This window comes from Melanerpes formicivorus, unplaced genomic scaffold (genome assembly GCF_026170545.1).
Source record: "Melanerpes formicivorus ecotype bairdi unplaced genomic scaffold, bMelFor1.0.p_v2 SCAF_10, whole genome shotgun sequence".
Classification (NCBI taxonomy): Eukaryota; Metazoa; Chordata; class Aves; order Piciformes; family Picidae; genus Melanerpes; species Melanerpes formicivorus.
The window spans coordinates 11,086,047-11,202,528 of record NW_027142362.1 but is presented as its reverse complement, the minus strand read 5'-3'; the positions used below and the strand labels follow the sequence as shown (position 1 = coordinate 11,202,528).

The 116,482-nt window shown below is 60.6% G+C and overlaps 14 protein-coding genes across 24 annotated transcripts; 11 read left to right on the top strand and 3 right to left on the bottom strand.

The window, feature by feature from the left end:
• The first annotated feature begins 3,677 nt into the window (after positions 1–3,677).
• CKMT1A (creatine kinase, mitochondrial 1A) lies at positions 3,678–13,541 on the top strand. The gene is made up of 9 exons (XM_068143656.1): positions 3,678–3,914; positions 9,143–9,341; positions 10,259–10,354; positions 10,463–10,684; positions 11,214–11,299; positions 12,220–12,343; positions 12,526–12,660; positions 12,970–13,095; positions 13,292–13,541. The coding sequence occupies exons 1-9, from the start codon at positions 3,766–3,768 to the stop codon at positions 13,406–13,408; spliced, it is 1,254 nt and encodes a 417-aa protein (XP_067999757.1). The 5' UTR covers positions 3,678–3,765; the 3' UTR covers positions 13,409–13,541.
• Positions 13,542–16,864: 3,323 nt separating this feature from the next.
• On the top strand, positions 16,865–25,259 carry PDIA3 (protein disulfide isomerase family A member 3). Its single transcript, XM_068143655.1, has 13 exons — positions 16,865–17,079; positions 17,224–17,302; positions 18,213–18,330; positions 18,712–18,819; positions 19,712–19,841; positions 20,280–20,396; positions 20,843–20,968; positions 21,460–21,642; positions 22,506–22,614; positions 23,200–23,328; positions 24,002–24,081; positions 24,548–24,605; positions 24,850–25,259. The coding sequence occupies exons 1-13, from the start codon at positions 16,919–16,921 to the stop codon at positions 24,967–24,969; spliced, it is 1,518 nt and encodes a 505-aa protein (XP_067999756.1). The 5' UTR covers positions 16,865–16,918; the 3' UTR covers positions 24,970–25,259.
• Positions 25,260–28,968: 3,709 nt separating this feature from the next.
• LOC137443735 (peptidyl-prolyl cis-trans isomerase FKBP8-like) lies at positions 28,969–31,342 on the top strand. Of its 2 annotated transcripts, XM_068143651.1 has the most exons (8): positions 28,969–29,400; positions 29,491–29,657; positions 29,741–29,829; positions 30,053–30,229; positions 30,304–30,476; positions 30,557–30,634; positions 30,773–30,882; positions 30,968–31,342. In XM_068143651.1, the coding sequence occupies exons 1-8, from the start codon at positions 29,166–29,168 to the stop codon at positions 31,124–31,126; spliced, it is 1,188 nt and encodes a 395-aa protein (XP_067999752.1). In that variant the 5' UTR covers positions 28,969–29,165; the 3' UTR covers positions 31,127–31,342. The 2 variants fall into 2 exon arrangements, with proteins under 2 accessions (XP_067999752.1, XP_067999753.1); XM_068143652.1 differs by lacking the exons at positions 30,557–30,634; positions 30,773–30,882; positions 30,968–31,342 and having other exon boundaries at positions 30,012–30,470.
• A 49-nt stretch (positions 31,343–31,391) lies between these two features.
• On the top strand, positions 31,392–32,093 carry SERF2 (small EDRK-rich factor 2). The gene is made up of 3 exons (XM_068143654.1): positions 31,392–31,450; positions 31,651–31,759; positions 31,870–32,093. Exons 1-3 carry the CDS (start codon positions 31,444–31,446, stop codon positions 31,931–31,933), a joined length of 180 nt encoding a protein of 59 aa, XP_067999755.1. The 5' UTR covers positions 31,392–31,443; the 3' UTR covers positions 31,934–32,093.
• Positions 32,094–37,045: 4,952 nt separating this feature from the next.
• SERINC4 (serine incorporator 4) lies at positions 37,046–41,610 on the bottom strand. The gene is given in 12 exon segments (XM_068144367.1): positions 37,046–37,640; positions 37,911–38,142; positions 38,145–38,217; positions 38,508–38,580; positions 38,870–38,996; positions 39,070–39,165; positions 39,476–39,687; positions 40,254–40,347; positions 40,431–40,510; positions 40,588–40,766; positions 41,227–41,373; positions 41,484–41,610. Coding segments are annotated over 12 exon segments (1,581 nt in total). The 5' UTR covers positions 41,535–41,610; the 3' UTR covers positions 37,046–37,423.
• Positions 41,611–43,505: 1,895 nt separating this feature from the next.
• Positions 43,506–44,495, top strand: HYPK (huntingtin interacting protein K). Its single transcript, XM_068143650.1, has 4 exons — positions 43,506–43,737; positions 43,866–43,921; positions 44,166–44,217; positions 44,335–44,495. The coding sequence occupies exons 1-4, from the start codon at positions 43,552–43,554 to the stop codon at positions 44,428–44,430; spliced, it is 390 nt and encodes a 129-aa protein (XP_067999751.1). The 5' UTR covers positions 43,506–43,551; the 3' UTR covers positions 44,431–44,495.
• A 257-nt stretch (positions 44,496–44,752) lies between these two features.
• On the bottom strand, positions 44,753–48,570 carry MFAP1 (microfibril associated protein 1). Its single transcript, XM_068143649.1, has 9 exons — positions 48,389–48,570; positions 48,050–48,269; positions 47,654–47,783; positions 47,195–47,382; positions 46,671–46,779; positions 46,434–46,594; positions 46,076–46,235; positions 45,507–45,596; positions 44,753–45,385 (listed from the first exon to the last, which is right to left on the bottom strand). The coding sequence occupies exons 1-9, from the start codon at positions 48,465–48,467 to the stop codon at positions 45,203–45,205; spliced, it is 1,320 nt and encodes a 439-aa protein (XP_067999750.1). The 5' UTR covers positions 48,468–48,570; the 3' UTR covers positions 44,753–45,202.
• Positions 48,571–55,197: 6,627 nt separating this feature from the next.
• Positions 55,198–70,829, top strand: FURIN (furin, paired basic amino acid cleaving enzyme). Of its 2 annotated transcripts, XM_068143647.1 has the most exons (16): positions 55,198–55,294; positions 57,689–58,058; positions 62,101–62,199; positions 62,804–62,899; positions 63,401–63,529; positions 63,799–63,875; positions 64,235–64,323; positions 64,527–64,699; positions 65,607–65,819; positions 66,110–66,210; positions 66,345–66,448; positions 66,601–66,718; positions 68,012–68,191; positions 68,296–68,420; positions 68,821–68,937; positions 69,021–70,829. In XM_068143647.1, the coding sequence occupies exons 2-16, from the start codon at positions 57,879–57,881 to the stop codon at positions 69,587–69,589; spliced, it is 2,370 nt and encodes a 789-aa protein (XP_067999748.1). In that variant the 5' UTR covers positions 55,198–55,294; positions 57,689–57,878; the 3' UTR covers positions 69,590–70,829. The 2 variants fall into 2 exon arrangements, with proteins under 2 accessions (XP_067999748.1, XP_067999749.1); XM_068143648.1 differs by lacking the exon at positions 55,198–55,294 and having other exon boundaries at positions 56,669–58,058.
• A 3,086-nt stretch (positions 70,830–73,915) lies between these two features.
• On the top strand, positions 73,916–80,617 carry FES (FES proto-oncogene, tyrosine kinase). 2 transcript variants are annotated; one of them, XM_068143645.1, is made up of 19 exons: positions 73,916–73,992; positions 74,739–74,990; positions 75,068–75,241; positions 75,319–75,415; positions 75,848–76,031; positions 76,374–76,511; positions 76,623–76,742; positions 76,873–76,995; positions 77,066–77,252; positions 77,376–77,453; positions 77,658–77,867; positions 78,148–78,270; positions 78,507–78,560; positions 78,666–78,784; positions 78,981–79,075; positions 79,163–79,286; positions 79,420–79,577; positions 79,789–79,911; positions 80,076–80,617. In XM_068143645.1, exons 2-19 carry the CDS (start codon positions 74,766–74,768, stop codon positions 80,216–80,218), a joined length of 2,475 nt encoding a protein of 824 aa, XP_067999746.1. In that variant the 5' UTR covers positions 73,916–73,992; positions 74,739–74,765; the 3' UTR covers positions 80,219–80,617. The 2 variants fall into 2 exon arrangements, with proteins under 2 accessions (XP_067999746.1, XP_067999747.1); XM_068143646.1 differs by lacking the exon at positions 77,658–77,867.
• A 276-nt stretch (positions 80,618–80,893) lies between these two features.
• Positions 80,894–89,549, top strand: MAN2A2 (mannosidase alpha class 2A member 2). 4 transcript variants are annotated; one of them, XM_068143642.1, is made up of 24 exons: positions 80,894–80,979; positions 81,469–81,623; positions 81,791–82,045; positions 82,209–82,353; positions 82,463–82,634; positions 83,004–83,131; positions 83,264–83,437; positions 83,535–83,721; positions 83,802–83,979; positions 84,132–84,334; positions 84,571–84,753; positions 84,941–85,055; positions 85,240–85,307; positions 85,462–85,627; positions 86,189–86,425; positions 86,524–86,646; positions 86,745–86,859; positions 86,951–87,084; positions 87,164–87,305; positions 87,435–87,568; positions 87,906–87,983; positions 88,320–88,514; positions 88,623–88,733; positions 89,166–89,549. In XM_068143642.1, exons 2-24 carry the CDS (start codon positions 81,492–81,494, stop codon positions 89,316–89,318), a joined length of 3,528 nt encoding a protein of 1,175 aa, XP_067999743.1. In that variant the 5' UTR covers positions 80,894–80,979; positions 81,469–81,491; the 3' UTR covers positions 89,319–89,549. The 4 variants fall into 4 exon arrangements, with proteins under 4 accessions (XP_067999743.1, XP_067999744.1, XP_067999741.1 ...); XM_068143643.1 differs by lacking the exon at positions 87,906–87,983; XM_068143640.1 differs by lacking the exon at positions 87,906–87,983 and having other exon boundaries at positions 88,320–88,733.
• A 1,081-nt stretch (positions 89,550–90,630) lies between these two features.
• LOC137444026 (protein shisa-like-1) lies at positions 90,631–92,544 on the top strand. The gene is made up of 3 exons (XM_068144341.1): positions 90,631–90,670; positions 91,923–92,136; positions 92,319–92,544. The coding sequence occupies exons 1-3, from the start codon at positions 90,631–90,633 to the stop codon at positions 92,542–92,544; spliced, it is 480 nt and encodes a 159-aa protein (XP_068000442.1).
• Positions 92,545–92,752: 208 nt separating this feature from the next.
• Positions 92,753–100,561, top strand: UNC45A (unc-45 myosin chaperone A). Of its 2 annotated transcripts, none has more exons than XM_068143638.1 (20): positions 92,753–92,966; positions 93,339–93,497; positions 94,051–94,087; positions 94,179–94,354; positions 94,455–94,547; positions 94,785–94,952; positions 95,753–95,921; positions 96,151–96,321; positions 96,408–96,579; positions 96,813–97,113; positions 97,233–97,327; positions 97,400–97,541; positions 97,668–97,808; positions 97,951–98,078; positions 98,808–98,874; positions 98,993–99,106; positions 99,291–99,406; positions 99,510–99,627; positions 99,707–99,862; positions 100,032–100,561. In XM_068143638.1, the coding sequence occupies exons 1-20, from the start codon at positions 92,955–92,957 to the stop codon at positions 100,290–100,292; spliced, it is 2,796 nt and encodes a 931-aa protein (XP_067999739.1). In that variant the 5' UTR covers positions 92,753–92,954; the 3' UTR covers positions 100,293–100,561. The 2 variants fall into 2 exon arrangements, with proteins under 2 accessions (XP_067999739.1, XP_067999738.1); XM_068143637.1 differs by having other exon boundaries at positions 96,085–96,321.
• Positions 100,562–100,628: 67 nt separating this feature from the next.
• LOC137443729 (RCC1 domain-containing protein 1-like) lies at positions 100,629–105,299 on the top strand. Of its 4 annotated transcripts, XR_010987975.1 has the most exons (8): positions 100,629–100,862; positions 101,388–101,751; positions 102,635–102,756; positions 102,942–103,040; positions 103,123–103,275; positions 103,398–103,427; positions 103,615–104,747; positions 104,899–105,294. XR_010987975.1 is itself a non-coding variant. In XM_068143639.1 (7 exons), exons 1-7 carry the CDS (start codon positions 100,703–100,705, stop codon positions 103,755–103,757), a joined length of 1,071 nt encoding a protein of 356 aa, XP_067999740.1. In that variant the 5' UTR covers positions 100,629–100,702; the 3' UTR covers positions 103,758–105,296. The 4 variants fall into 4 exon arrangements, 1 of the variants encoding a protein (XP_067999740.1); XR_010987977.1 differs by lacking the exon at positions 102,942–103,040 and having other exon boundaries at positions 104,899–105,299; XR_010987976.1 differs by lacking the exon at positions 103,398–103,427 and having other exon boundaries at positions 104,899–105,296.
• A 739-nt stretch (positions 105,300–106,038) lies between these two features.
• LOC137444061 (uncharacterized) lies at positions 106,039–108,624 on the bottom strand. Its single transcript, XM_068144366.1, has 2 exons — positions 108,504–108,624; positions 106,039–108,418 (listed from the first exon to the last, which is right to left on the bottom strand). Exons 1-2 carry the CDS (start codon positions 108,529–108,531, stop codon positions 107,529–107,531), a joined length of 918 nt encoding a protein of 305 aa, XP_068000467.1. The 5' UTR covers positions 108,532–108,624; the 3' UTR covers positions 106,039–107,528.
• Positions 108,625–116,482: the final 7,858 nt, after the last annotated feature.

Genomic DNA, 116,482 nt, shown 5'->3' with positions numbered 1-116,482 from the left:
AAAGTCTCATGATCTCAGGCTGTTTCTAGTGTGGAGAACGGGAGAGGGTATAACCAAAACCTTTGTCAAGTTTCTCTTGAAAGTAGATCCTTTATCTGGCTGGATTTACACCAAGAGAGACTACAGGCTCTTGATGAAGCAGAACTTTTAGCTACAGGCTTAACTAAGGCATCTAAAACTCAGGCAGACCCTTAAGGGAAACAGGCAAGTGGAGCTCTTTGCTGGTATCAAAGGCAAAATAACACAGTCTGCCACCACGCTCAATCAGTGCTGGGCTATCAAAGAGTTTATGCGCCAGGAGGGTGGCAGCTTCTCTCAAACATGGCACCAGAAAGGTTCAGCCCACACCATCATTGCACCCTTTTTTCCTTCAAACTGGGAGCTATGAGAGGTGCTGACAGTACATGACGCTGATGGTTCTGTACCCTTCTCATCGCCTCCCAAGCTACCTGCTTCTAGAGGTCATACGTTCAGACTGGTCCCCACTTGCTGAGAGTGCTACAGGTCTCACCTTCTACTAATCTCAGCAAGAATACTAAGTGCTGAGTTAATGCTGCTGACTGTATTGTCCAAGACAGACAAAAGCCTTACTAGAGCTCTGGCATATACACAGAAAAGGTAAGAGATTGTTCTGCCTTTGAGTATGAAATATCCAGACTTGCCAGATGCAGGAGGAAGCGCCCCTCAGCCACTACAGATAAGGGCGTTCTTGAACTCTCTTCCAGGAAGGGCAGCTGTGATTTGTCCCACAATCAAGGGTTGCCACAATCACCCAACAGCTATCAGAAGCTGCTGATACACAACCTAAAACTGAGATGTAGACCTTGCCTCTGAGTGTCCCAGGACTAATTCAGCTCCCTAGACTACCTCATGTTAGTGTCAAGAAAGGAGACAGTAAGATGTTTTCTGGTTCCTCAGCAAATCACTCTGGTGCTGCTCACAGAGGACAGAAACCTACCAAAAGTACCAAAACCTACCAAAAGTACCAAAAATTTCAGAGAACAAAGTGTGGTCAAGTCTTGTGTTAACTTTTTAACTACTAAAACAGTGGGTTTGGATATGGGGTTTTGTCTCATTTTGATTTTCAACCAAAGCCTGTTACAGCTGCAGATGCACAATTTGAAAGTGCTGTCCCTGCAGAAGACTGAAGGACAAGGACAGCAGTAATCAAACCAGATCACCCTCCTGGTGGCAGCAGCCACAGGCAGTGGAAGAGGCAGCTCTGGGAGTGGAGACCTGGTAATGCACCCCAAGGAGCACTAGGAAGGAGGTCCAAGGGTGCCAGGTACCACTGCACCAGGCCACAGGGACAAATCAGCCCAAAGACCCACAGCCTGACTGGTGCCAGGTCAGGTATCTGCAGGACTGTAGATGCTGTAACTGCTAAAAACACACACAGCTGGCTGTTTAAAACACCAGTGCTGGCATTGCCTTGTTGAATTACCTCAAACTGCTGTGGGCACTAAACACAAACCACCAGCCCAATGAAACAAAACACCCCAACCCTGAAGGTTCAGGCCTTGATCAGTGAAGCACCTTTGCACGCATGGCCAATGAAGGACCTGCGCCCAAGGCGCTCCTCTGTCACGAGGGCTGTTCGCATTAAGGTTAATTACACACTTAGAACCAGGGGGTGAAAGCTGTAGTCTTATCATAGACACCTAATTGCCTCAAAAGAAAAAGCACACCTACTGCAGAGTTAATAATTAAAAGCTGTTTGTAGCTGGTGCGCTGGGGAAAGCTCTCCACGCTCTGTTAGCACACAAGTTCACTGTGTTCACAGCCGGGATGCGGAAGCCGAGCTCCCAAGCTTACAGCTCTGCCTCATCCAGCCACACCTGTACCTCCAAATCCATCACCACCCCGGGCTCTGGCTGAATATCCCAATGCTGGGAGCATCTCCTGCCTCCTGCAATAGCTCCCCTGGCAGACAAAGCTGTAAATTGGGTAAAACCCCTTGGCTGGTAACCTTTACATCTGAGCAAGGGCTTTGGTGCTCACACAGCAACTGTCACGGTTCTTGCCTTAGGAGATTGTTTGTAACGAGATTCTTTCAAATGAGATTTATGACATTGTGAAGTGTGAAACTTCTCATCCCCAGCACCTGAGGCTGGGGCTGTTAAATAAAATTTATTAACGACGAGCGGCTGCCCCTACCCTGCCCTCACTCGCCGGGGGTTACACGAAAACAAATCCCCCGAAGGATTCCGGGGCCGGCGGGATTGCGGTCCCTGCTCTGGGGGCAGATACCGGGGCCCGGCAGGGCAGAGCCCAGGACCCGCGCCGAGGGGCGCACCGGTGCCGACACAGACGTGCTCACGCCGGACCGCAGCGCACACGAGGGGCTGCCAGAACCGCTCTCCCGGGGCAGAGCCCGCTTCGCACAGCTGCCGGCCTGGCCCGCTCCTCCACCGCGCCCCGTGCCGGGGGGCAGGCCGCGCCTTGGAAGCCGAGCGCCCCGAGCCCGAGAGAACCGGAATGGTTGGCGCGAAGCAGGCGGCCCGGGCCGGCCGGGGCAGCCCCACGCAGGGGCGCCAGGCTGTGTCGCGGCTGCCGCTGCCGCCTGCCCGGCGCCCCCCGACAGTTGCCGACGAGACGGGCCCAGCAGCGGCGTGTCTGGCTGCACACCCCCCACGTCCCCTTCCTTGGCCAGCGCCGCCGGCCCCCGCCCCGTGCCGGCCCAGCCCCCGGCCCGGACCCGACACACCGGGAATGCCCCGGCACCCCGCCGACGGCAGCAGGGGGCGCCACGCCGGCCGCCGCCATTTCCCTCCGCTCACCTGCGGCCTTCGAGCGCACCCTGCGCTGCCAGCGCGGCGACTGGCCAATCACGACATGTTGACGGCCGGTGCCAGCCAATCGACGGGGAGGGAGGCGGGCGCGGAGGGCCGAGGTGGGTGCAGCGTAGCGGCCCCTGGCGGCAGCGGGGAATGGTGCTGTTTGGCCGGGCGTGCCGTGCGCACGTGGGGCGCGGGCCCAGCGCCGGGCACCGGCAGCGCCGCCGGGTCCCCGTTACCACGGCAACCGCGGCGTCCCTCGCCCCGCTGAGCCCTGGGCGGGAGGCACGACTATGCCGGGCGGCCGTTCCCGGTGTGCCGAAGATGCCGGGCAGTGTGTCCTGGGAAGCGCCCGCCGCCGCTCCCGTCCGGCAGGGTCTGCGGCGACAGAACGCCGCGAGCTCCGTGCCGCGCTGGTGCGACGGTGATGCGAGAACAAGGCGCTCTGGCCCGCCGTCCTGTCCCAGAGTGCGGGGGCCGCAGAGGGAACGCTCGGCATCGAGTCGAGGAGTGAGGCGGAAGGGCCGATGACCGCTGCCCACGCCATGTCAGGCCGCCAAGAATCGGCTACCGGCCCCGCCACCCAGCTCGGGCTGCATCACTCGCCCGCCGCACCCGGGGACCTCACCCCACCGCTCCTGGCCCCAGGTGTGCATGAACTTTGTCCCTGCCGCGCCCTTGCCGCCGCCGCCGGCTGCGCCGTGACCGCCCGCCCCGGGGCGCGGGGCAGGGTCCCAGGTCCTGTGCGGTCCTGACCCGGCCCAGCCCGAGCGCAGCCGCTGCCCCGGCGCTGTCCGGCGCGCGGTGCTGAAGGCGGCGGCGCGGGGCGGCGGGCGGGGCGGGGCGGCCCGCAGGTGGCGGTGCCTCGCGGCCCCCCCGTGCCCGGCCGGCTCCCCGCCCCCCGCGCGCCCTGCCGTTGCCACCGTTCCCATCCCCTCTGCCGTTCCCATTCCCCTCACGTCCGCCGCACTCACTCCGCTGCTCCGCGATGGCTAGCACCTTCGCCCGAGCCCTCTCTTCCCGCCGCTCCGCCGGCCTCCTGGCCATGGTGGGCGCCGGCTCTCTCGCCGCCGGCTTCCTGCTCGCCAGGGACACGGTCAGCGCGGGCGACCGGCAGCGGCGACGCTACCCGCCCAGGTACCGGGAACGGGCGATGGGGGCGCAGGTGCGGGGGGCGGGGGCCGGTCTCTGCGGCAACTGCACCGAGGTGGGCGTGGGGCTGCCCCCGACCTCCGGCCGGTCAGGGTGTTCCGGGGCTGCGGAACGGCCGGGATCGGCGGGACGAACACTGCTCGTCCTCGGGCGGGGATGACCGGGACGCTCAGGAACCGAGCCCGCGCCGACACCGGGGCTACGGGCGGCGGCGGGGGCTCGGCCGTGCCGGACGGAGTCTCCCCTTTTCGAGTCTCCCCTTTTCGAGCCGCCACCGGAGCCACGGGCGCCGCTGTACCCGTGGCCAAGGCACCGGCGACACCGAGGTGGGGCCTCCGCGCCCCGCCCGGCCTCCCCGGGGGCCCCGCGGCCCCTATTGCCGCGCCGGGGCTAGGCTGGGCCCTCCCCGCCGGCTAGGATGCCCCGGGGCCTCGTCACCGGACCCGCGCTGATCAGGGACCGGTCGAGACGCCTTCCCGGCGGACAGCGTCCCTCCGACGGTGGGCCGGGTGGGGAGCCTCGGGGCTGCCGGCGGCACCGGGTGGGCACAGAACACCGTGACAAGCCGCTGCGCTGCCAGGCCGGAGCAGGAGGGGGACGAGCGTTTGTCAGCGGGGCTGGGGTCTGAGGGGACTTCCGGAGTTTCGGGGAGGACGGGCCGAGGCCGCAGGGTGCGGGCAGCACCCCCGAGACAGACGGTGCAGTGGGGACACTCCCCAGGCTCGGCCCGGCCGTCGCGAGAGCCAGGGGACACTTGCCAACGTCCTGGTGGGAACAGGACGGTGCGAAAGCTTCATTTTATTCTCCTGGCAAAACACCCAGCGCTCGGTTTGTTAAAGCCGGTGTCGGAGCGGGGACAGAGGCTCCGGGGCAGCCCTGAGCTGGCCGCAGCTTCTGGCCCAGCCCCATCTGGCTGTACCGGGCTCGACGGTTGCCTGCCCTCGGGACAGGGTCTGTGCTGTGGAATAGGAGAGGCTTCCTGGCAGGACCAGGGAGAGCTGGGGGAGGGGGGGTGTCTGGGGTGCTGAGCAGGCAGGACCCGGCCTGCAGCCAAATTTGGGGAACCAATATGAGCCCTGGGGTGTGCCATTGAGACCCTGGGCAGTGGGCATGGAACCAAATGGGGCCAGGCAGGCACATGCACAGACATGGCCTGACTTAGGGGTGCTTCTGGGGTAATGCTGGTTCTGCAAGAGCCGCTGGCCTTGTTTACACAACCCGCACCTGATCCTTTAAGCCAGATAAATGCCATGGCAGAGCCGTGCTAAGGTTCAAGCTCCAGCCCAGGAGGTTTCATGTCACTCCCCTTTGAACCACTCTTTGCCAGGGATCTGGCTGGGTCCCAGCAGGGCCAGGCACCCCACACTGCCTGGCCCTGTGGAGTATGGAGGCCCAAGGCACAAGATGGGGGACTGGATGCAGGAGCTGCCTGTGTCCCGTAAGAACTGGGCAGGACAGGGACAGGGCCAAGAGAGGGATGTGATTGCCACCAGTCGGTCCTGGCACCATCTGCTTGGTCTGGCACAGCTCATGGGCAGGTCAGGGAAGCAAGGAGCTGTTTTTCCTTCCCATCCTGGTGCTGGCAGAGACTGCACACAGCGAAAGAATGGAGTAGGGAAAGGAGGCAGCACGTTCCTGCTCCAAGCACATGCGGCTGCTGTGGTCCCTGCACCAAACAGCGTGGGTGAGAGCGGTGCGGGGCTGCATTGCAGGCTGAGAGCAGAGAGCTAACTGCCAGAGCTGGTGCCAGCAGCTCAGACCTGCTGAAACTAGGGGACAGTGATGGAGCAAGTTCAAAGAGTGATGGAGGCTGGATCTTACTGTTTGTTCACCTCCCCAGAGAGCTCTAATTTCAAGCTTTCTGAATAACTGCAGAGCCACAGACCGGATCTTCCCTGTGAGGGGAAAAACGCTGAGCTATGAGAGCTGCTGACTGGCCTGAGAAGGGCAGGCAGTCTGCCACCTCCTACTCCTGCACTGCTGGGAGAGCTAGCCTGTCCCTGCTAAATCAGGACACGCAAGTGTCCCCTTGCACACACAGAATACGGGCTGTTTCCTCCTGGCAAGGGGCAGGGACCCAGGTGACTGTGTTTTAAAGGCCAGCTGGGGAAGGCTGGGGAACTGCAGCAGGGCAGAAGGCTGGGGCGGGAAATGGGGCTGGGGGAGCAGCCACATACCATCTGTGGGAAGGACGGGGCTGTGGGGGGTCTGGAGGAGGAAACAAAACCCAGGTAGAGAATGTGGCTGAGAAGCTCTAAAATAAGCTTCCAGGGCCGGGGGTCTGTTTGGCTGGGAGTGGTTTTGTGCCAGTGCTGGCACGCTTGCAACCAGCCCAGACAGAGCCCCAGGAGTGAGTGGCATCGTCCCACTCTGCGCAGGGGGAGTCTTCAAATGACGGAGCCTTTGGCAGCACTCCACGCTGCCGCACAGCAAACAGCCACGCTGGGGGAGCACAGGCACCACGCCCCTCCCATAAGGACGTAGGTTTGGATATCCTCGTTTCCAGGCGGGTCCCACACATTCGGAGGGTCACGCTGGGGCTCCCCGCCAAAGCGTCTCCCCGCGAAGCCCAAGCGCCCTCCTCCCTTGTGTCAGCAAGCCGCATGCTCCCCTGCCTGCAGTGGTGCCAGCCCCCGACCACCTACCACCGCTGCCACGCAGGGTGCCACGCACACACCTGCACAGACGGTGCCGCCAGGAAGAGCACTGGAGGCTGCGGGATTAGCCGTGAAGAGCCAGGGAGAGGTGAAGGGGGCTGCCGCTCCCGGAGAGGTGCCCAGACAGCAGACAGGCTAATAATAGGCACTGAGCACCTGGCAGGTCTCGTTCCGGGTAAGGTGGACACATGGGCAGAGCAGGCAGGTGCTGCAGGCGGCTGCACTCTGGGGTCAGGCAGGGCATGGGACAGCGTAGGTGTGAGCAAAGCACCCAAGTCATGCTCCAGGCAGATGTTCAATTTGTGAAGACACTTCCAGCCTTTGCTACCGGTGGGGAACCTACCTGATCACTCAGTGCCCTGACCTCAGCCAAGAAAAAAAAGTGGTGCTGAAAGGGTCAGAATGTTAAATCCTGCTTTGAGGACCAAACCCAAGGGGCCACGGCAGCCTGAATCAGGCCAAGGGCAGTGTCACCTTTATACTTGTGGCACACACCTGGGCACCCAGGGAAGTGTGGCAGGAATGTGGTGCCTATTGTGAAAGCCTTCCCATGCCAGCCCCAGGATGCAGTTCAGGGTGCAGGGACAGGCAGTCTGCCCTGCAGCTCTGTGGGCACTGCCTGTGAGCACAGCACTGGGCGTTCAGCACATCCATCCCTGCACTGCCCTCCTGATCCTGGCACAATCTGGCTTAGTTTGGGTGTGCTAGGAATGCTGAGGAGAGTTTCCCCAGATCTACTGGTTGAGATCCAGGGCTGTCCTGGGGAGGGTGCCTTCAGACCAGGAGCTAAATCAGCACTGCAGCAGGCACAGACCTTGTGGGCAGGGTTAGAGTCCCAGGGTTCTGGACTCCTTAACACTTCAATGAAGGTATGGATGTCCCATAGCAGACAGCATGTTTAAACCTACAGCAACCTTCTACTTCCTGGAATAAAGCTTGCTTCCCTCAGCCATCTTTGCTAGCTTTCTGGACAAGTCCTCTGCCACCAGGGTGGAAAGTACAGCAGGCTGTGATCCTGATATACTAGGAACCACCAGCCATGCTAGGGGCATACAAGGAACTTGTCCAAGTGTCCCATTCTGCTCTGTAAATGCTTTTCACATAAGGTCTGTCTCCCGGGGTCAGTAGCCAGTGTGGGAGGCTGGGGCAGGCTCAACAAGTCAGCATCTCAGCACAGCACAGATATGTGTGTGGGCTGGGGCAGCAGCCTCAGCGCCTGCTGCCTGAGACCAGTTCCTGCCTGGAGCACGTGTCTCCAGGTCCACACTGGATCTGCCAGTGCTTCCTGAAGCAGAGCAGACAATGAGAGCCCTACCTCCCTTCCACAGCACAGGAAGCCACCAGCAGTAGCCAAGCAGTAGGCGAAGGGCCAACGCAGATTCCTTGGCCTGCAGACACAGGGCGGAGGTGGCAGCAGCTCTGCATTGCAGCACAGGCCAGGCACCCTCTGTGGGACACAGCCCAGAAGCAGGACCTGGGCACCAGCAGGGTGCCAGGACTTGCTTGCTGCTGCTTCCACCAACCTGTCCTGCACTAGCCCCAGCACCTCTTCTCCCACATGAAGCTCCCCTCCAAAGCCATGCCATTGTGAAGGCAGTACAGACAAGGTGTTCCCAGGGCTGTGGGACTCCCTCAGCCACCAGCCAGGTCTTTTGGGCTGACAAGGGTCGGTCCTGTCCCACTGAGGGAAGCAGAGGCACCACCTTTCAGCAGGAGGGATTTGGCCAAGGCAGTGCAGCTGGGGTCTTGCCCTGCCAATCCCCCCTTCAGCACAGAACAAGCACAAAGCCTGGCTAAAGTGGGAATGAGGTCAGTGGCTGGCCTCCCGCTAAGCTGATTAGGGAAAAGCATCCCCCTAATACAATAAACTGCGCCAGAGTGCTGTGGTTCCCACCAGCTGCAGATCAGGGTCAGCCGGTCTCCTGCCCTGCGGCATCAGGAGCGGGGGGACAGGGGTCAGGGTGCCCAGCAGGGCCCAGAGGCCAGACACGCCAGAGCCCTTGTGCCCTGCATTCCCCCTCGCTCCACAGGCAGACCCCAGTGTGGGGTAGGAGGGGTGGTGGGAGTAGTCACTCTCTGTTTGGGCTGTGTTGGGGCCAGCCCCTAGGAGAAGAAAGGGAGTGAGTCCCCTCCTCCACAGCCCAGTTGCCCTGGTAGTTCAGTGCACAGGCTTCTGCCAACTGCCTGTGCCCCTGTGCAGGGCTGGGGCTGACGTGGCCACAGTCACTTACCCAGAAAGCTCTCCCAACGCTGGGGCCCTGGTACGTGCTTGATAAAGAGCCGCACCCTCTGCACCCGTCCATATTTGCCCATGGACTTTTGCCCCGGTGAAAATGTCTGTTCCTTGGCTCAGGTTTCTCTCTGCCCTTGCCGTGTGATCCCCATAGCTGCCTTTCCCACTCCTGGCTGGCCTTGGCTGATGTATACAAGCAAAGGAGTCTGACTTCCCTCCCCAGAGCTCCCCTCACCACACCTGCCCTGAGGGTCTCTGTGGGGCAAGGATGTGAGTGCCAGGGTTCCTGATCCCAAAGCACTCCTTGGTCTCTCCTCCCACAGTGCTGAGTATCCCGACCTGCGGAAGCACAACAATTGCATGGCCAGCAACCTGACACCGGCCCTCTATGCCAAGCTCTGTGACAAAGCAACCCCAAATGGCTGGACCCTGGACCAGTGCATCCAGACAGGTGTCGACAACCCTGGCCACCCTTTCATCAAGACAGTGGGCATAGTGGCTGGTGATGAAGAGACCTATGAGGTGAGACCTCTGAGCAGCTGGAGCACTGCTGTGCTCCAGGGTGCCTGCAGCAGCCGGTCTGGTATCTACAGTACCTCCAGCAGGCTGGAATGTTACTGCCCACCTCCTTCTGCCCAGCCTGGGCAGCTGGAGAGGCCCCTTGGCCAGCTTCAGCATAGACCCATGGGATCAGTAAGATTGGAAAAGAGCTTTAAGCTCATGGACTCCAACTGTTAGCCCTGCATTGCCAGATCACCACTGAAATACATCCCTCAGCACCACAACTCCACAGCTTTCAAACTATGGATAGGGACTCTTAACAATGCCTTGGGCAGCCTGGGCCAGGCCATGACAACTGTGAAGGGAAAATGTTTTACATGTCCAACCTAAACCTCCCCTGGGGCAACTTGAGGCCATTTCCTCTTGTCCTGTCCCTTATTGCTTGGGAGAAGAGACTGAACCTCACCTGGCTCCAACTTCCTTTCAGGGACTTGTAGAAAGCCAGAAGGTCTCCCCTCAGCCTCTTTTTCTCCAGACTAAATAAGCCTATGTCCCTCAGCCACTCCTCACAAGACTTTCTAGACCCTTTCACCTGCTTTGTTGCTCTTCTCTAGACCTGCTCCAGTACCTTAGTGTCCTTGAAGTGAGGGGCTCAAAACTGAACCCAGTATATGACACAGGACTCCTTCAGAGCAGCTGTTCTAGAGCCCTGCAGCTGCTCTAGGGTCCTGCAAGCCCTTCCTCCTCTCCCCCGAGTCCCTCTTTCCTGTGCCGAATTGGCCCCAGGGATTGCTGTTGCATTGCAGCACCTCCAGCCACCCTTTGCAGCCCCACTACTGAGACATCCCTCATGCTGGCAGCAGGATTATGCCAAGCATGTCAGTGGCTTCGTGGGGCACTGGGTCTGCAGTGGTGCACATTGTCCTGCTTCCTTCCAGGTGTTTGCCGACCTGTTCGACCCTGTGATTCAGGAGCGGCACAACGGGTACAACCCCCGCACCATGAAGCACGTCACAGACCTGGATGCCTCCAAGGTGTGAAGCTGGGCAGCAGTGCTGGGCACCGGGACCCTTCCCAGGCCTGGGTTGACAGTGCTCTGCCAGCACCGGTGCCACCCCGTAACCAGCTCCTGTCTGTTGCAGATAAAATTTGGCCACTTTGATGAGCGCTATGTGCTCTCGTCCCGCGTCCGCACCGGGCGCAGCATCCGCGGGCTGAGCCTGCCGCCTGCCTGCACCCGCGCTGAGCGGCGGGAGGTGGAAAAGGTGACGGTGGATGCACTGAATGGCCTCACAGGGGACCTGGCAGGACGCTACTACCGCCTCAGCGAGATGACAGAGAAGGAGCAGCAGCAGCTCATTGATGTGAGTCAGCACAGCTGCCGGCCAGCCAACCTGGGTGCCCACAGAGCAGGGCCCCTTCCCTGGCACTGCCCCTCTGGGAAGCTGTGTCCTCTTTTCCCAGTCCTGCTGCCCTGTGGGACCAGGACCCGCTTCTCCATAGAGACTGCCCCGGGTTGCAGAGGGTGCTCAGGGTGCTGCTCAGCCCTCCCAAGCCATGGGGGGATAGAGCTTGCTGAACACAGCCCCATCCATTCATGGCTCCTCTGGCTCTCACCCCACATCCCTGCCCGTGCCCAGGGGAAGGTGGGCTTGTGGCATGCAACTGGTGCCCCACCAGCTCCTGGTGCAGGGTAGGCTGTGCCCCAGCAGCCTCCTGCCTCCCTGACCAGGAGAGCAGGACCCATGCCCACAAGTGGGTACAGCACATGAGCTTGCCCTGCCTGGGACAGCCACAGTGCATCGCCTGCATGGCAGGCTGGGACCATGGGACAGGGTGCCCTGGCACCAGCCATGCAGCCCTGGCAAGCCCACAGACTCTGCCTCTCTCCAGGATCACTTCCTCTTTGACAAGCCGGTGTCCCCACTGCTGACGGCAGCAGGAATGGCCCGGGACTGGCCCGACGCCCGAGGGATCTGGTGAGGATCTGCCCCAATATGGGGCAGGGGCTACTGCTGCTTCATCTGTCTGCCCCAGCCCTGCCACCTGCATGCCCCATGCTCATCACACCACAGACCCCAGCACCCCTGGGCACTGCTCACCTTAGGCTCCAAGGCCTGATTCTGGGTGCCTGCAGCCAGCAGATCTATGCACAGCCCACAGCATTCTTCAAAGCAGTGGAGCTTCAGAGCCATCCCCTGCTATGGATCCTGCCTGCTCTCACCACCCTGCAGCACCTTGCACTGCAGGCCACCAACACCCTGTCCGTCGCCTTCTGCTCCCCAAGCAATCCCAGCACTCCTCTGTCTCACTCTACCTGCCCCCAAACTTATCCACCATTGCACCTCACTGCTCCCTCCCAGCATCCCTGGACACCACACAACATCCCACCAGCATCCCATGCAGCTGGAGCATAACAGCTGGCACACGTGCTCCGTCACACTGGCACGGCTCAACCAGCCCCAGCCACCCTCTGAACCCAGCACCCCAATGCACACCCCATGCCTCATAGCCCCCTCCCACTCCTGCATGCTGCAGGAGCCCTGCTCCTGTCTGCAGTCCAGACACGGTTGCCACCACACTGGCACCACGATGCTCCTTCCCAGCAGTGCTTGCCTGCACCCATGGCACTGGTGCCAGCATCCACTGCCTTTAACAGTGCATGTGGAGAACCCTGGCCTGTCTCCAGAACATCTCCTGGCTGCCTGCCTTGCTGCTAGGCTGTGCTCTGGCATTGTGCTCCCAACCATGGGCACAGGCGGAGCAGCAGGACTTCAGGGCAGCACTGGCACTATGGTAACAGGGACAGAAGGGACATGGCTAGGGCTGGCATGGGTGTCTGGGTGGGCACGAGGTCTCTGCTGTCCACCAGCATAGATGAAGACTGCCCTGTCCCTAGGCACAACAATGAGAAGACCTTCCTGATCTGGATCAATGAGGAAGACCACACACGGGTCATCTCCATGGAGAAGGGTGGCAACATGAAGCGTGTCTTTGAGCGGTTCTGCCGGGGCCTGAAGGAGGTGAGTGCCCAGCAGCCCTGCTGTGACAGCCCTGTGGATGCACAAGCAGGGCCACTGCGGGGTTGGTCCTCTGCTTTCAACCATGTCTGGGCAGTGCTGAGTGGTGGTGAGCAGGGCTGCCATGCCCAGGGCTGGGCACTCCATGCCCAGGGGCTGAATGGCTGCTGATGCCTCTGCTGCAGGTGGAGCGGCTGATCCAGGAGCGAGGCTGGGAGTTCATGTGGAACGAGCGGCTGGGCTACATCCTGACCTGCCCCTCCAACCTGGGCACGGGGCTGCGAGCAGGCGTCCACATCAAGCTGCCACTGCTCAGCAAGGTATCACCATGGCTGGTTTGTGGGGAGCCAGGTCAGGGGCATGGGGACTCCCAGTTGCAAGGGCACAGGGAATCCAGCTGGGAGTCCAGGGCTCCACTTTGTCTAGGTTGCCCGTGAGAAGCACATAGTCCAGCCCTCACCTGTGTCCACACCTGGAGAGCCTTATGTCATCCTGGGTCTGCTGGGGATAGGGCTCCCTGCAGGGATCATGAGCCCACTGACAGGGCCCTGAGGGTGGTGGAAGTGCTCCAAGCCCCAGCTCCTTTGCTGATGATCCCACTGAGCACTGACACCTTCTCTGGACACCAGGACAGCCGCTTCCCTAAGATCCTGGAGAACCTCCGGCTACAGAAGCGTGGAACGGGTGGTGTGGACACTGCAGCTACTGGCAATGTCTTCGACATCTCCAACCTGGACCGTCTGGGCAAATCAGAGGTAGGCATCAGGCAGAGCTGCTTTTGGGGAGGGAGGTTCCGGAGCACATGTACATGACAGGCCTACAGCACCCAAACCACTCTGGGGCTGTGTGCTGGCACAGGCACTGGGTGCCAGGTTGGCAGTGCCTCTCTGACCTCGCTGGAATGGCTCCCAAGGACAGCCCCAAGTCATGATGTGTGTGCTCGTGGTGCAGGTGGAGCTGGTGCAGCTGGTGATAGATGGTGTGAACTACCTGATTGACTGCGAGCGGCGGCTGGAGAAGGGGCAGGACATCCGCGTCCCCTCTGCAGTGCCACAGTTCCGGCACTGAGCTGGACCAAGGTAGCCCCAGCGCTGCAGGACTCAGCTGCCCCATAGCTTACGTGATCTCTGTGCCCAGCATGTCGCTGCATCCCGTTACCCGCAACGCGCCAGGCCAGACCCCATAAACGTGCGCTGCTTTAGCCCTGGTTCTGTCTCCTCCTTACCCCAGCAGCCTGTACCCCTGCAGAGGCACCCACCAGGCTTTCCTGCCCCTGCCCTGAGCAGTGATCCCCAGGATTGCCCTGAGTCACTGCTGCCCTAAAGAAGGAGCCAGGGGGGCTGTTGGGGCTGCCTTGGTCAGAGGGGCTGCAAGGGGAGCTGGGGCTGGGAGGCATCTTGCTGCAGGGTGCCAGCAGTGGCTGGGACAACCAAGGCCAGGCAGGGAGCAGAGCTCACTCTTTGTGCTCATCACCAGTTTATTGCTCACAGAAATTAGTGGGGCAGGCAGGGGAGAGCCAAGGTAAATCCAGACATGTGGCCTCACTCTGCCTCTGCATGAGGAGGCAGCACTGTCAGAGCTGAGGTGCCAGCCCCAGGGGCATGTCATGGAGGCGTTCCTCCCAGCATCAGGGAGCCTGTGCTGAGTCTGTGGGTGCAGAGCTGAGACAAGGGGTGACCAGGCAGGGGAGCCATGGGCAGAAGGCACACTGGGTATTGAGTGGGGACAGAAGCCACTCTGCTGCACCCACTCTGGCCATCCTAGGCATCCTCTGCTTCCCACTGGGCACTGTCCTGGTGCTGGGCACTGCCAAGCCACCAGTACTGGAGAGGGTGACAGTGATGGCTTGAGTGCTGGAGAAGGTGTGCAGCTGAGTTGGGCCAAATACTAAAGAGAAGGCAGCTGGCCATGGCCGGCCCCTGTGGTCGCTCCCAGCTCTATCAGGACATATCCCACCTCCATGCTTCAGTATGACAGGAACTCACTGCAAACTTGGGCACTGGGACAGCAGCAATGGCCTGCAAGGTGAGTACCCAGGCTCTGCTCGAGGACCAGTACAGAGAGGATGATGTTGGAGAGCCCAGCTGGGGTACAGAGACCAGGCTCAGGATGCTCTCCCTGGGCATAGGCAGCACTGACTGCAGGGTATGGTCCCGTCCCAACCCTCACTTGCTAGCATCCTGAATTGGGTGAAGATCTCGAGTCCCCAGACAATGGCCAGGCCAAACACTGCACTGGAGGTCAGGCAGGGAGCCAGCACTTCTGCTTGTTCTTCTGTGCAGTGCAGGTTCAGCAAGCCCAGGAATGGGGCATTGTCAGGCAGCCAAGCACTGGGCACAGCACTGCTGTCTGCACCAAAGCTGTGAGTCATGCCCCTCTCTCCTTTTGGTCCCCATCCAGGGGCTTGGCTCATGCTTCCAATGGACATGCACCCACCCAAGCTCCCAAATGTCCAAGCCCTGTGGCTCAGCCACCAGCAGCCTACAGAGCAGGCGCCCCAATGCCACCAGTTTGGGCAATCCCAGGTCCCAGGCATTCACCTCATGCTGCTGCAGGAAGATGGAGATCACATCCTATTTCTAGAGGGAAACCTGTCACGGAAGCCAGCCACTGCACACTGTCTCGTCCCCTAGAATCTCACCTGCTCAGGTGTCCAACCATCCCACATCCCCCAGCACAGAGGTGGGGCCTGGGTTGAGGCACAGAGCACCCGCAGCTCCAGCTCGCCCAGGAGCAAGGACTGGGCTGGCTCCAGCACCGGGGTCATCATGAGCTGCCAGCTGCCCGCAGCGTTGCTAGGCAGTCTCAGCACAGCCCCCCCACCGATGGACCCCAAGGCCAGCACAAGCCTCCACGGGCAGCATTCCCAAAGCCCACCAAGTTCAACGCCCCGCCCCCGGTGCCAGCCACTGTCCATCCCATCCTACCCCATGAGCAGGGCACCCAGGACAACCCAGTGCCCATCCATCCCACCTCGTTTCGCCCCGTCCCGCCGGGACATCCAGCACAGTTTCACCTCCCGTCCCGCCTCGCCTCGCTTGCCCCCGGCAACAGTCGCTGTAGCCCTTCTGCACGCCCGGGCTGTGCTCCGGTCCGCAGCGCAGCCCCGGCGGCCCGACTCACCAGAGCAGCTGCGGCAACGTCCCTGCCAGCGAGCGTTGCCGTCAGGCGAGGCGCCGGGCACCGGGTCGGCGCCGATGCTCAGCGCCCGTCGCTCACGGTGCGCAGTGCATCTAGCGTTCGCACCGCAGTAAAGCATCCCGCAGCCCCGGCGCGCGGCACCGGGAGCTCGCCGGCAACTCCTAGCAAGGCCGAACCGCCGAGAGCGGGTCCCCACTGGGGCTGCCCCGCGGCGGGAGCTGCAGCCGCACTGATCATCGCCCGTCGGCCACCACTTCCCGATTTTGCGGGGCAGGGCGCGCCTGGCTACACGGCACGGTCCCGGCAGCTCCTCGGCCCAGCCGGCCGCCCCGCGGGCCCTGTGAGCCTCATCCTAGGGCACGGGGCCGCAGGCAGCGATGGCAGACCGGAGACTTTTATACTTGTGAGTTACCACCCAAGACTCCCACTCACATCTCCACAACTGTCGGGACACAACCCTGCCTTGGCAGGACCAACGCAGGAGACCGGCCTGGCCCCCGACGGGGAGGTGTGCGGGGAGAGTGATCCTGCCTCCCCAGGGTTTTGCCCCGGGAACGGCGCCCACTCCCGCGCCGGGGGCGGAGCACAGAACAGACCCTACATCGGTCCTGACGGCAGCCTAGACCGGCCGGCTGCGAGAGCCGCTCCCACGCTGGGTCTCCCTCGTCCCTGCAGTTCTGGCTGTCCACGAGCGGGCGGCAGCGCCCCCTGCTGGCTCTGATACGAGTCAGGCCACATTAAGGGAAGCAGCAGTGGGCAAGCTCCGGGCGCGGGGCTCTGCGGCTCATGAGACCCTTTACTGGAGCATTTTTGCACGGAGCTCGTCTCGACGACAGCGGAACCTCCGCCAAGCTCGGTAGCCTTGTAGCTTGTAACCTCAGGCGCTGGCTACGGTACCGGGGTCTGAGCCAGGCCAAAGCCAGGCTAGGAGACCTGCTTGTGTCTGCAGTGGGGAATGGAGGAGCATCATCCGGCGTGTCCTGCCGGCATGTTACCCCACTTCCACATTTCTCTCGTGGGATAAGCTTCCTGGTTCCCGCTGCCCCGACCAGCAGGTCCGCGCCTAGCCACGACACTCGGGCAGGCCCCGCACTCGGCGGGACGAAGCCAGTCGATGCGGTGGGGCACCAGACAGGAAGCGGGAGGAAGCCCAGGGCGACGCCATGGCTCGCAGACAAAGCCGAGCCATGAGCCCGGCCCAGCAGAACCCGATCCCCTCCCGCCCCGCTGCGGCCCCGGAAGGGAGGAGCGGAGTCGCCGCAGGTGGCCCCGCCCAGCCCCCCCAGCCCATTGGCCGGAGCCGGCGTGACGCGCGGCGCGGCGCCCAACGGGGAGCTGCCACACGGCAGATCCGGCTGGAGGGGTGGGACATCCGGCTTGTGGCCCCCGGCGCCTCTTCAGCCGCCGCTACCGCCGAGGAGGGATCCCCGTGCCGCCATGTCCGCGCCCCGGCCGCGGCCGACTGCGCTTCTGCTGCTGATCCCGCTCCTTGCCACCGCCGTCCGTGCCTCCGACGTGGTGGAGCTTAGCGATGCCGATTTCGAGAGTGGCCTGGCCGAGCGTCCGGGGCTGGTGCTGGTGGAGTTCTTCGCGCCCTGGTGAGGGGTGGCCCGGCGCAGTCAGGAGCGGTGGGACCGGGCCCTGTGCGGCGGCGGGCGGGCGGGCGGGCGGGCGGAGGGACCGGGGAAGGGTGGGGGCGGGCCGAGGCCTTCTGGACAGGCCTAACACCGCCGTCCTCCCAGGTGCGGGCACTGCAAGCGGCTGGCGCCGGAGTACGAGTCGGCAGCGACCAGGCTGAAGGGGATCGTGCCGCTCGTGAAGGTGAGGACCCGCCGCGCAGCCCCTGCCGGGCGGTGCTGGCCCGCGGCAGTTCGCGAGTGGATGGGGTCATATAAAGGCTTTGCTGTTGCGGTCGGCCCTTCGCGCCTTCCGTGCGCGCTTTGGGCCTGGCTGAGGCGTCTCGGGGCTCTAGCAGGTTCGGCCTTTGTGAAGACTCAGACCCCAGGGAACGATCCGGAGGCGAAGCCTGCGCGGCTGCTGCCACGCATTTAGCGTGTAGACCATAAAATGGGTGTGGAAAGAGAGCTTGCCCCGGTGGGAGGAAGAAGCCTTCTCTGAGCTCTGTAGTGTGGGGCTAGCCTAGGTTATGGGTGTTGTCCCTTAACTTAGAGAGCAATAGTTGCTGTCCACAAGCTTTGTTTTTCACTAGAAGACCTATATGGTTTTACCAAATTTGGGTTTTCCTCTCCATTTGTGGGAAGTGACATGGGCTCAACACTCTGGTCTCCTTGCCAGCTGAGTTCAGCCTCTGTTCTCTAGGTGTTGTAGGAACTTCAGCGCTGATGAAATGTTGAGAACCATTGGTTTCTGTTCATCCTGTCATTCATTACAAGAATCCACCCTTTCTAGTGAGTTTTTGTGTGTGGTCTGGCCAGAGTTGTAACTATTTAACATTTCTAGTGTTCCCCAAGTTATTTTTTGGATACTGTCCTCATACTCATGTTGTGTCCTTCCCCAGTCTTGACTCTCCACCTTGGAGGCTCTACCTTTTTGGATGCTTTGTGCTGGACCCTTGTATTTTATGTGAAAGCATAGCATCCCTGGTTAAAGAGCCAAGAAGTTCTCAGATGCTGTAGACCTTGCACATGATAATGGGAGCAACAGCAAAGCTGCTTTCTGTTGTGGATTTGGGTGCATGGGTCACTGAGTGTCAGCATTTCTCTCCCTTTAGGTTGATTGTACAGCAAACTCAAACACTTGTAACAAGTATGGAGTGAGTGGATACCCCACCTTAAAGATTTTCCGAGATGGAGAAGAGGCAGGAACCTACGATGGGCCCAGGACAGCAGGTGAGAGCTTGCCGGCAAGTGTCTGACTTGCCAAAATGGTGCTGGCAGGCAGAGCCATGTGGAATGGACTCGCATCAGGGATGCCTGAGAGAAGGTTCACACCCACACACACTGCTTTTGCCCGTTCCAGAGCTCTGAATGTTTATTATCCCTTAAACCTCTCTTCTAAAGGTGAAGGTTTCCACGTTATCTCTAGTTTCTAGTGGTGTCCTTAATGGGCAGTATCCGGAAAATGCTGTGAGTTGGTGATGTGCTCCTTCAGTTCACCTCCTGTTTGTTGGATGGGGGAGGTGTATGGATCCTGCAGAAACAAACTTTGCTTTGAACATGCCTTGTAGGACTTTCTGTTAATCCCTTTAACCGTTTTGACTTTGTTTTAAGATGGGATCGTCAGCCACCTCAAGAAACAGGCAGGACCTGCTTCAGTGGCTCTCAGTTCTGTGGCTGAGTTTGAGAAGTTCATCAGTGATAAAGATGCTTCTGTAATTGGTAAGTAGGTTCAGTACAGCATGGGAACAGGCTTTGGAGGGTGTTCTTGGGGCTGTGCTGTGGAAAGGTGAGAAGGAACTTCACAGGCTGGAGCAAGGGAAGTTCCAGCTGGACATAAGAGTTTCATGATGAGAATGATAAAGCCCTGGAATGCGTGCCCAGAGGTATTTCGAAACAGATTTGGACAAAGCTCTGAGCAACCTGACCTGAACTGGAGCTGGTCTGGCTTTGAGTAGGAACTGGGACTTGCTGACCTCTGGGGAAACCTTCCAACTTTTTTTTTTTTCCCTTTTCCCCTGTGATTCTTTGGCTATCAGACCTGGCACCACAGTGGGTCTTTTGTAAAGCTCTTTGCTCTTTTGGCTGGCTGCCAACATTTGGGTTGCTTAGGAAGTGCATTTGAGTGCCATCTCATGACACACAGAATCACAGAATGTTGGGGGCTGGAAGGGACCTTGAACAAGAAGGCTGTCAGAGTTTTAACCACAGTTTACAAGTGGCAGTGGCAGCTCGGGTGCCATCTTACAGATGTCTCTGAGTGAGTGCTGATCAGCATTCCCAAGCTTGTTTAAGTGCTATTGTCAATTGTTATCACTGCTGGTGTCACATGGTTACAGACATCTCAAGGACCAATGCCTTAATGCCCAGAGGTCACCTGCTTCTTGGCTGTGTGACTGAGCCAGGTGGCCTCTTCAGTGACCTTCTGCTGGTAGAAGGGCTCCAATAAAAATAGGAGAGAAGCTATTGAAGGTGAAGGCCTGAACATAGCCTGCAAGACCTGATCACTGCAAGAAGCAGTGATCTTCCAGTGCTTTGTAGAGAGATGCAATGTGGGCTGTACAGTGGCTGCTGCTGGGTTGGTTAGGGGTCACCATCTGTCTCTCTCCTGCAGGCTTCTTTAGAGATGCATCCAGTGATGCTTATTCAGAATTCATGAAAGCTGCCAATAACCTGAGGGACAACTATCGCTTTGCACACACCAGTGAGGACCAGTTGGTGCAGAAGTATGAGGAGGATGGAGAGTAAGTGACTTAGCACAGACATTTCTTGCTATTGAGGCAAGTGTAACAAACTCATGGACTCCAGTGGTTAACTGGATTCACTTTTCTGCACGTGGTTTAAGCTCTTGCTTCATCCCCAGCTGCCATCTCTTCTTTCTCTGGAATCAAGATAGAAGGGTACAAGGGGTTAGTGTCTGCCTCTGGGTGGGAAGTATCTCAGCAGAAGTGTTTTATTTCCTCATTGCTGCTTGTGGTGGGCTTTTGTATCTCATTGTGGTCTGTCTGAATAACAGCAGTGGGTCTGGCAGGTAGATCTAATGCAGGAGTGACACCAAGAAAGTGGACAGTCACCTTGAAGCTATGAACAAGGAATGTGGGTCGTCACCGGAGGGGTCTAGCTGCTGCCCTTGGACACCAAGGGGTACTTCAGTCTAACTCCCAATACCTGCTTCCCCTCAGGGGTATAATCCTATTCCGTCCTTCACGCCTGGCAAACAAGTTTGAGGACACTTCCATCAAGTACTCAGAAGACAAGATCACCAGTGGAAAGGTCAAGAAGTTTGTTCAGGAGAACATGTGAGTTGTTCCTCGCCAGGGCTTCTGGTAGACTGACTCCAGCTGTGTTTGGCCCTGGTACTAGGTTTCTCTAACTGGTGCTGCTGCAGTGCTTCCTGCAGAGTGTCCAGCAGAGCCGCCCTGGCCATGCTGTCTCCTGTAGGGACCACTCTCCTTCTGGGAAGTCCCAGCATGGCTGTTGGCATTTATTGTCCCTAACAACCACAATTCTGTTTGAAAACAGAACTTCCTGAGTAACATGCCAGCTTTGGCCTGATTTAGGTCAGATGTAGTCACTGGTGTTGAGCAGTGATGGATCAGGTGGCACACAGATGTGCAGGGTGTTCCTTCCTCGGGTCCTACTGATCCCTGCCCTTTAGCATTCCTGGGTGGGAAGCAGGAGAGTGCTGCATTGAGCCCGTTCTGGGCTGCAAAGTGGAAGCTGCTGATACCTGTCTTGTTGGTAGCTTTGGCATCTGCCCACACATGACTGAAGACAACAAAGACTTGATCCAGGGGAAGGACTTGTTGGTGGCATACTATGACGTGGACTACGAGAAGAACGCGAAGGGATCCAACTACTGGCGCAACAGGTACGGGTGGCAGGGTCAGTCAGCTGCTCACTCACTCCTGTGTCACTGCTGCTTGTAGCTCTGGTGACAGTTTCTCATCTTGCTCCTCTATGAGGCTTTTCTCTCCCAAAAGTCTTCCAGGTGAGTTTGTAATTGCAACTGTTAGGGTGGCTGCAGAGCCCAAAGCAGGAACCCAAACTGCAAGCCTACCTGCTTGCTTTTAGACCTTAAGCAAAAACCTTCTTATTGATGCTAGGTGGGTTTTCCACTGGGTGAGATCCTGGTGGCTCTGCTGATGGTTGTGGATGGGTGGAGGATGAAAACGCCACTCTTGCCGAGACCTCATTAACAGGCACAAGCTTAATCCTGTGCTTCTTGGTACCATTGTTGTAGGACTTGGCTATGCAGAACATATCCCTGCACTGAACTTCAGCTTGAAAGGTGTTCTATAGTGTGGAAGAAAACGTTCAAAGGAGTCATGGTTTGTGTTGTTGGGTTTTTTCCCCCCTCAGAGTAATGATGATCGCAAAGAAGTTCTTAGATGCTGGCCACAAACTGTCCTTTGCTGTTGCTAGTCGGAAAACCTTCAGCCATGAGCTCTCAGAGTTTGGTCTGGACAGCAGCGTGGGTGAGGCTCCAGTTGTTGCCATCAGAACTGCTAAAGGAGACAAATACGTCATGCAGGAGGAATTCTCGTGAGTTCTTGAACTTGGCAGTTACCTCTCGCTCGAGGGACTTCCGTCTGGGGGTCTGTGACCATTTCATGCTTCCTTGGCTTGGAGGAAACAGAAAAGCTGGGTCTTCCAGCTGGAATGAAATGATTGATGAGTCAAACTCTCCTGAGAGGTTTTTCCTGCTCTCTGGAAACCTCGCAGCCCCTCCTGTGAATTCTCAGTACAAGTATCTGGTTGTTAGGAGCTGAGATGCATTAAAGGGCAGAGGGAACAATTGTGTCGCAGTTATCACAGTATAACTAAGGTTGGAAGAGACCTTGAGGATCATCGAGTCCAACCTGTCAACACAGACCCCATGACTAGACCATGGCACCAAGTGCCACCTCCAATCTCCTCTTGAACACCTCCAGGGATGGTGACTCCACCACCTCCCTGGGCAGCACATTCCAATGACGAATGACTCACTCAGTGAAGAACTTTCTCCTCACCTCGAGTCTAAACCTCCCCTGGCACAGCTTGAGACTGTGTCCTCTTGTTCTGGTGCTGGTTGCCTGGGAGAAGAGGCCAACCCCTTCCTGGCTACAACCACCTTTCAGGTAGTTGTAGAGGGCAATGAGGTCACCCCTGAGCCTCCTCTTCTTCTTGAGGAAAAACTTCAGGCTCCTGGAAAGCCTAGACCCTAGAATGGGGTGTGCAGCCAGCCTCCTGTCGAAACTCTGAAGGGCTGCTTTGCCCTTGCGCTGAGGTGTTCTAGGCCAGCCCCAGGGTGATGTTCTCAGAGGTGCAGGGTGGCATCTGTTCTGTGGGTGGAAGGAGCTTAAATCAGCCTTGAAATTTTTCCTCTCTTATCCTGTTTGGTGATGGCTCTGAATTGTCCCTTTCAGCCGTGATGGAAAGGCCCTGGAGAGATTTCTGCAAGATTACTTTGATGGAAACTTGAAGAAGTACCTGAAATCAGAGCCTGTCCCTGAAAGCAATGATGGCCCTGTGAAGGTGAGCACTGAAGAGGCTCTTAAAGGGGGTGTAGGAGCACTGCAGCAGCTTCTAATCTCACACCAGTGTCTTGTGCTGCTTGGTGGCACCTTGAGAAGAATCCCTTCCCTTGTGTTACAGTTTCCTGAGCTGGGGAGAGGTTCAGTTTGCAATTTGGGTTCCCATTTGTTCTGTGGAGTCCCTTGAGCCCAGCAGTGCAGGATCACCCAGGAGTACAGGGGTCATGCAGATCTACTCTGACCTCTGCTGCTTCATGGCATGGCCCTGAGCTGGCTATGACTCTGCTGTTTCCTATTTCTTACCTTTCATCCCTTCCAGTAAATTCTGCCCTTAGTGGAGGTGTTGGATAGCCTCAGCCAGTCTGGGGTTAAACATTAGTGATTTTGTCCTCCTCCTGTGAGGATGCCAGATTCAAACCTCACTCACAGGTGGCACTGGAACCTATGACAGGTTTTTTAACTGCAAGTGGAAGATGTCACAGCTCAGTGAAGTATTTGGTCATTGTGCTGATCAGGGTGGAGGTGGGATTGCAATGTGGAGCCTGCTGTCTGCAAACAACTAACCTGTGTTATCTAACATTGCCAGGTGGTGGTTGCTGAGAACTTTGATGAAATTGTTAATGCAGAAGACAAAGATGTCCTTATAGAGTTTTATGCACCCTGGTGTGGCCACTGCAAGAATCTGGAGCCCAAGTACAAAGAGTTGGGGGAGAAGGTAGGTCTCTGGGACTCTGACAAACATAAACTAAACACTCCTGCAGGTTCTGTGTCCAGCCTTCACAATAACAGGCATAACTGTGCCTTCTGAGGGCTATGGGGTTTGGCACCTCCTGTAGGTGCAGAAGTTAAGTTGGCAGCATCTGGAGTGTGGTAGCAACCACACTGGTGGGTTTAGCCTTTGCCTTTCACTGTGGCATACAAATATTCCCTGGGCTGGGCTCAACTGCCAGAGTTCCTTTTTGGGTTTTGTTGGTTTGGTTTTTTTTCCCCTCTACATTATTCTCATCTCTCATCTGGTGACAGGTGACACTGCCCTGCCCACTTCACAGGTGGGGCACATAAATTGTTCTCCTGGCTCTGAGCAGCCTTCTGCTCTTTGGCTGCCAGGTGCTCTCCTTGCTGAGCACTGATTGTCCTCACAGCTGGTTTCCCGAGGTGGAAGGTGAGCAGGTGCTCAGGGATGACACCAGAGCTGAGAGTGTGTGCAGCAGACAGGTGGCTGAGGAGGGACTTTGTTCCCTGTGCACCAGTGCAGCAGAAGTGAATTGTTCATTTTTGAGCATCCCCTGTGCACTGTCCTGACATCACTGTCTTGGATGTGTTGGTTTGGTGAATTCCTGGTGGTAGCTGCCATGGATTGGTTACCCATAAGTTCTTTCTACCCACAGCTCAGTAAAGACCCCAATATCGTCATTGCCAAAATGGATGCCACAGCCAATGATGTGCCTTCCCCATATGAAGTCAGAGGGTAGGTCCTGCTGCTGTTACACCACTGTGGCCTTGCTAGAGGTCAGATTCCATCTGACCAGCAGCCACATGTCTCATGGAAAGGGTGGGTGCGGGTGCTGGGAATGTGATTGCTGGGTATTTGCTTAGCATGAGGAAACTGAGTGTGAAAACAACACTCCTCTGCCTTGCTTCTCGGTGATTCTGCTGTCCTGGCCACATCTGGGAGCCTGTCTTGCTGCTGTGATCCTGTTCTTGGCAGTGTGAGAATGGTGCTGGATGTGCTTTTTATGAAAACAGTTGATGTCAGCTAATGCCATGGTTGTGGCTGGGCTTTTGGAGGCCACACCTGCTGGCTGAAGAGCTGCTGCAGCTCTTGCTGTGTTAAGCTGAGGAAATGTGGGGTGTGAAACCCCTCAGTGAGGGCCAGGCTGCTGGTCTGGAAGAAAACCACCTGAGGAGCTCAGAGGTCTCCCTTTTCTCCATAGCTTCCCCACCATCTATTTTGCTCCAGCTGGAAAGAAGCAGAGTCCAAAGAAGTACGAGGTGAGTGCTGCTTTACAAGGAAATGAACCAGCATCCAGGTGTCCTCCTGGTGCTGAGGCTCTGGAGCTGTGGCACAGTTGCTGTGAACTCAGCAGCTGTGGTACTGTTCTGCCCAGTGCTACAAACCCAGGGCAGAGCTCCACTTGCAGCTGCTCTGGTCTCTTGCCTGTCTCCCCATTTCCCCTGCATCGAGGGGTAGCCCACAGGGGTATAGACACCACTTCACTGTCTGTGCTTTCTGCAGGGTGGCAGAGAAGTGAGTGACTTCATCAGCTACTTGAAGCGGGAGGCTACCAACACTCCTGTGCTGCAGGAGGAGGATAAAACCAAGAAATCCAAGAAGAAGGTGAAGGAGGATTTGTAAAGCACCCACTTGCCATCTTGTCAGGATGAGCTCTGTGTGAATTGGGGAAGCACTGGGCAGACTGGGGGCAGTTCTGAGTTGTGGAGAGCCAGTGGCCATGTGGACCCAGGGGACCCAGCTGCTGTGTCTAGTTCTGTTTAATTTCCTGCCGTCTCTTAGCTGCACTGTTGTGGGGCCCCCCAGACTGGTTTGTTTTGTGGTTTGGGAGGGGGTGGGGGGTAGGGTTATTTTCTAATTTTTTTTGTACATTTGGAGAAGTGAAACAATAAAATGACCCCCTTAAGACCAAAGTTCCATGTCCTGAGAGATCTGTTGGACTTTACACCGGGATCCTGCTCTTCACAGACAGCAGCGGTTCCTAGCTGCAGGTTGTTTCCTTGGATGAGCCTCATGCTCCTAAACATGAAGCTCAGCCTTGAGCTGGGCTGAGCCTCCTCAGCTCAGGATTCCTTCCAGAGCAGCAGCTGTCCTGGTGGGGGTTGTGCTTCAGGTGCTGCATTTACCCAGGTGTGAGGCCTAGGGACTCTAGTGACAAATGTATTTGCTGTTTGTGTGCTGCCTCTGATTCAGGGGTGGGTGGGACCTGATGTGGATGCAGAAGCTCAACCAGTGCAGCAGATGGAGCACCCTGGTATGGGGCTCACTCCACAGTAAGCAAGCAGCAGCAATAAATCTGTTCCTGCAAAGCCAAGTGGGTGGGGGAGTGCTGGGGAGTCCCACATGCTGGGACGGTGCTGGGGGAGTCCCCACAGCCAGCAGGCTTGTCTGTGGCTTGACTGGCTGGCACAGTTCAGACCAGTTAAATGTGAGGTCATTGCCTCACTGGGTGGGAAGCAGGTTGGTTATTGTGGCTTTCTCTTCAGGAGGGGGAGGAACAGGATCCTGTGCCACAGTGAGGTGGTGCAGGCTCTGAACTGTGTTGGGTGCAGTGCTGGCTCTTCTTGGCCCAGGATCTGCTGACTGGAAGGGTCAGAAGCAGGATGGTGCAGGAGCAGAGACATGCTCTAGTTCTGGCTCTGCATTTCCTGGCTGCCTGGGAGTGCAAGTGAGGATCAGCAGGCTCTGAGGCTGTGCTCTAGCAGTTGCCATGGCAAGAGCCAGTGCTGGCTTTCTCTGTGGATCCTCCCCCACCACTGCGGGCTGTGTTCTTCCAGTTATTTATTGCTGCCAGAATCCTCTGGCTACAGCAGATCATACAAGGCTTAGCACATGGTCCTCTCTTTCCAGCAGCTATGCAGTACAGGAATTTCTTCCTCAGGTGCATCAGTATCTTAAAGCACAACTACCTCTCTACTCTGCTGCTGGCTGCAGGGACTCTGAGCCCCAGAGCAGACATGGTGGCTCCTTGGCAGGGGCTTTGTGTGTGATATTGAGGGGTCCTTGCACCTCAGGCTGGCATGACCCTGGTAGCTGGCTGAGACTTCAGACTAGTGCAAGAAACAGGCTGCTGCTAACTACCTTCTGTGAACCCAAATGGGAACACTGCTTCCTTGCTGGCCAGGGTAGGGTCTGGTGTCAGGCACTGAGGAGGTGGGGGAAGCTCTTCTAGTCCTTGTTTTACTCCTTAGTCTGTGACCAGACCTGGTGGCAGCTGAGCATGAAACCGGAGTTCAGTTCTTTGCAAATTTGGACCAGAGCCCTCAGTACCAGACCAGGAGGGGTGAGGGGAGTACAGGCATTGTAATGCCTCTGGCAAGAGGGAGAAAGAATGGCAGAAGGGTGTTGTAGTGCTGTTGGCTACCCAGATACTCCTTACTGTGTGCTACAATTACTGGAGCTAATGAGGCTTCAGATGAGGAGAAACAGACATCTGAAGAGAGATTTGTAGTTAGCAAAGGTGAGTGACACAGGGCTTCGTCTCATGGAAAACTGATGAGGGGGCAGCCACCACTTGAAGGTTTGAGTAATGCACTCACAGGGCTGTTTCGTTCTCAATAAAGGGAGTTAATAGGTGCCTAGCTTTGCCCTTTCCTTTGCAGCCCAGAACTGCTGCCTGTAGGTCTCTTGCCTTTCACTTCTTATGCCAGTTTTCTCTTGGCTTATGTCACTGCTGTGAGCATCCAGGCTGTGCTGCTCCAACGTGGTACACTCTGACCTGCTCCACCAAGCAGAGGGAATGGAATCTCCTGCCACCACCAGGAAAGCTTGTCCTCCCTGGGCCTGCAGGAGCTCTGGATTAGAGCCCTTTGCTCTTGGCAGGGTCTGGGGCTGGCAGTGCTGTGTCACTTTGCTGAAGCCCTTGGTGTGAGGGGCAGTAAGCAGGCAGGGCTGTGCCATCCTTTATCTGCTGCTTCTGGAGGTGAAGCAGGTCCTGTCCCTCCTGAGAAATCCAGCTCTGCCAGGCACTTCTGCCAGACAAGCTTGCTCTGCCATAGGCTTGTCCTGGGCCTGCATTGGGATCCCATGTCACAAGTTCACAGGGCAGCTTCACCCTCTCTGCTGTTGCACCATGCCAGGGGGTGGCAGAGGCACATTCCAAGCTCTGGACTGTTTGGGCTAGGGGTGAGGGAGGGTTTTCTGGGAAAGAGGCATGGAAAGAAAGCCAAATGCTTTTGGGATGGAAGAAGGTTCTCCCTGCACACACATCCCCCCGAAGCTTTCTTCTGCTCAAGCCCATGAGTGCTTACCACCCAGAGAAGGCTTCTGCATGTGGCCTGAGGGCAGTGTGTGCTGCGGTGTGCTGCAGAAGTACCACATAGGGCTGAGGGTCTGTGCTCCTGGCTCCTGGGACAGCAGAAACAGGAGACTAAAGCTAGGGAATGTGTCTGTAAACAACAAAAGCCCAAGAAGCAGAGAGGTGGATTGGTCTTGCCTGAAGGCCCTGCTCTACCTGTGCTGCAGCTGCTGCTCTTGGGCTGTGACCCCTGGGAAGTCCTCCATCCCACCGCACAGCTCTCCCACTACCACTCCTGCCTTTTGCTTACTGGTGCAGCCTCAGCTCTCTGCGTGTGTGGAGCTGCTGCCCTGACCGTGGTGAGGAGGAGGCAGTGCTGGGGGAGAGCAGGGCCCCCAAGCCCTGGCTTGGCAGGGAGTAGTACTCTGGGTGTCCCTGCAGGGACCGGGAGCTCAGCGTGACAGGCGCGGGAAGGGCATCAGCTACAGGTCCGGGGCCACCGGGAACCACGAGAAGGGCACGACTGGTGGGAGCCAGTAGCCCGGGGCAGGGTTCCTACCATCCGCGGCTGACCCCGAGACGGTGTCGCCGACACAGCCCTGAGAGCGGAGGGGCCGGGGGACTGGGGCATCCGTCGGAGTGACCAGGGCTCGGCCAGCCGCACCTCCATCCCTGCTGCAGCGGGAGGCTGTGAATATGAAGAGCTGGAAGGGAGTCCCGGGGCATCCCGGAGCCTCCCGGCACCGCTGGCGGCTGTCAAGGATGCGCCCCCTACCCCGAGCCTTCACCTTCCCTGGGGCGTGCTGGATCCACTCCGTGGTGTAGCCCGCCGCCCCTTGTTCCCACCGCTGGGAGAACTGCGGGGACCCGGCCCGGGGGAACTTGACTCGTTCTTTCAGTCTCCCGGTCCCCAGAGCACTTACCTCCGGGCTGCCTAGTTTCCCCATTTCCCGCGGTCCCCTCAAGTTGTGCCTGCCACAGGCTCCCCCGTATCCCTTGGTTGTCCCTTAGTCCCTGCAAGCGGCGGCCGCTCTGTCCTCCCCGGTCCCTCCCAGTCCCTCCCGGTCCTCCACCCTCTGGGCCATCATGAGTTCCTCGGTACCCTTGTTCGCTGACAGTCCCCTCACTCATTCCCCCGGCTGTCCTGGAGAGCAATCACGGCCCCGTCGTCCCCTGCAACAACGGCCACCGACGACTCCCGCCTGCACCCGGTTCTGCTGGTACCGGAACAAGCTCCTCATGGGCCCGGAGTGTGGGACCACGGCGGGCGGACGGCTCCAGGCCGCTCCCGGGTGGCAGTGGCGGGGCGGGGCGACGGCGGCGGGGGTCGGCCTGAGCCGGCTATTTTTGCCGCCGCCCTGGGCTAATCCCCTGAGCGGCTTCCCGGTATTAAGTAACGGCTAGGCGGGATGCGCTCGGCGGCGGCCCCGGCCCGGGCAGCCCTGGGCAGTTGCGGCGCGGCGGAGCCCACGGCGACGTGCCCGGTGAGCTGGCGGCCGCAGCCGCCCGCCGCTGAGCGCGGAGGAAGTCCAGACTGAGGCCGGGTGGTAGCGGCGGGGGACGAGCCGGGCTGAGGATTGTCATGCCGGGACCCTCTCCCGGCGGCTCCCCGGAGAGGGATGCAGGGGCCGGAAATCAGCCGCAGGGTCCCGGCCGAGACAGGAGGGTGCGATTCCTCCTGCCCCACATCACCATCCCGCTGCCGTCGGTGCGCGACGAGGAGCAGCTCTTCTACCAGCGGCTGGAGGCGTTGGTGGCTCTGGGCCCCGGCAGCTTCGGGCCGCTCTTTGCGGCCGACGGCTGGAGCGACCTAACGGGTGAGCGCTCCTGAGTGCCGGGCTCCAAGGGGTGCTAGGTCGGGGATGCCGAGCCCTGGAACAACTCTCAGGTTCCTCCACCACTCGCAGAGGACCGGCTGCTGCGGAAGCGCGTGGTTCAGGACGGGCAGGGCGGGCCGCGGCCGGGTCCGGGCCAGATGGTGTTGGTGAAGGTGCTGGGAGCCCTGGAGGACGGCGGCCTGGTGGAGCGGGACCCGCTGCTCAGCTTCGTGCCGGGCCACGGCGACGTCGTGCAGGTCAGCTCCGGCCGCAGCGCGGAGGCGGGCTGAGTGGTGCCCGATACAGAGCCTGATCAGACCTGCCGTGCCCATGTCTGCAGGCTCTGGAACTGGGCGTCCCTACCATGCAGCCCGGGGAAGTCTCCTTCTTTCTCGCCGCCTTTCCCTATGGCTACGGCCGCCCGGGCAGGTAGGACGGGCGGGCAGGGCGACTGGGATGGACAGGGTGACCAGCAGAACAGGGGCCGGAGCATGAACCGGAACCGGGGGCGGGAGGAAAAACACAAGAGCCAGAAACTGACAAGAGCTGACAGGGCTCTGAGAGGCGGAGGCAGGGCTGGGGGGCAGGGGCAGCCGGCGATGTTCCTGCAGGGAGCCCGACGTGCCGCCGGAAGCCTCGCTGCTGTTCGAAGTGACGCTGCTGGAGGTGCGGGACGACCCCGAGGCGCAGCCGCTCCCACCCGCCACCCGCCTGTGCCTGGGCTCGCAACGCAGGGAAAGGGGCAACTTCCACTTCGCGCGGGGCGACTTCGAGGCAGCGCTGGGCTCATACCGCCTGGCCCTGCGTGCCCTCGACGGCCCCGCTACCGGTGAGACCGGGAGGAGTGAGGAGGGCCGGGGCAGCGGGGCGGGGCGGGGTGCTGAGGCTTCACTTGTCCTGCAGCCCCACCGGGGCCAGAGGAGGAAGAGGAGCTGCGGGAGCAGCGTGTCAAGTGCTTCAACAACTGCGCGGCCGCGGAGCTGAAGCTGGAGAGGGCGGACGAGGCGCTGGCGTCCTGCGAGGCGGTCCTCCGCATCAGCCCGGACAACGGCCGGGCGCTGCTCCGTCGGGGGCAGGTAGACCAGCAGCCCACCCCGCCCCGCCCGCAGCCCGGCACAGCCCCGCTGCTCGCCACCGCGGGCTCTTCTCTCCGCAGCTGCTGGCGCAACAGGGCCGAGACGAGGAGGCAGCTGTAGATCTGAGGAGAGCCCTGGAGCTAGACCCGGCGAACAAGGTCCGAGCCGGTAGCGCGGTCCCGCAGAAACTGGATACTAGAAGTATTGGGGCGAGCGGGGGTCCCATAGGAGCCCGGCTCGAGGGGCACCAGGGCTGTCGTGGGGTGCGCCCGCTCCAGCCGCTCTGCCATCCGCAGGTGATCCACGCCGAGCTTTCACGGCTGCTGAACCGACGGAGCCCCTCAGACCACGCCGCCCCTTCGGAGCCCCACTATGGCTCAACGCCGCCACCTTCTCCGAGCCGCGAGTGCGTAGGCGTGCTGCCGAACTGGGGCCGTCGGGGGCAGGTTGTGTGCGTCCCGACTGTCGCTCACAGCGATCACTCCCCGCAGGGCCCCAGCACCGCCCGCAGCGGAAGGAGAGGCGTGACTGGCCCCGCGGCTCCCGGTGCCCACTCGGACGAGCATCCCCGCCGTGGATGGAAGAGAAGGTGGACGGAGAAAACTGCGCGCCTCGTGGGGTCCCCGTGGCGCCCAGTGGGCATTGGGTGAAGGGGAGGGGAAAGCTTCGGCCCGGCCCGCCCTGGCCCCGCGCGCCCCGCGGCCGCGCCCCCTAGCGGATGAACGCCGCTCCGGCGCCTGCGCCCTGGCTTCCGGCTTTTTCGCCCCCGCAGGCAGAATGGCAGCCATAGCCCGCGGCCAATCAGGCGGAGCCTAGGCAAAGAGGATCACCAATAGAAGGGCGGCAGGGGGGGGTTCTGTGCGGGGATTGGTTGTGCCGCGCCCTTAAAGAGCAGCGCGGGGCGGGGCGCAGGGGGGGGTCAGTGCGGGACGTGGCGGCGGAGCGGAGGGCGGGAGGCAGCGGCGCCATGACCCGTGAGTGCGGGCCCGGCCCGGCCGGGCAGGGGGAGCAGAGCCGAGACCCACCCTGCGGGCCGGGGCCGGCTTGGGGGGTGGGGGTGACGCCGTGACCCGTGGGGCCAGGGCGTGGGCTGGGCCGCGGGGTTGGGCCTGGGCCTGGGCCGCGGGGCCGGGCCCCGGCCCGGGGCCGTTCTGAGGCGGCCGCGCCGTCGCAGGCGGGAACCAGCGCGAACTGGCGCGGCAGAAGAACCTGAAGAAGCAGAGCGACTCGGGCAAGGGCAAGCGGCGGGACGACGGGCTCTCAGCCGCCGCCCGCAAGCAGAGGTGAGCGCCGTTCCGACCCCGCCGTCCCCCCTATCCCCGCCCCGATTCCCAGTCCCGTTCCCGCGGTGGTGCCAGTACCGCTGCCAGCCCGGCGACGTGCTCTCCCGCAGGGACTCGGAGATCATGCAGCAGAAGCAGAAGAAGGCCGACGAGAAGAAGGAGGGCGCCAAGTAGCCCCGGGCTTGACCGGGCTGCCGCCGCCCTGGGGCCGGGCCGCCCGCCGGCAGGATGCCCGCTGCAGCCCCGGGACCAGGCCACCCCGCCGGGGACTCCGGCAGCGCCCTGAGCCCGCCTTGGGACCGTCTCCTATTAAAGTAGCTTGTGGAGCCCGGCATGACCGTCTCCTTTCTCCGTACGCCCGGGTGGGGGGGGACTGAGGCCGGGGGTTGGGGGCGCACTGCCGCCGGGAGGCAGTGTTCGCTGCTGGGGAGGCGGAGGATGGAGTAAGCGCCGCTGTGGAGCCGCTGCATCTTCACGGTACAGAACAAAAAAGGGGCTTGGCCTGAAAGGTGTTTGTGGGCATCGCTGGGGGGTCGGGGTGCAGCCGCAGGCTGAGAATAGCATGCTTCAGAGCCCGGGGGATGGAAACGGGGGAGGGTCACACTGGAGAGGGACGATGGCTTGAGATGGAGGGACAGGGGGCTGTGGGTGATGCAGCGGTGATGGCGGCTGGGCCTCCTGCAGCTGGTGGGACCAGCAGGTGCAGGAGCTGGAGCAGGGTGAGGTGCTAGCTCTGCAGCTCCTCTGCAGATGTCTTCAGAGTGAGATTTGTCCATGGTGAGGACGCAGAGCCAGCGTCCATTCTGTTTCCTGTGCTAGGTCCAGCAGCAGTGTGGAGATGTCCTTGGGGCAATGCTGAGGTCTGGTCCTATGCTGAGGCCTTTGCTCTGACCCATACTCTTCACTTCCCTGTGGGGCCCAGAGCACTGGTGTCAGCCAGCCCCATCACTGCAGCAGGATGGAGCCTATGGGTGCTAGTTCCATGGGCCTTGCTCGACTTAGAACTGTGTACCACAGCAACAGAACTCCTTACCGTGCCAGGTGCAGCACAGCCTCCACCACATTGGTGCCATCCTTGGCGCTGGTCTCGCAGAACAGGGACCTGTGGGCCTGGGGGAATAGAGGCTGTCAGTGGGGTCCCTGCCAGGTCCCTGCTTCTCCAGTGCCTGAGGTACATGGCTCACCATGGCCAGCTGCTGCCCCTGGGCTGTGTGGACCCCCGCAGTCATTGGCAGGTCAGACCTCAGGTCCATCTTGTTCCCCACCAGCATGATTGGCAGTGGCCGCTCCATGGCCTGTGGGAAGGGAGGAAGAGTGGGGCAGCTCCCAGCCCCTGCTGTTGCCCATGTTCTCCAGGAGCTTCAGAGCTCTGCCACACACATCAGCTGCCTCCCATGATGCTTGTGCCAAGTGTGGTTCCAGACTTGACACACCATCAGAAGGGAGAAGTAGCAGGAAGCATCCCCAGGGCCTGGTCCCTCACCTTGCTGAGCAAGCAACCCAGCTTTCACTCCAGCTCCCCTAGCACTGCCTGGGGCATGGCACGGTCCAGCTGTCCCTGAGGAAGCCCCAGGGCTCCTGCTGTGCTCCAGGGGGCCTGGAAACCTGTCAGACCCTTCCCTTACCTTGATGTCCTCAATCCAGTGGCGGACACTGAGGAAGCTGCTCGGGGAGCTGATGTCGTAGAGGAGCAGCACCCCGTGGGCTTTGCGGAAGTAGGACTGGGCAATGCTCCGGTACCTGGGCAGGGCTGTCACTGCTGCTGCTGCAGTGACTGCCAGCCCATGGGGCTGCTGCTAGAGCAGCACCTGGCATGACCCCCACATCCTGTACTCTCACCTCTCCTGCCCAGCTGTGTCCCAGATCTGTAATGTGGTTTGTTCCCCATCCACCAGCAGCTGCTTTATTTGGAAGTCCACTCCTGCCAGGAGAGACAGTTGGGTGCTGCTCCTCTGCCCCAGCCGGGTACCCAGGGTGCTGGGGCAGGGCAGCTCTTGGCAACAGGGGAGTCCTGAGTGTGCTACCAAGGGTACTGGAGATGTCTGCTCTGAATTCATTCATGCAGAGGCGCAGCAGGAAGCTGGACTTCCCTGTGCCGCTGTCTCCTGCTAATACCAGCCGGTACATCGGGCAGGGGAGTGCAGGTTCCTGCCTCTCACGTCCCTGATGAGATAAGCAGTGGGTGGTGGTGTGTTGTTGGCACAGGGTGGAGGTGTGCCCTGGCTCCCCTCCCAGCTTGGCCCATCACAACGGATGGGGAGTTGCTGGTTACCTCTGCTGTGAAGGCAGGAAGCTTCCTTTTGCCAAGGTTTCTGGGAGAACTGCTGGGTCCCACTGCTTCCCTTGTCAGAGGGCTGGGGACCTGCTGAGTGACAGATGCCATGGTGTTGGGCCTGACCCTAGGAGCTGCAGGTGAGCAGAGCCATGTCACTCTCCCCAGACCAAGATGCTGAATTGGTGGTGGGTCCTTCACCTCAGTGCCCTGGTGGGAGCTGCTGTAGGGATGGTCCCATGAACTGTGGCTGCCCACACTGCTGAGTGAGGAGGTGGTGTCCATGCTGGAGGCTGAGCTCTGCTGCTGTCTGAGGCTGGCACTGCTGTGGCCCAGGTCTCTATCTGCCTGGGAGGCTGCAGCAGGGAGCAGGAGTTGCAGGGCCTCGTGCCCCCTACTCCTGTGTCATAGGAAAGCGCTCAGGGTGGGGCTCTACAGCCAGCGCTGCTTCCCCACTCTCTGTCTCTTACCTGCTGCAGGTGCACTTTGGGTGGGCAGCAAGGGGGCTGCATGGCTGAGCAAGGGCAGACAGCTGCAGGACGGAAGGCGTTCATCAGAAGCACCCTAGAGGGGTACCTGGGGCAGAGGCTACTCAGACCTCCGGCTCCAGGGGCTCATGTGGGTCCCAGAGTACTGGCAGCAGCCCATGGGCTGTGTCCCCACAAGCCAGGGGTGCTGCAGGGTGAGCAAGGGCATGCAGCCAGTGCACCCTGGCTCCCATGGAATGGACAGTACCCAGTACCCCTACCCTCCCCTGCCTCGGTGGGTGCCAGTCTTGGCCCCCTGTCCCCTCCTACGTGGGTGCCAGCCCCATGCACTGCCAGGCTCACCACCAGTGGGTCTGTGGTTGAGTGGAGCAGTGGGGCTGAGCGCAGGAGGCTGTTGCTCTCATGGAGGCTCCTGTTCATTGTCCTGCTGGGAGGGAGCATTCTGAGCCCAGTGACAGCAGGACTGAGCCAGGGGAGGGCTGCAATCCCACCCATGGCACCCCCCAGGCCAGGGGCATGTCTCTGGGGGCTGCTGCCTGGCCTAGCTGGACATACTGCAGCATCCGGACATAGCTGGTGATTGCCAGGTTCTCCTCTGCCATCTCCTGCAGAACCAGCTGCTCCCTGCAGGGACAGGGTGGCATTCTCACATCAGGGTTCCTTGGGACTGCCCTTTCACCTGCACGGGGTTTGCCACCCCCAACACTTCTGGCACCTCACAGTGGGGGCAGCAGAGGTGCCTCTGGAGGTGCTGGTACAGTCAGGGAGCCCCACGGACACCCAGTGTTACAGGGCTTGTCGACAACGGGCCTGGAGGGACGTGCCAGCAGCTCTGGGCAGGATTCCCAGCTGCCCATGCTCACGATGGGGCCAAGGCAGCATTGCCCTATGGACACCTGGCTCTCGCCATGGCAGTCAGGTGAAGGCAGAGCTCCCCTGCCTCTAGTCTGGCTCTGCAGGGCACCTCCTGGCACTGCCACCGTGCTGGCACTGCACCATGCACAGGCAGGGCCTCCACAGACCTGGGAACAGCCCTGCCATGCCTTTCCCCAACATGCCCACACCTCTTGCGCTGCTGGACCTGCTCAGAGAAGTCCCCCCGCAGCTGCTCCATCTCCTCCCACAGCCGGGAGATGCCACACTCAGCCTCGTGCAGGGTGCCACGCAGCTGGAGGTTCTCCTGGGCAGCAAAGAGGGACTCTGCTGGGGCACAGCTCATACCACTGAGGAACCCCAGGGTGCCCAGGGCTGCGGGGTCCACCACCCAACCACTGCCCAAGCCTACCTGACTGATGTCCCCAAGCTGATGCCACAGCCACCCAATGCCTGTTCCTGAGCCCTCCGTGGATCCCTCCATCTCCTGAGGAAGGAGAAGTGCCAGCTGCAGCCCTGAAGTGCTGGGCACTGCAAACCCCCACTCCCAGTGCAGCCTGCAATGCCCCAGGCAGGAACCCCACAGCAGATATGGCAGGAACCCCACAGCAGATATACCAGGACTGAGCAGACCCCAGTGCCACTCACCCTGCAGTGCTGTCCTTGCCTCCTGCTGTCCTGTATCCTGCCTGCTGCAGTGGACTAGTGGGCACAGGACCTGACAGGAGCCCTGGCCACAGGAGTTGGTCTCTGTCTGATACCAGCTGTCGCCACCACAGTGGTAGTGGTGCCTGTTGAGTGCATCCGGTGCTGTGGCCCCTTGGTGCTGCCAGGCCCCATGGGGCCACCTAGCATGTTTGCCCTGTGGGTGGGGCAGGGGCCCTGGCAGGGCTGGCACTGTGCCCTCCTAGGCTGGGCCCCATGCTGTCCTGGCTTGTTCTAGTGTCCCCACCAGTACCTCCACCTGCTGCTTCCAGCTCTCCCTGTTTTCCTCTCCCACTGAGGCACTGGCAGGTATCAAGGGCTCCATCTGCCCATTGATCCATCCTCCTGCTGCTTTCCCCAGCCACAGAGAGCAGATAAGGTGGAGAGTGGTCTGGAGGTGCTGTGACTGCAGCCCCAGGGAAAAGGGGCAGCTGATGTGGTGGGATGGGAAGAGACAGGACAGGAGCAGCTGGAGCCATGGCTGGGCATGGTGCCCACAGGACCCTGCTATTGTCCTCGGTGTCCTGGGGTAGTCCTTGGTAGTTCCTGCTGCCTAGGCAGGTGCTTGCCTGGGGCTGCTGCCCCTGTGCTGGCCCTGCTGCTGGCCCAGGCTGTAGCTCTGATGGCTCACAAGACTGGCATACCAGCCTCACTGTGCCAGAGCCATCCTTGTGTTCTGGGCAGGACAGGGGGCTTCACCAGGGGTTGGGGGCACTGACCATGGCTTGAACACACTTGGGGAGCCCTGGACCCTAACCCAGTGCTCTCTGCTTTGCTGCCTCCTCTCCGCCCTCCCTGTTCATCCTCCCTCTCCCCACTCAAAGACAGCTTTGCCCATGGGGTACTGTGGGCACTGCCTTGCCCGACTTCACGGCCACAGTCTGTGTGTGGTCAGAAGGCACAAGCTTGGCACAGAGTTTTACATAAAAATGTATTTAAGGAATTATTTACAACAAGCACACTGCCAGCAGGTGAGCGGAGACAGCCAGGGCAGAGCCCTGCTCCCCTGGCAGGCCCCGGGCCAGGGCAGCTGGGCTGGTAGCCAGCATGGTAGGAGATGCCTTCCTGCCTGGAGGCAGTCTGGCATCAGCTGACACTGAGCACCCACCACCCTGGCTAGCTCCAGCTGGTCCCTTGGATGGCCCCAGATCAGTGCAGGACCCGTGTCCCTGGGAGCACCCACCCCTGGGTCCCCCTCAATGCCACTATCTCCTGGGGAAGGAGGTCAGGGGACACCAGCGAGACCCTGCAAGGCCAGGGCACAGGCACAGAGCATGGCAGGAACCAGCCCTGGCTGCTGTCTGGCACAGTCCACCCCAGCAAGGGCTACGTGGAGACGCTGATGCGCTGTGAAGCACGTCGTCGTCGCAGGACACGCACGGCTGAGCTGCCGCGACGGTGCTGGGGGGAGCCGCGGAGGCAGAGGGGACTCAGCAGCAGCCAGAGGTAGAGCAGCACACAGGCCCAACAGGAGGACATCTTCACCCAGAAGGTTGACCAACTGCCATGTGTGAAGGTGGTCTCCAGCACAGCATTCTCATAGCTGGAGGGAGAAGGCAGGTGTTGGGCATCCAAGGGATGCTGACACGGGGATCCCAGTGCCAGGCGCTGGGTCACCCCGATCCCAGCAGCTGTGTGTCCCTGGGCACATCCCACCGGCCACAGAGACCCTTCGGCAGGGTGCTGATGTTGAGGAGGTGACAATGCTGGGGGTGATGATGCTGGCAGGGTTGCAGTCCAGGCTGGATGGCTGCATGAATAAGAGGCAAGGGAAGTGAGAGTACGGGGGGCTGGGCAGCAGTGCAGACCGTACCTGAACCAGTTGGTGAGGGTCATCATGACGTAGAGTGATGCAAGGAAGAAGACGAAGTGGAAGGCTGAGTAGCTGTAGACCACCCGGTCTCGCTCATCCTGGACCATGCACTGTCCCCCATTGCTCTCCTCTACTTGTTCACGGGTCGGCTCGGTTCCTGGGAAAGCACAGTGGGAGCAGGGTGGCTCCTGCAGCCCCTGCTCACCTGCACCTCTGGGATGGGACACAGGCACCCAGTGTCTGCTCTGCACCCACCTCTCAGCTCCTCCTCCATCTTCTCGGGGCAACAGAAGCAGCAGGAAGGTTTCTGCAGAGACAGCAGTGTGGTGGCAGGTACTGCTAGGGCAGGGCACCCTGGCCCCATGGCTGCCACTGCTGGGCTAAGCCCTGACATAGGATCTGGCCCTGCCTGGTGCTGGGGCCACCTGGAACCATGGAGCTCACGCAAGTGAAGATACTCCAGGGGAACCCCACCCTGGTGTTTGGCTGGACAATCCTGCCCCAGTCCCTGGATGAAGGCTGGAAGCCGTGTGCATGGGGTGCCCTGTGACAGGAGGACACAGGGCACAGTTGAGGCAGGGCAGCTTCTGAACTCACTTTAAACTCGAAGCTGTAGACTTTGACCATCCAGAGTGGCCCAAAGATCTCAGCGAGGTAGGAGGCTTCATTGCTGTGCCCAGAAGAGAGACAGAAATAGTCACATGGCCATCCACCACCCTGTGCCAGGCCCCCAGCCTGCCCCATGGATTTGACACGGCTACAGGAGACCTGTTGTGCCATGCCTGGGGTCACTGTGCTGCCCTTGCCTATCCACAGATGCCCTGCATGCTCTGGCTCTTGGGATTTCCCATGCCACAGGCTGAGGATAGGGTTCCCACACAGTGCCCACCGGGCTGGCCATGACAGGAAGAGCTGGTGCTGTGGTCACCCTGCCCACCCTGCACTATGGGCACACGCACCATGCAAAGAGGACACAGGCGTACATGATGGCAGCCCCCAGGACGGCCACGGTGGTGTCCTCGGTCTGCAGCTCGTCCTGCCGCACGCCCGGGAAGCAGACGGTGAGGTTCTGCCCCTTGTAGAGCACTGTGGGGAGGTGGAGGTGAGGCATGGGAGTGCCCAGGCAGGGCATGCTGCCAGGGGCAGCGGGAGCACCCACCTCTCTCTGGGGGCCGGCTGGACAGTGCAGAGAAGGTGAGGTACATCACGTAGCAGCTGATGATGGAGGACTGCAGCAGCCCCGACCGTGGCTGCCCTGCAAGGTTGGGGGTAGAGGTGTGACCAGAGTGCTATGGCTGGTGAATGGGTTCTGGTAGGCAATTGGCAGCCTCCTCCCATTGCTCCCCTGACCAACACACTGCACTGAGGCACAGGAGGGGCCAGTGGGACACCCGAGGAGCTGTATCTTCTCCAGGTGCCTGAGCAGTGGTCCCAAACTGAGAGCCCACAGCATCCCTACAGCCCCATGGCCAGCCTTGCAATGCAGCAAGCTCCACTGTGCTGTGCCATGCCGTTCCATACCATTCCATGCCGTTCCATACCATTCCATGCCATGTGGTACTCACGGAGCTGCACACAGGGTGTGATGGAGATGAAGGACATGATGCCACAGAGGCTGCCATTGAGGGTGAGCAGCACCTTGTTGAGAAGGCAGGCAGCTGGGTGGGTGTAGTACTTGTAGAGGAAGGAGAAGGCGGCTGAGGCGAGGGTGTAGAAGACAGCAGTGGCCAGAAGCACGGCCAGGTACCACCGCTTGTCCTGCGCCGCTCCCGTCAGCCTGCCAGGAGAGAGGGTGAGAGCTGGCAGCAGGCAGCTCTCCTTATTGATTCTATGATTCTAGCATTGAGGCTCTTGAACGTGTCCAGAGAAGGGCAATGAGGCTGGGGAGTGGTCTTGAGCACAAGCCCTATGAGGAGAGGCTGAGGGAGCTGGGGTTGTTTAGCCTGGAGAAGAGGAGGCCCAGGGGAGACCTTATTGCTGTTTACAACTACCTGAAAGGTGGTTGTAGCCAGGAAGGGGTTGGTCTCTTCTCCCAGGCAACCAGCACCAGAACAAGAGGACATAGTCTCAAGCTGTGCCGGGGGAAGTTTAGGCTGGAGGTGAGGAGAAAGTTCTTCCCAGAGAGAGTTGTTAGCCATTGGAATGTGCTGCCCAGGGAGGTGGTGGAGTCACCATCCCTGGAGGTGTTCAAGAGGGGATTGGACGTGGCACTTGGTGCCACGATTTAGTACTCATGAGGTATTAAGTGACAGGTTGGACTTGATGATCTTTGAGGTCTTTTCCAACCTTATTGATTCTATGATTCTATGATTCTAGGTGCCCACCCAACACCCTGGCACTCACCAGTTCTTGTTCCAAGTGTGGGCAAAGGCTGTGATCAGCACCAGCTGGATGAGGATGAAGGCGAAGCCCCCACAGACACCTGTGTAGTGCCAGGCTAGGAGGAGAGGGCAGAGTGGGGCTGGCACAGCAGGCATGCAGGAACCCAAGTTGCCAGATCAGGCAGGGTGAAGAACCTACCTTGGATGAAGCCATCCTCAGGGATGAAGAAGCTGGCAGCACAGAGCCCCACCAGCAGCAGCAGTTTCAGGAGCCAGAACCTGCAGGACGGTCAACATTGACAGGGCCCCTGGCACCTCTGCCCCCCCTGGCAGCCAGCCCAGCCCCATGCTTGTACCCATTGTGAAGCTGAGCACGACAGTCGGCGCTAGAGCGCACATTGAAGAGCAGAGCAGCCTGTGCCAGGTGGAAGCAGGAGGTGCCAAAACAGACCCGGTACACAGCTGAGGAGCCCACCATCCGCTCACAGTCCCTGCCCCCGGGCAGGTGTTCGCACAACACCGCTGAGAATGGCATCTGCAGGCACAGACAAGTGACAGGATGGGGCTGCTGGTGTGCCCAGCATCCCTTGGCACCCACAGCACCCACCACCCTTGGACTCCTGACACCTCTAGCATCCTTGGGACCTCCATCACACCAGGCAAGTCCTGCATCTTCAGTAACCCCGCCACCCTTTCTCCATTGGCACCTCCAGCACCCTTGACAGTCCCAGCAGCCCTGTTACTCCCAGTATTCCCAGCATTTCAGTACTCTGGACTCCCTTGGCATATCTGGCACATCTACTATTCCTGGGACTCCTAAATGCCTCTGAGATGCCTGGCACACTGGCGTTCCCAGCACTCACGGTACCCCTGGCACCCCCCAGCACCCTCAGTGTCCCCTGGATCTCCAGTACTTGCAGTACCCCTGGGAGCTCTGGCAGCCCCAGTGCCCTTGGGACCCCTGTCACCCTGGATGTTCCAACTCCTGCCTTCACCTTCTCCCTGATTGCCTGGGCCACGGTGCGGGACAGCATGAGGCAGCAGACAGCAGAGGCCAGGACGTGCAGGAGCGTGTAGAGGATGCGGGTGCCCGTGGACACACGAAGCCCGCGGCAGGCACTGCAACCACAGCTGCAGCACAGCTGGGGGAAGAACGGTCAGCAGGGACCCCCATAAGCCAGAATACCCCCAGTCCCTCCCTCCCACCACAGTTCAGCCCTACCCCCAGCCCCAGCAGTGCCTTCAGTCCCACCTGGCAGAGTGGCGAGTGCAGGAGGTGCCCGTGTGCCCGTGTGCCCGCCATGGCCCAGCTTGGTTCCGCTCAGCCCCCACTGCCCTGATGGGATTAGAGGGATTGTCAGCTCGGCCCGCCCCACCATCTGCTCACTGCTACCTCCCAGCAGCCACCGCTGGCAGCCCATCCAGCGTCCACCAGTGACCCCAGGCTATGGACACCCCTGCCTGGGACCTTGCTCCCCCACTGGACAGGATGAGGCTGTGGTAGACAGACTGGGCACAGGCTGGCATGTTGGGCACATGGCATCTGCGGGATAGATTTTGTCTGAGTGGCAGTCAATGGTCCCAGAGTGGTGATATGGTGGTTGAATGGGTATAGGGCTACCAAAGGGCTAGAAGGGATGCAAAGGCACCTGAGGAAGATGGGCACCCTATGGGGCAGGGGACAAAGCAAGGGGTGCAGGGACCCCATTGCTGCTGCAGGGGCTGTGCTGGTGCCACCCTCCTCCAGCTCCTCCTCCGCAGCTTTGGCTTCACGCCAGAGCAGCCTCCACACAGCTGCGGCTGCGTGGCACTTGCCCAGCATCAACGCAGGAGGCCAGGAGGGGACAGGGTTGGGACATCTGACCCCGTGGGCATGACGCAGCACCAGCCCAGTCAGTGACTCTGGGGGCAGAGGGTTTGGCTCCTAGCGGCTGTTGCTTGGAGACTGGCTGGGCACCAGCTGCTGCCAGGTGGTGATGAGGACCAGTGCCCTTCACAGGGCTGTGGGGGGTAGTAATTTCCCTCCTGTTCCTCCCAGGTTAAAGTGTCCCACAAATTCCTAAGTTTGTTTGCTTCTACTCTTCCCATTCCCAACCTGTCTCCTGCAAGGGTGCAAGGCTTTGGGGGTGTTCAGCTGCTGCTCAGGGTTGGCCCCACAGCCCCTGGGATCTCAGGGGTGCCTTGGCTGGCTTGTCTCCATGTATCCCTGCACTGGGAGCAGTGGGAAGCCAGGAGTGGAGGGCAGTCAGGCCCACTTGGCTTAGCAAAGGGGATGCAGTGTTTGGTACAGTGGGCACAGGGGACAAGAGTAAATGGCCTCAAGTTGCCCCAGGGGAGGTTTAGGTTGGACATGAGGAACAGTTTCTTCCTCTTGAGGGTTGTCAAGGCCTGGCTAAGCCTGCCCAGGACAGTACTGGAATTTCCATCCCTGGAGGGGTTCCAAAGCTGTGGAGCTATGGCGCTGTGGCACATGATTTAGTAGTGACCTGGCAGTGCTGGGTTAACGGCTGGACATCCATGATCTGAAAGGTCTCTTCCAGCCTAAGCAATTCTGATTCTATGATGGGGAGGAGCGGGTAGATACAGATGGGAACACAGCACAGGCTGCTCCAGGGCAGGTTCCTGTACGGCACCCTGGCAGTGCCATGCTGGAGTGGCACGGCCGGAATCAGTCCCGGGTGCTGCGGGGCCGCGGCTCAGGCTACCGGAGCCGGGAGGTGCTGCAAAGCCGGTTCGCTCCCCGCTGCACAGAGCGGGGCCAGGCCGTTGGCATGTGGCAGCGGCGGGGGCCAAATCGGGGTCCGTAACCCTCTTACCGGCTTAGCGCGGCCGGCACAGGGACGGCGGGCAGGGCAACGCCGTCCCCCGATCGGCGCGCCGCGGCAGCGCCCGCAAGCTGCCGTCCCCGGTCCCTGCGGAACCCCCTCAAGCCGCCGTCCCCGGTCCCTGCGGAACCCCCTCAAGCCGCCGTCCCCGGTCCCTACGGAACTCCCTCAAGCCGCCGTCCCCGATCCCTGCGGAACCCCCTCAAGCCGCCGTCCCCGAGCCCCGCGGAGCTCCAGCAGCCGCTCGTCCCGCCCCAGCTCCGCAGCGCCCACCACTGGCGGGGTGGAGCCGCTGCCTGGGACGCGGCGGCAGAGAAGGAGCCGCTGGAGATGGGCCGGCGCAGGGCTCCCCGGGGGGAGGGCGGTGAGGACCGAGAGGAAGAACTAGGAACGGGGGACCGGGGCTACCGCCGCTTCCGGCGACCGCGCGTGACCGGAAGCGGGACGTAGGGCGGCCGCACGTGATCGGAAGCGGGGAGCAGCAGCGGCGGCGGGATGGCGGCGGAGGGCGATGTGGAACTGGAGCTGGAGACGGAGCCGAACGGTTCCAGCGGCGGCGGCGATGGGGCGGGCGGCCGGGCGGCCGAGAAGCCACGGAAGCACGATAGCGGGGCGGCGGACCTGGAGCGCGTCACCGACTACGCGGAGGAGAAGGAGATTCAGAGCTCCAACCTAGAGACGGTGTGGCGGGCGGGACCGGGAGGGGGGCCGGGCGATGCCGAGCCGGGTCCCGAGCACCGCGCCTGCATGTCCGCGGCGGGGCCCGCCCCGGTGCCTGTCCGGCGCGGTGACTGCGCTCGTCCTGACAGGCCATGTCGGTGATCGGAGATCGGAGGTCCCGGGAGCAGAAAGCGAAGCAGGAGAGGTAACCACACGTGTTCACTCGGGACTCAGGGCACTGGCCCGGTCCGCGCCCCTCTCGCACCGGATCGCCTCATGGAACTTGTACCGGCACCGGTCATGGCTTCTGTGGCAGGCGTTCCGGTCCTCCCCCGGGAGCCCGCGCTGATGCGGGGGGCCGGTACTGCCCCAGAGCCCCCACGGTGGGGAGCAGGAGGCCAGTGGAGGACCCCGGTGGGTTACTGGCTTTTGTCCTTTTCTTGCCGTAGGGAGAAGGAACTGGCCAAAGTGACCATCAAGAAGGAGGACCTAGAGCTGATCGTGAGTAGATCAGGGCAGACAGTGCCATATCCCCAGCCTCGCTCTGTGCGCCCGATATGGCCATGGGTGCCTGGGGGGTGTTTTCCATCGGCCCAGCCTGTGGCTGTGTCCCTACAGATGACAGAGATGGAGATCTCACGGGCAGCTGCGGAGCGGAGCCTGCGGGAGCACATGGGGAACGTGGTGGAGGCTCTCATCACCCTCACCAACTGAGCACCGCGCCCGCTGGACGGGCACGCGCCCAGCACCGCACCCAATAAAGCACTGGTGGGAGCGGGGCTGTCGGTGTGGTCTGTGATACACCAAGCACTTGACCCTGCTCTGTGGGTTACATGTGGCAGTGTCCTATCCTGGGTGTGGCAGCAGGAGCCTGCTCTCCTGTGTTCTCGGGGCGTGATGGTGAGCTCAGCATGGTGGCAGCTACAAGCTGTCACAGCTGCCCGCACACCCCCACCCTGGCTGCTGCCTCCCTGGCTGTACAGGCCGTTCCTGTCTCACAGGAACAGGACACCTGTGTCCCACAAACACAGCCAAAACGGGTAAGAAAACGACCATTTTAATCAAACCCAGCCCCTGCACAGATAGAAAAGCCACACCCTGTACAACAGGGGAGGAGACAGTGTCACTGCTGTCCCACACCAAAAATGGGGAGAGCGCCTGTGACAGGGAGGTGCTGAGGAGCAGACGGGGATGGATGTCCACAAACTCCTCCAGTAGTAGGTGTGCTGGAGCCAGGGGTGCTGCCACAGTCCTGCAGGGCTCTGATGAGGGGCAGGGACTGGTAGGATGGTGGCATGGCCATAGGCCTGGCTGGCACAGGCTGACTGTCATCTCCATGGTACCAGGTCTCCACAGCAGGGGCTGCAGGACAGACAAAGGGCTGATTGCCACAAGTCCTGGCACAATCTGTGTCTCTTCTGTCCCTGTCCAGGCTCGCAGCAGCTGGCAGAGACGTGCTGTCAGCCGTGCTGTCCTGCCCGCTCCCTTAGGTGGTTTTCCGTTTCTTGGCTGAGGGCCTCTCGAAGACGTCCCGCACGCCTGCGGCTTTCTGCTTGAAGAACTTTGTGTTCTGGGCACTCTCCTGGCCCCAAGCTGAGTCGAAAGATGTGGTGTCCTGGTCCACCAAGTGCGTGTACTTGGTCCGTCCCGAGCGCCCGAAGTTCTTGACCTGGGAAACAGAAGAGTCTGTGAGCAGTGTGCAGGGAGGACATGGGGACCCACAGCTCGCTGTGACCCCTTGATACAGCACCACAGCACGCTGGCTGACACCCTCTGGCCCACACACCTACCTGCATGACTTTGGGCAGGATGGTCTTGTTGAAGTGGTCCTCGAGGGTTGGGGCACTGAAGTCCCTCTTGTAGACCTCCTCGTCTTCATCCTACAGGAGAGGGACACACTTGCTCAGCCACCAGCTTCCAGCAAGAACCAGCAGAGGTGGACAAACACACCAGGAGTCCAAATCTCTGCTCTGCTGGGGTTGCCACTCTAATGACCCATGGTGGGGGATGTTAGTGTTGTCCCCTAGGCCTGCCTCTGCAGTCATCTTCATGCCCTCAGAGCCTGGCTGTAGCCAGCACAGATCTGGCTTGGTTCTGAGAGGGACCATCAGCTGCAGTGGCAGCAAAGAAACAGCTCAGCTGTTTGGTGCCATCTCTGGCCATGCACTCTCCCACCTGTGGTGGTGGTTGGTGGCACCACTCACCCTCTGCCCCCAAGAGGTGACCAGGTTCAGATCACCTCGGTCACTTCAGCCATGTGCAGCCTCCAAGGACACTCCCAGTCCCAGGGGCTCCCTGCAGGGAGAGAATGTCCCCATGCCTTCATGCAGCCCCTCCCCAGCCCCCTGGCACCACTCACCATGAAGAAGGCGCCGCGGTGGTAGTACTTCTGCAGGAACTTGTATTTGCCCTTCACTGCCTTGTTGGTGATGACCTTGCCGTTGGCCCGCAGCTCAGCGCGCCGCTCCTCCTCCGTCAGGTTCCGCATCCTCTCAATTTCTGCCTTCTCCTTCTCCATGCTGGGTGAGAAGTAGCCCCTTAAGAGCCCCTGTCCCCATGGCACCTTCCCAGCACCACTGCTAGCCCCAGTCCCACGTATTTGCTGACTAGGAGGGCAGAGACAGCCCAAGAGGGGCAGAAGCGCTCTGGGAATCCCAAAGAGGAGACACCTCAGCTTTCCATGGGACCTCGGCCTAGCTCCTACGCAGACAACTTACGCCTCTCGCTCCTCACGGTCCCGTTTGATCCGCTTCAGCTCGCGCACCTTCCAGGCCTCATACTCCTCCTCATCGTTCTCGTCGTCCGTGTCGAGCGCATCCAGTGCTGCCAGCGAGCGCTTGTTCTCCTCAAACTCCTTCTTTGCTTCCTCCTCTACAATCTGCAGCAGGCACTCAGCTAAGCTGGCTGTGGTGTCTGCCCCACACCCAGTGTGACCCCTTCCTGCCCCTTGGTACCTTTAGTGTGTACTTGCGCCTCTCCTCTGCCATCCTCTTTGCCTCCTGCTCCAGCTCTTTCTGCCTCAGGGCCTCTGCCTCCCGCTCCTGCACGGTGATCCGATCCTTCCTGCAAGCAGGGACCACCACAGCAGCTTCAGCCTTCCAGGAGCCAATGCAGCTGCTCAGCTCCTCACAACCTCCCACATCCTGCTCTGCAGCCACATTCAACCTTTACTTTCTCTGTGGATAGGGTCCACACAGCTCTGGGCTCTCCACTCACTATCCCACTATGACTGCAGACATGCATGAGACCCAGCCACGGGCCATGAGAAAAAAAGCTCCCTCTGCCACTGTATGGCACTTGCCAGAGGGTTGCAGGCCACAGCCAGATCCCACAATAGTCGAGGGGATGTCAGTGCAGGGCTTGCCATGCACTCCTTGAAGGTAAGGAAAAGGAGACCGTGGCAGTGAGATCTGCAGAGGTCTCAGCCCCAGATTCCATGTCCCCACCCTGGGCTGACCCGTGCAGCCACACCACCCACTTGCGGATGAAGACAGGTTTGAGGCGCGGCTCCATCTCATCCTCGCTGTCCGTGTACTCTTCATACTCTGACTCGGACTCGGACTCTTCCCCAGATCGACCCTCATCTTCCAACTCCATCACCTCCATCTCCTCGGTTTTCCTCTCCTGCGCCCGCTGGCGCATCATCCCACGCCGCCGCTCAATCTCCTGCCGGAGACAAACACCAAGCAGTCAGGCACCAGCCACTACTGCTCCTCTCTTGCTGCTCCCTCCAAAACACATCTGTGGTGTTGCCTGCAGGACAATGTGCCTGACTCTCTGGACACAGGATGGCCTCTCCTGGTGTCCCATTCCACCTCAGAGTGAGTTGTGACAGTTGTGCAGCTCTCCAGGAGAGCCCACATGCCTGTGAAAAGCCATTTCAGCCTGTGTTGTTCAGGGGGTTCCATGGGGCCCTTATTTGGCTACGCAAGTGTACCTCATCATCGATCTCTTCCTCTTCCTCCTCGCTGGTGTCCTCCCTCTCCAGGCGCCAAGCTTCCCCCTCCACCTCTGAATCACTCTCTCCAACCACCTCGGGCTCCACGATTTTTCTGTGTCTTGCCAGCCTACAACAGAACCCCTGTGAACAAGAGCACTTCAAATACAAAGAAGCTGCAACAAGTGGTCTGCTCAGGACAATACAGGCACGAGAAAAGCCAGAGGCTAGAGAACCTCACACTGCCTGGGGAATGTTGCCAGCTTCTGCCCAGCACTCCTGCCACTCCTCACTGCAGTGTGGCAGCATGCAGTCTGGATCCCCGGACCCCGGTGTGGGCAGCTGCGATGCGGAGCAGGGGTAGGGACACTGCTCTTCACCCATCCCAGTACTCACCGCTCCTCCACATCCTCAGCGATGCGGTTCTGGAGGCGCCGCAGCCGGGGGTCGTTGGCGAGTTCCTCCTCCTGCTCCTCGGGCTCCACCTCCTGCTCCTTCGCCTTCTTGATGAACTGAAACTCCTCATCCTCCTCATCCGAGGACTCCATGGGCGCATAGTCAGGCCGCTTCCCCGACACGTACCGCTTTACCTTCACCTTCTCCATAGAGAGCTCGCCTGCGGGCACCAGGCCGTTACTGGGGTCCTTCGTGCCCCCGCCAAGGCCTAGCCAGTCCCTGGCCCCCATGTTTCCACCCCACGGCCCAACCGACCCCAGCCACCACCCCCTCACTCACCCTTCTCGTTGCGGACGGGCACGGCGCCCGCCGTGGACTGGATGGGCGGCTGCTTCATCAGGGCGCTGGGGACCGACATGATGGCGGCGGGACGGACCCGGGACAGGCCGGGCCGGGATGTGCAGGGCTGTGCAGCGGTCTCTGACAACAGCCTACGCACAGCTGCTCACCCGGAAGCGGAACGGCGGCCCCACTTCCGCCGGAAGCAGGAGGCGGCGCCGCCGGGGCGAGCGGCCGGCAGTGATGCTTGGCGGGGGGGGTGGGGTGTGTGGGTGTGGGTGTGTGTGTGTGTGTGTCACTTCCGGGCGCCGCCGTGCCTGGTGTGGGTTCCTGTGGTCAGGCCCGGTCCCAGCTCCTTCTGCGCGAAGGCGGTGACGGCCCCGGCCGGGCCCGGTGCGGGGTCGCGGCAGGGAGCTCCCGGCGCTGTCCTCCTCCTTGTGCCCCGTTCCCTCCCTGCAGCCCGAGTCCCTCGCAGGGTGGTAACCGCCGGGCGCCGGCCGCTCCGAGCTCCTGACCCCGGCGTGGAGTTCCTTTCCCTTGGACACCATGTGCGCTTTCCCTCATCACTGATACGTTACGGCGAGGCGCTGGCGGAGCCGCGGCCTCAGGCAAAGGCCATCACAGGCAGGATCCCTTCGGGCGGCACCGCGGCAGGGCTTCTGGTGGCTGGCTGAAGAAACCCAACTCCGGCCCCGGTGCGCCTTGCCAGGGCCCTCTGGTTGCGGCTGATGATGCTGTGGCGGCTAAAGCATTGGCTTTAGTGCCCCGGCTGTCGCCCGTTGCCGTGCTCCTGGTTGCAGAAGTGTTCGTGCGGGGTGGGAACGCCAATGCCGAGCCATGGGGGCTGAGCCAGCCAGTGCTCGTGTGGCCACCTGGACAGCAAGCGCTTAGAATCCCCTGTAACTCCTGCAGGGCCTCGCTGGCCTGTGGGACACATCCTGCTCTTGCTGTGGTACCCAGATTATTCCTGTGCAGCCTGGAGAGCACAGTGGGGCCAGGTGGCAGAGCCACCCGTGGGGCTGTACTGTGCCGGCCACTGGAGAACCTGCACCTGGTGCATAGTTGGAGCTTGGTGGTTGTGGCTGCTACTGTGGTGGGCCATGCCCCAGCCCTCCTGCTTTTCCTGCCCCAGTACTGCAGCCTGGATCCCCATCTCCTGGACAGTGAGGGTGAGCAGCCCCTGTGCAGCCACGTGTGATTGCAGCCCTCGGGGTGACCAGTGCCAGGAGGCAAGGTTGCAGTGCAAGGCTAGGGCAAGCCCCGGGATTTCTGGCGGTGCTGGTGGCATCAGTATGCCTGGAAGGGCTGGGGCCATAGTTGCTTTGTGGCAACTGTGAGGGGGTTTCCTGCCCACATCTGCACGTCAGCCTGGAAGCAGTGCAGGGTTGCAGATGGGAAAGCTGAGGACAGAGCTGGGAGTGATTGGTTCAGTGAGTTGTCCCCACTCTGGCACTGAGCCACAGAAGATGAGACTTCTCTTGAGGTTGGGCAAAGTGTGTCACAACCCACCGCAGCCACGTCTGCCATCCTGTGCCGCCCACTCAAAGGAAAGGAAGAGGTTTTCTGTTCTGGGAAGTCTCCCTGCAGCAGGGGGATTTGGGTGGCAGAGGGGCCAGAGCGAGATGGTAACTCAGTATGACTCGGGATTGCCCTGCCCTCACTAGAGCAGGTCCCTTCGTGGCCATGAGGCATTCACTGGCCAGCAGCAGCTTTTTCAGTAGGTGGATCAGAGCTGGAGTATGATCCCAAAGTGAGCATAGGGAGTCCTTTCCCTTGCTGTGTTCCCGGTTCCAAGCTGAGTATTTCTGTGTCTGCAGAGCTTTGGGCTGTGCCTGGGCCCCTCTTCTTGGAGGAGCTGGGACAGTTCTGTCAAAGCTAGGGGGGTAGGATGGGGTGTGTGGTGGGTCCTGGTGCTGTGGGGCTCCCTCAGTGACCAGTGATTTGTGGCTTGCCTCAGCACCAAGGAATCAATAGCATCACAGAATCATTTTAGTTGGAAAAGACCTCTAAGTTCACTGTGCCCTACCCTTAACCCAGTACTGCCAGGTCACCGCTAAACCATGTTTCTCAGCACCACATCTCCATGGCTTTAAAACCCCTCCAGGAATGGAGACTCCCCCACTGTCTTGGGAAGCCTGAAACAGGCCTTGACAAACCTCAAGGGCAAGAAACTCTTCCTCGTGTGCAACCTAAATGCCCCTGGTGCAAGTTGAGGCCATTTCCTCTTGTGCTGTTGCTTTTTCCTTGGGAGAAGAGACCAACCCCCATCTGGCTCCAACCTCCCTTCAGGGAGCTGTAGAGAGCCAGAAGTTCACCCCTGAGCTTCCTTTTCTCCAGGCTGAACAACTCTAGGTCCCTCAGCTTCTTCTTACCAGACCTGTTCTCCAGACCCTTCACCAGCTTTGTTGTCTTCTGGATTTGCTCCAGCACCTCAATGTCTTTGGAATGAGTGGCCCGAAACTGAGCCCAGGTTTTGAGGTGCAGCCCCACCAGTGCCCAGTACATTAATAGCTTCCTCATCCCACAGTGACTGCTGGTCCTGCCCAGCCTTGCCCAGGGATAAGCAAGGGATAGTTGCTGTGTTCCTGGCCTTTATGCCCAGATGATAATTAGAGCTCCTGCTCTGTTTGGTCCTTTGATGAGATGTTAATCTTGCAGGTTATCACAGAGTGTTCCCACCTTGAGAGCCCTGTGATACAATGGCAAGCAGTGAGCTTTGACACAGCTTGGTGAAAAAATTAGATGCCCCAGAGGAAGGAAAGCAGGCTGGGGAACTGCAGACAAAGCACAGTGTGTTCTGGTCAGGTGAAGCAGAAGAGCTCATCAAACAGGGAAGTGCTTGCATAGCCTGGCTTGACCCTGTGGCTGCAGGCAAGAAGTGACCCTCAGCCCGTGATGTCTCCTCGCTGCCCCATGCCCCCTCAAGGGGCACAGCCAAGCTGGAGAAGCCCAGTGCTGGTGCCACCCAGGCTGGTGTGATGGCAGCAACAGGTCCCAGCCCCGCAGATGGGGTGCAGGAGAAGTCCCTGGCAAGGCCCTGGGGTTGGGGGTGTGCAGGGGTATTGTGGCCCTGTGTGTGTCCCTGGGGACATGGTAGATGAGCTGCCACGAGGGCAGCCCTGGCCCCTCTCCCCAGAAGGGAGGCTGATGAAAGATGGTGAGCTACTTGAAAGAGTGCAGAGCAGAGCCACGAGGATGATTAGGGAGCGGAACTTCTTCCACATGAGACTGAGGGAGTTTGGGCTCTTTAGCTTAGAGAAGAGGAGACTGAGAGGTGACCTCATCAATGTTTATAAATATGTAAAGGGTGAGTCTTGAGAGGATGGATCCAGGCTCTTCTTGGTGGTGCCCAATGACAGCACAAGGGGCAATGGGTGGAAGTTGAGACATAGGAAGTTTCATGTAAACATGAGGGAAAACTTTTTCACTGTGAGGGTGACAGAGCACTGGAAGAGGCTGCCCAGGGAGGTTGTGGAGTCTCCCTCTCTGGAGATGTTCAAAACGTGCCTGGATGCATTCCTGTGTAATCTGGTGTAGGTGATCCTGCTCTGGCAGGGGGGTTTGACTAGATGATCTTTCGAGGTCCCTTCCAGCCCCTGAAATTCTGTGATGCTGTGTTGATCCTGCAGCAGCTCTGGGCTGTGGCAGGGGTGCCCTGCCACTGCACAGCCAGGGGACAGGTGATGGCAGGGAGTGACACACCGCAGCCCGGAGCAGGCCCAGCTGTGGGTCGATGCTCAGGCAGCACTGCGGCTGCTGATGGCACAGTCAGAGGCAGATAAAGTTACAGAACCAGCCCCCGCCGCTGCTGTTTCTGTCTGTGGCTGCACCGCAGGGCAAGGTCAGGGTGCTGAGGCGGTCCCCTGGCTGTGACCGCAGCAGGGTGTTGTGTCTATGAGCACAGCTGGGAACAGAGCCCCGAGCCGGCAGGACCCTGTGAGTGCAGCCTGCCTGGCTCCAGGGACACTGGGGCCTTGCCAGAAGCCTGCTAGTAACACCCAGCAGAGAGGGGAGGAGAGGGACCAGAGAGACCCCAAGGGAAGAGACCCCAGCCCAAGTTTGGGGAGAAGGCACAGGTGAGCATGGGGGACTGGGGGCAGCAGAGCAGAGGGGCTGCATGGGCATGGGGGCAGAGTGGGTGGTGGTGCCCTGGCCAAACACACAGGCATTGATTGGGTCCTGCTGGGTGCCCTCTGCCTGCTGCTTGCTCTGGGGTTTTCTCTGCTGTTTTCAGGGTCCACTGACCTTCCTCCACGGTGTCCCCTGGTGTGGTAGCTGCAGGAGAGTGGTACTGCCGCTGTGCTGCTGTGCCCCTGAGCTCCCCTGGGCTGGGGGTGCCTGCGGGAGCGGCACAGCCCTGTCCTGCTCTGCCTCCCAGAAAGCTCAGGCGGATGGGCAGTTGCATCACTCTTGGAGCTTGTGTAATCTCCACAACCCAAAAGCCAAACATTGACCTGGTTTTTCCATGGAAGTAGGTTCCTATTGATTGTGTTTGCTGTGGGGCCACACTACATTGTGCGCTTGGTGTCAAGGAGCATGAGGTATCTCCTCTTGGTCCCTGGAGCTGTTTGGACCCTGTGCCCACAGTATGGACTCTAGGGCATACCATGAAACATCACTTGGCAGGGCAGAGGTCATGATCAGACCTTGCTGCTGGTGTGATTATGTCCTTGCCATTCCCTGGGGTATGCTGATGCCAGGTCAGCTGAATGTGGCTGGCAGAGATGGTTTTGGCAGCTATGGCAGCTGCTTCTCCCCTCACTGCCCCAAGGGCAGGAGGATGCTGAGCAGCCTGAGGTGTGGGGGAACAGCAGCCATTTGGATCTGGGCTGGAGCCCTGCTCCATGCTCTATCTGCAGCCATGGCCCTCCCTCAGGGCACACAGGTCCTGTTGACATCAGTGGCTTCGTGCATAGACAGGTGCTTGCTGGTGACAGGCATTGTCTTTGGCAGGGGCATGGGGTGGGCAAGTGGCTCCAAAGCCAGCAATTTATGTAAGTGCTTCCTGCCTACCTGCCCCACGGCATCCAGATAAGCCCCATGGTGACAAGGCCTCTTTGTCAGCTCCTCTCTCTTGTCTGACATGTCACCTGAGCAAGGTGCAACATCTTGTCAGGCTTGTCACTTGCCCAGGCACAGCCCCAGTGAGGCGTGATGAAGATAAGGGATGTGTTGGGTGGGACATTGCTGCCCTCCTGCCCCTGGGATGGGGTCCAGCTCAGGCCCTGCCCCCCATACACAGGTATCCCCCATATAACTCCATGGGGCACTCCCAGCTCAGTGGCACATCCAGGGGCCAGCTGGGGTGTGCCAACTGCTGGGGACAACTGCTGAACAAACTGCATTGGTGTGGGGGTGAGTGCTGCATGCCTGTGGGTGCCTGGGACACCTGGTGGGACCATAGCCTTCGTTCATTAACCAGGGATGCTGTGGCCAGTGGCAGCCCTTGGGGCCAAGCCTGGCCATGTCAGTGCCCCTGGGCAAGGATGGGGCTGTTGTCTGCCCTGCAAACCTAGCCCAGCTTTGCAGAACCTGCCCTGTGCCAGATTTTCTGGGTGTTCTCAGCATCCCAGTTACCACGGTGACTGTTTCCTGTGCAATCGCTAATGCTTCATGATCTTGATCACGGTATCGGAGCGGTTTCCTTTCCTCTGTGGGGAGCTGCAGGACCCGCTCCCGCCTTGGGGTGCCCAGACCTTCCTGAAGTGACAAAGATTCAGGTCAGTTTGGGTTCTGCTGCTTTTGAATTGCTCTCGACCTGGCTTTGGCGTTGCTCCCAACAGCATCCCGCACACATCGGGGACAGGAGCAAACTGGTTTATGATGACTGGAGCTGAGAGGAGCTGTGGCTTACTTCTCACCTGCTCTCCTCTGTGGAAATCTCCTGAAGCCCGAACCTGGGCTGATGGATTTTCCTGGTGTTACTCTTTCCAGACAGTTTCTCCCTTAGGCTACAGACCCAGTAGCATGGAACTTCCTGGGCAGACTGATGCTGCTCCAGAGGAATCCTCTGATCTGGTGGCTCTGGGGCCGCAATGGGCTGGTCTGGGTGGGCTCGTGTCCTGGCCAGTCCCACTCCACAACATCTTCTGGCTGCCTTTCTTTGTGGGTGCCCTCAACTCCCTGGTCGGTGCCAATGGTCCACAGCAGGTCTGGGCACTCACAAGAGGCATATCTGGGGTGGCACAATCAGTTGCCGGGTGGGCACAGGCAGTCCCCAGTGGGCATGGCCAGCCCCCAGTGGGGACAGTCAGCTCCAGGTGGGCACGGGCAGCCCCGTCTGGGCACAGTCAGTTTCTGATGGTCACGAGAAGCCCCAGACTGCGAGGGTCAGTCTCCAGTGGGCGTGGGCAGCCCCGAGTAGGCACGGGCAGCCCCATGCCGGGATAGGGAAGAGGCTGCGCTGAGCCCCGGGCCGTGCCCAGCGTCGACGGTGGGCGGGTGTCCCCGGGCCGCTTCGACGGGGAGCGGCCCCGGTTCTCCCGGTGCCCCGGTGGGAGCTCAGCCCAGCACAGGGCACAGGGGCCGGGGGCTGCGCGGGGTCCGGCGCGGCGGCGGCGGCGGCGGTGGGGCAGGCGGGGCGGACGGCGGTGACGGCATCCGGCGGCGCCCGGCGGAGCGGCTGCCGTGCCGTGCCTGGCCGTGCCGGGCGGAGCGGGGCCGTGCCGAGCCGGCTGAGCGGGGCCGGTGGGTCGGCCGGCGCGGGGCGGGGCGGGGCGGGCGGCGCTGACAGCTGCTCGGCGTAAACAAGCAGCCCGCGGCCGCCCCGGCCGCCCCTGCCTGGGCCGGGCCCGGCGCGGCTCGGGGCGGGCGCTCCGGGCGCCCCGCGGCGTGACGCGGCGCCGCCGCCAGACGGGCCCGGGCCGCCGGCGGGACGGGAGCGGGCAGGGCAGGGCAGGCCGCGCGGTAAGGGCACGGTAACGGGGGCGGCGCCGGGGACGGGGCTCGGGCCGCCGGCGGTTTGACAGCTGGAGTGGCCCCGGCCGGGCGGGACCCGTGGGGGCGGCGGTGGGGCAGCCCCGGCCTCTGGGGCGCCTGGCGGGGACTTCGGCGGCCCGGCCGAGTCTGCCGGCCCGGCCGTACGGGGAAAGCGGGGCTGCGGCCGCCCTGGCGGGGGAGCGGGCTGGGGCCCGTCCGCGCTCCGGGGCTGGTGCTGGGGCCGGCCCCAGCAGCCGCTGCGGGAAGCCGGGGGCGTGGAGGGAGCCGGAGCCAGGCCTCGTCCCGCCGCGCCCGCAGCCACCCACGGGCCCGACGCCGGAGCCTCCCTGCTGGGACGGGGTCGGTTGGTGAGAGGCGCTGGTGGCTTTGGCCATGCCACGGGGGCGGCTGGCGGCTCGGGCTGTGCCGTGGGAACAGCTGGTGGCTTTGGCCCCACCGTGGGCACGGCTGGCTGCTCTGGTTGTGCCATGGGAACTGCTGGTGGCTCTGGCCCCGCTGTGGTCGTGGCTGGTGGCTCCGGCTGCGCCACGGGGATGGCTGGTGCCTCTGGCCATGCCATGACGCCGCTGCCCCAGCCTCAAGGCTGCCATGTGGCAGCAGGGTTCAGCTTGTGGGAAAGTGCTGGGATCCACCAGGAAGGGTCCTGGACGGCTGCTGCCCCGTGCCTGCCGGATGCGCTCGGCCGCATGGTGCTCCTGGGGTCACAGGCGTGGAGCAGGCAGCTCAGTCTGTGAGCTGAGCTGTGTCCTTGCTCATCCCACCATGTGGGCCAGCCTGCACTAGCCCGGGGCTGTCCTTGTGCCTCTTCTTCCTCCCGGGCCCGGGGTATGAGGCTGGAGGTTTGTGGCAGGAGTGGAGTGCGTGGCTGAGCTGCCAGGGAGTAGCGGGGAAGGATCTGGCCCATCCAGCTGGGCTAGGGCGGCTGGCTCGGAGGGTCAGGGCTGTGGAGGCTGCTACCTGTGGCAGGGGCCCAGCATTGACCCCACGTGGTGTGGTCATTGTCAGGGCACAGCGTGGCCGCTGGCTCTGGGAGCAGCAAAGTGAAGAAGACTGTCCAGCCTGGGGACCTGTGAAGGGGGCCAGACACTGGCATGGAGATGGCCATGGCAGACACTATCCCCTTGTGCTGTGCTCACTGCTCTCTGCTCTGTGGTAGCTCTCTTCATTCCTGGGGGCTCCTTTCCCACTGAACCTGGATTTGGGCCCTGGCACTACCTGGGAGCTGGGGCTCCCATCCAGCCTCTGGTGGGTGCTGGCAGCTTGGGGTGTCTCAGCAGGGTGGCCAGGCCTGCAGATCAACAAGACATTGCTGCAGCCCTCCTGAATTGTGGTACTGTCTGTGCTGCAGGCTGTGGTGAGGTGTCCGGTGCCTGCCAGGAGCTGCTCTCCTCCCCTGGCAGCACTGCAGGCTCCCGCTCACCGTGGCCACTGTTTGCTGGAGGGGGATGGGGCTGCTGCAGCCACTGTTGCCTCTCACCTTTCCTGCTGGCTCTGAAACCTGACCAGATACTCCAGGGTCCCTGTGGATCTCTGTGCATGGAGCTTGCACTGGCACTGCTGTGTCGTGTGTCCCTGCTCTGCTCCTCGCTTGCTTTCCCAGTTTCTTGTGTTTGACCTCCCGCGCGGTGCGAGTTGTCCCCAGGTATTCCTGCGGATCCCTGGTCGTGTGGTGGGGGTGATGGTGTGCCCCCTTTTGCTGGTGGGGGTGATGGTGTGCCCTTTTCCCTGCTCAGTGTGCTGGTTTTTGTTGTGAGGATGAGTCACACCGGTGTCACCATGTTGTGCTCTGGAGGAAGGGCAAAGCTGTGCTGCTGACGGTGACAGGCAGCTCAACGCTCTGCACTGCTGCTAGGCCCTGCCTGCTCAGTCCCTGACTCTGGAGGTGCTGGGGCCTGGGGCTCTGCCTGGCTTTCCTCCATCCACTCTTGTTTCACTGAAGTCACAAACACAGCATCTCCTCTGCTCTCCCCTGTGGACTGGAGGCTTTCCATTCTGGTTGCTCCCAGCTCCATGCCCAGATTGGCCTGTCCCGGCTGACAAAGGGGCTCCTGTCTGCTGCAGACTGGCAGCAGGCGGCATGGCTCCTCTCGCCTCACCTCCCCCCTCCCAGTTTGTTGCCCTTGTTTGTGAGTACACATTGGGCAACAGGGAAGGCAAACAGCAGCTGTGTGGGGCAGGCATGCCGGGATGTTCACCAGCCACTGCCATGGCTCCACAGCCCCCATCCTGTCTGGCTGTCCGTGAGCCATGGCGAGCAGCGGGTGCTGGGTGCCAAGGCCCCCGAGCCTAGCGCTGGAGCCTGCCCTCCCTGGTCTGAGGAGCGGTGCCCTGGGGCCTGACCACTCTTCTGTCTCTCTACAGACTGTGCTGCTGTTCCGCACAGGCTGTGCCTGCTGCCACCCTCCGGCCTGGCTGCTGTGGGCTCGTCCCCATGCTGGCTGGGGCAGTGGAGCAGAGTGGCCATCGTACGTCGGGGCACTGACAGCGCTGGACCCGCCGCCCGCCGGACGGGACCCTGCTGCTCCCCAGCTGGAGGAACGCTGATACTCTGATGGATCTGAGGCCCTGCTCGCTGCTCCCGCTCTGCACGCTGGTGGTTGCCCTCGCTCTCCTGGCCCAGGAGGTGCTGGCCCAGCGTATTTACACCAATACCTGGGCCGTGCTTGTCCCTGCCGGGCCCCAGGAGGCTGACAGGCTGGCCAGGAAGCATGGATTCCTCAACCTGGGCCCGGTAAGTCCCCTGCTTTCCTCTCCCTGTGGGAGCAGGTTCCTGCTGCCTGTGTGATGCTGTGGGCAGGACCTATCTCTGGTGGCAAGCTGCTTCTTGCAGGCCTATGCTTCCCCATGCTGGCGTCACTGCGGGATGCCTGCTGCCTCAGCTCTAGGGGCAGGCTGATTCGTGGGGCTTTTCTCTTGTGCCATGGACAGGGTAGTGGGCCTTGTTTGTCAGTGGAGGTGGCACCAGCATGGCTGCCATGACCAAGGCATGGGCCAAGGGTGTCCAACACAGGCTTGGCTTAGCACCGTCCCTTGGTGCTGCTCTGGTTTGGTGAGGCTGGCAATGGTGCCACAGAGCCTGTGTGTCTCTGCCAGCCTTGGCTGGGCTGCTGGCATGTCCAGGGCTCTGTTGCCCCAAGAGCAGGGTGCTACTGTCAGGCTGGACTGGCTTTCCAGGAAGGGAGCAAGGGTGAAATCCCAGAGGAAATTGCACAACTGTTGGAAGCTTGCCGCATGCTGCAGGCAGGGAGGGTGCTGCTGCTGAGGCCAGGGCGTACCCTGTCCTGCCACCCAACTGAATCCCCACATGGGGAGGTGGGCACACGGCTCTGAGACAGAGCCACGAGTCCTCTGGGATTCATGATGAAGCAGAAGCTTGGTGGGGGCTGGGGCCAGACCATACTGAGGGGGTCTGCACTGCAGGGGCGATGGATGGGGTGGCTTCGTGCAGGTGCTGTCTTCATGCAAGTGTCTTAGAGCTGATCTCAGGGCAAAGAACGTGCCAGGCCAGGGCTGCTGCCATGCAGAGGGGACCAACAGAGTGGTCCAGGTGGTGTCCTGCTGGGCCGGGTTTCTGCTGAGAGCCCTAAGAGCAGGGATGCCCTCCCAGCAGCATTTCCTGTGGTGCTGCGATGCTGGGTCCCATGTACAGCTGCTGGGGCCAAGCTCCACAAGCCCAGGGGTGCTGTGCAGGGACCCCTGGCGCTCTGGGGGACCCCAGACCTGTTTGGGGTCTGTCCCTGCCAGCTGCGGAGGCTCTGCACCGGTTTTGCCCAGGAGTGCCCACCTTCTTCCCCTGCCATTGGCTCTGTGACCGGAGTCTGATACCTCTCTCCCAGCAAGGCAGCACCTACAGGCAGAGCCCTGTGGGCTGCAGCAGGGGCTGTGGGCATGGGCATGTTTGGTCTGTTCTGGAGGCCATCCTGGTGTCAGTTCTGCAGGATGGGGCTTGGCTGGCCTGGGCAGCCCACAGAGGGGCTGTGGGCCCAGTGAGATGAGCAGGGCTAGAAGGACCCATGAGGTTCCTGGGCTGCTCTTCTTGGGGGGGGTGCAGGGCTGGAACAGGATGTGGCAGCCAGGCTGGAAGGGAGGGGCTGGGTGCTTCTGGCAGTGCCCCAGTGAGAGGCCCCCAGGGTCCTTCTCTGAGAGGATCCTGGCCTCAGCACGGGGTCTGGACACTGTCCTCAGAGACTGTTCTGTCCTGGTGTACTCCCTGCCGAGCTGGAGCAGGCAGGCAGGCCTCTGGGCCAGCAGAGGTGCCAGGACCTGCCTCTGGTGCCAATGGCCTTGAAGGGCACCTGAAGGACCATGCAGAGGAGGGGAACTGCTGTGGCAGTGGGGCAGGAGCATGGTGTTTCATGCTGCTGGGGCTGGTGTAGAGGAAGAGCACAGCCCCGGCTGGCCGTGGGAACCCCCAGGAAAGGTCTTGGCTGCTGGTGCCTGCCTTGTGCTGTGCTGGCAGGACCCCCAGGCTGAGTGGCTGCAGCAGCAGCAGCCTGAGGTGGAGTGCTTCCTGCCAGCCTCTGCTGCTTCCCAGCACATCACCCTGATCCTGGGGACATGGGTGGGAGTGTGTCAGTCCCGTGGCTGGCCCAAGTCATGGCAGGCGGTTGGGTCAGAAGGTCTGAGTCGGCACCAGTGTCTGTGGGATCAGCACTGCCCACCCAGGCGTGGAGGGGGCTAGGGGTGGCTCTGCCTTTGCTGAGGACAGGGCCTGCAGGGATTAGGGTGGAATGTGTGGGCTGGCCAGCTCCTGGTTGCCACCGGGTGTCTGAGAGCCCTAATCCGGGAGGATGAGCAGGTAAAGCCACAATCTGCCTGCTGGAACAATTGGGGCTCTGTCCTCACCCCCAAGGGGTGGGGGGTGCTGGGTGAGGGCAGCAAGCCTGCAGCTCACCTTCCCTTCTGCCAGCCCAGCACAGAGGCTTGGCATCTCCCCAAGTGCTCTGAGCCCAGGCTTTACTGGGGGCACGTGGAGTGCCGCAGCAACATGCCCAGGTCTGTCCCCAGTGACTAGCAGTGCTGGATGGCTGCAGCTCTGCAGCTGGTTGTGCCAGGGCTCCTGCCCATGCCACAAATCCTGTCCTTTCCTCTGCTGGCCCTGGGCAGGAGCATGGTACAGGTCCCACTGCCATGGGGCAGTGCGTTCCACATTCCCAACATTGTGGCTTGGGGAGCTGGTGTGGTTCCCTGGACAGCCCCAGCTAGCATGGCATGGAGTTGGTTGGCATGCTGTATTTTCCCCTGCCCCATAAGCTTGTCACCACCATGGCCTGATGCAACAGAGAAGAGCAGGGTCCTGAGCTGGTGGCTGGGGGCTTTGTCTGCCCATTTCTTGGGAACTGGTGTGTACTGGTGTCCTGTGAGTACCAGGCTCCCCTGGTGATGGGAACCATGGATACCAGTCCTGACCCCAATGTTTGGCTCCTGCCATCCTATTCCGCCAGGGCTGGGCTGCCGTGGGTTGAGTCTGTTCCCCTTCCTGCCCATGGAGCAGTGGGTACACAGGAGGCCGTGCCATGGAGATAGCCCAGTGGAGCAGAGCAATTGCCTTTTGGCAGACATGGGCTCGGCCTGCCAGTACACAGTGCCCCCCGAAAAGGATGGCACAGGCCCAGCTCTGGGTGCCAGGATGCATTTCCCTTGCTCCACGGAGCACGGAGGGGCTTTGGGGTGAAGTGCAGGCCGTGGAGAACTGCAGCCCAGATTGCTGCCCCGTGGCTGAGGGTGCTGCTCTGCTGGCTGCACCTTTCCCCCCTGCTCCTTCTGGCTGACTGTGTGGCTGGCCAGGGTGGTGGCACATCTGCAGAGCTCTGATAAGCTTGTGGGGATTCGTTAACCACAGCCACACTGTTCTGTGGCAGCCTTGGGTGGCAGAGGGCAAGGTGTTCTCCCCCTCGTGTTCCAACAGCCCTCACAGCCCTGCCTGCAGCCACTGCCCAGGTTTTGTCCCTTCTAGCAGGGCAGGATGGGTGCTCAGCCCCTTCTCCCCAGTCCAAGCAGGCTTCTGGGCTGGAAGGCCCTGGGTGGCAGGGCCAGGCCAGCCTCCAGGATATGAAGGAGGGGATCAGGAAACGACAGCACTGAAGAGGGTTTTGAGTTTAAAAATAACCAACTGCATGGCCTCCTGGAGCCCTGGCCTGCCCTAGCCTTGTGTGCTGGGAGCTGAGCTGGGGCCATGGCTCCTTGGCTGGGCTTGGGTGCCCATGAGCTCCTCGCTCTGCTGAAGCTGGCTGTGCCCCAGGCAGAGATGGGTTCTGGGCAGGTTCTCTGGCAGGGTTCTAGGTTCCTGCAGGGGGCAGAGGCTGGTTAAGACCCTTCTTGCCCTGGCTGGGGCCACCTGGATATCAGGGCCTGGACCCTACTTCTGTGTGCCCAGTAGCAAGGGGTGTTAGCTCATTCCAGGAGAGGGGCAGTGGTTTTGTCTCCTGAGGTCTGTGCCTCTCCAAGGCCTGTCCCTCTGCCACTTCTCAGACAGGGCAGCAGCTTTCTCAGATAGTTTGGGACATGCTGCCATGTGGGCACCTGCAGGAGGTTGGGTTGGGCAGAGACTGTGTCATTGGAGCACCAAGATCTCCCCAGCTACCTTGTCACCAGCTGCCCCAGTTCTGACAGGAGATGCTGCCCCACGTGCTGGATGCTAGCCCCACCAGCCGCCCTGGCCTGAGGAGCCCAGCCTGCCCCTGGCAGCCTCAGGGCTCTGGACTGTGTTTGAGGGTGCAGGAGCTTGGGCAGGCTGAGCTCTCCTGCCCATTCCACTCCTTCCTCCCACGCAGATCTTCGGTGACTATTACCACTTCCGGCACCACGGGGTGGTGAAGCGCTCCCTCTCGCCACACCAGCCCTGGCACAGCCGCTTGGCCAGGGAGCCACAGGTAGGTGCAGTGGGGTACAGAGGGTAGACAGGGCCTGGCTTTGCTCCTGGGCACTTCACGTTGCCACGTGAGTCAGCACTGGGCACAGCACGGGGCTGAGCTGCCTCAAGCCGTCACCTGGCATTGAGGCCTGTGGCCGGCAAGGGCAGGGGGTTGGTGGAGATGGCGTTGCCACTCTGTGGGCTGCTGTGGTGCCGTGACACGAGGCAGCCTCTGCTCCCTGGAGGGCTGGTATGCAGCACAAGGTGCCAGATCCGTGTGGCAGTGTGACAGAACTGCTGTGATCTGTCCCCTGGCTCTGGCCCAGGGCCCTGACATGCTGGCAGCACAGGAGGTATGCGGCGGTGGCTGGCAGGCTCTTGGCAGGCCCTGGCTCAGCAGAGCTCTATGCCCTGACCCGCACGCTCCACTGGAGCGCAGCTGCCCTGGTGCACAGCTGGGCACGAGAAGCCAGGAGGAACAGTCTGGGTGCTGCCGTGGCTCTGCCAGCACAGGGTTGCCTGCAAGCTTCTCAAGGAGAGCCTCTCTGGGCAGGCTGCTGGTAGTGGGGGCAGGAGGAGCTGCTGGGGTGTGGTGGGGAGCCCCATGCCCTCTCTGTGCCCAGGTGCGGTGGCTGGAGCAGCAGGTGGCGAAGCGCAGGACCAAGAGAGACGTCTTCATAGAGCCCACAGACCCCAAGTTCCCCCAGCAGTGGTACCTGGTAAGTGCAGTGGCGGTGGCATGAACTCTGGGGGTGCAGGTGTGGCACCTGAGAAGTGGCTGCTGCTGGCAGCCAAGCTGTTCAGGGGGAGGAGGAGGAAGACCAGAGGCAGCTACCCGGTGCTGTATGTCTGAGGACACCTCAAGAAAGAAGCCATGCTGGGGAGAACCGGGGGCTGGGCTTGGGTGGTCAGCCCTTTGACTGGGCCAGGAGTCTCTGTCATCAAGATTGGGCACAAGGCTGATCTCTGTGAAGGAGCTGCAGTGATTTGGCCTAAGCACAGTCTGGGCTCAGCCTTCTTTCAGAGTGGCTTTCCTTGGCCAGCTCTACTCAGCGCTGTGCCTGGGTCCCCTGGGGGTTCTGTATTCCTGTGCCACAGTGAAGCAGGGTGAAGACTGCCTCTGATCTGTCCTTACAGCCAGGCTGGCAAGGCTTTGGGCATGTGCTGTTGCAGTGCCAACAACCAGGCACAGCTCCTATTGCCACGACTTCTTTTGACAGTACAACACAAACCAGAGGGACCTGAACGTGCGCCAGGCCTGGGAGCAGGGCTACACAGGCAAGGGCATCGTGGTTTCCATCCTAGATGATGGCATTGAGAAGAATCACCCTGACCTGGAGGGTAACTATGTAAGTGCAGGGTGGTGCTGCGGGGTGGTGTGCCGTGGGAGCACGTCCGGCGGTTGTGACCGTGCAGCACAGCCCTGCAGCTGTGTGGCGCAGGGCTTGTGCCTGCTGAGATGGGACACAGAGGAAAGCAGTGGAGGTGGGACTGGAGCCTGCCCACCCTGCTTAGCCCAACTTCAGGGCCATGGCACACGGGTGGTGAGGCTTGGTGGGACTTGGCAGGACTTGGTGGCCAGTGTAGATGGTTCCTGACTGTCACATCTGCCTTCCAGGATCCAGGGGCAAGCTTTGATGTCAATGACCAGGACCCAGACCCACAACCCCGCTATACACAGATGAATGACAACAGGTGAGGCAGGCGGTAGTGACAAGGGTGACAAAGGAGATGAGGGTGTCACAAAGCCCAGCTGTGGCAGGGACTCAGTAGCAGTGCCAGTGCTCATGGACTGTGGGAGGTTGCAAGGTGGTGGCATGCTTCTGCCCCACGGAGAAACCTGCTGCCTCCCTTACTGGTGAGAGCAGCATCCCTTGGGGCTGCCCCATGCCTGTTTAGTCCCTGCTTGGAGCAGGAGGACAGATGGAGGAACCTTGTGGGGTCTTTGTTGGCCACCTGGTTAGGGAGAGGTGGGAGGCAGTGTGGGCCCTGGTCCCTGCAGCCCTGTGCTCCTCATGCCCCAGTTGAGCATCCTTGGTCCTCTTTGGCTGCAGACATGGCACTCGCTGCGCCGGGGAAGTGGCTGCTGTGGCAAACAACGGCATCTGCGGTGTCGGCGTTGCTTACAATGCCAGGATTGGAGGTGGGTGCCACCCTGCCCTGCCCCTAGAGCAGAGCCTGTGCTGGGCTCTGCGGGTGCTGGAGGAGCAGGCTGTGTTGGGGGGCTCAGCACTGCTGACCAGCCTTGGCCTGGGGCACAAGGTGGCAGTGGGGGACAGAGGGCTCTCAGCAGTGCAGCTGCCATGTCCCATCCGGTTGCCCATGACCTCTGCTCTCTGGCCCTAGGCGTGCGCATGCTGGATGGGGAGGTGACTGATGCTGTGGAGGCCCATTCCCTGGGCCTCAATCCCAACCACATCCACATCTACAGTGCCAGCTGGGGCCCTGAGGACGATGGCAAGACTGTGGATGGCCCAGCCCGGCTGGCAGAGGAGGCTTTCTTCCGAGGGGTCAGCCAGGTGAGCAGGAGCGCATGCCAGGGAGCACCAGCTGAGCTCCCGCCCCATCCCCTGGCTCTCCCATGCTCTCCCAGCCCATCTCCAGAATCAGGCTCTGTTGGTTTTTCCTGTTCTTCTTGTGCCACAGCTCTGAGTCATGGCTCCTCCCATGCCAGGGCTTATCTCACCTCTCCAAGCAGCCTTGTCCCTCCCTGTTCCATCAGCTTAGGTGCAGTCCCACACTGGGATGGGCTCTTCCCACTCTCCAAAGCCCTCCGCTGGTTCCTGCCTGGTTTCATGCCAGCTGCTTGCCCTCACTTCCTCTGCCTGTCCTCCCCCGCTGTCCCTGTGTGCCATCGGTGCCTTGGCATTGCTGTGCCCTGTATTCTGAGGTTCCCTGCATGGAGAGATGTGTGTGCAGCACAGGGTGCCCTGGTGAACCCTCTCACTGTGGGTACCACATGTCCTGCTTGCTGAGCTGTGGCTTTTGGGTGCCGAGCTGCTGGTTGGCACTGCTGTGCTGAGCCCCCGCAGTGTTTCTGGACAGCTGCAGATGCCTCACAGGCAGTCAGCCTGGGTGATTTCCCAGGGAAGAAAGACATCCGCTTCTGGAAGTGCTCCTTTGGCAGGGCCTCCTGCCGCCCAGTGCCTTGCCAGTTGGGGCACCCTCTGCAGAGGTGCCCTGATATCCCTTGCAGGCATGGTGGCAGTGAGGGATGGCAGCTGGTGCTCAGGCCAGTAGGCTGTGACCAGTGACGTCCTGCCATCCAAGCTGCATCTGCTCAGTCTTTCCTACTCAGGCTGCAGGAGCCCTGGAGCTGGCATCATCCTCTCATCCTGTCTCCAGCCTGGGGGCTGCTGGCCCTGCAGCAGCATGGCTGACACTGGGTGACACCAGTGCTGGTCCTCACCCTACCTCTGTTGCTAGGGCCGAGGGGGGCTGGGCTCCATCTTCGTCTGGGCATCCGGGAACGGGGGCCGCGAGCACGACAGCTGCAACTGCGACGGTTACACCAACAGCATCTACACCCTGTCCATCAGCAGCACCACGCAGTACGGCAACGTGCCCTGGTACAGCGAGGCCTGCTCCTCCACCCTCGCCACCACCTACAGCAGCGGCAACCAGAACGAGAAGCAGATCGTGAGTTGAGCTGCTCGGGGGCGCAGGGGAGTGCAATGTGCTGTGAGCTGCAGCCACCATGGGCATCCCTCTGGCAGCTGAGTGGGCCACGATCCTGGAGCTCTGCTGGCCCCACTCTGCCATGCTGTGGCTGCCTGGGTTGCTTCTAGGGCTGTCTCTGGGCTTAGAGTTTCTGGAGGAAGCCTGGGAGCCATGCTGGGAGCAGTGGCTCTGCGGGGATACAGCCCCAGAGCTGGCTGCTGGGTGTGGCTGGTGCCCGGGGCACTTCCTACTGCATTGCTCCCTCACAGGTGACCACTGACCTCAGACAGAAATGCACTGAATCGCACACAGGGACATCAGCCTCTGCGCCCCTGGCTGCTGGCATCATCGCCCTTGCCCTGGAAGCCAAGTAAGGGCAGGCATGGGTCTGGGCCGGGCTGGTGGTGGCTGTGCAGGTCCTGGGAGGCACCAGTACCCTGGCACAGACCTGGCTGGGGCTGGGAGGAACTGGGTGCTGGTGTCTGAGCCTTGTACCCTCCACAGCAACAACCTGACCTGGCGGGACATGCAGCACTTGGTGGTGCAGACATCGAAGCCAGCTCACCTCAATGCCAATGACTGGGTCACCAACGGTGTTGGCCGCAAAGGTACCAGGCTGCCAGGATGGACATGGCGCTCCCATTCCTGCTAGTCGGGGGGTGCTGGGGCAGAGCACCTCAGTGCACTGTGTGGTGTGGCCAGGCACACATCCCCTAGTGGGGACCCCTGGGAGCAGTGCTGACTCCATCTCTGTCCACAGTCAGCCATTCCTATGGCTATGGCCTGCTGGATGCTGGGGCCATGGTGAACCTGGCCAAGAACTGGACCACAGTGGGACCTCAGAGGAAGTGTGTCATCGACGTCCTGATGGAGCCAAAGTAAGGGCTGGTGAGCCCGGGAAGGCATTGCCCAACATCTGTCCCTTGCAGGAGACAGAGTGCCTCTGGGTCCAGGGTGGGAAGCAGGGAGGATCTCTGGGGCTGAGCTACCTCAAGACCCTGGAGAGCTTGAGGAGAGCCAGGAAAGCTGCCTTCAGCTGCCGTCCAGTGCCGATGTCAGCCGCTGGGCCTGCCTGCTTCTGCTGGGGCCCAGCTGGGCACCGTGGGGTGCAGGCAGGCCAGGCGCTATGGTTTGGGAGTAGCCAGCACCAGCCATCCCCACACAGAGGGGCTTTCAGGGGCAGACAGAGACTCCTTTGACACTGCTTGGCTGCTGCCGCCGCACTGCAGCATGTGACGAGCCTCATGTGCAGCCAGGACGCGCCCCTAGGCTGTCCGGGAGGGGGTGGATGTGTGTCCCTGGGCATGGAGTGAGCACGGCTGTGCTTGCTGCCCTGCTCTGGTTCCCTGGGACCCCAAAATGCCCAGAGTAAGTGCTCCTTGTGACCAGCATCCTGCACTGGCACCAGGGTGGCCATGGACAAGGAGTGGGATAGAGATGGTGATGCCCATCCCTCCCCTGGCTCTACCGTGCAGGGTGTAGTTGGTCTGGCTGCGGGCAAAGAAAGAGTCCATTCAGGGCTGGGGAGGTGGCACTGGGATGTGTGTACTTGGCAGAGCAAACCCCACCACACCCAGGGCAGGTGTCTGTCCCAGGAGAGACCAGAATCACAGAATTGCTTGAGTTGAAAGAGGTCTCCAAGCTCATGGAGTCCAGCTGTTAACCCAGGACTGCCAGGTCAACACCAAACCATGTCCCTCAGAACCACATCTCCCTGGCTTTGAAACCCCTCCAGGGGTGAGGACTCCACCACTGCCCTGGGCAGCCTGGGTCAGGCCTTGACAAACCTCAAGGACAAGAAATTGTTCTTCATGTCCAACCTAAACCTGCCCTGGGGCAACTAGAGGCCATCTCCTCTCATCCTCTCACTTCTTCCTTGGGAGAAAAGACCAATCCCTGTCTGGCTCCAAGCTCCTTTCAGGGACTTGTAGGGGACCAGAAGGTCTCCCCTCAGCCTCCTTGTCTCCTCACTAGTGCCCCAGTCTCTGCCCCAGTCAATGCATGGAGAGGTGTCACCAGCCACTGTGGTATCGGCTCCTGCTCCAGCTACCCTGGGGCACAATGCAGCACCTAGGGCAGCTGCACATCTCCACAGTGGGGTGCAGAGTCTGGGTCACCTTGAAGCATGCCCCAGGGCTGGGCCTGGCCTCACTCTTGCCTGTTCTGGGCAGGGACATCGGGAAGCGCCTGGAGGTGCGGCGGAAGGTGGACGCCTGCCTGGGGAAGGCCAACTACATCAGTCGGCTGGAGCACGCGCAGGCCCGCCTGACGCTGTCCTACAACCGGCGTGGGGACCTGGCCATCCACCTGGTCAGCCCCATGGGCACCCGCTCCACCCTTCTGGCTGCCAGGTATGTGCCCAGCTGTGGGGTGCCCTGGGGCAGCCTCAGGCCTGGGCTGGCACAAGTGAGTCTGCAGGAGGCTGGCACTCACCTCTCACTCTGTCCTCCGCCAGGCCTCACGACTTCTCGGCTGATGGCTTCAATGACTGGGCCTTCATGACAACACACTCGTGGGATGAGGACCCCTCTGGAGAGTGGGTGCTGGAGATTGAGAACACCAGCGATGCCAACAACTATGGTAGGGTTGGGCTGGCCTTGCCCCTGCCGTGTCTGTCTCCAAGCCCAAGGTGGGAGTGGGAGCAGAGTGGGTGCCTGGTGTCCCCTTGAGCAAAGCTGCCAGTGATGCTTGGATGCCTTATGGAGAGGTTGGAGCTGGGTAAATGGGGAGGGGATACAGCTGCCCTGGTGCAGCAGATGCTCCATGTGCCAGCTGGCCTGGCCACTCCCCACTCTGTGATCAGCCCTGTACAGGGGCATGATCCCATCTGGGACTGTGTCAGGTGGTGGGCACAGTCCTGCTGTCTCCTGACAGCCCATGGTGGGGAACAGTGTAAGTGCCTGCCCTGCCTTGGTGGTCCCCTTCCCGTGTTGGTCGCCCTCACCCTGCCTGGTTGTTTCTCACCCTTGTGTTGTTGCAGGCACACTGACCAAGTTCACCCTTGTGCTGTATGGTACAGCCACTGATTCCCCCAGCCTCTCCAACCAGCTGGAGAGCAGTGGCTGCAAGACCCTGACCCCCAGCCAGACCTGCGTGGGTGAGTGTGGGGCTGGTGGGGAGGGAATGGGCACAGGGGATGTGGGCAGCCCCCTGGCCTGCACTGACCCTGCTTTCCCACAGTCTGTGAGGAGGGCTACTACCTGCACCAGAAGAGCTGCCTGAAGCGCTGCCCGCCCGGCTTTGCACCTGGCATCCAGAGCACGCACTACGAGCTGGAGAACAGCGTGGAGCCCATCACGCCCCACCTCTGCCTGCCCTGCCACCCATCCTGTGCCACCTGTGCCGGGCCCGGCCCCAACCAGTGCCTGACCTGCCCTGCGCACTCCCACTTCAGCAGCCTGGACCTCTCCTGCTCCCACCAGACGCAGAGCAGCCGTGCATCCCCCGCCCTGGCAGATGGCGAGGGGCTGTCTGAGGCCCCCGCTCCGGCCAACCTGCCCGTCCTCATCGCCAGCCTCAGCTGCGTCCTTATTGTTGTCATCTTTGTCACCATCTTCCTGGTGCTGCAGGCACGCTCTGGCTTCAGCCTGCGGGGCGTCAAGGTCTACGCCCTGGACAGCGGGATTATCTCCTACAAGGGGCTCCCCTCTGACATCTGGCAGGAGGAGGGCCCCTCAGAGTCGGACGGTGAAGAGTATGAGGCCCACAGCGAGAGGACTGCCTTCATCAGAGACCAAAGTGCCCTTTGATGAGCCCTCCTGCCCCTCCCTCCTCCCTGCCCAGCACTGTGGGGCTGGGGCAGGTGAGGCTGAGGGGCCCCAGACTCTGCCCCCGTTCCCTTCCTGCACCGCAGCGGCCCTGGGGCTCCTCACCCACTGGCACCGTCCCTCAGCCCTGGCCTGGGCTGCCGGGCACCGTCCCCAGCTCAGCACCGTCCCAGTCTGGCACCATTTCTCTTGGCCCTGTGTCTACCCTGCACCCCGTGCCGGGGTGTTTGATGGGAACGGGATCTCTCATGTTCACTGGCCCTGCACTGGCAGCTGTGTTCCCTGCCCCAGGTGGGTGGGTGCTGCCAGGGATCGCACAAGCCCCCGGGGTGGGCAGTCTGTGGGGTCCCTGTGCTGTCATTGCTCAGGCTGTGCTGGCCAGGGCAGGGGTACCTCTGAGCCCAACCCGTGGCATGGTGTCCCCCTGCTCTTGCTGCTGTTGGCACCTGCCCTCGTCCCTGGCTTGACCTGCTGGGTCCCAGCTCCCTGCCGTCTCCTGAGGGCCTGTCGCCTCCCACCGTGCCCTTCCACAGCAATAATGGCCAGGCCTGGGCCTCTGCTGCCTGCTTGCCCACTGCCTGCAGTTGTGGCTGCCCGTGGCGTGGTCAGGATCCCCCCTGCCCCAGAGAGCATGGGGCTGGGCAGCGCCTTCCCTGTGCCCAGGGCTCAGCCCCCGGTGTGGGCAGGGACCCCTCGCACAGACCCCCTGCTCTGGGCCCCTCGTGTTTTGCCCCTGGGCAGGGCTGCACCCGATGCTGGCTGGGGCAGTTAAGCAGCATTGGTGCCAGCACCGCCCCAGCTCTGCCTGCACCCTGCCTGTGCTGGGCAGAGCCCGGCGCCCCTGAGGCCCCTGCCCCCTGACGTGCCTTGCCCCCACTTGGTGACAATCCGTTCTGCTCCCCGCTGGAGCCCCTGCCCTCGCTGCCCCTTCCCCGCGGGCTGGGGGCTGGTGCCGCGAGCCCCTTCGCCGTCCGCCGCTGCACACCGGGGCCATGGCGTGGGGTCCCACCTGCCCTGTGCCAGTGCCAGCCCCGGCTTGCCATGGACGGAGCCGCTGGCTGGGGGCCACAGGACTATTTTTCTATAATAACTTTTTGGTGCACAGTAATTTTTTCTTGTAATTTAATCAGCCGGGAGCTGCCTCCTGAGCCTGTTTTTAATTTAATGGATGTGGATATAACGCTAGAGAGACTGAGTTATTAAATGTTCAGAACTATGCAAACCAGCCCCACTGCCTCTGCTCTGTGTGCCACTGCCCAGGGACGGGGGGGCAGCGTGGCCCTAGGGCAGGAGAGTGCCAGGCTGAGAGCTGCTGCCCTGTGCTGACACCGTGAGATGCCCGGATCGGTTCTGCAGCTGCAGGAGGTGATGTGGGGGTTCTGCCTGGGGTGCTATGAATGAAGCTGGAGGTGGGGAGATTCAGACTGGATGTGAGGGAAGAAGTTCTTCACCGTGAGAGTGGTGAAGCCCTAGAATGGGTTGTCCAGGGAGGTGGTTGAGGCCCCATCCCTGGAGGTGTTTAAGTCCAGGCTGGATGAGGCTCTGGCCAGCCTGATCTAGTGTGAGGTGTCCCTGCCCATGGCAGGGGGGTTGGAACTAGATGATCCTTGTGGTCCCTTCCAACCCTGACTGATACTATGATTTTATGATTCTACCTGCAGCCAGGGCAGGGGCACCTTGCTGAACTTGTCTGCTGTGTCCCTGTAGCCCCCAGCCAGAATAGAGAAGCATCCCAAGATGTCTCTTTTTATGCACCCAAGGACCACAAAATATTATGAAAATGATGGGAGGACTGAAAGCCCTCTGCTGAGGCCAGACTGAGAGAGTTTGGGTTGTCCTGCCTGGAAGCCTCCAGGGAGACCCTTTGGTGGCCTTTCAGTGCTGAAAAGGGCCCATCAGAAAGCTGGAGACAAGACTTTTGAGCAGGGCCTGTTGTGACAGGACAAGGGGTGATGGTTTTAATTAAAAGAGGGAGAGAAAAGAGAAATGTTTGACACTGAGGGTGGTGAGAGCCTGGCGCAGGCTGCCCAGAGAGGTGGGAGATGCCCCACCCTGGAGCCATTGCAGGTCAGGTTGTCTGGGGCTCTGAGCAACCTGCTCTAGTTGTAGGTGTCCCTGCTGACTGCAGGGTCTTTGGATGGGATGAGCTTTGAAAGTACCTTTCCCCCTAAAACAATCTGGGATTCTGTGGCTCAACAGGTGCTGAGGACCCCAGAGCTGGAGGCTGCTCTGCACAACTGCAGGCAGGAGCTAGAGCTGGGCAGGGTGCTGCTGTTTGGGGATGTGGAGGGGACTCAGTACCCAGGGCCCAGCTTCCTCACCTCAGCAGCTGCTTATCAGGAGCCCACAGCAAGGAGAGCTAACTTGCAACCTGGCTATAGTGAAGGGAAGGGGGTGCAAAGCCTGGGGGATCTTGCACTCCTTTTCTGCTGCACAGGGCTAGGCCCTCCCCTGCAGCCTAGGTGCTGGCTGAGCTCCCATGCTGCAGCCTCCATGCCCAGTGCCACCCTACAGCCACAGCATGATGTCCACAGGGCAGACCTGGGGCAGGCACAGCCAGACTGGACCTGTGACCTGCTCATGCCACGTCCAAGCCTCAGGCAGAGCCCACCCCAGCCCCACCAGATTCCTCATGGGTCCCCAAGCCCCCAGCAGCGTCTGTGCTCACTCTCGAAGCAACTCATCTCTGCAGAGCCTGCAGCTGTGGTGACTCCTGTGGTCAGCAGCAAGTTCCCTGCCGTGTAGAGGCCGCCTAGACCCCTCTTCCTTTTCTCCTGAAGCTGTGGTGGAGACAGGTCCCCACTGCCCCTCAGCTGGGAGCTGTGCAGCCGAGCTGGCATCTTGCAGCTGGGTGCTGCAGTGAGGGCACCGGCCAGGGAACAGACAGAGGCTGCAGCCTCCCCAGGCTCTGCAGGAGGGTGTGTAGAGGATGTGAAACTGGGTGACCTGTGGTTTGACCCACTACAACCTTCCTGATGCAGGCAGCAGCAGAGGCTTCCAGGGAAGGAGAGCTGCTGCACCCACTGCTGCACCCTGAGCCTTGCAGTATGGTCCTGGCCAGTCTGGCACAATGGAGGGGGCAGCCTTCAGGTTTGTATGCCTCCTGCCAGAGGTGCCCAGTGCAGCCTGGGGTAGGCGTGGAGGGGACCTGTGCTGCCCAGGAGGTGCTGGGATAATGGAAAGATGGCAGGGTGAGGAGAAGCAGCACTTCAGTCCTGCTCGCAAAACTCTTGCTGAGCTTGTGCCAATGCTACCAGTGTTTCTGGGACTGGTGGGGCTGCTGCCAGTGGCACCCACAGCTCAGGCAGAAAATCAAACTTCCTGGGCAGGTGGTGAGGCAGCAGGGCTGAAGGCAAGCTGCAGAGCTGGTGCTGGTGGAGCTGCTCTCACCTGCAAACACGCAGCAGAAATTACTGTTTCCAGGGAGCCTGACGCTGGCAATGCCAGAGAGCATCAGCAGTGAGTGCTCTGGGCAGCTGAATGGGGCAGAGGGAAAGGGGAGCAGCAAGGTCCCCCCTAGCAGACAGGACCCCCTGGGGCTTGGGCCAGTTACCAGGTGACCAGTTAGTGGGTGACTGGGACCCTGGGACATGTGGCAGCTCTCAAATTCTCACCTAGGCAGGCAGCAAATGGGGCATGATGTGGGGGTGCTCTTGCCCAGGAGCCCTGTGGTCACTCTGAGTGGAACTGGTGTCACTTGGCACAGCTGGTGTGCTTCCTGGGGCCTGTGCCCAGGGCACTGGCAGCCTCTGGCTGTGCCATGCTATGCCACGTTGTGCCGTTGTGCCACTCCTTGGTGTGACCGCCCAGGTGTTGTTCAGCCAAGGGACAGCAAATCAGCAAAGCTCCTCTCTGACACAAATTTCCCCCAGCTTCCTCTAAAACTGGAATCAGCTTGGCTGCATCCTTTGGTGGTCTGCCTTCAGTGGGGCTGCTTAGAGCCCTGGGGACCCCAAGGCTTTCTCCCCTGTCCTTACAGCCAGAGAAGCTGAGATATGGGAAGGGGCCGGAGGACAGGCAGGACTGGGTGCAGGTGAGACCTTGCTGGGGCTGAGGCCTGTGCACCACAACAGGGTGGGGAAGACCCAGGGCTCCCGCAGGGCCAGATCCTGACAGTGCCAGGCTTTGGTGTGAGGCAGCTAGGAGGGGTGGCAGGGCTGGGGGCTGCCCAGCTACGGCAGTGCCGTGTGTTGGCGTCGGCTCTGGGCGCGGGTACTGCAGGGAGGGGAGGAAGTGCAGGAAATCTCGCAATGGCTCTATGGTCAGCGCTGGGTTTCCTGTTCCTCCCCAGGAGCCAGAGCTGCACCAGGTCCAGACTGCGCCGGCCCCGTCCCTGGGAGGACACCAGCGGCAGCCCCACGGCAGGGACCTCACGCCACACGCAGGTTGGAGGGGCAAATGCCCCAGTGGGGACTGGCAGGGACAGGGGATCCCTTTGTGGGGTTGGGGGTGAGTCTCGGCTCTGCCATACACAGAGTTGAAGGCTGTGCCAGGGACTTTCTGCCCTACACAGAGACGTGCCCCAGCACCCTCCTGCTCAGACTGGGCCCTTGCTATGGGGCAGGGCACCCTGGCACTGAGGCTGGTACCATTGGAATCCTGGGACACATCCAAGCTTGGCTCCTTCCCTTGGGGCTCAGGACCCTTTCTCTCCTCCTGCCAGTTCCCCTGCCCGTGCCTTGGCCCTCAGGAACTCTCCCATCCCCATGTGCCCAGTAGCCCCTGCTACAGGCACAGGGGTGTCCATGCCAATGAGCAGAAAGGGACTGGAGCTGCTGGACTGTATAAGGCTGGTGCCTGGCTGGGGTGGGGGGCACGACACGGCACATGGCAGTGGTGACGCTGCTGGTTTTCACCTCACAACTTCCTCCTCCCTTGTCCCATCCCTGTGGGCCCCAGCTGCTCCTCGGGGTGCCCTCAACACTCCCACCTGCTTTGAATGTGCTTTGCAAGGCAGATGGTGTGGGGCAGGGCAGCCCCCATACCCCACTGCTGCCAGCCCAGGCACCATGGCCAGGTGACACAGAGGTGGCAGGGGAGGGTATGAGATGCAAAGGGTCTTGGCCACTGGTGACAGTTGCGTGAGGCTCGGCGCAGCAGCCACGACTTAGGCTCTGCTGCCACTTCACAGCTTCCTCCTGCCCGGGACGGTGGTGCCATGGGCTTTGGGCCAGAGCTGTGGTGCCCACAGGGGCACAGTGCGCTGCTGCGGCTGCAGGACAGCGAGCTGCGCCTGCTGGAGCTGATGAAGAAGTGGATGTCTCAGCGTGCCAAGAGTGACCGGGAGTACGCGGGGATGCTGCACCAGATGTTCTCCCAGCTGGAGAAGCAGGAGGGCTCCAGCCAGCTCCGTGCCAGTGACCATGGCGGACAGATCGGGGAGGTAGGGACGCCCCTGTGTTGGAGCACAGCTGGGTGCGGCGCTGGCGGGTGGCCACCCCTCATGCCCTGTGCCCGCAGTCCTGGTGGGTGCTGGCGAGCAGGACGGAGACGCTGAGCCAGATCCTGCGGCGGCACGCAGAGGAGCTGTCGGCAGGGCCGCTGGCCAAGCTGAACCTGCTCATCCGTGACAAGCAGCAGCTGCGCAAGGCTTTCAGTGAGCAGTGGCAGCAGCTCAGGCAGGAGTACAACCGGGTGAGTACAGGCATCCTGGCACAGGGAGCAGGGGGCACAGCTTGGCCCTGCCATCCTGACAGCCTTCTCCTCCCCAGACCACACAGCAGGAGATGGAGAAGCTGAAGGCGCAATATCGCAGCCTGGCACGGGACAGTGCCCAGGCCAAGCGCAAGTACCAGGAGGCCAGCAAAGGTGCCAGTCTTTGGGTGCCAGTTTGGCTCCCATCCTCCTCTGTACCTGTCCCTCTGTGTCCCCTGCCACCCCCCCTCACAGGTATGGGATGGCCAGACACCCTGTGTCCTGCAGCACCCACCACACAGCCTGGACTAGGAGTGTCTAGGGGTAGGTGGCACAGGGATAGCCCAGGCAGGTAAAATTCTTAGGGGTTACAGCCTTGGGACATCATGGGCCAGTAATGTGCCTGTGCACAGGGAGGGGTGTGAACCCCTGGTCTTGGCCCTCTTGCCTGCCCTAGCACCTCTACCAGCCCTGTCACCCTCCTTGGCCCCTGCTCCAGCCTTGCTCAGTGTCCATGCCCCTTGCCAGCTTCTCAGAGGCATGTGCCATGGCACTGGGACCAGTGGCACACTGGTGGTGGGTGTTTTCCATGGTTTCTCTCTGCAGACAAGGAGCGGGACAAGGCAAAGGAGAAGTATGTCCGCAGCCTCTGGAAGCTCTATGCCCTGCACAACCAGTACGTGCTGGCTGTGCAGGCAGCCACGCTCCACCACCAGCACCACTACCAGCGGGCACTGCCCAGCCTCCACCGCTCCCTCTATAGCCTGCAGCAAGAGATGGTCCTCATCGTGTAAGAGCTCTATTTGCCCCATCTTCTGTTGCCTGCCCCGTGCCCTGCTACCCACCTTATGCCCTGCTGCCCATCTCTGAGCACCCCCATAGCCCCCAAGAACTGGCAGTGCTCCTTCCATCAGCAATGCACATCTTCCCTGTCCCATCACCTGCCCCTTATGCTGTGGCACTCACGGTGATGCCCTGCAGTGCCACATGAGATGTGAGGACAGAGGGCATAAGCCAGCAGGATGTTCGGACCAGGTGGAAGGGCTGGGGCAGGGGTGCTGGTGCAGCTCTGGGGCCAGGGGACTGGGGGCCACAAAAGCCTGGCAGCCCCCATCCCCCCATATCCCTGCAGGAAGGATATCCTGGGGGAGTACCACAGCATCAGCAGCCTGGTGCAGGAGGACATGTTAGCTGTGCATCAGGAAATCACCAGTGCCATCCAGGCCATCGAGCCGGGCACTGAGTACAGCAGCTTCATCCAGAGCCACAGGTATGGCACTGTGCAGCTGCAGCCCCTCTGCCAGGCACAGCCCTGTCAGCCATGGGTGCTAGTAGCTGGTGTGCAGCAGGTGGGAGGCAGAGCTGTGCTGGGTGACTGCAGGTACAGCTCTGAGGTGCCACCGGCTGTGTCATTTGATGAGAGCTTGCTGGAGGAGACGGAGGGGCTGGCACCGGGGGAGCTGCAGCTGAACGAACTGACCATTGAGAGTGTCCAGCACTCGTGAGTGGGGCAGGGGGTGGGAGAGAGGCCACGGGTGGGGGCCTGCTGCTATCTGCAGCTCAGCACTGTCCAGCACGTGGGAGACCACTGGCAGCGTGGCTCAGCACTGTCCCACACATGGTCCTTGCAGCCTGACGTGGATGGAGGAGGAGCTAGTGGCTGCCACGGAGGCCGTGGGCAGCAAGGAGCAGCAGGTGCAGGAGCTGCAGGCAGAGATCCAGGGCGCGGAGCAGGGTCTGAGCCCCGGGGAGCGGTGAGATGTGGCACGAGTGGGAGGGGAGGGGTGGCAGAGGCAAGGGCTGACCACCCTATCCCCTCTTCAGGGTGCACTTGCTGGGCAAGCGCCAGGGGATGCAAGAGGTGCAGCAGCAGCTCGAGAGCTGCCTCTGCACCCAGGCCAAGCTGCAAGCACAACGGGACCTGCTGGCTGGGAAGCTGGAGGAGCTGGGCACCGGGGAGCCCCTGCCTGCCCTTCCACTGCAGGAGGACCGACAGTCAGTCTCCTCCACGGTGAGTCCTGCCCTGCTGTGCCCTGGGAGCTGCAGACACGGGGCACATGGCACTCAAGTGGGTACATGGGCCACAGGTGGGTTCTCCACACCTGGCTGTGGCACAGCTTTCACCTGCCACCAGGAGCAGGAGCGGAGTGGAGCCACTGCACTGGAGACCCTCAAGAACCACATCACTGGCATCTTCAGTCCCAAGTACTCAGTGAGTCCCTGGGCACCTCCAGCCACCCTGCCCTCCTGACCGGCCTGCTTGCCAAGCCTCCTGGTCCCTGGGTACCCACTGCCCTCTCCTCTCCAGCCCCACAGCCCCCTCTGCTCCACACCGTAGCCCATGCTCCCTCTGCTGCTGCCCCCATCTCCAGCACCACCCAGGGGCACAACTGGGCTCACCCTTATCTCCATCCAGCTACCACCTCCCGTGCCCCTGATCCCAGAGGTGCAGAAGCCACTGTGCCAGCAGGCCTGGTACCATGGGGCCATTCCAAGGTCAGAGGTACAGGAGCTGCTGAGCTGCAGTGGGGATTTCCTGGTGCGGGAGAGCCAGGGCAAGCAGGAGTACGTGCTCAGTGTGCTGTGGGACGGGCAGCCCCGGCACTTCATCATCCAGGCTGCTGATGTGAGTGCCCACAGCAAGGGGAGACGTTGAGGGTGGCAGTGAGGGGTCCCTAAGTGGGCACAGCTTTGGTGTGAGCACATGGAATGTGTGTGCAAGGTGTGAGCTGTGTCCTCCTGTCCTGGAGCGTGCTGAGTGGAGCATGGGGTGCAAGCCTGCTGGTGTGTGCTTCCTCTGCCTGCTGTGCGTGTCCTGTGCCGTGTGCCATGTGCCTGCTCTCCCCGTGTGCTCCCCAGCCCCCATGAGCACACCAGGAGAAGCCCTCAGCCTGCCCCTCCTGCAGAACATGTACCGGCTGGAGGGCGAGGGCTTCCCCACCATCCCGCTGCTTGTCGAGCACCTCCTGCAGAGCCAGCAACCTGTCACCCGGAAGAGTGGCATCGTCCTGGCCAGGGCTGTGCCCAAGGTGATGCTGGGCACTGGGGACAGGGATGAGACCCCTGCACAGGGGACAGACCTGCCCAGTGCCTTCTCCTGCCCACAGGTGGGCTGGGACCCCCAAGCACTGTGCCAACCAGATGTGGGGACTCAGCCCCGGGGTGGGGCCTGGGGCTGGGGATCCCACTCTGGGGCTGCAGGGGGAATGTGGGCATGGGGCAGGCTGCATGGTAGCTTATCACCTTCACTGCCCCCTCACTGCAGGACAAATGGGTGCTCAACCATGAGGATGTGCTGCTGGGGGAGCGCATTGGCCGGGTGAGTTGGAGTGCCCATGGGGGCTGTCCAAGGGGGTCTGCAGGGGAGGGGTTGCTTCAGGCTGTGCTACAGCATGCTGAGCCAATGCCCTCATGTCTCTTGCAGGGTAACTTTGGGGAGGTGTTCAGTGGCCGCCTGAGAGCTGATAACACCCCTGTAGCAGTGAAATCCTGCCGGGAAACCCTCCCACCCGAGCTCAAGGCCAAGTTCCTTCAGGAAGCCAGGTCTGTATGGCCATCACCACGGTCTCATAGCCATCACCACGGTCTCAGCCCACCTGTCTTTCCTCTCGCTGTTCAAACCCTTCTGGGACTGCAGCACCCTTTTGCTGAGGGCTGTCAGAGTGTCCTGGGGATGGCAGGGAGGCAGTCTGTGCCCAGGACAGCCAGGTCCTCACAGTGCCCTTCCCTGTCTCCGCAGGATCCTCAAGCAGTACAACCATCCGAACATCGTGCGGCTCATCGGTGTCTGCACCCAGAAGCAGCCCATTTACATCGTCATGGAGCTCGTGCAGGGTGAGCAGCCCTCACACTGCCAGGGCAGCCAGTGCATACCATGGTGTGCCAGGGCAGCTGCCACCAGCTCCACAATCCTGGGTACAGGGGGGGACTTCTTGAGCTTCCTACGCAGCGAGGGAACGCACCTGCGCATCAAGGAGCTGATCAAGATGACAGAGAATGCTGCAGCTGGCATGGAGTACCTGGAGAGCAAGCACTGCATCCACAGGTGGGCTCTGGTGGCAGGGGTGGGCAATAGGTAGGGCAGGTAAACCCTGGGGCCTTTGCTACCCCTATCCCATGCCAAGCTGATGCCCCTGGCGATATCTGGGTTTGTGGCTGTTGGCTCTGGGCCATCTCAGGGACCTGGCTGCTCGCAACTGCCTGGTGACGGAAAAGAACATCCTGAAGATCAGCGACTTTGGGATGTCACGGGAGGAGGAGGATGGCATCTACGCCTCCACGGGTGGGATGAAGCAGATCCCTGTCAAGTGGACCGCCCCTGAAGCACTGAATTATGGTATGGAATGGAGCCAGGCATGGCCTGACAGCCACGTGGCACAGCTGGGAGCCAATATCCTGGGATACACTGTCCTGCTCCTGTGCGCTGGTCTTGGGAGTGTGGTAGAGAGACCTAGGGCACCCCAGCCCTTGTCAGTGTAGGCACAGCTGGGGCAGCGGTACCATAGGTGTCCTAAGGCACCAGCATCTGTCCTGTCTCACATTCTCAGGCCGATACAGCTCAGAGAGTGATGTCTGGAGCTTTGGGATCCTGCTGTGGGAAGCCTTCAGCCTGGGGGCCGTTCCCTATTCCAACCTCAGCAACCAGCAGACACGAGAAGCAGTGGAGCAGGGTGAGGAGTGGGGTTGGAGTCTGGTCCCTGAGGACCTCTGTGGGGTCATGGGTCCAGCACTGGGTCGGCTGTGGAACTGTGCCCATGGGAGGGGCAGGGCAGAGCCATGGGGAATAAGGGGCCAGTGGCTCAAGCTGCCATGTCCCCATCCCTAACATCCCCAGGCGTGCGGCTGGACCCCCCCGAGCTGTGCCCTGAGGAGGTGTACCGGCTGATGCAGAGGTGCTGGGAGTATGACCCACGCAAGCGGCCCAGCTTCAGCACCATCCACCAGGACCTCATCACCATCCGCAAGCGGCACCGGTGACAGGCACCACCCTGCATCCCTGCTTGGGCCAGCACTGTGTGCCCCCGACCCATCCCAGCTGGATGAGGCCTATCAGAGAAGCAGGTGCTGCAGGGCAGCCGAACATGGCTGTGCCCCCTCCCCAGCCCAGGGCAAGGGTTTCTCACAGCCCCCTGGGGATGTCATCCCTACAGCCCCTGTCAGGCTTGGTCCTGGGTAATAAACAACTGAGCTCTGCAGAACCGCATCTGGGAGTGTAGGGGGAACAGACTCCGTGGGAGACAGAGGGACTGTGTGCTGCACCTGGCCTGGGCACAGCGGAATGTGGCACAGTGGGACAGAGCACACCGCGATGGTGCGCTGGGGGATGGCACACCGAGGGATGGCATCACCTTGACCCAGACCCTGGGCTCCGGGGAGCCAGGTGTGTCCGGGAGCGCCCCCAGGGTTATGGGGTGTGGCGCGGCTGCTCACAGGCGCTCGGAGGTCTGCGGCCCGGCGGAGCCGCCTCCCGCTGGCGCGGGCGGGGGGCGGAGCGGGGGGCGGAGCGGGGGGCGGAGCGGGGGGCGGAGCGGGGGGCGGAGCGGGGGGCGGAGCGGGGGGCGGAGCGGGGGGCGGAGCGGGGGGCGGAGCGGGGGGCGGAGCGGGGGGCGGAGCGGGGGCCGGGCCCGGGCGGGGCTCACGGGCGGGGCCTGGCCTGGCTCATCCCGGCCACGGCAGCCGGCGGGCCCGGGGCGGGCGAACGATGTGAGGAGCCGGGACGGGCCGTGGAGCCGCCCAGGGTAAGAGCGGAGCGGCCGCGCCCCCGTCCCCGCCCCAGAGCCGTCCCGCGGGGGGGGGCTCCGGCCCGCGCCGCCGCCGGCCCTGTGCCGAGCTGCGGTGCAGAGGCCCCGGACTGCCTGCCTCGGCGGGGCTGCCGCGGCCTGCTTCGGCCCCGGCCCCGCTCTCGCTCCCAGCCGCCCCCTGGCCCTTGCGGCTCTGGCACAGGCTATAAATACCCTGGGCCGGATTAAGCGAAGTAGGACGCGGGGAGGGCGAGAAGGAGGAAGATCGCCTTGGGCAGAGCACGGGACACTGGGCAGCGCTGCTCGGCCCCAGGCCTCTCGGGTGGGCTCGTCCCGGAGCACCGAGCAGGAGCCGCCGGCCTCTGTCCCGTGCCCCCCGTGTCCCGTCGTGTCCCCGCGCCCGTCCCGGTGCCCCGTCCTGTGCCCGTCCCGTCCTCGGCCCCGCGGCTGGTAGAGGGGCGCTGAGCCGGCTGTGTCCCGCTGCAGGTCTGTCCCTGCGGCCCTCCGGGATGAAGCTGAAGAAGCAGGTGACAGTGTGTGGAGCTGCCATCTTCTGCGTGGCCGTCTTCTCGCTCTACTTGATGCTGGACCGGGTGCAGCATGACCCCGCACGCCACCAGAGTGGCGGCAACTTCCCCAGGGTGAGCCATGGGGACGGGCAGGCAGCCCGAGGACAGCGAGGTCCTGCTGGGCACAGCCTGAGGCTGTTCGGTGGCCTGGGCCAGGGCTCAGTCCCTGCTGCCCAGGGTGGCCAAGACCCTCCTGGCAGGGGGCACTCGGGGGTCTCACCGCACGTCTGTGTCCCCAGAGCCAGATTTCGGTGCTGCAGAACCGCATCGAGCAGCTGGAGCAGCTGCTGGAGGAGAACCACGAGATCATCAGCCACATCAAGGACTCGGTTCTGGAGCTGACGGCCCATGCTGAGGGGCAGCCATCGCTGCCCCACCACACAACTAATGGGTCCTGGGTGCTGCCTCCCGAGAGCCGCCCAAGCTTCCTATCTGTGTCCCCACAGGACTGCCAGTTTGCCCTGGGGGGTAAGGGACAGAACCTAGACCTGCAGGTGAGGGGGCCCAGAAGCTCAGGGCTCTACCAGTGTAAGGGGTCCTGCTCTCCACCCCTGAGGGTGCCCTGGGGGTACCAGGGTGTCAGTGGGGTCCTGACCCTGCTCTTCTAGGGGTCTCTCAGCTCTGTGTCTGCCTTAAGTCTGGTCTCCCTCCTGTCAGATGCTGGCTGTGTACTCCCTGCTGCCCTTCGACAACCAGGATGGTGGGGTGTGGAAGCAGGGCTTTGACATCACCTATGAGCCCAATGAGTGGGACACGGAGCCCCTGCAGGTATTTGTGGTGCCGCATTCCCACAACGACCCAGGTGAGCATGAGGCAAAGGTAGGCAAGGGTAGGGACAGGCCTGATCCCTCCAGAAATGCTGGTGGGGAAGGGCTGGGCCCCATGCAGTGACCCCCACCTCATTCTGCCAGGCTGGATCAAGACCTTTGACAAGTACTACTACGACCAGACACAGCACATCCTCAACAGCATGGTGCTGAAAATGCAGGAGGACCCACGCCGCCGCTTCATTTGGTCTGAGATCTCCTTCTTCTCCAAGTGGTGGGACAACATCAGCCCCCAGAAGCGGGCAGCAGTGCGGAGGTATGGCCACCCATCTGGCCCGTGGTCCCTGCCTGCAGGGTGAGCACTGTGGGAGGAGCTGGCTATGGGCACAGAGGGGCTCTGGGCAGATGAAGATGCCCAGATATCTCAGTGCCACAAGACATCAAAGTCACAGCAGGGTAGCGTGAGAGTCAGAGTGCTGCCAGAGCTGGGGACCCGAAGGGCCAGGGCAGACAGGTCTCGACTTGTACCACTCTCTGTGCTTGCTCCTGGGGATGGGGGACTTCCTCTCATTGCTGTAACCCTGGGCACTGAGTGCAGAGCTAGAGCAGTGCCAGCACCTCACAAAGGTACCCTCAGCAGGGTGGGAGAACTGGAGACCAGGACTGTGTTGTGTCCCTTTTGCAGGCTGATTGGCAATGGGCAGCTAGAGATGGTGACAGGTGGCTGGGTGATGCCTGATGAGGCCAATTCCCACTACTTCGCCATGATAGACCAGCTGATTGAGGGGCACCAGTGGCTGGAGAAGAACATTGGTGAGAGCTGCAGGGGATGCTGGGCAGGAGAGGCGGGATGCTAGCTGGAGGCCTGTGGGATGTGCCAGCAGACACCCTCATCCCTAGCATCAGCTTCCTCCTGGGAGATGCTGATGGTCTCTCTGTTCCCAGGTGTGACACCCCGCTCAGGCTGGGCAGTTGACCCCTTTGGGTACAGCTCCACCATGCCCTACCTGCTGAAGCGCTCCAATCTGACAGCCATGCTCATCCAGCGTGTGCACTATGCCATCAAGAAGCACTTTGCTGCCACCCAGAACCTGGAGTTCATGTGGAGACAGACATGGGGTGAGGGGCTGTTGGGAGGGGGCCTCAGAGGGGACCCCTTTTTGCTGATAGGCAAGGGAGAGTGTGCACTGGGGCTCATTTGTCCTTGGGTCCATAGATACAGACACCAGCACCGACATCTTCTGCCACATGATGCCCTTCTACAGCTACGATGTGCCCCACACCTGTGGGCCTGACCCCAAGATCTGCTGCCAGTTTGACTTCAAGCGCCTGCCTGGCGGGCGGATCAACTGCCCGTGGAAGGTTCCTCCCCGAGCCATCACTGATGCCAATGTGGCAGAGCGGTGAGTGTGGCGGGAACGAGCAGCTCAAAGCCCTTTGGCCGTGCCCGGGACCCGCTCTCATGCCCTGTCGCCCCCTGCAGAGCCCAGCTGCTGCTGGACCAGTACCGCAAGAAGTCCAAGCTGTTCCGCAGCAAGGTGCTGCTGGTGCCCCTGGGTGATGACTTCCGCTACGACAAGCCGCAGGAGTGGGACGCCCAGTTCCTCAACTACCAGCGCATCTTCGACTTCCTCAACTCCCAGCCCAGCCTCCACGTCCAGGTATGAGCAGGAGCCGTCTGGGAGCTGAGGAAAGCAGGACTCCGTGGGTGGAGGTTGTTGGAAGGCACCAGAGGGTGGGTGGTGCTGGGAGGGCTGGTGGGAGGCCGTGGCAGCGCCCCGCCATGCTCAGAGCTGCACGTGCTGCTCTGCAGGCGCAGTTTGGGACGCTCTCAGACTACTTTGATGCCCTGTACAAGAAGGTGGGCATCGTGCCAGGGATGAAGCTGCCAGGGTTCCCAGTACTGAGTGGGGATTTCTTCTCCTACGCGGACCGGGAAGACCACTACTGGACAGGCTACTACACCTCCCGGCCCTTCTACAAGAGCCTGGACCGGGTGCTGGAGGCCCATCTCCGGTGAGGGGCAGGGCTTGGGGTTGGGGGGCACAGGCAGTACCTGGGAGTTTTGGCAGTCCCTTGGTCTGTGCCCAGCTGCTGATATGTTGGGGGTGGCCCCTGCATGGCCCAGGCACTGCCAAACCCTCACCCCTTGGCATGGAGAATGCATGAGCTGGGCTGGCTGTTCATCCTCTGCCCCCATCCTGGCATTGGGATGCTGGGGCAGGGCCCGTTGGTGACACTGTCCTGCGCAGCGGGGCAGAGATCCTGTACAGCCTGGCACTCGCCCACGCCCGCCGCGCTGGGATCACCGGCAGGTACCCACTCTCTGACTACTCCCTGCTGAGCAACGCCCGCCGCAACCTGGGCCTCTTCCAGCACCACGATGCCATCACCGGCACCGCCAAGGAGGCTGTGGCTGTTGACTATGGAGTCCGGTGCGTGCTGGGGGCCAGGGCACAGCCCCAAGGGGGTCCATCTCAGATTGGGGCTGGTGGGCACAGGGCTGGGAGTGTGGCTCAGAGTGGGGGGTCCTCTCTCCCAGGGGGAGGTGAGGGATCTGTAAAGGGGAGGTGGGATAGAGGTGAGGACAATCCTGTATGGCTTGATCTGCCTGTGCCTTAGGCTGTTCCAGTCCCTCACCAACCTCAAGCATGTCATCATCAATGCCGCACATTACCTTGTGCTGGAGGACAAGGACACCTTCCGCCACGACCCTGCAGCACCCTTCCTGGGCATGGTGAGCAGCACCCTGCTCGTGGATCCCTGTGCCCCAGCATCCCAGGCCATGCTGGGACAGCTGTCCCTGTGCCCCAGGAACACAGCCCTGCCTGCCTGGTGCTGGGCTGGGGACATGGTCCCAGCTGTGCCCACGTCCATGTGGGTGGCAGGCACACCATGGTTCTGACCACTCCTCTCCCCAGGATGACACACGCCCCAGTCAGGACTCCCTTCCAGAGAGAACAGTGGTCAAACTGGAAACCTCACCACGGTACAGGCTGCCTCAGGGCTTATAGGGCTGTGGGGGGCAGTGATGGGGGGCCCTGGGACTCTTGTGAAGCGGTGGGTGGGTGCATGGCACCTGTGGGTGGTGTGGGGCAGCTGGCACACCATGGGGAGGCCCTTCTAGTGTGACCTCACCACAGGTTCCTGGTGGTGTTCAACCCGCTGGAGCAGGAGCGCCTGAGCCTGGTGCCCGTGCTGGTGGACTCCCCACATGTGCGTGTGCTCTCTGAGGAGGGGCTTCCCCTGCCTTCCCAGCTCAGCCCACGCTGGGACTCTGCCACCAATGCAGTGCCTGATGTCTACCAGGTACAAATTCCTTGGTGCCACTGTCTGCCATCCCTGGCTTGTGCAGCCCAAACATGTCAGGCTCCTGTCCTTGCATGGGACAGCGTGGGACACCCTATGAGTCTTCCTCTGTGGTACCAAGTGTCCCCATTTCCCAACAGAAGCTCCCACTGCTCATGAATCCATGCTGAATCTCTCCTGAAGCTCTTAGCCTGCACAACCTGTGTGTGCCAACCTTCTATCCTCACGTGGGACACCACCTTATGAGCCCTCTGTGGCCACAAGTGTCCCCCCACCTTAACACAAGCTCTCATTGCTTGTGAGCCCCTCATGAACTCCTCAACCTGTATGGCTCATGTGTGCCAGCCTCCTGCCATAGGACACTACCCCATGAGCTGTCCTTTATGGCAGCAAGCATCCCCACATCCCAACAGGAGGTCCAGCTGCTCACAAAGGCCCGGACCAGCATGCACATCCCCCTCAGCAGAAGCCCCAGAAGACCTGAGCTGAGGTCTTTGCCCTGCAAAGAACCATCAGGTGCCCTAGGGCGAGGCGCTGGCTCAGGTGCCCGGGTGCCCACAGGTTTCGGTGCTGGCCCGGCTGCCCGCGCTGGGGCTGCGCGTGCTGCAGCTGCAGCGCTCTTTCGACGGCCAGGCCACGCTGCCTTCCTCCCTGCGGCTCTACCTGCACGGCCGCGACGTTCCCGTGCACAAGCCCACCGCCGTGCCCCTGCAAGTCCTTCCGGATGCCGCCGATGACTTCTGCCTGGAGACCCAGCACCTGCGGGCCTGCTTCTCAGGGCACTCGGGCCTGCTGCAGGTGAGTGCGGGGGCTGGTACCTGGCTTGGAGCGAAGAAAGGGAGGGAGGCCTGGCAGTGCCTTGTGCTGGGGTGCTCACCACTGTGCTGGCCCCACAGAGCATCCGCCAAGCTGGGGAGGAACGGGAGCAGAGAGTGAACAGCCAGTTCTTTGTCTACGGCACCAGGAGCTCCAAGGACAAAAGTGGAGCCTATCTCTTCTTGCCTGACGGCGAGGCCAAGGTACAGGGATGGCCCCTGTGAGCTGCCTGGCAGCCGTGCTTATGGCCTCGTGCCAGTCTCGCAGACAGCAGCCTCCGCACAACCCTCCTTCCCCACAGCCCTACAATCCCAAGGACCCCCCAGTAGTGCGGGTGACGGAAGGACCCCTCTTCTCAGAGGTGGCCAGCTACTACCAGCATGTCCAGGCTGTGGTGCGGCTTTACAACGTGCCAGGTGAGGCAACATGAAGCTGTGCCAGGGAGGTCACTGGCCTGGGAGTTTCGGATGATACCCATGGGGCCAGCCCCTCACTGCCTGCCCACAGGGGTGGAGGGCCTGTCCCTGGACATGTCTTGCCTAGTGGACATTCGTGACCATGTCAACAAGGAGCTGGCCCTGCGTTTCAGTACTGATATCGAGAGTGATGACACCTTCTTCACAGACCTCAATGGCTTCCAGGTACCCAGGAGCCTGGGGAGGGACAGCAGCTGCCCATGCAGGGACAGCACTCCAGCCACTGACCTCTGTCCTTTGGCAGATCCAGCCCCGTCGCTACCATCGGAAGCTGCCACTGCAGGCCAACTTCTACCCCATGCCCACCATGGCCTACATCCAGGACATGCAGAGCCGCCTGACACTGCACACAGCCCAGGCTCTGGGTGTCTCCAGCCTCAGCAGCGGTGAGCCAGGGCTGTGGGGCTGTGCCTGCTGTGGAGCCATGGCTGTGCTGGGCACAGGAGGATGTGGAGGAGAGTGCTGGGTGTAGGGTGACTGTTAAAGCCCACAGTGCTGAGATGCCCTCTCTTCAGGCCAGCTGGAGGTGATCCTGGACCGGCGCCTCATGCAGGATGACAACCGGGGCCTGGGCCAAGGGCTGAAGGACAACAAGCGGACCTGCAACCACTTCCGCCTGCTGCTCGAGCGCCGTGCCACCGCCAACAAGGTGTGTGGGCTGGGAGGCTGCAGGACTGAGGTTGGGCACGGTGCCCCCACCCCTGCCTTGGGACAGAGCACGGTGGAGGTGTCCGCAGAAAGCCACCTGTGACTATGTGCACAGTCTCCTGCCCTGCTGTCCCCTGGCCCTCCAGCCACTGCACTGTCATTGGATGTAGACAGACCTGGAGCAGGGCCTCTGGGGAGCATGGGACTATCCTGGGGGTTAGTCCCCACAAAGCCATGCAGGTGGTTAGTCCCTGCAGAACCATCTCACCCTTGTAACCATGGTGTTTTCATCCCACCCCCTTGCCACTCTCTATGCATGTACCATGTCACCCACTCAGAGCTCCAGCTTCTTTTCCAAACTTGCCTCCGTGTTTAGAGCCTTGGGCTTCCCCGGCGCCCGGACTGGCAGCCCTGAGGTAACGGCCGGCCTGGCCCCATCTCTCTCCCTGTCTGGTGCACTAGATGCTAGCTCCTACACTAGCCAGGCCCTGTAGGCAACCTGTAGTCTTGACTGTCGGCTGGACTGGCTTTATGCCAGTTGCCTGGCCTGCAGCCACCATCCCTCTGGGGGTGCTGGGGAGGAGGTGAAGCCTGGGGATGGGGCAGCTCTGGGTGACCTGTGCTGGCAGGTGCCTGTCCTCTGGGTGCTGCTGGAGGGGCTGCAAGAAGCAGGATGTCCCAGGAGCCATATTCAGGCTCCAGTGGCCCCTGCTACTCCCCAGTCCTGTGCTGACCCCCGTGCTCTCTGACAGATTCAGGATGGGCGCCCAATCAGCTTCCCCTCCCTGATGAGCCACATCACCTCCATGCACCTGAATGCTGAAGCCCTGGTCATGCCTGTGGTCCAGGAGAAGCTGGCTCCACCAGCCCTGCGCTCCTTCGCACCCCTTTCCACCACTCTTCCCTGCGACTTCCACATCCTTAACCTGCGGACGCTGCAGGCAGAGGTGAGCTGTGTGCCCTGTAAGCAGCCAGGGCCAGGAGCAATAGGACTCCATGTGGTCTGTCTCAAATGTGTCCCTAGCATAGCATCTCACACCCTGACTCCCTGGCAGGAGGAGTCACTCCCATCAGCTGAGGCAGCCCTGATCCTGCACCGCAAAGGCTTTGACTGCAGCCTAGAAGCCAAGAACCTGGGCTTTAACTGCACCACCAGCCATGGCAAGGTAGGACTGGGCTGTGGCTTCTACCCACTGCTGAGTAAGAGCCAGGCTGGGGCCCCTGGCACATCTGGCACCAAGCCTCCTGTCTCCTGTGTTCATTGCAAGCCAGGATGGAGGATGAGGGGCCTCAGGTCCTCCAGCATGAGCATCCCTGAGCCAGTGGCTGGACAAGAGGCCCACACTACAGCCCTGCTCTGCCCCTTGCCCAGACAAAGCTGGAGGATGTTGGCTTCTCATGAACAGGGGTCTAGAGCCTTCCATGAGCCCTGCAGCCTCCAGGAAGGGAGAGGAGAGCCTGTATTGGACTGGGCCAGGGTAGTGCTGGGGGGGCACAGGGTATGTGGGGCTGCCTCATGCACAGTGCTGCGCTGCCAGGCACCATGTCCTGCTCACCTGGGTCACTCACCCTTCTTCCTGCTCTCTTCCTCTCCTCAGCTGGCCCTGGGCAGCCTGTTCCAAGGACTGGAGCTGAGCTCCCTGCAGCCCACCTCACTGACCTTGATGTACCCATTGGGCACAGCCTCCAACGTCACTAATGTCCACCTGGACCCCATGGAAATTGCCACTTTCCGTGTCCGCCTGGGGTAGCATCTCCTGGATCGGGATGGAGCAGACTGGCCGGGCAGCCTGGGAGCGGCGCTGGGCCCGGCAGCACCCGGCAGCATGGCCCACGAGGGGCTGGGCCAGTGGGCCCATGGCAGGCACTGGCAGGAGGTGCTGGACTTTCAGAGGCTGCTACCTTCTAATTTATTAGTCCTGTGTTCTCGGGTAGATTTCAAAGCAAACTGCTGGGGCACGGCAGTGCAGAGGCTGCCAGAAGCTGCGTGGCATAGAGGCCATGGGCTGGGTGCTGCACCGGGCACAGCACTGGTGGGGGCAGTGGGCTGGGCTCTGCCGCTGCTGGCAGCATGGCTGCCCGGGAGGGTGCCAACCCCAGCGTCATGGGATAGGGGCCCATGCTGGGCTTCCCTCAACCCAGGGTGTGCCAGGAGCCTGCTGAGGCTGGGGCAGCTGGCAGGGAGGTGCTGTGGACTGGAGAAAGAGCTCACTGGAGCTGGTGGGAAACATGATGCCGTTTCCAAGGGCCCCACTCGTGTCTGCTTTGTGGTTCTCATGCTGGTGGTGCTGGGAACAATAGTCCTGGAAGACAGGGGCTAATCTGCACGTGCTGGTGGGGCTGCCAGGGCTGTGACAGACTCTGCTCTATGGAATCTCTGCCCTGAAGGTGATCCTAGGGCTGAGCTGGCTATGGGGCCCTGGGCATGTGTGAAAGGCCAGTGGTGTGGCCAGTCTTGGTAGGAGCAAGGGGCACAGGATGCAGACTGAAGTTAGACAGCTGCCTGTATGGGCAGCAACATCTGGGCTGTGCTTGGGAATGACCTCTCCCAAATTTGGTGTCTTTAACTCGTTTTTGGTGTGATCCTGGCAGCCTGGTTCCTGCTGGGCGGCACCTACACATGCACCCTGGCAAAGCAGCCTCCTGAGGCTGGAGCTGTCAGCTGTGCTGTGAGCTGGAATTCCTGCAGCTGCTGTAGGAGCCAGACTCTGCTGTGCATGGGGCCATGGGACACTTCCTTGGATCACTGCCATGGGGCACTGCTCAGTGGTGTGAAGCCCTCAGCTGGTGGCCATGCTCTGGCATCTGAGGAGCCCAGTGGGTCTGCAGTGTCCCAGGGGCTTTGGGAAGCCATGTCACCAGGAATGTCCTCCTGGTTGCTGTGGGGACTGCAAGGGTTGCCATGCTCCTCTGGTACCCCTGGGGCTAATTACTGCCAAGGAGTGCCAGCAGAGAGGGTTGTGGGGAGGGCTGGGTGAGGAGGTGGTGCTGGCTGAGCTCTGTCTCAGTTTCCTGCACAGCTTCCATGCAGCCCCTATTCCATGGGTTCAGCTGTGGTCCTACATGGCCAGGGCCCTGCGAATGAGCAGAGCTGATGGAGCCAGTGAGAACCAGCCCTGGCACCTGGGCAGTGACAGCTGGCAGCAGGCAGCACAGTGGGCAGTACCTCAGCCTTGGTGTGTGGCTGGGCATGCAAGCACTGGCTCTTCATCTTTCTTCTCATGGCCATAAAACTCTTCCACTTCTACCAGCAGCTCTCCCAGAGCCTGACTAATGGCATGATTGGCGGGAGGCCAGCGACTGGCACAGGGTCCTGCTGCCCACTGGGACTGAGCTGCTGAGGGGCTGCGGCACAACCTGCCTGCCCTCACTCCGCACCCCAGTCTGACCTGCAGCTCTCACTGTGATCCCCAGATGGGTGAGATGCCCAAGGACGGCCTATGGACCTGCTGCAGAGTGGGGCTGGTTCCCCTCATCCTGCCCTTGGCCCCAAGAAGCTCATTAGTGATGCTCCTGCCTGCCTGTGATGGTCCCTTAGGAGCTGGCAGGAGTGCAGGAGGCTCTAATGGCTCCGGCAGCTCTTGATGGGCCGTGATGGAGGCGGGAGCAGGAGGGGCTGTGGTTTCTGCCTCCATTGGAGCCAGAGCCGCTTCTGCCTAGGGCTGGCCTGGAAGATGCTGGGTGGGCTCCTGTTCATGCTGCTTCTTGCTACAGCTCTGTGCCCTGGCCTTCTTGGGACAGGTATGGCCCTGCTCCAGCTCCTCCTGCTCCCTGAACCCATCCTCCCCATCCCTGATGAGGCTCTGCCCCTGATGGAGGGTGGTCTGTGATGGGGGGTGTGGGGCAGTGCTGTGGAAGGTAGCCTGGGTGTGGTGGTGCTAGGGGTGGTCCCACTGTAATGCATCTGTGGAGGGGGAAGTGCTATCCCTGTGGAGTAGTGGGGAATGGGGTGGGGGTTGGGATGGCCCAAGGGCTTTCCGGTCCTCCACAGCGCTGTCATGCACCTTGCCTACGGTTTTCTCTGCCAGGGTGGTGGTGAGTGCTGCAGGCCATGGCACACAGGTGCCAGTGCTGGGTGGGGCTGTGCTCGACCAGTGCTGCCTGCGGGGCTGAGGCTGAGCCAGGGGCTCCTGTGTGGTGGCAGTGATGAGACCCCATGGGGCTGGGGTGCTCCCAGCCCATCTCAGCTCAGCCCCAGGCTCCACTCCACAGCGTCCCTGCAAGTGCCACCTGTTCGGAGCTGGCAGCTGTCCCACTGGCATCACCCCTGCTGTCGTCACACCGACTTGCCTCGCCACAGGGGTGAAGTGGGGGATAAGCTCCAGCATACACCCAGTGCCCACTCCTCACCGCAGATTCAGTGCAGAACCTGCACCTCTGCGAGGGCTACACAGGCCCCGAGGGGCGCTACCACCCTGGCTTCTACTGCCCGCGGCTGACGGACCCAGCCAGCCACCGCTACTGCTGCCGGCCCAGCCCCCACACCCTCAAGTCCTGCTGCTCCCAGCTGGGCCTGGAGGCCCTCACCAGCGTGAACCTCTCCAGCCTGGCCAGGCCGGGTCTCCTGCAGTGAGTGGGGCTGGGGCTGTGATAGCAGGGAGGGCAGCTCCAGGGCGGGGCTGGGATCCTGGTGCGGCCCTAGGGGTTGGCAAGGTGTCACCCTGGGGCCCACAGCTGGCCAGGCCCTCACCAGTGTGGTTGTGCTACTGGGGGTCCCTGGCCACCTCCTCCTGAGGTTCCCCCCTCTGCAGGAACCCGCTGGCGCTGCCCTTCGTGGGGCTCTACGGCCTCTTTGTCGTCCTCCTCATGGCCATCGACCTCTTCCACTTCTACCAGACCCGCTGCTACCGCCGCTGCCGCGTCCTGCCCCGCACCTGCTGCCCGCCCCGCAGCCTCTCGGAGGGACAACCCCCCTGCTCCCAGCCTGCTCCCGGCCTCAGTGGGCTCCCTGCAGCACCCCCCGGCCGAGCCTGTTGAGGGGGGACGGCGAGAGGGGGACCGGGGGGGGGGTGCAGGGGATGGCGGGGGGCGCGCGGGGGGGCACAGGGGACACGCGGGACACGCACGCCAGCCCGCACGTGCCGGGGCCGCCGGGCCCCCGGGTGGCGCGAGAGGCGCCCGCCCTTTCCGGCGCCCCGTCACGTGACACAGGAGGGGGCGTTCCGGTTCCGTGGGCGCTCGGCGGTGACGTCACGGGCCCGGCCGGAGGCGCGCGCGCAGCCTCGCAGGGTTGGAAGGGAGCATCGGAGAGCTTCGAGTCCAACCCGCTTGCCAGAGCAGCACCGCAGAGTCTAACGCAGGTCGCACAGCAACGCGTCCAGACAGGTCTTGAGAGAAGACGACTGCACAGCCTCTCTGGGGCGCCTGTTCCAGTGCTCCGGTGCTTGATGGAGGCGGCGGTGAGCCGGCGTCAGGCGGGGCGGGACAGGACAGGGACAGGACGGGGGCTGGGGAGAGCGCAGCCGGGCTTGGGACGGCCTGGTGGCTGCCGAGGCCGAGCTCAGGACGGGAGGGTAGAGCGGCTACCGGGGTCTTGAAGACCGCGGCATCTGGGGCCGGAGTGGGCACAGGAGAGTGGCTGCCGGGAGCCACCCGGGGGCTACCAGGGGGTCTGCCTGATGAGGCTGGAACCGGTGCACAGGGCCTTCCCCGGAGCAGCCGGGGGTGGCGGGTCGCTACCCCGGGATCATGCCCGCGGCAGCCGCTCCTGGCGGGTCAGGGCCGTGCCCGGGGGAACCGGGCGCGCGTATCTCAGCCGGTGCCGTTGACAGGTGACGTCGGGGCAGCTGCGGGAGCGGGGCAACGCGCTCTTCCAGGCCGGGGACCACGCCGCCGCCCTCGCTGCCTACACAGAGGCGCTGAGCCTCTGCGATGCCGAGCCAGAGCGAGCCGTGCTGCACCGCAACCGGGCCGCCTGTTACCTGAAGCTGGTGAGAGCAGGGTGGAGCATCACCGCGGGACCTGCCAGGGCCTGCCCGGCTTGCCGGGCCTGTGCTGCTGCTGGCTGCCCTGGCCCAGCCACCTTTACTGGCTGCCTGAAGCTGTCAGTTCCAGGGCAAGGCCCTGTCTGGTGTTTTCTGTGCCTCTTTGTCCCCCCCCATTACACCCTGTCCCACCTCCTGGCAGGCCCAGGGCAGGCCCAGGCTGTTCATGTTCTTGGGGCTGACTCCCAGGCACTTGCAGCATCTCTGATCTCCCACCATGGTAAAAGAAACAACATGGGGAGCCTCAGGGCCTTAGCTAGAGCAGAAGCACTTGCAAAGTTTTAGGGGCTCCTCAGGGACCCTATGAGGGTTGGATTCTGGGAGAGACACACATCCTGCTGGGCTGGTTGCTGTCCTGAGTGACTCTGTGCCCATCCCCAATGCCCACAGCGCTTTTCCCACTCAGGAGCAGCAGATGTTGCTGCTGCATGCCATGGGCTGGGCTAAGTGAGCCCTCACAGTCAGCACATTGAGCATTTCCCTCTTCTTGGCTCTGCAGGAGGACTATGCTAAGGCAGAAGCTGATGCATCCAAAGGTAGTGTCAGTGGTGGCTGGCAGGGGAGCGGGCTCTGTGCTGCCTGCCTGGGCAGAGCGGAGCAGTACAGACACCTGCCACTTGCCCACAGCCATCGAAGCCAGCGGCCGGGATGTGAAGGCTCTGTTCCGCCGCAGCCAGGCGCTGCAGAAGCTGGGCCGCCTGGACCAGGCCGTCAGTGACCTGCAGCGCTGTGTCAGCCTGGAACCCAAGAACAAAGCCTTCCAGGAGGCCCTACGTGCTCTGGGGAGCAGCATGCATGAGAAAGTGAGCTGGGGGCAGCATGTGGGACTGCTCCGAACCCCCATGGCTGGTGTGGTGGACCCCAAGCAGCGAGGGCTGAGCTGCTCTTTTTGCTCTGCCTCAGATGAAGACCATGTCCTGCACGGACTCAAAGGTGGAGCAGATGTTCCAGATCTTGCTGGATCCTCAAGAAAAGGATGCAGAGAAGAAACAAAAGGTATGAGCTTTGGGGTGAGGAGGGGAAGAATGGCGGACCCAGGTCAGCGCTACTGGTTGAAGGGTGCTGCTCGGGTGAGGCCAGGCCTCCCACCAGCAGAATGTGCTCCCTGGAGACTGGTGCCAAAGGAGGGCCCCTGTGTCTGTGTTGGCTGCCCAGCTAGCTCCTGCTGGGAAGATTCCCTGTCCCAGAGGGTTGCATTCTGGAGAGGGAGTGACCCAGACTTTCCTTTCCAAGGCTGCGCAGAACCTGATCGTGCTGGCGCGAGAGGAGGCCGGGGCAGAGAAGATCTTCCAGAGCGATGGTGTGCACCTGCTGATGCAGCTGCTGGACACGGCCCAGCCTGACCTGATGCTGGCAGCTCTGCGCACACTGGTGGGGCTGTGCTCTGGGCACCGCTCCCGGGTAGGTCTCTGCGTCACCCAGCTCCCATGGCAGGGGCTGGCCCTGGGAAGCTGCCACCAGGGTGGCTGTGGAATGTTGGTAGCCTCTGCCTGTGGCCAGCTGCAGCCCTGCTGAGCAGAGGCGCTGTCACTTGCTAGGACTGGGCTTGTGAGAACCTTATAGAAGGAAGCCATTCCCTGGCTTGAGTCAACAATGGTGTGACCAGCAAGACCAGGGCAGGGATCATCCCCCTGTACTAGACACTGGATTTGGTGTTGGGCCACTCATTCCTAGAAGGATATTGAGGGGCTGGAGTAGGCCCAGTGAAGGGCAAGGAAGCTGGTGAAGGGTGTGGAGAATAGATCTGGTGAGGAACCACTGAGGGACTTGAGGTTGTTTAGTATGGAGAAAAAGAGGTTGAGGGGAGACCTTCTCGCTCTCTAAAACCCCCTGAAAGGAATTTGGAGCTTGGTGAGAGTTTGTTTTTTCTCCCAAGGAGCAAAGGACAGGACAAGGAGAAATAGCCTCAAGTTGCCCCAAGAGAGGTTTAGGATGGACATGTCCTAAGAGGAGGAACAACTTTGTCCTCTTGAGAGTTGTCAAGGCCTGTCCCGGGCTGCCCAGAGCAGTGGTGGAGTCCCCATCCCTTGAAGGGTTTAAAAGCTGTGGAGATGTGGTGCTGAGGGATGTGGTTTGGTGGTGACCTGGTGGCGCTAAGGTAACAGTTACACACCATGAGTCTTTTCCCACCAAGACAATTCTGTGATAAGGTGCTGGGAAGTGCCTGAGGTCTCTATCAGATATTTTACTTGTACTTTCAGACTGCAGCTATCCTGGCCAAGCTGGGGGCCCCTTGTCTTGCAGCAGTGCTGGGTGTGGAGCATGAACAGGTTTCTCTGGCTGCCTGCAACCTGCTGCATGTGATGTTCGAGTCCCTCAAAGAGGGGCTGCAGAAGGACTTCCGTGGCAAGGAGGATGCAGTGGTGCTGGGTGAGTACCTTTGGCCTCAGCTGGCTGGGGAGAGGCCCTGGGGAGGTAGTGAGCTGTGGTGGGCTCTTCTCCCACTGCCCCCCATGTCACTGCTCCCTGCCAGAGCCCCTGGTCCAGGAACGTTGAGATGGGAGCTTGGGGTGATGGCAGCATCTCCTGCTAGCCTTACACAGTGGGATGAGACCTGTGCCCAGGGTGCTGACTGCTGCACACTGTCTCTTCCTGGAAGATTCCTCCAAGGACCTGAGACTGCTGATCAAGCACCTCCTGGAGCTGCTAGCGCTGGAAGGGGCCTCTGCGCATGGCCGTGACAATGCCCTCAACCTGCTCATCAAGGTGGTGCCTAGAAAGTCACCAAAGGAGACTGACAACAGCTTGAGCCTCTGGGTGATCGACCAGGGTGAGCACAGCAGCCTACAGCATCCCTTAATTATGCCTGCATGCCTGATTTTGCTTCTCACTGGGGTTTCCCACCTCGTCTTGTAGGCCTGAAGAAGATCCTGGAGGTGGGAAGCTCAGTGTGTGGCACCCCTGGCAGCCTGCCCGTGACAACAAACAGCCGAATGAATGCCTCAGTTCTGCTGAGCAAGCTTTATGATGACCTGAAATGCGATGCTGAGAGGGAGAACTTCCACCACCTCTGTGAGGACTATGTGAGGTGAGCCTGGGTGCCCTTGAGCTGGAGAGCTGGGTCGGTCTTGTAGAGCCAGCAGTCTGCTAGGGAGGCAGCAGCAGCAGACACATCCCTAGGCATTTTTGCTTCTGGTGATGAAAAGAGATTTTGGGAGCCCCAGAGACTTGCTGTGCTGGGGTTCAGCAGGTATGGGGGTTGTGTGGGGCCAGAGGTAGAGGGTGGGATCAGCCTCCTCACTCCTAATGAGTTCCTTGCAGGAGCTGGTTCGAGGGGCACGAGCTGGCCGGGAAGCTGCGGGCCATCCAGACGGCATCGTGCCTGCTGCAGGGCCCTGCAGAGGCCGGGAACAGGGTGCTGGAGCTGGCTGGGATCATGGAGAGCGTGCTGTCCCTCTGCGCCTCTGTCTCTGAGGGCCACCAGCTGGTGGCAGTGGAGGCGCTGATCCATGCTGCCGACAAGGCCAAGCGCGCCTCCTTCATCACTACCAACGGCGTCAACCTGCTGAAGGAGATCTACAAGCACAGCGAGAGGGACAGCATCCGCATCCGAGCGCTCGTGGTGAGCGTGCCGGGGTGGCACCCACCCACGGCTGGCGGCCCTGAGGCCCGCGGGTCCCCTCCCTGCAGGGGAGCTCTCAGGGGCGCCTGCAGGTGACCATCCCCATTCCCATATCACAGGGGCTCTGCAAGCTGGGCTCTGCCGGAGGCACCGACTTCAGCATGAAGCAGTTTGCTGAGGGCTCCACGATGAAGTTGGCCAAGCAGTGCCGCAAGTGAGTGGTGCCAGGCAAGGGGGCAGCAGGGCAGGGTGTCCCCTAGCCTGGGCTCACGGGACCCTCTGGCAGGTGGCTGTGCAATGAGGCCATCGACACGGGCACACGGCGCTGGGCTGTGGAGGGCCTGGCCTACCTTACCTTCGATGCAGACGTCAAGGAGGAGTTTGTGGAGGACAAGGCGGCAATGCAGGCCATGTTCCAGCTGGCCAAGGTGCGTGGCGGCTGTTGTGGTGGGGCCCCAGGCACTGGGGAAAGCTGCCACAGGGGGCTGTGGGTGTGGCAGGGCTGAGCCCCGGGCTGTTCTCTCTACCGTGGGTGTGCTGGGTTGTCGCTGCAGTCAGAGGACAGTAGTGTGCTCTACGCTGTCGCTTCCACGCTGGTGAACTGCACCAACAGCTACGACCACGAGGAGCCGGACCCCCAGATGGTGGAGCTGGCCAAGTACGCCAAGCAGCACATCCCGGAGCAGCACCCCAAGGTGAGCAGCACACAACCTGTGGGGGGGGCTGTGGGTGGGCAGAGCTGGGATCCTGAGCTGGAGACAGGGTGTCCTGGGGACCTTCAGGAGGGGGGTGGCAGCAGGTTGGTGGCACTGAGCTGAGCGGTGTCCTCTCGAGCAGGACAAGCCAGACTTCGTGAAGCGCCGGGTGCGGAAGCTGCTGGCGGCTGGCGTCGTGTCGGCGCTGTCCTGCATGGTAAAGAGTGAGAACCTGGCGCTCACCAACTCCTGCCGGGAGCTGATCTCCAGGTATGGCTGTGCCAGGGGCTGCCAGGGAGAGAGCTGCTTCTGAGATTGTGGTCTGTGCCTGTGGTGGATGTGAGCTGCCAGGAGATGGAGGGGGACAGGGGGAGTGTGGTGGTTGGAGATTTCCTCCCAACATTAGCTTTGCCAGACTGACTCAGTTGCAAGCAAGTGGAAGCTGTGTTTAGAAGCAAACTACAATCTACAATGGGATGCAATGGATATGTACAAAATACACAGTATTTACAATATCTACAGATACTTACAAGTGACAAACAGCATGAAAACCCCCTGGTCAGAGACCAGGAGAGCTGTCCCTCTGCCTCCCCCCTCCCCTCCATAAAGGGAGAAAGGAGCAGAGAAAAAGTAAGTAGCTGTTAGAACTTCACCAAAACAATGCAGCCAAGGTCAGCAGAAGCAGGTTAATCTCTCCTGAGCAAAGGGAGCAGAGAAGAGAAGCCCCCACAGTGTGGTGGTACAGCCAGTCTTATGGCAGATACCTTTCCAATGGAGTAATTTAGAATGATCTTTATTTTCTTTTTCACACCCAGTAGTGATTTCTTTATATTTTTCTACTTTTCTGCTTGAAATCCGTAACAAAATTTTAAAGCCGTAGCCTAAAGCTACCAGGGGGAGTCTGGTGGAGCCTGGGCCTGCTGCACCTGTCGTGGTGGGTGCTGTTGGAACCCACTGCACCAGGTTCCTGACTCCAGCTGCTTCTGCTTTTGTTCTCAGGGTGTTCCTGGCGCTGGTGGCAGAGGCAGAGGACCGGGGCGGTGTGGTTGCACAGGGAGGAGGCAAGGTGAGGGGACAGGCCCTACTGTGGGGCTCTGGGAGGGGTGGGGGTGCTTGTGATTTGGCTCCATCATCCATGAGCTGTGGGGAAACTGGGGCTGCTGTGACCTGGTTGCTGTCTCCAGGCTCTCATCCCACTGTCCCTGGAGGGCACCGAGGTGGGGCAGACCAAGGCGGCTCAGGCGCTGGCAAAGATCACCATTACCTCCAACCCGGAGATGGCCTTCCCTGGAGAGCGGGTGAGGGTCTCCGCTGGGGGCAGCGTGGGTTTGCCTGTCCCAGCAGAGCAAGATGGGGCAGGACCCCTGCTGTTCCCCAGAAAGGCCCAGGCCTGGCTGTGGCAGCAGCTTTGCCTCTCAGCTGGGCCTGGGGCTCCCTCCCTCTTGCTTAAGGTTTGAGCCCTGTGCTGGTGTCTCTCCTCAGATCTATGAGGTGGTCCGACCCCTGGTGAGCCTCCTGCACCTCCAGCGCACAGGCCTGGAGAACTTCGAGGGGCTGATGGCATTGACCAACTTGGCTGGCATCAGCGAGAGGCTGCGGTAAGGGCAGTGGGGCTGACAAGGCACTGGAACAGGGGTAGGGGTGGAGCCTGGCCCAGGGGGGCAGTCCTGGGCCAGAGCTCTCACACTCACCCTGCCACAGGCAGAAGATCCTGAAGGAGAAGGCTGTGCCCATGATTGAGGGGTACATGTTTGAGGAGCATGAGCTGATCCGGCTGGCTGCCACCGAGTGCATGTGCAACATGGCCATGAGCAAGGAGGTGAGGGGTGGGCTGGGCAGCTGCTGAGGGCTTCTGGCTCCCCTGTACTCCCCTGACACACTGTCACCCTCCTCTGCAGGTGCAGGAGCTCTTCCTGGCTGAGGGCAGTGACCGGCTGAAGCTGATGGTGCTGTACAGTGGGGAGGAGGATGAGAGGCTGCGGCGGGCGGCCTCAGGGACCCTGGCCATGCTGACCTCCCTGCACCCCCCGATCTGCAAGCGCATCCCCCAAGTGGTGAGTGCCATGGGGCAGGCATGGGGCCTAGCACCCCCTGAGACAGCACCCACTGTCCCATGTCCCCTCTCCTGGTGTCCTGGTGCTGGCCCAAGGAGCTGGGGCAACCTGTGCTGCCTGTGAGATAGGGGTGCAGGGCAGCACTGAGGGCAGCTCTGCTCCCCCCTAGACAGTGCACTGGCTGGAGATCCTGCAGGCCCTCCTCCTGAGCCCCAGCACCGAGCTGCAGCAGCGTGGGGCTGTGGTGGTGATGAACATGGTGGCGGCTGACCGTGAGGTCGCTGAGCAGCTGATGGCCAGTGAGATGCTGGAGATCCTCTTGGTGCTGGCCAAGGACCAGGACAAGCCACGTGTGGCCCAGGCAGCTCAGGAGAGCCTGGCCCAGGCTGTGTCCTATGGCCTCATAAAGCCCAACCCGGGCCAGGAGTGAGAGGTTGGGTGGGCTGCCCACACCTGCTGCCCCGGGCTGGGGCTCACTGGCTGCTCCGGGCTGGCTCTGCCCCGGGCCAGTCCCGGCCACCCGTACACGCTGCTACTGCCCTGGGGCTGGGGCTGCCTGCCCAGCGCCCCAGGGCGAGGGGAGGAGAGGGCTCGCCACTGCCTCGCCACCGTCTGCCTTAACCGGGAGGGCCGGCCTGGGGCCCATTACGGCGGCGGGTCCGCCCGGTGACGCTGCACTAAAGCTGCTCTTGGACCACGGCCCGGAGTCTGCTCCTCTTGTCTTTCGCGCCTTCCCCGCCCGCTGTCGTTACCTTCGTCTCGACCCTGGCTCCTCCCGCCCCGTTCAGTGCCCGCCCCGTGCCGGCCCCCCCCCGCCTGCCCGCCCCTTCCCGTCCCGCCATGGCGGCTGTGTGCCGGCGGCCCTGGCTCCTGTTCGGATTCAGCACCGAGGAGGCGGCGGGGGAACCGGGTCTGGGCCCGCAGCCGCGACGGCTGGAGCCGGGCCCCGGGGGGATCCGCCGCGTGTGGCCCGCTTGGAGCTATGTGGTCGTGGAGACCGGTGAGCACCCACCGGCCCCGGGCTGCCCGCTTCCCCGTGCCGCCGTCCCTTCGCTCAGGCCCGGCCGCCCCCTCCCCTGATGCCGAACCACTACGATGGGCACCCCGCACCCAGCCCCTGTCCGCCCCGGCTCCTGCGGGACGTGTGTCTGTGTCCCTGCGGAGCAGGCGCTCCCCGGGCGCTCCCCCTACCTGCCGGAGCTTCCGCTCCCCGCAGTGGTCGTGTCTGTCTCCTGCCGGGGATGCTCCCCCCTCCGCTGGCTGTTCCCACGTCCCTATCCCTGTCCCCTTGGGTTGTCCCCAACTGCCGAGGCTGTCTCTTGTCATCCTTTAGTGTTTAGCTCCCGGAGATGTCCCCCTGTCCCGTGAGTGCTTCTGCTCTCCCTTCCGCTATGTCCCCGTTTCCCAGGGACGACCCCCGGGGGTTCCGATGTCCCCACACCTCCCGTGCCCCTCCCCCTGGGCTGCCCCTGCCCCCCAGGGCCGGTTCCCCGCTCGCCCCGGTGTCTGACTCCCGTTGCGGCAGGCGCGGGGCTGGAGGTGCGGAGCGCGGGGCTGCGGCGACCGCTGCCGGGCTGGACCGAGGCGCTGCCCTCCGAGACCCACCTGGTGCTGCGAGGCCCGGCGGTGGCCCGGGCCTGGCCGCGGAGGGCGGCTCTGCGAGGGGCGACGGAGCCGCCGGCCTGGAGCAGGGACCTGCCGCCGGAGACCCAGGCACCGGGATCCGCCGCCTCACCGCTGCCGCTGCTGCCCGGAGGCTTCGCCGCGCCGCGGCCTCCATTCTTCACCCCGCTGCCCGGGGAGGTGCGGGCCCGGCAACTCGTCCTGGGCCACGAACACGTCCTGATGCTGGGAGAAGCCGGGGAGGTCTACACTTGGGGGGGCGGCAGGTGAGCTCCGGGGTACCGGGGGTGCCCCATGGGAAGGATGGGACATGCAGCATAGTGGGTACAAGCGGTATGGAGAGGTTGCAGGGGGGATTTGGGGTTGCAGAAGGGTCGCAGCAGGGAGGGTTGGCAGCAGGTTTACTGGGGGTCTAGGAGGGGAGGCAGGGAGGGGCTGCAGTGGGGGATTAAAGTTGAGGGGTACTCGAAGCTGGGAAGGTGCTGCAGGGACTGATCCTGAGGGTGCTGGGGGTTGCAGAGAGAGGGTACAAAAAGGACACCAGAGAGAATGTGAGGGAATCAGGTGAGAGGATGGCAATGGGAGGGGCTCCCTTAGGGTCTGAGCCCCTCCATTAGCGTTCGGGCAAAGACAAACTCATGGAAGCCTCTGTAGTGTTGACTGATGAGTCAACAGGGTGAGATAATGAAGTGATCACAGGAGCAGTTAACTAACTGACCAGTGTGCATACCGCTCCTGATCCTGCTGTTCCTCACGGCAATTAGTGAGCTGCAATTAATAACTATTAACTCACCTCGATTGCATGCAGCTGGGGTAGTGCCAACCCATTCCCTTTATCCTTCCCTCCGGCACTGCCCAGGCTGAGGGCACAGCTGTGGCCCTCCTGGCCTCCCTGCACTGCTTGGTCTCAGCAGTGGAGGTGTGGAGGGGCTGTGGGGACTCGGGGGAGGGCTGTGGGGTGCAGCAGGGACAGAGATACTGAGGCACAAACTCATCCCCTTTGCCATCAGACACGGATGATTCCCCAGGGCTCTTCTCTGCCAGGCTAAGCTTTTGTTTTACCTTTCCAGACCCTTCCAGTTCTTTCTGCTTTTAACCCAGCTGTGGCAGTTAGCGCCTCTGGTGCTGTCCATCTGTGTCTCCCCCCAGGCATGGGCAACTTGGCCACGGCACGCTGGAGTCGGAGCAGCAGCCACGCATGGTGGAGGCGTTGGGCGGTGTGCCCATGACAGCAGTGGCAGCTGGCGGGTGGCATTCGGCCAGCATCAGTGGTGAGAGGCTGTGCTGGGTGCAGGGGGTGGGGGTGGCCCCAGCAGGAGCTGTCTTCTGTGACCCTGGTCGCAGGGGAGCTCGGTGCCACGGTGCTGTGCCAGCGCCCCCGGAGCACATGGCCACTGCCAGGGAGGCTCAGGGTTGAGCTGTGCCCTGGGCCCCCCTGATGCTCTGCCCCCCTCAGAGGCAGGAGATCTCTACGTGTGGGGCTGGAACGAGTCTGGGCAGCTGGCTCTGCCCTGCAAAGCACTGGCAGAGGAGCAGCCACAGGCCGAGGACGCAGGTGTGGCGAGGGTGCTGCTGTTGGGGCTTGGAGCCTGGCAGGGCCTGGTCTCCCCCAGCAGCTGAGAGCTGGCTCTCCCCAGGGCAGGCCGAGGTGGCACCGTGCCAGGAGCAGCCGGGCGCCGAGGCTGCTGCCTTCATCTCCATCCAGGCCTTGCCGGCGCTGCTGGACCTGCCCCGGCAGCCGCAGGTCAGCAGGGTCAGCTGTGGCTCCCGGCACACAGCTGCTGTCACACGTGAGTCCCTGCCAGGGGCACGGGCACCAGCCTGGCCCTGGCTGCTGCCTGGCAACGGGAGGGGGGCAGCTGAGGCTGGCAGCACCCTGGGGGCAGGCTGATGGGGGCTGTCTGGTTTGCAGGAGAGGGTGAGCTCTACACCTGGGGCTGGGGTAAGTGATGCCAGCCCTCCAGGAGCAGCTTTTGTCTTCTGCTTCCTGCTGGGGGCTGCAGGGACTTGTGTGATGAGCGACTGCAGCACTGCAGGGCTCAGGGCAGAGCCCTGCCTGGAGGCTCCTGGCTGGAGCTGTGTGTACCAGGGACTGTTCGGGGAGGCCCCAACCCCTGTGGTGTCTGCAGGCAAATACGGGCAGCTGGGACACGGGGACAGTGCCAGCTGCGACCAGCCGCGCCCTGTCAGGTACCTGGCAGCCCGGGGGCTGCGGGCGGAGGAGGTGGTGTGTGGGCCCTGGAACACCTACGTCTGCGTGCTGGAGGCATGAGGAGGAGAGGGGCAGGCTCTGCTCCTGCCCCTCTGCTGGCAGGACCCTGGCCCCGCTCTGCACCCAGGGATGGGGCAGGCAGCCCCTGAGGACGAACTGGTCCGGCTTAGCCCCTCGTGGTGAGCAGGGCTGAGAGCCTGGAGCTGGGCTGTGGCCCCAGGCGTGCCGAGGAGAGGCGAGGGCCAGGCTGGGAACAGAGTGCAACCTTTATTAAAGTTATTTTTCTACACCATTACTTTCTACAACATCTGTTTCACACAAAACAGCTCTTGCTTGCCATGCACGAAAGGCCCTGCTGCTCAACCCCCCCCGACTCCCCCAGGGATCCCCAGCCCTGCAGCTGCTGTGGGGGCTGCTCAGCACCATGCCCAGCCTGCAGCCAGGGCCTGCTCCAGCCCCTCAGTGTTCTTGGGGTTGTGTGGCCCAGCAGGTGGAAATCAATACTCTGGGACTGATCTAAGGTACAGACCAAGAGCCACGCCATGCACACACCAGGAGCTAAACCAAGACAGCTGACAGGAGGCTCCTTTTAGTTCCCTGCTTCAACTCCACGTGCAGGCTGGAGGCTGCACTTGAGGAGGCACAGTTCCCACAAAGCTCACACACCGCTGCCAGCTCCTCCTGCAGCATTCCAAGGAGCTGACTTGAACCTGGAGCAGCAGCATTTTGGCTCCTCTCTAATTAGGAGTTTGTTACACCCACTGCTCAAGCAGCTCTCTTCACTACTGCTGTGTGGAGCTCCCTGCCTCAGCCCCTGCCCCATCCTTCACAGCCAGGTTTGCACTTCAGGCACTGGATGGTGCAAACCTCAGCAGAAGGGCACCAGGGCCATGGCCTGAAGGTACTCCCAGGACTGAGGGAAACTACTACCAGGCTGCCCACTGAGGACTGGCTCTCCAGCCTGCTGTGCCAGGACATGCAGGTCTCCAGCCACGCTGAGCTGTCTCCCTCCTCCCCCAGGCCTTGGCCTTCATGCAGCACTAGAAGATGGTGAGTATCTTGGGCAGGGGTTGGGTTGGTTTTCCTGGGGTGAGCACCAAAGATCCAGCTGTCTCCATGGTTCATAAACTGCAGGCAGCTCTCCTGGAGGAGCAGCAAATGGCTTTAGTGCTGCCTCTCTCTTCTGATCATTAATTCACAGAGGGAATCCTTACTGCCAAACACCCTCACTGAAGCAGCTTGGAGCTTCAGAGCACTGCAGCTGGACTCACACAGATTCATCTGAACCAAGGCCACTGCCAGCACCTTCCAGTTCCTGCAAATAAAGCCTTGGGGAGAGCAGCTCTCCCATGGAGCTGCTGAGGTTGGAAGAGACCTTTGAGATCATCAAGTCCAATCCCACCACTGCTGCTAAGCCACCAGCACTAACCCTCAGCACCACCTCCACATGGCTCTGAAACACCTCCAGGGATGGAGACTCCACCACCCCCTGGGCAGCCTGTTCCAGTGCCTGAGAACCCTTGCTGGGAAGAAATGTTTCCTAATGTGCAACCTGAACCTCCCTTGGCATGATTTGATCTGCCCCTGAAACAGATGAACCTGCCCCTTCTGCCCCCAGCCCCCAGCTGGCATGGCTGGAAAGGAGCAGCAGCTCCAGCACTGCCCCCAGCCCCCAGCTGGCATGGCTGGAGAGGAGCAGCAGCTCCAGCACTGCCCCCAGCCCCCAGCTGGCATGGCTGGAGAGGAGCAGCAGCTCCAGCACTGCCCCTTCTGCCCCCAGCTGGCATGGCTGGAGAGGAGCAGCAGCTCCAGCACTGCCCCCAGCCCCCAGCTGGCATGGCTGGAGAGGAGTAGCAGCTCCAGCACTGCCCCCAGCCCCCAGCTGGCATGGCTGGAGAGGAGCAGCAGCTCCAGCACTGCCCCCAGCCCCCAGGTGGCATGGCTGGAGAGGAGCAGCAGCTCCAGCACTGCCCCCAGCCCCCAGCTGGCATGGCTGGAGAGGAGCAGCAACTCCAGCACTGCCCCCAGCCCCCAGCTGGCATGGCTGGAGAGGAGCAGCAGCTCCAGCACTGCCCCCAGCCCCCAGCTGGCATGGCTGGAGAGGAGCAGCAGCTCCAGCACTGCCCCTTCTGCCCCCAGCTGGCATGGCTGGAGAGGAGCAGCAGCTCCAGCACTGCCCCTTCTGCCCCCAGCCCCCAGCTGGCATGGCTGGAGAGGAGCAGCAGCTCCAGCACTGCCCCTTCTGCCCCCAGCTGGCATGGCTGGAGAGGAGCAGCAACTCCAGCACTGCCCCCAGCCCCCAGCTGGCATGGCTGGAGAGGAGCAGCAGCTCCAGCACTGCCCCCAGCCCCCAGCTGGCATGGCTGGAGAGGAGCAGCAACTCCAGCACTGCCATTCTTGCCCCAAACCAGAAGACACAACTGGGAAGGGACAGAACCTCCAGCATTTAGGCTCCCAGCTGAACCCAAATGCTGTCCCTCAAAGAGAAAGGGCTGTGCCATGCCAGAGCTGTCCCCTGGAGGGCAACCAGGCCTGTGCCCAGGACTGAACTGCCCAAGAGCAGAGAGATGAACATTCCTTGGCAGGAACTTGTGTCCAGAGTGGCACTGGGAGGGGTTTGGTTACTGCTGAAGATGCTAATTTTAAACCTGGGGGAGTCAGAAGCCTCCCAGCAGGGACTTGGAGCTCACTGCTGAAACACCTTCCAAAATCAGCTCCAGAGCCTGAGGAGATAAACCACAGCCCCCCAGGGGAAAGGCCAAGCTCCTGCAGACCAGCTCTGTGCTTCTGCTTTACATCACCTCCCCCTGCAGGAACTGGCCCAAGGGGACCCTTGCAAAGAAGGCAGCTGGAGCTGCAGCAGCCACCCCCCAGGCTCAGCTCTTCAGTGCCTCTGCAGCACACCAGAGCAGTTCCTCTGCTGCACTGCTCCTCCTCTCCAGCTGCAGCCCCAGCACTGAGGCCATCCCCTCTGGGCAGAAGGAGCTGCCTTCCCACTGCAGTGGGAAATGTTTGGGTCCTTTATCAGGGCAGTCAGAGAAAGCTGCCTCAAGAGAGGCCTTCACAGGGCCCAGGCAGCACTTGAGCCCAGGCTCCTGGGCTGGAGTGCAGCAGCAAAGTCTCACTCTCAGAGGAGGGAGGAGAAGGCTCCATGGGAAGCTGAGTCCAAGCTCCACAGCCACCAGAGAGCTGCACACAGCTCTGTGCTGACCACCCTGGGAGGGGCTGTGGCTGCTGTGCCCAGAGGCAGCTTCACTCACTGTGCTGCAGTGTGGCACCTACAGAAACACAGGCTGTGGCTGTGGGTAGGTGTAAGAAGGGAAGTGGACAGCTTGGAATGCCCCCAGATGGAGCTCTGCTTCATTGTGAGAGAAGCTGAACTACTTTCCCCACACTATGTATAAGGGAAAGCCACCCCAGGCTCCAAGGACACCATGCTGGTGTTTCCCAGAGACTCTGGCAACACTCAGTGGCCTAAATAACAAACCCAACAAGTCCTCACCCAGCAGGGAGCAAAACTACTACAGAAAGCTTCACCCTTCTGCCTGCATCACAATGGCCAAGCCACCTCACCAGGCTGTCTGCCAGGACACTCCAGCAGCTTGACTGGGAACAAAAAGCTCCTTTCCAGCTGGCCTACCCCCACCCCTTACAGTCACCCAGCAGCTGTATGTCCCCTGGCCCCACTTTGCTCACAGCCCATCTGGGCACGGAGCAAGCCAAGGTTTCCACCATCCAGTCCCCCTGGCTGGCTCTGGGGCAGCTGGGCAGCAGCAGCAGCAAAGCAGCTTTTGAGGCAGGTCTGCTGTCAAAGCACCAGGAGCGACACCCTCACAGTTTAATGCCAGCTCCACGCAGACACAGCACTCTGCAGCCTCCAGCAGTGCCTGAAGTAAACAAACCCGAGGGGATCCAGGCACTGCCACAGCCGGAACTGCACCCCGGCTGCTGCACTTCCAGCTGCGCCTGCGGGGTGCGAGGAAGGAGCAAAATGGAGGCAAAGCCACAGTGCCACACGACAGAAGCGCCTGAGCCAGAGCAGCAGCACAAACACAGCTCCCGACACCCAACCCAGCGCCTCACAGGCTCCAGCGCCAGGGCCGGACCGGCCGCGGGGGGCGAGGGGAGCGCAGGCAGCCGCCGCACAGCGCCCAGGAGCCCGGCAGGCAGCCGGGGAGCCGCAGGAGGCTCCCTCAGAGACCAGCAAAGGCCTCTGCGGGGCAGGAGATCGTCCGCCCGCCCTGCAGGGCCGAGCCTGGGCAGCAGCGGCCGCCCCGAGCGGGGACGAGGGGGCAGGGGGCACAGCCTCCCGCTCCGCTCGGCGCTGCCCCTCGGCAGCTGGCACCGCCCGCTGCCCTTGCCGCCCGGCGCCCGTTTCCGCCCCGGCGGAGTCCCTGCGGCCCGGATCGCCCCGGCGGGAGGCTTCCCCTCCCCGCCGCGGGGCCCTCCCCCGCCCCGCCCCGGGCCCCGGGCCCCGGGCCCGGCCTCGCCGCCGCGGCCCCGCACAGGCGGCCCCGCACGGCAGCGGCCCGGCCCGGCCCCGATCCGCCTCTCGCCGCCCCCCGGCCCCCGCGGCCGGCCCCGTGCCGGCGCCGCACGGCGAGGCCCTCCCGGCCGCACCTTCACGTTGTCCTCCTCATCCTCGCCGGCCCAGCGGTCCACGGCCACTCCCGGCACCAGCCGCTTCGCCACCGGCTCCGCCGCCTCGAAGCTGTCGGCGTCTGTAGGGGAGAGGAGAGCGGGTGAGGGAGGGCGAGCGGACGGGGCCGGGGGTGCCGGCGGGGCCCGGCGGCCGCCGCCACCTACCCCACGAATCCGCCGCCTCCGCCGCCATCTTCCCGCCGAGTCGCGGCCGCCGGCGCTGGCTGCGGGCACGGTGAGATGCGGCAGCGCCAGAGCGGCCCCAGCGGCGCCGAGCGCGGGGCACGCCGGGACGGCGGCGGACTGAGGGCCCCGCCCGCGGCTCCCACCGCGCCCCGCCCAGCGCGGGGCGGGGCCAGAGCGGGCGGCGGAGCCGTGGCGGGAGAGGGCAGCTGGTGGCCTTCGGGCACCTGCCGAGCTCCCCTGGGCTCCCACAGGCCCCGAGCTGTCCCGCGGGAAGCACGGAATGGTTGGGGTTGGAAGGGACCTCTCAGACCGAGCCCAACCGCCAGGTCACCACCAAACCGTGTCCCGCAGCACCAAGTCTCCACGGCCTTGAAACCCCTCCAGGGATGCAGACTCCGCCACTGCCCTGGACATCCTGGGCCAGGCTTGGACAACTCTCAGGAGGAAGAAAGTGTCGCTCATGCCCAACCTGAGGCCATTTCCTCTTGAGGCCATTTGCTCTTGTCCTGTCCCTTGTTCCTTGGGAGAAGAGACCAACCCCCACCTGGCTTCATCCTCCTTTGAGGGAGCTATAGAGAGCCAGAAGGTCTCCCCTCAGCCTCCTCTTCCCCAGGCTGGACAGCCCAGATCCCTCAGCTGCTCCTCACCAGCCCTGTTCTCCAGTCTCTTCAATTTCCTTGCCCTTTGCTGGGCCTACTCCAGCCCCTCATTGTCCTTCTTGGAGGGGCCCAATGAAGCTGGTAAAGTGTCTGAGATCAGGGCTGGTGAGGAGCAGATGATGGACCTGGGGTTGCTGAGCCTAGAGAAAATGAAGCTGAGGAAAGATGTCATTACTCTCTAACGCTCCCTCAAAGGAGCCTGGAGCTGGGTGGGAGGTGTACCAAACATACCATCTTCTTTGGTCCTTACCCATTGACCAGGCAATAAAAGTAACAAGAGACACAGCTATGGTTCAAACCACATCCTCAGCTACATCCTCACCCAGTTTACACAGAGCTTCCCAAGCCCAGCGTGCTGTGAGGATGATTCTGGAAGCGGCCAGAACTGTGCAGTTACTGGGAACACACTGAGTGCACAAACACAAGGCATTTTCACAGCACAATTAAAGTAACTGCAACATCTGAACTGAAACAATTAAGCATTATTCCCATCCTCCAGACAAGGAAATGAAGGGACGAAGATAAAACCCCTTCCCAGCACCACTCTGAGTCAGAAGTGCTAATAGGAAATCAGTTCTCAGTTTGAAGGCTTCTGCTTAGGAGGAAAAAAAATGAATAATAATAATAATGAAATAGGCAAATTTGGCCTTGTGGCTGCTTCACAAAAGATATCCAGGGGGGATGTTCACATCCTGAAAACCAGACTCGAGGCAAGAATCTTTTGTAGCAACCCCAGAAACTCCATCTAGTTTGTTCCTGTTTGGCCTCCTTAGCCTTTAAAACACGGACAAGGCTGCTTCTCCTCCCCTTTTAAAGGCTGAAAACTGCCATGAGAATTGCCTTGCTTTACAGAAAAGAGCCTTCAGTGAAAGCTACCAGCTAAAAAATCATTAACCCAGTAGCCACAGCATGAATATTTAATACAAATCTTTATGATTCCAGGTACCAGAAATGATTGCAGAAGAAACACAGCTTTGTAGGACAAGAGCTCTCCTCCCATTGTATTTCACAAGGTTCAGCCTAATGACACAATGACATTTTTAAAAGTATATACATTAAAAAAAACCAAACAAACCAAACCAAACCCCCCCCAAAGAAACCCAAAACCCCAAACCAAAGCAAAGCAATTTGACATGACCATGGTCAAGGCAACCAGAACCCGGTGATGTGCTTCACAAAGTCCACGCAGGTTAATCCTTAGCAGCCCACCCTTGCTTGCTTCCAAACAAAAATGCTTGCTGCCAGTGCCTTGAGTTCTTAATTATATATATATATATACACACACACACATTCATGGGTTTTTTTAAACAAAATGATGACTACCAGCCAAGGAGATGTCACACTTGTCTTGTGTCTCATCAGCCATGCAGCAACTTGTTTAGGATTTAAGGATCAGGAGCCTAGGATAGGAGCCTGATGTGCTGTGGGTTGGTGCAATTGAACGTTTAGAGCATCATCCAGGTGCTGTTCCCCAGCTGGGTCAGCTTGATGAGACAATTAATTGTTCCAGAAAGTTGTCCCCCTGTGAAACTTCCACTTCATAGAATCATAGAATCAACAAGGTTGGAAAAGACCTCAAAGATCATCAAGTCCAACCTGTCACCCAAGACCTTATGACTGCTAGACCATGGCACTTCCCCTCCTCCCCAGCAGCTTGAGCTGACCTAAGGCCTGCAGTCCTGGGGGGCAGAGTCTCTTCCTGTATTCTCCCGTGGTTGGTTTTTGGCTGGATCAGCTCCCAGCACAAGCTCAGAAGCTGGGTAGCAGAAGTGATCCAGAAAGAAAAGAACAAAACAGGAGAGCAAGGATCCCAGCATCCCACCAGCCAGGCTGCTGGGCAGCTCTGCTGCTGTGCCAGGTCTTCTGGTCAGCCTTCAAACCCAGTGTTGGATTTTAGGATGGATTTTAAATTCCCTTTTAATTCCAGTCCTCAAAAAGAGTTTTTTTTTGGCTGAAGATACAACAGAACTCCTGGGCTGGGTTATTTCCCCCAGAGAGAGACATTTGACTCCTAAACCCAAAGACTTCTAGCTCAGGGCCATGATCTAGCTGTGCCCCATGTCTGACACACACCACACCGGGTCTGTCCTTGCTTGATTTCTTCTGCTGTTGGCCTTTGCTGGTGAATTTAGTGTCATGAAACATGGACCTGGCATGACTGTAGCTCATGTTTGCCATACAGCCCCACTGAGTCCTTTCACCAGAACACTGGTTTCATTTAACACTCTACTGACAGTGGAAGACATTAATTTAATAGAAGAGTGATCAGTTTCTCCTGGCTCCTGCTGAACAAACCTGCCCAGCTGAGCTGGTATCACATCACTCGATACTCTCAGCTTTTAAACTGACCAGAGGTGGTGTGTTTTGCCTTTCTGCCCTCAACTTCTTGAATTGTATCAAGTTCCAACTGAACTCTGTGTATCTAGATTGATTTCAACCATGCAAACAGTAACTTTACACTGGGATTTTAGCTTTGCCAAGGGGTGCTCTCCAAGTCCTTGTAGCGGAACACAACAGGAAGCACGGTTAACTTGTCTAATTCCCCATGCTCAGGTGTACTTAGCACGACTCCAGTCCTCACTCAGGAGCACCTGGAGTCACCCAGCTGCCTCAGCAGCCACAGTTCCCTTCCTTGGCACATGCAGGGGCTCGCTTTGGTCTGTGTGAGTTGTGAAGTTATGAGTCCCATCATCTGCTTTAATACCCTAACGACACGTGGTTGGTTCAGCTAAAGAGCAAAGGTCCAGTTTGCAATGTGACACTGTCAGAAAGCCAGAAGCAGAAGTAAAACCAGAGGAATGTAGGCATTTCCTCAGCAGAGTCAGTGTGTTTGTGTGTTTCTGGACAGTTTTCCTTACCCAAACAACAAGGGTGGCTTCACAGCACTGCAGACAGGTTGAGGAGATTTCCACTCACTCCACCTTCTCCTCATCCTCATCCACCCCCTCTCCCCCTGAGGGCTTGATGCCTCTTCAGCTGCAACAATCCAACCATCAGCATGACTGCCTTTGTACTTAGGAGGAACCACATTTGGGGAGATGTGACAAAAAGGACACTGGCTTCTGTCAGTGAGCAGAGGGACCTACTCCAGCAGCCCTGCTGTCCTCAGCAGACTGAGCCAGCACCACAACCTCTTCTCCTTCAAACCCAAGTATCTCTGGTAATGCATTGAAGTGCTCTGCTGGAAGGAGCTATGTCTCCCTCACATGCCTCTCGTTGATACCACTCCTGTTTTGAGGCAGTCTGAACCAGGTCTTGAAACATTCAGCCTTTCCGATCCGTTTCAGGAGCAAGGACAAGATGTTTTCCTACACAGGCAGAAGTGACATGAACCCAAGGTGGAAAGGATGCCAGCGGCACCAAGGTGAAGCTATTCTAGCTACAGACCAACTGAAGGAGGGAAAAAAATTAGTAACAAATTGACCATGTATTGCCAAAATAAGTATGAAAGGCCTTGTTTTGCTGCCAAACCCAAGAATACTCAAACCCAGAATACACATGGACGTGTGCAAATCAAGAGACCGTCACCACGAGCAAGCAGAAGACCACAAATGAAATCACTGAGACCTTTGGAAATAGGATGTTGTGTTTTCTGGAAATACATAACAATGGAAGAAACAATCCAGCTCCAAGGTTAACTGCTTCAGTTGCACAGTCCTACATTCAAGACTCAAGTCACACACAGGGTGGAGACTCCCCCAGTTAGCAGTGTCAGTCTTGGTGGGCACCATTCCGTCCAGACTCGTGTCAGAGAAACAAGGAACGCTCACCTTGAGACCAGCAAGACGAAAACAACACCTGAGGGATGAGAGCTTTGCTTCATGCCAAGACCCTTTATGCCAGACGTGTTGAACATCTCGAGGAACTTACACTTTGAAGGCAGCAGAGTCCTTCTGCAAAGGAAGCTCAGCATGAGAATCACCAGACTCGCAGCACGGGATGATATTTAACACGTTTGCTAAGCAGTCTCTTGGGACTCTTCTTGTGCATCTACCCAGAGCTAAATCCCTCACTTGACATTTTGATTCCCCTCACCGAGCTGATCATCCCAGGACAGATCCAGCTGTAAAGTGCAATGAACGCTTTGGTTTCCTTAACTAACAGAAAGCACTTTCAGAATGGTTTTAGCCAAAGTCAGGACCCACGTGTTGAAAGACATTCTTTGAAGAGGTGATCCTCTCTTTTCACAGGTGGAGAAAAGCAATGAGCTACTTAGCAGACCCCCACTTTGTCCTGGCAGAGGAGTGAAATGCAAAGCATCTGTGTGTCTGAACATAAAATATAGCAGTGTCATGGCAGCTGCTCGGAGAAAAGAATCCCACATTCAACAAGGTTTCACCATGAAAACCAAATCCAAACCCTTCAGGTCTGGATTTCCAACTGCAAAACAAAAACCAAAACACAGAGCTGGCAAACCCCCCAGGGAACGACTCGAACCCAAGCTGACCATTTGCAAAAGCCATTCGACAGTTTCCAGAAGCATCTCATGGAGATAAAAGAAACAAAAGGGGGGGGAAAAAAAGGGGGGGGGGGGGGGGGGCAAGAAGGAAGGGGGTGGGGAGTGGAGGGGTGGGGAGGGAGTGTGTGTGTGTGGGGGTGTTGATTCCAGGGCTCACATGGCTGCACAAAAGCATACCTAAAGGTCATGTTATGTACATTTTATTTCAATAAAGACATAAGACAAACAGCGTAAAGATGCCCAGATGCCCTAAAGATAAATACATTTAAAAGATTCTCATTAAAATGAATCTGTAGTATTTCTTTCCTGCAAGCAAAATACCTTTTTTTGTTTGTTTTTTTTTTCTTCTTTTAAATACAAAAAAAAAACCCAAAAAACAAAACCCCAACCCCAGTATTCTGAATTGCAAAGGTTTTCACTTTGTTGGGTTCTTTTTTTTTCCCCCCCTCCCCTCCTCCCTTCTCCTTTTTCCCCCACCTTCCCCCTTTTGTTTTTGTTTTGCAGAAAGCCTGCCATGATGAATGGTTGGTTGGTTGGGTTTTTTTTTGTTGTCTGTTTGTTTTCTTTTCTTTTCTTTTCTTTTTCTCTCTCTCTCTCTTTTTTTTTTTGTTTGTTTGTTTGCTTTTTTTTTCTCAATGAAGAAGGATTTTCCACAAAACAGGCTTGGCTCTACATGCTAAGTTCTTTAAACAGTTCAGTGACACAATGTGCTAGCTACGTACACAACAGAGAATATAGTAAGAAAACACTCAACCTGATGAAAAGTTAAAATCTTCATTAATACACTGGAAAAAAGTTGACATAACTCATGCCTTTTTTTTTTTTTGTCTTTTTTCTTCCTCTTTTTTTTCTTCTTTTTTTTTTTTTCTTCCTTTTTTTTTTCTTCTTTTTTTTTTCTTCTTTTTTTTCCCCTTCTTTTTTTTTTCCTTCTTTTTTCCTTCTTTTTTTCCTTCTTTTTTCTCTTCTTTTTTTCTCTTCTTTTTTTTTTCTTCTTTTTTTTTTCCCTCCTTCTTAATTTCTTTTTTTTTTTTTTAAATTTTTTTTGCCTTTTTTTTTTTCTTCTTTTCTTTTTAAAATCAAAAAATACAAAAATTAAATGTCTTCCTAAAAAGATTTTTTTTTCCTTATTTTAAGGACTCATTTGAAAATGAAGCTGCATGTAAATTTGTACAATAAAATTGTACAAGTAAACAGGTAATATACATAAAAAATTAATTGCCATACTTCTCAATTATCAGCTGTCCACCTTTAATCTCCAATACTGTACTTTCTTAACAAGCATACAAAATATCAAACTTCTCTTTAGAAAAAGTGCCGTTCTGTGACATCTTTGACACACAAACAGTCTGAGCCTGTGGCAGGGTAATGCAGTCGAGAGGCAAAGCGGCCCCGAACCTTTCCAACGAATGATCCCTTCCCTAAAAAGCCTCTGGAAAAAGGAGATTATTACACACACCATTATAAAAATATCCACCTCCTGGAGTGGCTGCATTAGAGAACCAAAGGCTGAGAGACTACTTCCAGAGAGCGGAGAAACCACTAGGATAGCAGGCGGGCTGCGGCGGGGGCCTGGAGTGTCTGTACCACAGGATTGTGCATAGCGACCGCCGGGTCCCTTCGCTGTCACCCCGGCTCTAGGACTGATTGTAACGCAGAGTGTCACAGGGGTACCCCCCAGCCCATGCCAAAAACGTCTGAAAATACTGAGCCACTGTGCAGAACACTTCAATCTTGGAGGAAACAAGGCAGCAGTAATTGAATTGCATCAAACCTAAGAGGTGTGGCCAAGCTAGTTCTCCTGTCAAGATTGGCATGCACAGCATAGTCTGAGGTATTCCTTTGTCCATCGGTTGTTTGTGCCACTGCAAGATATTGTCTGTCCCAAGAACATGCCATCACAATGGTTTAAAACATTCTGAGTATTAGTAATTCTTAGATTCTTCTTATCTAGCCAGTCTCTTGATTATTTTCTTTTGTTTGCTCTTTTTTTGTGTGTGTGTGTGTTCTGTTTTAAAAGATTTCAACTACAGTAGAATATTACAGAAAGAAAAAGATAAATGCTGGGGTAGGGGTGGGGTTGTTCTCTCTAAATGAAACTTACAGGGGCTAAACCTAGAGAGTATTTTTAAACAAATATACAGTATGCAGGCAGAGGAAGCAGGAAAACGGCCAGCCAACTGTTAAAAACCAAACCAAAACAAAAGAAAAACCCAAAACCTTAAGGAAATTTGGCTATTTTCTGAAAGAAAAAGGGGAAAGAGAAGACAAAAGGGGGGGGGAAAGGGGAAAGAGAAGACAAAAGGGGGGGGAAAGGGGAAAGAGAAGACAAAAGGGGGGGGAAAGGGGAAAGAGAAGACAAAAGGGGGGGGAAAGGGGAAAGAGAAGACAAAAGGGGGGGAAAAGGGGAAAGAGAAGACAAAAGGGGGGGAAAAGGGGAAAGAGAAGACAAAAGGGGGGAAAGGGGAAAGAGAAGACAAAAGGGGGGAAAGGGGAAAGAGAAGACAAAAGGGGGGGAAAGGGGAAAGAGAAGAAAAAAGGGGGGGAAAGGGGAAAGAGAAGAAAAAAGGGGGGAAAGGGGAAAGAGAAGAAAAAAGGGGGGAAAGGGGAAAGAGAAGACAAAAGGGGGGGAAAAGGGGAAGAGAAGACAAAAGGGGGGAAAAGGGGAAGAGAAGACAAAAGGGGGGAAAAGGGGAAGAGAAGACAAAAGGGGGGAAAAGGGGAAGAGAAGACAAAAGGGGGGAAAGGGGAAGAGAAGACAAAAGGGGGGAAAGGGGAAGAGAAGACAAAAGGGGGGAAAAGGGGAAGAGAAGACAAAAGGGGGGAAAAGGGGAAAGAGAAGA

Bases quoted from the DNA above. Each gene is read 5' to 3' on its own strand.
- LOC137443729 (XM_068143639.1), top strand. From the start codon at position 100,703: ATGGCGGCTGTGTGCCGGCGGCCCTGGCTCCTGTTCGGATTCAGCACC. The intron at 100,863-101,387 runs GTGAGCACCCAC...CCGTTGCGGCAG, and splicing joins CTATGTGGTCGTGGAGACCG to GCGCGGGGCTGGAGGTGCGG. The intron at 103,276-103,397 runs GTGAGTCCCTGC...TCTGGTTTGCAG, and splicing joins GCACACAGCTGCTGTCACAC to GAGAGGGTGAGCTCTACACC.
- HYPK (XM_068143650.1), top strand. From the start codon at position 43,552: ATGGCGGCGGAGGGCGATGTGGAACTGGAGCTGGAGACGGAGCCGAAC. The intron at 43,738-43,865 runs GTGTGGCGGGCG...TCGTCCTGACAG, and splicing joins AGAGCTCCAACCTAGAGACG to GCCATGTCGGTGATCGGAGA. The intron at 43,922-44,165 runs GTAACCACACGT...TTCTTGCCGTAG, and splicing joins CAGAAAGCGAAGCAGGAGAG to GGAGAAGGAACTGGCCAAAG.
- LOC137444061 (XM_068144366.1), bottom strand. From the start codon at position 108,531: ATGGCGGCGGAGGCGGCGGATTCGTGGG. The intron at 108,419-108,503 runs GTAGGTGGCGGC...TCTCCCCTACAG, and splicing joins GGAGGCGGCGGATTCGTGGG to ACGCCGACAGCTTCGAGGCG.
- PDIA3 (XM_068143655.1), top strand. From the start codon at position 16,919: ATGTCCGCGCCCCGGCCGCGGCCGACTGCGCTTCTGCTGCTGATCCCG. The intron at 18,820-19,711 runs GTAAGTAGGTTC...TCTCTCCTGCAG, and splicing joins TAAAGATGCTTCTGTAATTG to GCTTCTTTAGAGATGCATCC. The intron at 24,606-24,849 runs GTGAGTGCTGCT...TGCTTTCTGCAG, and splicing joins AGAGTCCAAAGAAGTACGAG to GGTGGCAGAGAAGTGAGTGA.
- UNC45A (XM_068143637.1), top strand. The intron at 94,548-94,784 runs GTATGAGCTTTG...TTCCTTTCCAAG, and splicing joins ATGCAGAGAAGAAACAAAAG to GCTGCGCAGAACCTGATCGT. The intron at 97,809-97,950 runs GTGAGCAGCACA...CCTCTCGAGCAG, and splicing joins TCCCGGAGCAGCACCCCAAG to GACAAGCCAGACTTCGTGAA.
- FURIN (XM_068143647.1), top strand. From the start codon at position 57,879: ATGGATCTGAGGCCCTGCTCGCTGCTCCCGCTCTGCACGCTGGTGGTT. The intron at 62,200-62,803 runs GTAGGTGCAGTG...CTCTGTGCCCAG, and splicing joins GCTTGGCCAGGGAGCCACAG to GTGCGGTGGCTGGAGCAGCA. The intron at 68,421-68,820 runs GTAGGGTTGGGC...GTGTTGTTGCAG, and splicing joins CAGCGATGCCAACAACTATG to GCACACTGACCAAGTTCACC.
- MAN2A2 (XM_068143640.1), top strand. From the start codon at position 81,492: ATGAAGCTGAAGAAGCAGGTGACAGTGTGTGGAGCTGCCATCTTCTGC. The intron at 83,132-83,263 runs GTGAGAGCTGCA...CTCTGTTCCCAG, and splicing joins GTGGCTGGAGAAGAACATTG to GTGTGACACCCCGCTCAGGC. The intron at 85,628-86,188 runs GTACAAATTCCT...GGGTGCCCACAG, and splicing joins CAGTGCCTGATGTCTACCAG to GTTTCGGTGCTGGCCCGGCT.
- LOC137444026 (XM_068144341.1), top strand. From the start codon at position 90,631: ATGGCCAGGGCCCTGCGAATGAGCAGAGCTGATGGAGCCA. The intron at 90,671-91,922 runs GTGAGAACCAGC...TCCTCACCGCAG, and splicing joins GAGCAGAGCTGATGGAGCCA to ATTCAGTGCAGAACCTGCAC. The intron at 92,137-92,318 runs GTGAGTGGGGCT...CCCCCTCTGCAG, and splicing joins GCCAGGCCGGGTCTCCTGCA to GAACCCGCTGGCGCTGCCCT.
- FES (XM_068143645.1), top strand. From the start codon at position 74,766: ATGGGCTTTGGGCCAGAGCTGTGGTGCCCACAGGGGCACAGTGCGCTG. The intron at 76,512-76,622 runs GTATGGCACTGT...GGGTGACTGCAG, and splicing joins AGCTTCATCCAGAGCCACAG to GTACAGCTCTGAGGTGCCAC. The intron at 77,253-77,375 runs GTGAGTCCTGCC...ACCTGCCACCAG, and splicing joins GACAGTCAGTCTCCTCCACG to GAGCAGGAGCGGAGTGGAGC.
- CKMT1A (XM_068143656.1), top strand. From the start codon at position 3,766: ATGGCTAGCACCTTCGCCCGAGCCCTCTCTTCCCGCCGCTCCGCCGGC. The intron at 3,915-9,142 runs GTACCGGGAACG...CTCCTCCCACAG, and splicing joins CGGCGACGCTACCCGCCCAG to TGCTGAGTATCCCGACCTGC. The intron at 9,342-10,258 runs GTGAGACCTCTG...GCTTCCTTCCAG, and splicing joins GTGATGAAGAGACCTATGAG to GTGTTTGCCGACCTGTTCGA.
- SERF2 (XM_068143654.1), top strand. The intron at 31,760-31,869 runs GTGAGCGCCGTT...GCTCTCCCGCAG, and splicing joins GCCGCCGCCCGCAAGCAGAG to GGACTCGGAGATCATGCAGC.
- MFAP1 (XM_068143649.1), bottom strand. From the start codon at position 48,467: ATGTCGGTCCCCAGCGCCCTGATGAAGCAGCCGCCCATCCAGTCCACG. The intron at 48,270-48,388 runs GTGAGTGAGGGG...TGGTGCCCGCAG, and splicing joins GCCCGTCCGCAACGAGAAGG to GCGAGCTCTCTATGGAGAAG. The intron at 45,597-46,075 runs GTGAGTGGTGCC...CCTCTCCTGTAG, and splicing joins ACCGCGGCGCCTTCTTCATG to GATGAAGACGAGGAGGTCTA.
- LOC137443735 (XM_068143651.1), top strand. From the start codon at position 29,166: ATGCCGGGACCCTCTCCCGGCGGCTCCCCGGAGAGGGATGCAGGGGCC. The intron at 29,658-29,740 runs GTCAGCTCCGGC...CCATGTCTGCAG, and splicing joins GCCACGGCGACGTCGTGCAG to GCTCTGGAACTGGGCGTCCC. The intron at 30,230-30,303 runs GTGAGACCGGGA...CTTGTCCTGCAG, and splicing joins CCTCGACGGCCCCGCTACCG to CCCCACCGGGGCCAGAGGAG.